The 144179-nt window shown below is 41.3% G+C and overlaps 2 protein-coding genes across 4 annotated transcripts; one reads left to right on the top strand and one right to left on the bottom strand.

Annotated features, from left to right (window-relative positions):
* The first annotated feature begins 10814 nt into the window (after positions 1–10814).
* Positions 10815–48650, top strand: psmc5 (proteasome 26S subunit, ATPase 5). 3 transcript variants are annotated; one of them, XM_063037562.1, is made up of 13 exons: positions 10815–10889; positions 17823–17905; positions 18915–18986; positions 19642–19711; positions 20717–20814; positions 22422–22478; positions 33342–33572; positions 37796–37922; positions 41893–42083; positions 42761–42859; positions 44886–44996; positions 47160–47246; positions 48503–48650. In XM_063037562.1, the coding sequence occupies exons 2-13, from the start codon at positions 17900–17902 to the stop codon at positions 48554–48556; spliced, it is 1203 nt and encodes a 400-aa protein (XP_062893632.1). In that variant the 5' UTR covers positions 10815–10889; positions 17823–17899; the 3' UTR covers positions 48557–48650. The 3 variants fall into 3 exon arrangements, with proteins under 3 accessions (XP_062893632.1, XP_062893633.1, XP_062893634.1); XM_063037563.1 differs by lacking the exon at positions 10815–10889 and adding an exon at positions 10890–10946; XM_063037564.1 differs by lacking the exon at positions 10815–10889 and adding an exon at positions 11061–11115.
* Positions 48651–48793: 143 nt separating this feature from the next.
* On the bottom strand, positions 48794–101616 carry smarcd2 (SWI/SNF related, matrix associated, actin dependent regulator of chromatin, subfamily d, member 2). Its single transcript, XM_063037561.1, has 13 exons — positions 101087–101616; positions 96052–96236; positions 91704–91746; positions 90300–90422; positions 89290–89409; positions 84941–85036; positions 81764–81865; positions 80631–80792; positions 79669–79766; positions 78410–78545; positions 72079–72201; positions 62819–62920; positions 48794–53800 (listed from the first exon to the last, which is right to left on the bottom strand). The coding sequence occupies exons 1-13, from the start codon at positions 101255–101257 to the stop codon at positions 53747–53749; spliced, it is 1515 nt and encodes a 504-aa protein (XP_062893631.1). The 5' UTR covers positions 101258–101616; the 3' UTR covers positions 48794–53746.
* Between the last annotated feature and the right edge of the window lie 42563 nt (positions 101617–144179).

The following is a 144179-nucleotide window of genomic DNA, read 5'->3' on the forward strand; positions in this document are numbered from 1 at the left end:
GGCTGCATCACTGTCTGTTATGGGGGGTGGGGCTACTGCACAGGACCAAAAGAAGCTGCAGAAGGTTGTACATCTAGTCAGCTCCATCTTGGGCACTAGCTTACAAAGTACCCAGGACATCTTCAATGAGCGGTGTCTCAGAAAAGCAGCGTCCATTATTGAGGACCTCCAGCACCCAGGGCATGCCCTTTTCTCACTGTTAGGAGGTACAGAAGCCTGAAGGCACACACTCAGCAATTCAGGAACAGCTTCTTCCCCTCTGCCATCCGATTCCTAAATGGGCATTGAACCCATGGACAGTACCTTACTTTCTTAATATATATTGTTTTTTGCATGATTTTTAATCTATTCAATATATGTATACTGTAATTGGTTTACTTATTTTATTATTTTGATTTTTCTATATTGTGTATTGCATTGAACTGCTGCTGCTAAATTAACAAATTCCATGTCACATGCCGGTGATAACAAATCTGATTCTGATTCCTTTAACTAAAAGGGTTGCTGCAGTGAGAAACAAATTCACATGAAAATATATTGGTAAACGAAGGTACTGCTCATACTATTCCTAAGTTGCAAGTGGTGGTTGTTGAACTGGAGTGATAAAATGATCAAATTGACATGCACCCAGCCACCAGTTACCTTGAGTATATCAACATAAACAATTTGTGCATTTTTTGCTTAGATTTTGAAGTGTGAAATGTTTTGTTGGTTTTACTCACTGATCTCATTTTACTAATCATAAGAAATATTCCAGTAAGCATTGGTTTTGCTTTAGCTTATGTTTTTTGAAGTAGTTTTTATTTTCCACTAAAATATGTAAAGGTTAGCCACTCTTGTTAGCCAAAAGTCTAACCTGGTATTTGAATTTTGAAATTGAGTTACTATAATACTCCTGCTGGTAGAACCTCAATTTAGCCATGGTGTCTGCACACTTGACTTCTTCCTCCCTGCCCACGAAAACTAAACATTTTTAAGTCCTGAAACAAAAGCTTGCTTTCAGGCTTCAAGGGTCAAAGGTATACATGCAGAAGTTTTCCAGCCAAAATTACACTTTTTTAGGAGACAGCAATACTAATAATATGCCAGTGAAGGCTTGCTTTACTATCCTCCCCCAAATAAAATAGCATGAAGATTCTCAGATTGCAGTAAAATAACTGCAGATGCTTCAATTTTTAAATAACAGATGCTGAAGAAACTCGGATGGCAAAGTAGCATTAGCAGTTTCTCTTTATGAAAATGTTTTGAGTTGAAAACTTCTTCATTCCTGACCTGCAATATTAACTATTTTGCTTTCCACTTTGCTTTCCAAGGGTCCACCTGGCCTCTGAGTTTGTGCAACATTCTGGTTTTTTTTGCTCCCAGTTATCATTCAATGAATATTCAATTCCTGGCCCTGTGAAACTATTTTGCTAATGAGGATGTTCAGAATCAGGTTTAATATTACTTGCATATGTCAGCATTCAAGATGAGGTAGTATAAATCAGATTAGACATGATTTTGTGGGAGAAACCAGAGAGTGGCAATAGATGGTTGCCTCTCTGACTAGAGGCCTTTGACTATTGGTGCTGAGTCTGTTGTTTGTCATCTATATCAATGATCTGGATGATAATGTGGTCAACTGGATCAGCAAATTTGCAGATGACACTAAGATTGGGGATGTAGTGTTGGCCAATGTTTCTTTATAGACAATATTCTGATGTTGCGAGGCAACATTCTGATGTAGCTGTTTTGCACTTTCTCCAAAGCCTTCACATAGTTCCTGTATTGTGAGCAGAACTGCACACAATACTCCAAATATGGTCTAATCAGTTTTAGACAGTTGTAGCATAACTTCCTGAGCTTTATACCGAGTAACTGGACTGACAAAAGCAATTATGCTGTACATCTTTACCATTCTATTCACTTATTGACATAGCCCAAGTCTATGCTGTATATCAATGCTCAAAGGTCTTCCTTTCTTACACTTGACTTTGTGATAGTATTGCACTTTGCACTTGCCTGGAATAAACTCCATTAGCCATTTCCCTGCTCATATTTCCATCTGATTTGTAGCATTCTGTACTTTTTAACAGCCTTCTCACTACTCAAAACTCTGACAACTTTTGTGCTGTCTACAAACTTTCTAATCACCCAACCGACATTCCAACCCCCCCCCCCCGATGATTTACTGATAGTCAACAGGGCATAGGTAAGTGAGAGAGGAATAACCCAAACAAATTAGTGATCAAATGCCCAACTAAACTAATCCCTTGCAATACACAAAAGTTGCTGGTGAACGCAGCAGGCCAGGCAGCATCTCTAGGAAGAGGTACAATCGACATTTCGGGCTGAGACCCTTTGTCAGGACTAACTGAAGGAAGAGCTAGTAAGAGATTTGAAAGTGGGAGGGGGAGGGGGAGATCCAAAATGATAGGAGAAGACAGGAGGGGGAGGGATGGAGCCAAGAGCTGGACAGGTGATTGGCAAAGGGGATATGAGAGGATCATGAGACAGGAGGCCTAGGGAGAAAGAAAAGGGGGAGAGGGGAAGCCCAGAGGATGGGCAAAGGGTATAGTGAGAGGGACAGAGGGAGAAAAAGGAGAGAGAGAAAAAGAATGTGTGTATATAAATAAATAACGGATGGGGTACGAGGGAGAGGTGGGGCATTAGTAGCAGTCAATGTTCATGCCATCAGGTTGGAGGCAACCCAGAGGGAATATAAGGTGTTGTTCCTCCAACCTGAGTGTGGCTTCATCTTTACAGTACAGGAGGGTGTGTATAGACATATCAGAATGGGAATGGGATGTGGAATTAAAATGTGTGGCCACTGGGAGATCCTGCTTTCTCTGGCGGACAGAGTGTAGGTGTTCAGCGAAATGGTTTCCCAGTCTGCGTCGGGCCTCGCCAATATATAGAAGGCCGCATCGGGAGCACCGGACGCAGTATAACACCCCAGCCGACTCACAGGTGAAGTGTCGCCTCACCTGGAAGGACTGTCTAGGGCCCCAAATGGTGGTGAGGAAGGAAGTGTAAGGGCATGTGTAGCACTTGTTCCGCTTACAAAGTTGAGTGCCAGGAGGGAGATCAGTGGGGAGGGATGGGGGTGTAATGAATGGATAAGGGAGTCATGTAGGGAGCGATCCCTGCGGAAAGTGGGGGGGGGGGGAGGGAAAGATGTGCTTAGTGGTGGGATCCCGTTGGAGGTGGCGGAAGTTACGGAGAATTATATGTTGGACCCAGAGGCTGGTGGGGTGGTAGGTGAAGACAAGGGAACCCTATTCCTACTGGGGTGGCGGGAGGATGGAGTGAGAGCAGATGTGCGTGAAATGGGGGAGATGCGATTGAGAGCAGAGTTGATGGTGGAGGAAGGGAAGCCCCTTTCTTTAAATAGGAGGACATCTCCTTCATCCTGGAATGAAAAGCCCATCTCCCTCAAATCCCACCATCAGCTCCTGGGCCCTCAGAGGCTCCTTCTTCCTCTCACCCCAACCCTCCCCTCTCCACTGACACCACCAGCCTCCCTCCCCTTCCACCCTCTGATCCCACTTCTCATACGTGCCAGGTCTTCATCATCCCCTCCGACCTTCAACTCTCTGAGGCAGAGCGCTCTATCCTCAGAAAGGGCCTCACCTTTGTCCCCCTTCGCCCACACCTCAGCAAGTTCCGTGTTCGCCATGACGCGGAACTCTCCTTCCACTGGCTCTGTCTTCGAGTCTACTTCTTCGGCAAGGACTCTCCCACCCCCACCGATGACCCCTTCTCCTGTCCTCTTCGTGGACACCCTGCTCTGGTCTTCTGCCTGCTCTGGATCTCTTTATTGCTAACTGCCAATGGGACATCATCCATCTCGACTTCACCACACCTTGTTCCCATTCCAACCTCACTCAAGAAAGGGGCTTCCCTTCCTCCACCATCAACTCTGCTCTCAAACGCATCTCCCTTATTTCACGCACATCTGCTCTCACTCCATCCTCCTGCCAGCCCACTACCCTCTGGGTCCAACATAGGTTCCCCTTGTCCTCACCTACCACCCCACCTGCCTCCGGGTCCAACATATTATTCTCTGTAACTTTCCCACCTCCAACAGGATCCCACCATTAAGCACGTCTTTCCATCTCCCCCCTCTCTGCATTCTGCAGGGATTGCTCCCTACGAAACTCCCTTGTCCAATCGTCCCCCCCATCCCTCCCCACTGATCTCCCTCCTGGCACTTATCCTTGTAAGCGGAACAAGTGCTACACATGCCCTTACACTTCCTCCCTCACTACCATTCAGGGCCCCAGACAGTCCTTCCAGGTGAGGCGACACTTCACTTGTGAGTCGGCTGGGGTGATATACTGCGTCCGGTTCTCCGGATGTGACCTTCTATATATTGGCGAGACCTGACGCAGACCGGGAGATCGTTTCGCTGAACACCTACGCTCTGTCCACCAGAGAAAGCGGGATCTCCCAGTGGCCACATATTTTAATTCCACGCCCCATTCCCATTCTGATATGTCTATCCACGGCCTTCTCTACTGTAAAGATGAAGCCACACTCAGGTTGGAGGAACAACACCTTGTATTCCATCTGGGTAGCCTCCAACCTGATGGCATGAACATTGACTTCTCTAACTTCCGCTAATGCCCCACCTCCCCCTCGTACCCCATCCGTTATTTATTTATATACACACTTTCTTTCTCTCTTCTCCCTCCGTCCCTCTGACTATACCCCTTGCCCATCCCCTGGGCTCCCCCCCCTTCTCCCTGGGCCTCCTGTCCCATGATCCTCTCGTATCCCTTTTGCCAATCACCTGTCCAGCTCTTGGCTCCATCCCTCCCCCTCCTGTCTTCTCCTATCATTTCGGATCTCCCCCTCCCACTTTCAAATCTCTTACTAGCTCTTCCTTCAGTTAGTTCTGACGAAGGGTCTCGGCCCAAAACGTCAACTGTACCTCTTCCTAGAGATGCTGCCTGGCCTGCTGCGTTCACCAGCAATTTTGATGTGTGTTGCTTGAAATTCCAGCATCTGCAGATTTCCTCGTGTTTGCATTTTTAAACTAATCCCTTCTATTTTCTGCACAGTCATGTACCTATCCAACAGCCACTTGAAAGTGGTAGGTGAATCCAGAAGGGGTGAGTTTGGAAGTTGATTGGTAAAAGAGATGCAGGGCTGGAGAAGGGGATGAGAGAGAACAGGAGGCAGTGGAAGAAAGAAAAGTAGGGACGAGCACCAGAGGGAGATAAGAGAGGGGAATGGGGATATGTGAAGTGGGGGGGTGGGGGGAAGAGGGAGAGTGGCCAGTATTGGAAGTTGAATAAATTGATCTTCAGGTTGGAGGCTACCCAGGTGGAATACAAGATGTTGCTCCTCTAACCAGAGTGTGACCTCATTGCGGTAGTAGAGGAGGCTATGGACTGGCGTGTCGGAATGGGCAGTTGAATTAAAATGGTAGCCACCCATTAAAATAAGGGTCTCGGCTCGAAACATTGATTGTTCACTTTTTCCATAGATGCTGCATGGCCTGCTGAGTTCCTCCAGCATTTTGTGTGCATTGTTTGGATTTCCAGCATCTGCAGATTCTCTCTCATCTATCTTTTCTTCCAGGTCATTTATACTGTATGTAGATATTGCAAACAGGTAAGGTCCCAGTATGGATCTTTGTGGAACCTCCCAGCCAGAATACCATTACCCTCTGTCTTAAGTGGGTAAACCAATTATAAATCTAAACAGCTGATTCACTGTGGATCCCATGCATGATGCTCCTTTGGATGAGCCTCCCATGAGAGACCTTGTCCAAAGCCTTACTAAAATCCAGGTAGCTGGCATTCAGAGCTTTACCTTCATCAATTACCATTGTCACTTCTGTGAAAAACTCAGGTTAATAAGATGCGACTTGCCTTGTATAAAGCTAGACTGACTATTCCTAACTAGACCATGGTTTTCCATTTGTTCATAAATCCTCTCCCCAAGAATCTTTTCCAGTGACTTCCATACCACTGATGTAAAATTCACTGATCTATTATTTCCAGGATTATCCCTGTTTCCCTTGAATAATGGATCTACATTACTTCGTTAGGATTGAGGAGATTTGGTATGTTACCAAAGACTCTAACAAATTTCTACAGGTGTACTGTGGAGACTATTCTGACTGGTTGCATCACAGCCTGGTATGGAAGCTCCAACGCACGGGATCGCATGAGGCTGCAGAAGGTTGTAAACTCAGCCAGATCCATCACAGGCACAAGCCTCCCACCATCCAGGACATCTTCAAAAGGCAGTGAATAAAATGGTGGCATCCATCATTAAAGACCCTCACCATCTGGGACATGCCCTCTATTTCTATGGTCAGGGAGGAGGTACAGGAGCCTCCACTCAATGTTTTAAGAACAGTTTCTTCAAAGTTCAAATTAAAGTTTATTATCAGAGTACATACATGTCACCACATACAACAATGAAATTCTTTTTCTGCGGGCATACCTATAAACAGGATCAATGGACAACAAACTGCAAATGCAGATATAAATAATGAGAATGAAATAACAAGACAAGAGTCCTTAAGTGAGTGCAGCTATCCCCTTTTGTATAAGATGATTGAGGGGTAGTAACTATTCTTAAACCTGGTGGTGCTAGTCCTGAGGTACTTGTACCTTCTACCTGATGGCAGCAGTGAGAAAAGAGCATGGCCTGGGTGGTGAGGATCTTTGATGGATGCTCCTTTTCTATGGCGACTTTTCATGTAGATGTTCTCAATGGTTGAGGGGGGGTTTTACCCATGATGTACTGGGCCAAATTCACTACCTTTTGTAGGATTTTCCACTCAAAGTTTGGTGTTCCCATATCAAGCCTTAATGCATCAGTCAGCATACTTTCCACCACACATCTGTAGAGGTTTGCCAAGGATTTTGATGACATGTTGAACCTCAGCAGTCTCCTGAGGAATTAGAGGCACTGGCATGCTTTCTTCACAACTATATTTACATAATGATTTCAGGACAGGTCTTCTGAGATTGGGACAACCAGGAATTTAAAGTTACTGACCCTCTGATTGCTGACTCATGGACCTCTGGTTTCCTTCTCCTGAAATCTACAATCAGTTCCTTGCTCTTATTGACATTGAGTGAGAGGTTGTTATTATTACACCACTCAGCCAAGTTTTCAATCTCCCTCCTGTATGCAGATACAGCCCACAATAGTGGTGTCATCAGCAAACTTGGCCACACATTCATAGGTGTGGAGCGAGTAGAGCAGGGGGCTAAGGACACATCTCTGCAGTGCTCCTGTGCTGATGGAGATTGTGGAGGAGATGTTTTTACCAATCTGAACTGACTGGAGTCTGCAAGTGAAGAAATCCAGGATCCAATTGCACAAGGGGGTGTTGAGGCCCACGTCTTGGAGTTTACGGATGAGCTTTGAGGGATGATGGGGTTTAAATACTAAGCTGTCATCGGTAAAAAGCATCCTAATGTTTACACCTTTACTGTCCAGATGTTCCAGGGTTGTGAGAAGAGCCAACAAGATAACATCTGCTGTAGTCGTGTTGCTTTGGTTGGTAAATTGGAGCGGATCCAAGTCATCACTCAGACAGGAGCTGATATGCTTCAACACCAGCCTCTCAAAACACTTCATGACTGGGCGATAGTCATTGAGGCAGTCTACCATGCTCTTCTTGGGCACTGGTATGATTGAAACCTGCTTGAAGCATTTGGGTAACGCACATTGCTGGAGTGGGAGGTTGAAGATATCTGTGAATACACCAGCTAGTTGGTCAGCACAGGTCTTTAATACTCAGCCAGGTACTCTGTCTGGACTGGATGCTTTCCTTTAACCCTGCCATCAGATTTCTGAATGGTCCATAGGGACTATCTCATTATTTCTCTTTTGCACTATTTATTGTAGTTTTTATTTTAACTTAATAGTAATTTTTGTCTTGCACTATACAGTCACCACAAAAGCAACAAATTTCACAAAATGTATCAGTGATAATAAAACTGATTCTGATTCAGATTCAGATTCTACTTACCAGTCCTCCTGGCCCTCACCCGTGGCTAGCGAGGACACAAAGATATTGGTCAAGGCCCCAGCAATCTCCTCTCTTGCTTCTCAAAGTAACCTGGGGACTTATTCATCTTAATATTCTTTACATGACCCCACACAATCTCCTTTATCTTGAAATGCCCAAGCAAATTGGGATGCTCCACACTGATCTCCCTATCCTCTACGTCCTCCTAGGTAAATGCTGGTTCAAAGAACTCATTTAGGATTTTGCCCACATCCTCTGTCTCCAAGCACATATTCCCTCCTTTGTTGTTGTGTGGTCCTATCTACTCCCTAGTTATCCTCTTGGTCTTAATGTAGAATAAGCTGCCAGAGTAAGTGTTTGAGGCACTTGTATAGTTACATAAATTGTAAAGTTTTAGGTTATGAGACAAATGTTGGCAAATGGGACATCTTGGTCAACAGGGTCCAGCTTGTGAGAACTGTTTGCAACCTAAACTCCTTGTACATTAGAAAGGAACAAAAAATGTCTGGGAGTTGATCGTAGAAACCACTGTTGATAGGAGGACAAGCAGATGTAGGAAGAAATGGCTGACAGCCAGCCTCACTGTCTCAATGAATGAGTGATTTGAATGAACATAGAACAGTACAGCACAGTACAGTTCCTTCACTGCACAATTTTGTGCCGACCTTTCAACCTATTCCAAGATCAATCTAGTGCTTCCCTCCCACATCTCCTCTATTTTTTATTTCATCCACGTGTCTATCGAAGAGTCCTTTAAATGTCCCTAATGTTTACCACTGCCCCTGGCAGCGTATTCCACGCACCCACCACTCTGTGGTGAAAACACTACCTCTGACATCCTCCCTATCCTTTTCTCTAATATCCTCTCATCAAGTCAAATCTCATCCTCCTCCACTTCAAAGAGAAAAGCCCTAGCTCACTCAACCATTCCTCATAAGGCATGCTGTCTAATCCAGGCTGCATCCTGGTAAAACTCCTGTGCACCCTTGCACCCTCTCTAATGTTTTCACATATCTTCTATAAGTAGATGACCAGAGCAGAACACAATACTCCACATGTGGTCTAACCAGAGTTTTATAGAACTGCAACATTACCTTGTGGCTCTTGAACTCAGTCCCCTCACTAATGAAGGCCAGCACACCATATGTGGCCTTAACCTCTATCAAAAGTTGAAAGACTTTATAAGGCATTGGTCAGACCACACTTGGAATATTGTGAACAGTTTTGGGCCCCTTATCTTAAAGTTATGTGTTCTGCATTATAGAAGATCCAGAGGAGGATCATGAGAATGATGCTGGGAACGAAAGAGTTAACATATGAAGATCGTTTGGTGGCTCTAAGCCTGTATTTGCTGGAGTTTAGAAGGAGGGATGATCTCATTGAAACCTATCGAATATTTAAAGGCCTTAATAGTGTGGATTTGGAGAGGATGTTTCCTATAGAGGGGGAGTCTAGGACCAGAGGGAACAGCCTAAGAATAGAAGGACATCCCCTTAGAACAGAGATGAGGAAGAATTACTTTAATCAGAGGGTGGTGAATCTGTGAAATTCAATGCCTGTTAAGGGCAAGTCATGGGTATATTTAAAGTGGAGGTTGATAGGTTCTTGATTAGTCAGGGTGTCAAAGGATATGGGGAGAAGGCAGGAGAATGGGGTTGAGGGGGATGATAAATCAGTCAGGATGGAATGGTAGAGTACACTTGATGGGCTAAATGACCTAATTCTGCTCTTATGTCTTATGATCTTATCAATTTTTGTGGTAACCTTGAGGGATCTATGGACGTGTACCCCAAGATCCCTCTGTTTCTCCACACTACTAAGAGTCCTGCTATCTCTGCCTTCAAGTTTGACTTTCTAAAATGTATCACTGCACACTTTTTCAGACTAAACTCAATCTCTGCCACTTCTCTGTCCAGGTCTGCATCTTATCATTGTCCCTTTGTACCCTATAACAACCTTCCACACAACACCACCAATCTTTGTGTCATCTGCAAATTTACTCATCCACCCTTCCACTTCCCCACCCAAATTATTTATAAAAATTATAAACAGCAGGAGTCCCAGAACAGGTCCCTGCTGAACACTACTGGTGAAGAACAAACAAAGCACATGGAAATGTTACATTCTATTCCCACCTGGAAGAAGCTGCCTGGAGCTCCACAACAACTCACAAATACTCATCTGTGTTTATGAAGTGTACACAAGAGTGGAATTTATCAGCTGGAGAGGACCTGTGTCATAAACAAGTCTCACTTTGAGATGTACAACTAGGCTAGTTATCATATTCTGCCTGTGTGATGTACAATTGAACAGCATTAACATTGCATTTTCTAATTTGAGGTAAACTGCTTTATGTCTTTTTCCCTTTTCTCTCTTCTGATCTACCCAGGTTCACACACACCCTTCCTCCCATCCCGCATCCCCTATGCCTCATCCCACTGATCCTGTATGCCAAATCACCTACCTTATATGGTTCCACTCTTCACCTTCCTTTCTTATCAGATTCCATCACCGGCAGCTCTTTGGTGTCTCCACTAATCACCATCCAGCCGCTGCTGTGACTTTCACCCTTCCATCTTCTACTTTACTCCATCTACCAATCAGCTCATCATCACCTGAATCGACCTATTGCTTCACCACTCCCCTCACTCTTTATACTATCTCCCCCTATTCTTTTGGTCTATGGAGGGCCTTGACCTGAAACATCAACTTTCCATTTCTTTCCACAGACGTTATCTGAGCCGCTGAGTTCCCCACTAATTCGTCTTATTGATTCGCTTTAAGACGTGAGGGTCGGGCAGGTCTCGCTTTAAGACGCACCACTTGGGCCGGCCTCGCTTTAAGACGCACCCCCACTTGGGCCGGCCTCGCTTTAAGACGCACGCTGGGCTGTGCTGCCGGTTTGGTGAGTTGATGGTGCTGTTTATGAATCCGGGAATGGATCGGGAGGAAAATATCGGAGGTTGGGAACGGAGGGTGGGGAGAGCGGAGGTGTGGGGGATGGAAGTAAGGGAAGGGGAAGAGGGAAAACGGAACGGAGGAAGTCGGGCGTGTATTTGCCGACAGGGTTTCGCTGGCCATGACTTGCACTTGGAGCCCGAGGCCCGGATGACTAGGCCTTACATCGAGTGGTGGGTTGTGACGGGCTCTTGTAGACCCTGGCCGATGTAATCGGCTGTAGGCGAAGGCCTACGATGTGGATACCGGGTTGCAGCAGAACCAAATAAATGGGTTGGTCCCCGGGCTCAACTGCCGACCAGGGCCGCTCTAATCTCTCTTTACGCTGTCACAAATGTTAATTCCTTGAAGTTTATAATTTCTCCTACCTGATCTGTTTAGTTTTGTAATTTATGCTACAAGGAACGCCAGTACAATTAACTCTTCCTCGTCGCTAAACTCCAGGACCCTTGAAAATCTTTTTTTGTATTCGTTCTCTTATCACCGCTTTCTTGTGATATAACTAATGCACAGTTTACTGTTCAGTGTTGAAATGAAATAGTCTGTATGAATAGCAAAGTTTTCCACGGCATCGCGATACATGTCACAATAATGTACCAATTTCTCGTTTAATATCTTTTTGCTTTTCATGATGGGCCACCTGCTTTGGGTGCATAATGTTGTGTCTGTGGATGTCCACAAGTGTGCCTGAGGATTTGGGATTGGCAAACTGAGCTAGAGCTAGTTAAACTTGTATATAATCCAATACTGAGGTGACACTGATATACAATGAGAAAATGATTGGGTTGCTGTAGTCTCGAGTAGAATTTTCAATGGTACTGCCTCCAGTGTCCCCACTGTGGGAACATATTCATTGGTGGAATTTGGATCCATTATATTCAGCCATGAAATCAAGTTTCCTATGAATACACTGCTACCTTGCAGAGTGCTGACCATTATATCACCACTTTTTCTTCAGTCTGAACTTCAAAGTAAATACATTGTCAATGTGTATAATCTGTCACCATATAGGATCCTGAGATTAATTTTATTGCGGCCATTAGTCAAGTCTGCGCTGCCATTCCATCATGGCTGATTCATTATCTTTCTCAACTCCAATCTCCTGCCTTCTCCCCATAACCTTTGACACCCTTACTAATCAAGAACCTATCAACCTCTGCTTTAAATATACGCAATGACTTGACCTCCCCAGCCATCTGTGGCAATGAATTCCACCCTCTGACGAAAGAAATTCCTTCTCATCTCTGTTCTAAATGGGCATCCCTCTGTTCTGAGACTCTGCCTTCTGGTTCTAAATTCACCCACTATGGGAAGCATTGTCTCCATATCCAATCTAGCTGTACTGTATTGTTTGGGCACTATACCATGTATACAGTAAATAAAGATCAAGTGTTAAAATTGTACCAACATAACAGCAAAACATTGAATATGGTGCAAAGCCTTTTGGATTAAGAACAGAGCAGAGCCTAGAGGAAAATTAAGATAACCAGATGACTTTGGCAAAAGGAAACAAATAGAAAGGGAAAAAATTGAATATACTCAGTGGAAATATTAGTCCAATGGTAGACTTGTCAAGAGAATTTGGTTGTTACTTTGCTAAAGAAACTGGATTTCGTCTGTCACTTTAGCATGCAATAAAGGACAGCTCGAGAGTTTTGTATTCATGACAATTGTTACTTCATAAACACAAGAGATTCTGCAGATGCTCGAAATCCAGAGCAACACACACAAAATGCTGGAAGAGCTCAGCAGGTAAGGAAGCATCTATAGAAATGAATAAACTGTTGACATTTTGGGCCAAAACCCTTTAACAGGACTGGAACGCAAGGGGGGAAATGCCAGAATAAGAAGGTGGGGGCAGAGGAAGAATGACAAACTAAAAGGTGATAGGTGAAGCCAGGTGGGTGGGGGAGGGGGAATGAAGTCAGAAGCTGGGAGGTGATGGGTTGAAAAGACAAAAGGCTGGAGAAGAAAGTATCTGATCGGAGTGGACCTAGGAGAAAGGGAAAGAAGTGCACCCGGCGGGGGGGGGGGGTGGATTTGATAGGCAGGTGAGGAGAAAAGGTAAGAAGCCAGAGTGAGGAATAGAATAGAAGAATAGGAGAGGAGAAAAATTATCAGAAGGCGAAATCAATATTCATGCTATCAGGTTGGAGATGACTCGGATGGAATGTGAGATGTTGCTCCTCCACCCTGAGAGTGGCCTCATCCTGGCAGAAGAGGAGGCTGTGGACTGACATGTTGGAATGGGGATAGCAATTAAAATGGTTGTCTGTGGGATATTCGGCTTTCGGTGGATAGAGTGGAGATGCTCGACAAAGCGGTCCCTCAATCTATGTCAGGTCTCACCAATGTAGAGAACACTGCATCAGAAGCACCAGATACAGTTGACGACCTGCTACCTCACTAGAAGGACTATTTGAGGCCTTAAATGGAGGTGAATGGGCAGATGTAGCATTTCTTTTGCTTGTAGGGATATGTACTAGGAGGGAGATTAGTGCTGAGTGATGAATGGGCAACCAAATCATGGAGGGAGCAATCGCTGCGGAAAGCAGGAAGTCGGGGAAGATAAAGATGTGTTTGGTGGTAGGATCCCGTTGCAGAGAATGATGTGTTGGAGAATGAGTTTGGAGAAAGTGGGAGGAGCCAAAGGAGAAATTAACAGTGAGGGCCAGTTCTGTCAGAAGCAGGAGGGTGGTGGTGGAGGGGAACTGGAATTGTTACTTCCCTTGTTCCCTTGTCACTGGATGCATTTAAGGTGGAGGTTGATAGTTCTTGATTAGTCAGGGTGTGAAAGGTTATGGGGAGAAGGCAGGAGAATGGGGTTGAAAGAGAAATGGATCAGCCATGATGCAATGATGGAGTAGACTCAATGACTTGAATGGCCTAATTTTGCTCTTATGTCTTATGCTCTTATGGAATAATAGTTCAATGACCAGTGCCAAGGGCAGATGGGGAACTGCATCAGAGATACCTTAACAAAAAAAATGAGAAGTCAACTTAGTGAAACTGCGATGTTGGAATACATTCATAGTAAGCAGTGTTGATAAACCAAAACAAAATGTTGTGTTCTTGCTTTCATTAAGTTGTGGGATGTGGACATCATAGATTATCCCAGCACTTATTGCCCATTCCCTAGTGCCCCTGGAGATGAGTGTCAAATTTGGTGGCTGGAGTTTCAGTTGTCAAATGAGAAAAGGGTGGCAGATTTCAATGGAGGACATTAGTGAACCAAATGGATTTTTAGTTTAATTCAGTACTTTCATGATTACCACTACAAAGCCTGTCCCTTTCTAGGTTTATGTATTTAATTATTTGAATTTAAATTTCCCAGGATTTGATCTTGTGACTCTAGGTTAAGAGTTCAAACTTTACACTGCTTGAATGACAACTTAATGTCTGTTCCACCATACACTGCCATATAGTCTGGTTGTGAATAGCAGTGAACAATTAATCTACAAACTGAAGGAGGAACTTTCTAAGAAAATCTCCATTCTCTATAGAAACATGGCCCAGAATATGAGTGTTGACAATGTGACATTTGTAACCGTATTTTGCCAGACGTGGTAAAATATGGTTATAAGTAAGGTGGCCAGGCCCTGTGAAAGACTTGAGCAATAAGAAAAAAATCACCATAATCATGCCAGTCAATGACCACCTTTCACACACACCATTCAGCAATATTACTGTTGTTGGGAATCCCACTATCAATAGCCTAGGGGATCACCAATGACTAGAAACATCACTTGGTTAGCCTATGCCAAGTGACTTGCCAAAGCATTTTCTTCATCTTTCCGGAAGGTTAGGATGCATGGGATCCATGGTGAATGGCTGTTTGGATTCAGGACTAGCTTACCCGTAGAAGGACAGTTGTGGTCAAAGGGACTTACTCTCGCTGGAGGTCTGTGATCAGTGGGGATCTGCAGGGATCTGTACTGGGATTTCTGCTGTTTGGGTTGTTTTCTCTAGTGTGGCAGAGGCTAAGTGGAGATCTGAAAGAAGTTTATAAGATTATGAGAGGCATAGATGGATTGGACAGTCAATATCTTTTTCCCAGGGTTGAAATGTATAATACCAGAGGACATGCATTTAAGGTGTGGGAGGGGGGGTAATTTCAAAGGAGATGTGAGGGGCAATATTTTTGCTTGGTAGTGGTGGATGCCTGGAGTAGTGGTAGATGCAGATACATTAGAGACCTCTAGATAGGCACATGAATGTGAGGAAAATGTAAAGATATGGACATTGTGAAGACAGAGGGGATTAAGTTAAATTGGCTATTTAATTACTAATCTAATTGGATCGGCACAACATTGTGGGCTGAAGGGCCTGATCCTCTACTGTTTTACATTCTATGTGTGGCACAAGTAAAGACTAAGATGGAAAGTTTGCTGTTTGCCTAACTGAGTGCAACTCCCAGCAAGTTTCGAGGTTGTCCAAGGATCTGTTTGATTGCTATTCCATTGACCATAATGAACAATGCGTACCATCAACAAATTGCATTGCAGTTGCACGCCTAACTACTCCTCTCAAACTATCAAGTACAAGGCAAGTGGGCAACAGCCTCAGCGGGCACCTCTAGTTTCCCACTCTCTTAGTATGGAAAACTATCACTGTTCCTTTATTCAGTCCTGATGAAGGGTCTCGGCCTGAAACGTCGACTGTACCTCTTCCTATAGATGCTGCTTGGCCTGCTGCGTTCACCAGCAACTTTGATGTGTGTCACTGTTCCTTTATTGGTGATCTAATTCTTGGAGTTCCAATGTCAGCAGCATTGTGGGAATATCTTCAGGTGGATTACAGCAGCTCATAGCGGCTTACCACTTCCTTCTTGAGGATAACTGGAGATGGGCAACAAATGCTAACCATGCCACTGATGGTTAGATCCCCAAAAACGAATTAATTAAAGAATGGTATATGGCTTTCCTTAAATTACATTGATAATCTGTGAATCATTTTGTTAATAAATCCCTTCAAGGTAATTATACCAAGAAAGATACTGGTGAAATAACATCCATTCCCTGATTATGTTCTTTCTGAGTTAACTTCCTCGTAATATTGTCCAGACGTTATTACTTTTTGTAGTAGCTCCAGAAGTAGCATGGTTTTACAGTAGCCTTTAGAACTGTAACACAGTCCATTTTGTTTGTGCATCCTCAGTATAGCAAATATTCTAGCAAGAATATCTGAAACAGTTTCTGGGAACTAATAATCTGGTCAGTCACTAATTCAAATGGAAATTTGTCTGAAATTTCCCAAACTAGTGGGCTGATAAACAGATGGAATAGTTTGTTTTGGACCAGTATAGTCATATACATTAATAGTCATATTCATTAACAGCTCATCTGTACAGTGTCAGATTTATTTTTCTTAATTCTTTCTTGAATATGCTTTTGTTAGAGTTTATCATTGCAGTCCTTGTTTCTGTCCAGTATTTAAAAGGTAGCTTGGTCAGTGAACAATGTTAGATTCTTAAACTATGAACTGACTAATTTGCCTTAAGAGCCGTATGACAATCTGCTGAAATAACCTGGCTAAAGCTGAAATTGCCTGTTTCAGTATCGCAGCAATTGAATCTCCTGTCTCTTAGTGTGTAGAACCTTGACCCATTGAAAATTATCCCAAGTGATAGATCTAAAACCCACACCACTAGATTCAGAAATAGTTATTACCTCTCAACCACCAAACTCTTGAACCAGAGGTGATAACTTCTCTCACCCCATCACTGAACTGTTCTCACAAACTATGGACTCACTTTCAAGGACTCTTCATCTCATGTTCTCGATACTTGCTTATTCATTTATTGTTTTGTTTTTCTTTTGTATTTGCAGTTTGTTGTCTTGCACATTGTTTATATTTTCCATCCTGTTGGGTGCAGTTTTTCATTGATTCTGTTGCGTTTTTTTGGATTTACTGTATACCTGTAAGAAAATGAATCTCATGGTTGTGTATGGTGACTTATGTACTTTGATAATTTTACTTTGAACTTTGATATGGAGCTATTGGGAGAACTGTTTTGAAAATTTTCCATGGAGATATAATTAAGCTTTGGTTTGAATAATATTATCTATTTGGATTATTACCTGATTTATTCTGATAACCATTGACTTTCCTCTTAACTATGCACTTATTGACTTAGATGAATGTATTGCACTGGATCTAATATAAAGTAATATACATTTATCAGTGCTTTGAGGAATTATGTGAATTGATAATTCTGCTGCTGGATGGGTTGATCTGTTTTATTACCCATAGTTTTTGAATTCCATGTTCTAAGCTAATGGTCTGCAGGAACTTGCTACAGTTTTTGACAGTTCCACAGAATTCCTAGCACAGTTTCTGAAGGTTATTTCAGAATGTTAGTCGTATTTTGTTGGATACTGACTGCCTGGGGATAAAGAATATCAGCACCTGAATGCAATTAAATACATCTTGAGGCGGGTGTTTAAATTTGATGCAATCCATTAGATGGATGGTGTAGAGGAGGAAAAGTCATTCTCTCATGACTTGTAAAGCCGTTTTGTATTCCACCTGTGTACTGTCTTTTGTGGTTAAGCGGCATTGTGGGATTTAGCTGCAAATTAAAACTAATTATCCATTTTGGCCCATGCACATTTAAGCTCAATGGCAGGGATAACTATTTTATGTATTTAGTTGTAGCTAAAGCTATTTCAGTTCATACAGCACCGTTTAACACAGAAAAATGCCTCTGAAAGCTCCACAGAGCCATTCAGTGCTGTCTGAGCTGGGTCCTTCATTTTCACACATTAGGCTCTGTGCATTTGATTGTGCTGTCATATTTATGTTCCGATTTTCTTTCTTTAGTGATGTGATTGTAATGGTGAAAGTCAGTAACAATTATTTTTTCCTTTCTTATTTCCAGATATTATTTTGCTGACTTGATATATCTGTAATTGTGTAGAAAATTGTTTTCCTGGATATTCATCAGTCTCCAGCACCATGAGGGTAAGATTTCCCTTTATTACCCTTTTGCCCTTAATGGATTATCTTTTCTATGTAGTTCATCAATCCTAGAATATGGCTTTTATTGTTGGATTGGAATGAGCCTGTTCCACACATATTGTGGCAATTAATTATGTACTTTCAATTCCCTGAAGGTGTGCTGTTTTCATTATTAACTTGGAAAACTGAGGATGGTAGTCATTCAATATCAGTGCAATTAGCGGTCCTTCAAATTCAATCTTGAGTTGTAATTGGAAGACGGGAAGCTGATGCTGTAGTGATCTGAATGTTAGATCTTTGGGAATTTTGAACTATATTTATATTGCAATTGATCATACTCTTTGCAATTAATCATACTTCTAAGAGTACGTTATTAGTTAGGGACCTTGTTCAAACTTTCCTCTGCAGTTTTTTAAAATGTGCACACAATAAGTTTTGAACTTTGCACTTTTTGATTTAGAACAGCTCAGAGACTGATTAAGCCCAGATTTGATGTTTGAAAGAAGACGCTAATGATTAGGAAGAAAAGTAGAAACAGATACAGGAACATAGTTGGTCTTTCAGTTTTTCCTTCAAGGAATTGCTACTATTCTGCCTTTGTTGTCTGAAGTTTGAAGGCAGAACTGAAATTCTTTTTTTGTAATATTAGCTCTGTTTAAATATTGGACAGAGCTGCGAGATGAATGTGCACATTTGTAGCTTTTTTGCACTTAGTTTGAATTCCTGTCAATAAAAGTTCTATGCCAAAGTAGTCTGTGCTATTTAGTCTAGAAAGCAAAAGTTTTTGTTTACTCTGTGCAAAATGCTTTTGAATTGTTTTAATAAAGTGCATGTAATTTCAATCAGGCTTGCAAATCCCAGGAATATATTTAATCTATGCTTTAATATAAAGAACTCTGAAATCTTTTTTGGAGCACCCTCACGTCTAACAGTATCTTGTGGAATCTTTCTTGCTGTTGCATATATTTTTATTTCCAAAGCTTTCGCTAATATGTATATACTTTGATTTTAGATGGATGTGGAAGAAGGAAAAGGAGGGACAGGCCTACGCCAATATTACCTATCAAAGATAGAAGAACTTCAGGTGACTTATGATATAACTAGCATGAAGTTAGAAGAGAGAAGTAATTTAAAATATATTATTTGCAAGATCTGGGAGCAACAAAGTAGCTTTTTATTTAAAAATAATTGAGGTGCAAACTATATAATTTTCCTTCAATGGTGTGACATAGAAAAGGAAAAGAAGCAGTAATTATCAAAAGAAAAAGAAATTGAATTTGTAATGGCCTTCAAAAGTGTAGTATCCCTATTGTCAGTGCTGCTGATTTTCAGAGACCTGTATAGCATGTGCAGAAATTTATTTACTGTTTCAGTCAGTAAAAGTACATTGGAATATGCATTGTTGTGAGCATCATTGTGAGCAACAGTAATTAGTAGCCAAATCATGAAATCACCTTATGAATTTATTGTTCTGTTATCTTCTGTCATTATTGTTGCCTGTTCATTTTGTAATAAACTATGGATTAATTAAAGTGGGAAGGTTCCTGGGAAATTACTTAATGATGAAGATGTTATCCTTAGGTACTGTTGGCAGCTATGTATTTGTTCTTTACAAATTATCAATGGTGGAATATTTCTAATAAACAATTTTTGAACTTGTTTACTGGCATCCAGTTTAGCATGTGAATCAGTATCATTTCAAAGTTGTAATACTCCTTCTTTCTACCTTTCACTCAAAGCTCATTGTTAACGATAAGAGCCAGAATCTCCGACGTCTGCAGGCTCAAAGAAATGAACTTAATGCCAAAGGTAATTAAAATCACTATAAGAACAATATTCAGTGTGGTGCTGTTTCAGTGACTTGAGTGTATGTTACGCTCCATCTCATCAGTGCAGATTCTTTTGTATCTGAATTCTGGATCATTTGGCTATCAGTGCTGCAAAGGACTTTCTTAATGTGTTGCAGTTCTGTCCATTGTATAGCATTTGCAGCGGTTCTTGCAACAAATACAGCAAGATACAAATTGTTCTAGAGACACCAACTGTTTGTAAATGGTAAATGCAAGTGAAGTTCATGTGGTATTGCTCACCTATTGGCCTCTTTCCACTGAATTTTGATTCAATTTCAAATCCACCCACACAGTTCCATTTTGTATAGCATGTGGTTGTGATATGTTAAAGGACATGCAGACAATGTTATGGACTTCGATTTGATAAGTTAATTTTAGTAATTATTGTGAGGTTTATTTTAGCCCAGTATTTTGTTATTAAGCTGGAATAGTTATTAAGTTAGAACAGCAAGTAAACAATGTGAACAGTAGATTTGTACTATAATTAATCAGCAGAATTCACATGGAAGGAGTTCAGAATAAAATACTAAACTTAGTTTGTGAAGAGACTGACATTTTTGAGAGGCCTATGTGATGTAAAGTAGCCATGATTTATTTGAACTTAAGAAACAATGTTAATATTTTTATTCTGTGGAAATATTATATTTTGCTATGGTCAGGGAGGTGGTACAGCAGCCTGAAGACACTGAACTGATGATTCGGGAACAGCTGCTTCCTCTCCTTTATCAGATTTCTGAACAGTCCATGAACCCAATAATGCCGCCTCATTAATTCGTTTTTTGTACTATTATTTTGTAATTTATAGTAATTTTGTTTTTGTTCTGTATTTCTGCAAAAAAAATTAATATAAGACCATGACAATAAACTTGATTCTGATTGTATGAATCTACAAAATGAATTTAATCTGAAATTTTGCACAATTACTGAACTTTGAACTTGTGTAATTCTTAAATGTTTTTTGTAGTGCGCATGCTGCGAGAAGAGCTACAGTTGTTACAGGAACAGGGATCGTATGTTGGAGAGGTGGTTAGAGCTATGGACAAGAAGAAAGTGCTTGTCAAGGTAATTTTGCAGTTTCATTTGCAAAAGGGAGTATTAAATTTTATTCATCAGGAATTTGATAAAATCAATGCTGAAAAATTGAATTCTCAGTTGCCTCTGCAGAATATTCTGTTTCAGAAACTGGCATTCATCAAGTGTATGATCCATTGGACTTGCAATTATCAAAAGCTACTGAGCGTGCTAGGCTGCTGCATGACACTTTAATGCCCAAATTAAGGATGGAGTTTAAATTCAAAAATTGATATTTCACATCGTTAAATTCATAGATTGGCATTTTTTTTCCCCTCAGTATCTTCAATAACATTAGTGAATGGAGAGTGCGGAAAAGATGGACATGTTATATACTTGTGCATTTAATTTAAATTGTGCAGTTTGAATATGTGTGGCATTCAAAAGAAGCCCTGCTAGTGGGATATTTTTCTTCTGCTCCAGCTGCTTTCCAGCTAATAATAGAGGAAAAAGTAATGTTGCAACTTTTGTAGTTTTTCTCAGTTGCAAAACATTAAACTGTGAGAGAGCAAATGAAGGGAGAGAGATTAAGGTCAGAATTAATTTTTTAAAAAGCTGAATTTTTAAATTGTTTTTTTTATAATAGAACAGATATTTCCAGTAGATTTCATGGCAGGATGTTCTAAGTTTCAAGACCAATGTGAACTTGCATAATTTGGAAGGATGTTGCTATTTTCTCTAATGCATGCCTTAACTTAATTTCCCATTGAATGTTGTTTGCCCTTGAACCTGAAACATTGAAACCTGCTTAATTCCAGAAATATATGGTGCACAATCCATTTTACAGTATTAGCCAGAATGATGGTTGCCTAACATACCTTGTGTACGCCTGCCTTTTACTGTGGAATATCAAGATACACCCTAGCTCCATTTATTCCTGTGGTAGTATTATGTCTTTGCTATATTATGGTTGACTTCATTGCAGCTGTGTCTGATGGCAGTGAGTTGTCATATAACGGTTGATGTGCCTCAGCTTCCTGTGCTCTAGTTTCTTTCTCAACACTCATTGTGGTCAGCCTGAACATGTTGGGGAGTGGAGTGTAATGCCCTTGATCTGAAGATAAGACTTCAACAAAAAACAAAAAAAAAGTCTGTCTGAAGGATTGGTGACCCATCACGCAGCATCCACACACACAAGATTAACTGTTTGGTAAATTACATTTGGTTGTTTAATCAAATATTTCAACTTTGAAATAACTAGAATGGACAGGAACTGATGGTGGGTATGCAATCATCATGTGAAACCATCTCAAATGTAATATTCATATTCTATTTTAATTTACATGCAGTGTATAGAATATATATTTGATTATTAAAGATTTTATTTTCATCGTATTGTTTAAATCATACATCCATTCCATTGTTGGAACTATAGCTTGCTGCGTTATGAAGTGTACAGATTTTAGTTTGCACTTGCCAGATGTTAATATCTACCAAGAATGAGTTAAAATTGGACAATGTCTTACCTTATTCTACTGTTCATTGTTTTAAATGCTTATCACATCTTTTCATCTTAACAGTACTTATGAAGAAGATAGAAATGTGTATACGTTTTGCTTTATACTGATTTTAACCTTGAATCTTGTTTTTCCCTTCAGGTTCATCCAGAAGGAAAATTTGTTGTGGATGTTGACAAAAACATTGACATTAATGATGTAAGTTTGGTATTTTGACAATAGTTATTTCTGTGTTTTTCTTGGAATTAAATGTCAAATCTAAGCATCTGTTTGGATAAGACCATAAGATATAGGAGCAGTATTGGGCCATTTGGCCCATTGAGTCTGCTCCACCATTTGATCATGGCTGATCCATTTTTCCTCTCAGCCCCAATCTCCTGCCTCCTCTCTTTCTCTTTCTCTTCACCCCCACCCCCCCCAACCCCTCATGCCCTGATGAATCAAGAATCTATCAACCTCTGCGTTAAAGACTCAGCCTCCACAGCTGTCTGTGGCAACAAATTCCACAGGTTCACCACCCTTTGGCTAAAGGAATTTCTCCTCGTCTCCGTTCTAAAAGGACGCCCCTCTATTCTGAGGTTGTCCCCTCTGGTCTAAGATGCCCTCATTATTGGAAACATCTCTGCAACTACTGTAATGAGGCCTTTCAACATTCGGTAAGTTTCAGTGGGTCACCCCTATTCCTTCTGAACTCTAGTGAATACTGGTCCAGAACCACCAAAAGCTCTTCATATGACAAGCCTTTCGATTCTGGAATCATTTTTGTGAACCTTCTGTAACCCTGAGGTTTGGCCAGCATACGTTTGTTTAGGGTAAGACAACCTCTGGCCCAGCCAAACTGAGGAATCTTGTTTGTGTGGATGCTGCGTGATGGGTTACCCAGTTACAATCTGAACTGCAAAATATCAGTACACCATATGCAATTAAATGATTGAATTTTATAAATCTTAATCTGACTGTAGGGTTAGTAAAGAAAATAAAAAGAAAAAGGGCCCATTTTAATGAAACAGTCTAAAGTGCACGTTGGAGCTCATGGAATCGCCTTCTTCCCCCATTGACCTCCTCTGAGCGTCGCTGACCCTTGGACTCTTGCTCTGAGTCCACTCCGTCCGGTGGTCTACCAACTCTTTCACGTTTTCTCTGTTCATCTCTCACCGACAAAAGACCATGAAACCCCTGCTCCCAGACCCACAAGAAAGAACAACATGGACCTCATTGGCTAGCATACATTCCAAGGCCCCTGTTATCTCTAGTTATAACTCAAACATTGCTGCTACAGAGAAACCATTACCTCAGGAGTGGAACATTACAGAGAGGCCATTACATTAGCAGTGAAACCTTACAGATCATTACATCTTTCCCCCACCAAATTTAGTCATGTTCTTATGATATTGAGATAATTCACCAACCCTTCCTGCAAAACACAAAAGTCCAATCTAAGTGTAAAAGGCAGTGATGTGGCTCCCCAATGCGGTAGGGGTCACACTGTTTCCCCAGTGCTACGTAGGTCAGCCTATCCAGTGGTTTCCTAATTTTCTGAGACTTGCATACCCCCTCACTCAACTTTTCAGATTCAGACACTACTGGAGATACTTCCAGTCTACCTAGCGAGGCCTCCCCCGACCTATCACTCGTGCCCACCTTCAACTCGGACCCCTCTGTCCTGTGGCCAAGCTCCTCTGCAACCCAGGCTGCCCACAGATAGGCCCCCCCCCCCCACTTCACCTGACTTAGCGGGAGAAGAGCTGGGAGTCTCTTCCTCAATCAATGGCGAGTTAGCGAAAGACAGCATATACCACACATCCAGGTCCTCATCCTCCGAATCAGTATCCCTCTCGGGTGGGGACCAGCCTAACCTCTCCTGCTGTGGGCCCTGCAGTGGCCCTGTGTTTCCTCGGAGTCCTCTTACTAGGTGTAGTCTCCAAGTTGGGCTCTGGGTCTACCTGCACCACTTGTCCCAGGGGCAGCAAGTAGTTCCAGTGGAGAATCTTGACAGACCCATTCCCATCCTCTGGTTTCATCTTGAAAGCTGGTAGGTTTGGCATTTGACTTTCCACTGCATAGGGCTTAGCCGCCCAGCGGTCAGCCAACTTGTGCTTCCCAGGTAGCTCCAAATTCCGTATGAGGATCTGGACTCCCAGCAGGAGTTGGGAGAACCTCACCTTTTGATCGTACCTCCGCTTACTTCCTTGATTCTGCCTGGCAGCCATGAGCCCAGCTAATTCATAAACCCTTTTCAGCTGTCTTCTCATGTCAAACACATACTTCAGATAAGTCTTTGGTGGTAAGTGACCCTCATCAGTCCCAAAACAAAGCTCAATGGGCAACCTTACCTGACACCCAAACATCAGATAATATGGCGAGTACCCAGTAGCTTCATTTCGAGAACAGTTGTAACTATGAACCAGATGTCCAATATGTTGACTCCACCTGCTCTTCTTGCTGATCTCCAAGGTCCCAAGCATGTCTAGCAAGGTCCGATTAAACCTCTCTGATGAGCTCAACAAAAAAAAGGGGGGGGGGGCGGGGTGCGTGTCTTACGAAACTTTCGGAGTCTCCAAGAAATCGGGTCCTGGGACTGGGCGCCCTTGGCAATCTAGTGCATTCTTAACTGATCCACCTCAGCCACCTGAATGACCCCTCTACGCCGCAAGCAATTTAGTTGCCTCTCTAGCCGAAAAATGTAAGCGTAAAGCTTCTCCCCCTATTCCTGACGCATGTTCTTAAACCCCACCATGAGCTCCAGTGGGCTCCCTGTTGTACCGAAGGCACTCTCGAATGCGTCTAGGTAATCAGCAATGCTAGCTAAGAGTTGGCATGTTTTCACAGCTCTCACTACATCAGCGGCCCGCCCACTCAAACTTTCAACCAATCTCTGTTGCTTTATGTCATCAGGGCACTACCACTCATCTAACAACTGAGAGGTCTGCTCCGCCCACGTCTCAGACTCCTCTTCTCCTTCAGGGGTGAGCGTTATTCCAGAGAATAGGCGGTATCTACTGTAGCAGGGACTTTGAACCTGGGTATTTTTCCATTTATCCGCCAGAGAGATAATGGCGGATACTACCTCGGAATTCCCAGTTTTCACTGGGGGACGGGGAATAATTAAACATTCCAAATCCGACCACTCCTTCCCCTCACTCCTCAGAAACGATAGAACCCTGTCTTTGAAGTCTCTGCCCCCAGCTACGGGAAGCTGGACTTGTGACTTGGATCGCTCCGCTATATTCTCCTCCTCCCTGACAGTATGGATAGGTCATGGCCCTGCCTCACCTGGAGCATCAATAGACGCTGGCAGTTCCACCGCCATTACATCAGCACTAGTCTAAACTAAAACAAGGTCTGAGCTCACCATTTTATCAAACCTCTGAACTTTGCCAACAACTTTAACCGTACTCAAAAATTGAATTAACAATTCATCCGGGGTACGAATATCCACCCCACTCAACACGCATGCATTACTTACTGGTAACCTCATGGAGCCATACCAGTGCTCCACCCCGCCAGCATCCATACTAGCACAGACTTAAACACACAACTCACTGGTTCAATGCTCAGGGCAATCATGCAGCATCCAACGGAATCAATCCCGATCGATACCCCCACAATTGTAACCCTTAGGTTTGGCCAGCATACGTTTGTCTAGGATAAGACAGCCTCTGGCTTAGCCAACTGAGCAATCTCGTTTGTGTGGATGCTGCATGATGTGTTGCCCAGTTGCAAATCTGAACTACAAGATATCAGACAGTACACCGTATGCAATTAAACAAGCGAACTTTATAAATCTTAATCTGACTAAAGGGTTAGTAAAGAAAATAAAAAGAAAAGGGCCCATTTTAATGAAACAGTCTAAAGTGCACGTTGGAGCTTACGGAATCATCCCTTCATCCCTCATTGACCTCCTCTGCGCGTCGCTGGCCCTCGGACCCTCGCTCCGACTCCACTCCGTCCAGTGGTCTACCAATTCTTTCCATTTGTTTCTTTTCTCTTCATTTTTCGCTGACAAAAGACTAATCCCTGTTCCCAGACCCACAAGAACAAACAACATGCCTCTCATTGACTAGTATACATTCCAAAGCCCCCGTTACCTCTAATCATAACTCAAACATTGCTGCTACAGAGAAACCATTACCTTGGCAGTGAAACCTTACAGAGAGGCCATTGGCAGTGAAACCTTACAGAGAGGCCATTGGCAGTGAAACCTTACAGAGAGGCCATTGGCAGTGAAACCTTAGAGTGCGTACACTTCTTTGAACCCTCTCCAGTTTCAGAATGTTCTTTCTAAGATAAGGGGCCTAAAACTGCTCACAATACTCCAATGAGGCCTCACAGTGCTTTATAAAGTCTCAACATTACATCCTTGCTTTTACAGTATATTCTAGACCTCTTGAAATGAATGCTAACATTGCATTTGCTGTCCTCAACACAGACTCAAACCTGCAAACTGACCTTTAGAGAATCCTGCACAAGGACTCCCAAATCCCTTTGCGCCTCAGTTTTTTTTTGTAGTTTCTATCCATTTATAGAAAATAATCTGTCCTTTCTTCTACCAATGTACATGACCATACACTTACTAACATTATTTCATCTGGCACTTTTTTGCCATTCACCTAATCTGTCCAAGTCCTTTTGTAGCCTATTTCCTCAAAGCTACCTGTCCCTCTGCCTATCTTCATATCATCTGCAAACTTTGCAACAAAACCATCAATTCCGTCATCTAAATCATTGACATGTAATGTAAAAAGAATCGTCATGCAAGATCAATTCTTCTTCATGTGCCTTGCGCGTTACACGCTTGGGCGATCATGGCTTTCCACATTGAACGATCCCACGCAGCGTCAATGATATCTCACCCACTTAGATCTGTTAGTTCTTTCACAGTGTCCGTATATTTTCTTCTTTGCCTTCCTCTTCCACGTTTCCCAGGCATTCTATTTCTCCCTTTCTGATGACATGGCCCAGGAATTTAAGTTTCCTCTCATTTAACTTTTCATTAAAGATCTTTTTGTATGGGCACGTTGGAGTACTGTCTCATTTAGTTATCCTATCTCTATATGATATTTTCAGCATTCTTCTAAGAAACTACATTTCTGTTGCTTCTGAGTTTCTTTGGAGTTCTGGTGTTATAGTCCATGTTTCAGAAGCGTACAGCAAGATTGACCAGATGTAACATTTTAGTAGCCTAAGCCTTGTTGTTATAGAAATGTGTCTGTTGGTCAAAATGGGTTTCATTTTTTGGAAATTGGTTTTGGCAATGGCAATTCTTCTTTTTATTTCTACTTTCCTTCTAGCATCTTGTGATATAAAGCTATCTAGGTAATTAAAGCTGGTCTTTTGTTCAATCTCTTGGTTACCAAAGTACAGTTGGCAGTTGGGAGTATCCTGCTGTTTTGATATTACCATACATTTGTGTTTTTTTTTACAGTTGACGGTTAGACCAAAGTCTGCACTTGTTTGTACTACTTTGTCTAGGAGGATTTGTAGGTCTTCTGCAGCACTTGCTATTAGGGTGGTATCGTCTGCATATCTTACATATATTGTTGATGTTAACACCTCCAATTTTTATCCCATCTAGGTCTTCTATTTCTCTGAGAATCATTTCACTATAGATATTAAATAATTCCGGTGAGGCAACGCATCCCTGTCTAACTCCTGTTTGGATTTTAGTCCAACTGCTTATATTATCATCAATTTTTACTGCCGCCGTTTGGTTCCAATATAAATTTTGAAGCAGTTGTTGGTCCTTCCGTCAATGTTTAGTGAGAATTTGAAATAATTTTTCATGTTGCACTTTGTTGAATGCTTTAGTGAAATCAATAAAACGTAAAAAGACATTATTTTGATATTCAGTCGCCCTTTCTGCAAGCATTCGTAGTATGAAAATTGCATTCCTAGTTCCTCTATCCTCAATAAACCCCTATTGCAGTTTAGACGTTTCTGGCCCTGTTTTTAATTTGACTCAGAACAATTCTTTATTATGTGACTCATAAGACTGATTGTTCTGGGTGTATGGGGTGGTTAGGGATGTATGGGGTGGTTGGGTCCTAACTAAGTATCAGGAAATGCCAGTGGCGATCATATAACTTCTACCACCCAAGACAACTCTGCCTTCACGTAGGGCTTGGGTCCGGGTATACCCTGTCTCGCTGAAGGAGCTCTGTCTATGGTGAATGTTTGGCGCCAGAAAAATAACCAGACCAATGGTGGTGGTGTCACCTAAAATCACTGAAGTCTCCAGCAGCAGGCAAGCTTTGGTGGAGGATTGTCTTTGTACAACAACAGCAAAGGTTGGGTGACGTCTAGTGCAGGGGTCTCCAACCTTTTTTGCACCACGGAGCAGTTTAATATTGACAATATTCTTGCGGACCGGCCGACCGGGGGGTGGGGGGGTGTTCAAGTAGGGTTAAACTCACCTCAATATGTCTTTTACAGTTAGGGTTGCCAACTTTCTCACTCCCAAATAAGGGACAAAAGTAGCAGTCAAATCCAGGGACACTTTACCCCATGAAAGACTACAATGACCACGAAGCCTTGCGCGGGCACCTGTGTGCGCACGTGATGTGCGTATGCGATGTGCGCATGCGCGTACATGCTGATTTTTTATTTCTCTCTCAAATCAGTTTTCCCTTCACCTTCCCGACTATACTGTACATACATTATTTCTACTTTATATAGGCTGTGTATTTATCATATCATTCCTGCTTTTACTATATGTCAGTGTTATTTATTTTCAGTTTTATGTGTTATTTGGTATGATTTGTTAGGTTATTTTTTGGGTCTGGGAAAGCTCAAAAATTTTTCCCATATAAATTAATGGTAATTGCTTCTTCGCTTTACGCCATTTTGGCACGAAAGGTTTCATAGGAACGCTCTACCTTAGCGTGGGAAATACAGGACAAACCAATTTAGCCCAATATTCAGGATGTCCCAGCAAATATGGGACAGTTGGCAACCCTATGTTCAAGTTCAACAGTGCGTGACAGGGAATGAGGAAAAGGTGCAGCTGACTCATATCGTTTCCTCGTGGCCCAGTGGCTGGGGACCGCTGGTCTGGTGTATGATTCCCAATTGGGAACACCAGTGGAGGTCAAATACTCTAGTTAGATGAGCACTGCGGCAACAGAAGGCAACAGCAAATCACTATTGAAATTTTTGCCTAGTCAATCATGGAAAGAAACAAAAGAAGGAAACCAGACAACGGCGTGATTGGGGTTGATTCTAATCAACAGAACAACACCTCGCTCAGTAGGGATACTCATGGGCTGCAGGTGAGACCAGACCGTCATCCAGAGACTGTAACAATAGGGAAAGGCTAAGGGTAACAAAATGGAACATCTGTACACTTTAACAGAAAGGAAAGTTGGACAACACATTAAATGAAATGAAAAGGTTGGAAGTTGATATCTTAGGCCTGTCAGAAATTAGATGGACCGACAGTGGCAAATTCACTAAGAATAGTTCTCTGATAATGCATTCTGGAGGTCAACAGCACATGTATGGAGTTGGAATTATTTTAAACAAACAAGTGTCAAAATGTCTTATGGGATACTGGGCGATATCCGATCGGCTGCTTTCAGTTAAATTAAGGGGTAACCCTTTTAACATTAGCATAATCCAAGCCTACGCACCAACAAGTGATGCGGATAGAGAGGATATCAACAAGTTTTATAAAGATCTCGACAGTGCTATGAGCAATGTAAATCTCAGGATATAAAACTAGTCATGGGAGATTTTAATGCCAAAGTTGGACAGGAAAGGGTTGATTTCATCATAGGACCCTTTGGATTCGGGGAGAAAAATGAAAATGGAGAAAGGTTTACTGATTGGTTTGTCAGAAACAACCAAGTGATCAGCAATACTTGGTATAAAAACCATCCACGTAGATTGTGTACTTGGATTAGCCCTGGAGATAGAACAAGGAATCAAATAGATTTCATTACCATCAATGAACGCTTTAGAAATAATCTCACAAATTCTAAAGCCTCCCCAGGAGCAGACTGTGGTTCAGATCACCATCCAGTAATAGCTACCATCAAAACAAAATTAAAGAAACTGAAACATGGAAAAAAGAGAAAGAAGTATATGTTGGGAGAACTTAAAAATGATAGCATACTTAAGCAACAATTCAACACAGCTGTAGAAGAACACCTCAATGAAAACGTGACAACACCTATTTGGGACAGATTTAAATATGCTATACAGCAATCAGCAGAGGAAATAATCCCAGTACAAGAAATCCAACACACCAACAAGGGGTGGATAACCCAATAAATTCTAGACCTGATGGAACAAAGAAGGTTAGTGAAGAATAATGAAGTGCAATACAGAGAGCTAGACAGACAGAACAGACAATTGTGCAATATTGCAAAGGAAGAGTGGCTGAATCAAAAATACAATGAAGTAGAAGGCCATATTAACAACAGCAAAGAAATGCACAAGAAAATTAAGGAATTTACTGGAATTTAGAAAACCTCTACAGGATGCATATGGTCAGCACACAGATCCATACTAACAAATCCAGGTAAAGTATGTGAGAGGTGGATTCAGTATATAGAGTAGCTGTTTGAGGATAATAGAAGGGAAACCCCAAATATTAAACACCCTAATTCTGGCCCACCTATTACCAAAGAAGAAATAACTAAAGCAATGAAAAGCATGAAACATGGTAAAGCCACTGGACCTGATGAAATTTTGCCTGGCGATCTCTTGAAATCAGGATCAATTATTGATTTAAAATATTAATTCTGTTAAGTTCAATGAAGGTAATTGAGATCAGAAGCTACTTCATGAGCTTATGATCTATCTTTTAAAAAAAAAGTTCCACCAGCATTTTGTGTGTGTTGCTTGAATTTCCAGCATCTGCAAATTTTCTCGTGTTTGTATATTTTGTTTAACTCATTAGAAATTTTATTTTAAAATACTTTGGCTGCCTTACCTTTAAAGCAAAATCTTGGGTGAGTTTTAGGGGGTACAAAGAATAGTGGTCTACAAAAATTATTAGTTCATATTCAGAAAAACAACTTGTGTTTCTAAATAACATACATCAAAGTTGCTGGTGAACGCAGCAGGCCAAGCAGCATCTATAGGAAGAGGCGCAGTCGACGTTTCAGGCCGAGACCCTTCGTCAGGACTAATTGAAGGAAGAGTGAGTAAGGGATTTGAAAGCTGGAGGGGGAGGGGGAGATGCAAAATGATAGGAGAAGACAGGAGGGGGAGGGATAGAGCCGAGAGCTGGACAGGTGATAGGCAAAAGGGGATACGAGAGGATAATGGGACAGGAGGTCCGGGAAGAAAGACGGGGGGGGGGGTGACCCAGAGGATGGGCAAGAGGTATATTCAGAGGGACAGAGGGAGAAAAAGGAGAGTGAGAGAAAGAATGTGTGCATAAAAATGAGTAACAGCTGGGGTACGAGAGGGAGGTGGAGCCTAGCGGAAGTTAGAGAAGTCAATGTTCATGCCATCAGGTTGGAGGCTACCCAGACAGATGGCATGAAAACACCTTATATTCCGTCTGGGTAGCGTCCAACCTGATGGCATGAACATTGACTTCTCTAACTTCCGCTAGGCCCCACCTCCCCCTCGTACCCCAGCTGTTACTCATTTTTATGCACCCATTCTTTCTCTCACTCTCCTTTTTCTCCCTCTGTCCCTCTGAATATACCTCTTGCCCATCCTCTGGGTCCCCCCCCCCGTCTTTCTTCCCGGACCTCCTGTCCCATTATCCTCTCGTATCCCCTTTTGCCTATCACCTGTCCAGCTCTCGGCTCTATCCCTCCCCCTCCTGTCTTCTCCTATCATTTTGCATCTCCCCCTCCCCCTCCAGCTTTCAAATCCCTTACTCACTCTTCCTTCAGTTAGTCCTGACGAAGGGTCTCGGCCTGAAACGTCGACTGCGCCTCTTCCTATAGATGCTGCTTGGCCTGCTGCGTTCACCAGCAACTTTGATGTATGTTGCTTGAATTTCCAGCATCTGCAGAATTCCTGTTGTTTGTGTTTCTAAATAATGTGTATACAAATGCCTAATAGATGAACTCAAGAGTATGGTCATGGAGTATGAGCTGTAAGTCATTATGTTTTAAAATGGTCAATTACATGCTTTTCAATATGATAATACCTATACCAAGAATTGGCTTGTAGATGAATTTTTCACACCACTGCTTGTCGTGTGTGCTTCTGTGAATTCTATGCACAGAACATGCTCAGAGATTATCATTGTTTATTTTTATTTACATGAGTATTGATACAAGTTTTGTTGTCTTGTTGATGAGTTTTCATTGCACTGCTTTCAGTAGTTCAGAACTGCTTTTATTGAGCATTATTTTGCATGTAAATGTGATAGGTTTGAATTTATTTCAGCAACACACACACAATGCTGGAAGAACTTGGCCCAATGAAGGTTCTCGACCTGAAACATTGACTGTTCACTCTTTTCCACAGATGCAGCCTGGCCTGCAGAGTTCCTCCAGCATTTTGTGTGTGTGGCTAGGATTTCCAGCATCTGCAGATTTTCTCTTGTTTGTGATTTAATTTATTTTGTGTGGTTTCAGAACCAGGATAAGCGAAAATGTAAGTTTAAAAGGTGGATAGAGTACACATTGGGCTGTGTTTTTAAACTGGTGTTCTCACAAGCTCTTAGTTATGAAAATTGTATATAGGATATTTAAGTTCTGTAATTACAAAACTGATTTGGATTTAATCAGTATTTTGAAAGTCTGACATGTATTGAGATTAGCTAAGCTTGACTTGCTACTTTGCAACTCAACATGAATGATCCAATACTGCTTCTGTGTCATTAAGCTGTTCTAATTAAATGGTTGCATTGGTGACTGTGATGGAGTAGACGTAAAGGAGGTTCAAGTTTGAGACCAGCTGTCTAATATTTTTCTATAGCCATAAGATGTTGGAAGGTTGTTGGCTAACTGATATTTGTTTAATTTTCTTCTTTTGTTTCAGTATCAGATGGTTTATTGTGTCATTTAGCTTGTTTACTATTTCATCATTATTGTTGTCCAGGAATTAACTGGAATTTCTTTTAACTGGCTGTAACTTGTATGTTCAAAGGTAACTCCTAATTGTCGTGTAGCTTTGAGGAATGATAGCTACACACTTCACAAAATACTGCCTAACAAAGTGGACCCCCTGGTGTCACTCATGATGGTTGAGAAAGTTCCAGATTCTACTTATGAAATGATTGGTGGCTTAGACAAACAGATCAAGGAGATCAAAGAGGTTATTGAACTGCCAGTGAAGCATCCTGAACTGTTTGAAGCTCTTGGCATTGCTCAGCCTAAGGCAAGTGCACATTTCCCTTTATCTTATGCCTTTTTTCCCTGTTCCCTTTTTAATACCTGTTTGAAATACAAGTAACCTCTCAATCAGTGCACATGAATTTGTGAATATGTGGTTGAGAACGGATGGAGCTGATATCAAGAAAAGTGTTTGACTTTATTGCCTATGTAAATTCATGGTCAGGGAAGCTTGAACTTTATAGGTCAATGTTTCTTAATTTTTCACCGGACTTCATGTTGGTTGGGGAGTAAAAAATAATAAATGGTTTGAGTTTGCCATCCACTAACTTTAAGTTATAAATTGTCACAACTTGCTTTGATATCTCTATTACAAACATGGCTAATTTGATGTATATTTAAATTGAACCAGTTGTTCGGCTGCTTCTATTCTTGCGTACTTGATCTGTTTAACAATATAATGGTAGGATCTAAGAAAGATGATTAAAAGCCCTGATATTGGTAGGGTAAATCCAGAATAAACCATAAAAGAGGAAGAATGAAAGGTTAAATTTCTGACAAATCGTTTCATAATTCACTTTATGTGGTGGTCAAATTGGATGGGAGAGGAAAAAAGTTTTGTGGTCATATGTTATGAACATTGATGGGAAAAGGGTGAGGGTTTCTCATCCTTATGTAACTCTCAGTTCGGCCGGCGGCTTAACCTAGGAAAAGACAGCTCTCGTCCCGGCCAAACTTAAAAATCTTGTTTGGGCGGATGGTGTGCGATGTGTTCCCTGTTACAAATCAGTACCACAAAATAACAAACAGTATGTGATTTATCATTTGAGCTTTATAATTCTTAATTTGACCATATGGCTAGTAAAGAAACAAAAAAAGAAAAGGGTCCATTCTCATGAAACAGTGAGCACAGCGCTGGAGCTCACTGATATGGCCATTCATCCACCATCGACCTCCGAATGTGGCTGACCTCCGCTCCAATTCCACTCCGTCCGGTGGTTTGCCAACTCTTTCCATTCGCATCTTCTCTCCTCGTCTCTCTCCGGCAAAAGACCACGAAATCCCTGCTCCCAGACCCACAAGGAAGAACAATATCCCTCACATTGGATAGCCCTACATTCCAAAGCCCCGTTATCTCTAGTCATAACCCAAACATTGCTGCTACAGAGAAAACCATTACACTAGTAGTGAAACCTTACAGCATGTTACACTTACGTATAACAGACTGAAAGAAAGAAAAATTGTAACTGTCCATCACCACACGCAAAATAAAAACTAACAAGGTTTCAAGCAAACTCAATGAACTTGTAAAAACAGTGTTATATAACATTTTGGTTAAGCTTTATTTCTATTCTAAATGTGGTTATTGTAAAAAAAAAAGAGTCCTATAATTTTTCATATTATTTCAGCTGCATGCAAACAAAAAGTGCATTGTTTAGTTTGGATGATGGTATTGAGCATTAATGTTTGGTACTCTGCTGCTGAATCTCATACCAGCATTTCTATCACAAAGGCTTCCATTTTGATTTATTGAATACATTTATAATTAAGCTAGTGGTGAAATGCTACAAATTTCCCCTTCTTCCCCTACCAGCATTGCTGTTTTGTTGTTTGAGGTTAAACAGCCTTATGGAGATGATGTTTACTGATAGGTACAGAGGTGCAGTATTCGACTTGTCTTGCTGAGTGAGTACTGTGCACATTCAGTACCTTGGAAGGAAGGGGATTTTAACATTGGAAAAATCTATAAGGGAATTAGAAAAGTTAGAGCCTTAATATGAAGAGTATTTTTTCTCTTTTCATACTTTGAATCTTTCAGAAGTATAATTAATTTCAGAGGTTTTTTTCTTATGAATCATCAACTGGATGTTTTTATTGGGGATATTCAGGCCTCTAATCATTTTTTCTATCACCCTAGTTTATAGAACTTCAGTTTTGAAGTCTGCTACTTGCGTTTACTGATTTGTAATCTGTAATCAGCTAACAAGCAGTTTAGATTTTTATTTCACAAGGGACCCAGCTGGTGTGAAAAATATTGGCTGGCAACATATCTGTATAACATCCAAGTACTTGGTGTACAATTCCACTTTGTTTATGGAAATGCTGGACTCTTGCAATACAGTCATGTCTAGCTTTTCTGCCACTTTTAAACAAGCTTTACCAAAAAAACATTTTCCTTAACAGAAGTCTTTTGAAAATCTTACTATTCCAGTAAGTTTTCCTTTAATTGCCTGGTTACATGGAGGAGGAGTCCCATGAGGGAATTGAAATATAAAATCAGTTAAAATTTAATTTAGACATTTTACAAAGAGCCATGTTTATTAAAGCTGAATAAACTGGTTCAATGGAGACAAAGCTAAAAGAGAAGTAGCACTTCTCTCCTAAATGGGCTACAAACAAGCCGTCAGCAGGTCAGAACTTAAACTTGGTTTTAAGACTGATTTACCAGCTTTTTGATAGGATGCCATTCTGTAGAGAGTCCTGCTATTCTTAAGTTCTGCATAATTTTTTTCAGTATTTATTTTCCTAATCCGACGTGGCGCATGTTCACTTTCTGTCTTCAAATGTACAGAATTATCCCTTTAAAAATACATTGCTTAAAGTGAAGTAAGCTGTTTTTAAAATATATGGACCTCCAAAAAATCTTGAAGGGCAACATTCTTTTGGCAGGGAAATTGGGTCTGAGTCAATTGGTGGTTTGAACTGCAGTCTGAAATTTCCACATGTACCCCTATTTATTTGGCTGGATGTGCAGGTTCCACCATCTTTCCTGAGTTTCTTACTGGCCTGGACTCTGTCTATGCCCCATGAGTTCTGTGAAGAGGCCCAGTCCCCAAAACATCCCTGACCCACTATGACAGCTGGTAGAAGTAGGGATAGTTTTTAAAATTTGTAATTGAAATATGAATGAAGTATCTGTCAAATAAGTATTTAATAAGCTGATACCATAAATAATTATGAACATGGAACTACAGCAACTTAATTTGCCTTCTAAGTCTTTGAAATCAGTAAAGTCTTGGATGCTGTATTGGGTCTGAATTTTGGCACAGAATTTGAGTGGTGATTTCTTTCCCAAGCTGATGCTGTAACTTCCCAGCAAGTGTTCAAATCCGTCTGTGATTCCTGGAATTTCATACTTCACAGCAAATGTGCAGAAATCCAAAGAGAGCCGTCAGCAAAAGCACAATTTAGTGTGTTGTGTTTTCTGTGAATGATCTCCATTGAAAGCTGGGTACACCAAATAAGTTTACTGTGATAGTAATTTAATTATTGTTAACAACAGCTTACCCTAGTTCCTGTGTATGAACGTTACTAGCTCACATTTTAGCAATTTAGTCTTGGGTGTTAAGTGGCTTAACTATACTATCTGTGGTACCAGTGGCCTTAGCAGCAGACTTGTTCTTTGTGCTGTTTGAACAAATAATGTTGGTCCAGAGTTACTTATCCTTTTCTTGGTACTTTGTCAACTTAAAAGTACATTCTACTTTAAGTTTGCTTTTTTTATGTGCAAGAGCTGCTATAACTTGCTAATCAGCTGTGTTCTTATTAAATGGAGGAACAACCTCAAGGACCTGTGTGGCTTATTCCTGTTCCTAATTTGTATTGTTGGATCTGACTGTTCTATTCTTAGATTAGATTGCTTAATTGTTTCTTTGCAGTTTAACCATCAATTATCTGCTTATTTTATATAATTATTAACAAGTAACCGCTTAGTTTGCTTCCCAGTGGTAGGTGTATGTATATATAGGTTTAATATGCCCCTAATGGTTATACAAAGTATAACTCTGGAAAGATCTGGAAGCTTTTTTGTACTGCATTATTTGCATAATGGCTATCTCATTGGTTGGCTCTTATCTACACGTTTGAATGGAATTTTCCTTATCTATGGGTATAAGTGCAACTGACTTAAGGCAGTGGCATTTTAATTAGCATCTTAGTCTCTTACTTCTTGGCTGTCCCTACACTTAGTTGTCCTTTATCACTGTCTGTTTCAATTTTTCTTTGTTCTATCAATGCTTATTGAAACAATTGTAAAGCAACAAGTTTTGTGCCTCTTTTCTGAGAGAACTTTGAATTTAAACATTAGAATCCAACAATATGTTATTCTATAAAATTTTATGGATACGGTTAAATGGTTTATTTTTCATAAGGTAAATTTTGTGAATTAAGCAATGTAGTCTTCACATCTCTGGTTGAAGGCAAATCTTATAAAGATTACTTTCTTTTACTGTGGCATTGGAATTTATCTGTATGTTTGTTATGTTGTAGGGTGTGCTGCTGTATGGACCTCCAGGCACAGGAAAGACGCTGCTGGCAAGAGCAGTGGCCCATCATACTGACTGCACTTTCATCCGTGTTTCTGGCTCTGAACTCGTGCAGAAATTCATTGGCGAGGGTATGTGCTTGATGAGTGTTTAATATTTCCTTTGAAAAATGGCATCTTTCAATGATGTGACTATATTGCTCTTCTTCTAGCACTTTAAGTACCCAAGATATGGAACTACTTCAAATCCACAGCCTGACTCGAGTGACAGCAATTTCATCTTGAGCCAGGCATAAATGAATTGTGCTGCATATATTATGTGTACCTTCTGTTTTTTATTTCCCTTGTTCTCTTCATTTTTCCTACTTTGTGATGTCATTGTAAAGGGTGTTGGCAGACCTTCGAATTGTCAGATATGCTATAGTAAGGATCTCCAGATGGTAAAAACATTACCAGTGTGGGCAATGTTCTATTACTGACTGCTCTTTAAGCTACTTTTTTAGCCCTGAATTTGTACAGAAATGCATTAATTTGCATGTTTTTCGTGTGAGTCTTGACAGCATGTGTAAACTATTTGCCCATGTGTATTTATGTGGACCAAACTTGAGTCATAAACAGATGGTCTTTTTCTGTCATTTAAAGTCCCATGACAATGCAGAAATTCAAGTTACTTTGCACTATTTATCCCAAAGAGAAAGAAGTATTCTAATGGCAAGACGACACAACCATGGATACAAGGGAAGTCTAAGCCAACAAAAAAGCCAAAGAGAGGCCATATAATCAAGCAAAAATTAGTGGGAAGTTAGGGGATTGAGAAACTTAAATACCAACAGAAAGCAACTAAGAAAGTCATTAAGGAGGTAAAGATGGAATACCAAAGTAAGCTGGCCAACAATATTAAAGAATATACAACAAGTTTCTTCAGATACATAAAGTATAAAAGAGAGACAAGAGTGGATATTAGATTGCTGGAAAACTATGCTGGAGAGGTAGTAATGGGAGACAAGAAAATGGTGGATGAACTGAGTAAGTATTTTGTGTCAGTCTTCACTGTGGAAGGCACTAGCAATATGGTGGAAGTTCCAGGTCTCAGGGGCCATGAAGTGTTGTGAAGTTACCATTACTAGGGAGAAGGCTGTTGGGAAACTGAAAGGTCTGAAGGTAGATAAGTCACCTGGACCAGATGGTGTACACCCCAGGATTCTGAAAGAGGCGGTTGAAGAGATTGTGGAGGCATTAGTAATAATCTTTCAAGAATCACTGGATTCTGGAGTGGTTCTGGAGGGCTGGAAAATTGTAAATGTCATTCCACTCTTCAAGAAGGGAGAGAGGCAGAAGAAAAGAAATTGTATAGCAGTTATTCTGACCTTAGTGGTTGGGAAGGTGTTGGAATTGATTGTTAAGGATCGTGGTTTTGAGGTACTCGGAGGCACATGATAAAATATGTCGCAGTTAGCATGGTTTCCTCAAGAGAAAATCTTGCCTGACAAATCTGTTGGAATTCTTTGAAGAAATAACAAGCAGGATAGACAAAGGAGAACTGGTTGATGTTGTGTACTTGGATTTTCAGAAGGCCTTTGACAAGGTGCCACACATGAGGCTGCTTAATAAGCTTATGAGGTCTTGGTGTTACAGGAGAGATTCTAGCATGGATAAAGCAGTGGGTGGTCGGCAGGAGGCAAAGAGTGGGAATAAAGAGAGCCTTGTCTGTTGAGATTGATTCTTTTTACATTGTATGTTAATGACTTGGATGATGGAATTGATAGCTTTGTTGCTACGTTTGCAGATAATACAAAGATGGTGGAGGAGCAGGTAGTTTTGAGGAAATAGGGAGGCTACAGAAGGACAAATTTAGGAGAATGGGCAAAGAAATGACAGGTGGAACACGGTGTCAGGAAGTGTATGGTCATGTACTTTGGTAGAAAAAATGGAAGGGTTGTCTATTTTCTAAATGGAAAGAAAATACAAAAAGCTGAGGCGCAAAGGAATTTGGGAGTCCTTTTGCAGAATTCCCTAAAGGTTAATTTGCAGGTTGAATCGATGGTGAGGAAGGCAAATGCAAGGATGTAATGCAGACATCCCACCTCTCCTGGAAGTTCCAGGAGTCTCCTGCAAATTAATAGTGGCTCCCTGATGCCCGCAAGTTATATACAATGTCCCGGAAATTGATTTTTTTGAGAGCATGAGAGAGCGAGCACGAGAGTGAGAGCAACCACGAGAGAGAGCGCAAGAGCGAGAGAGTTCCAAAAAAAAGTCAGAGTGGCAGAGTGTTCCAAAAGAAGAAAATATAAAATGCACATCACCCCAGGCTACACTAAAGTGTACCCCTGCCTAATAGGGGTCAAAAATAATGACAGTGTTGCTCGCTGCACTGTTTGCAACTGTGACTTTTCTATTGCCCATGGTGGGTTAAAATGTAAAAGACGTATTGAGGTGAGCTTAACAGGTATCATTCGTTCATTAGCATAGCAAACGTTATTTAAACCAGCTGGCTAGCTGCTAAGGAGCTGCTCTATTGCAGACATCCCACCTCTCCTGGAAGTTCTGGGAGTCTCCCACAAATTGATGATGCTACCTCCCTGAAATGTGTTCCTGCAGGGTGGGATGCCTGGTAATGTAATGTTGAGACTTTATAAAGCACTGGTGAGGCCTCACTTGGAGTATTGTGTGCAGTTTTGGGCCCCTTATCTTAGGAAGGATGTGCTGAAACTGGGGAGGGTTCAAAGGAAGTTCACGAAAATGATTCCAGCTTGTCATATAAAGAGTGTTTGATGGCTCTGGGCCTCTATTCACTGGAATGTAGAAGAATGAGGGGTGACCTAATTGAAACTTAATGGTGAAAGGCCTTGACAGCGTGGATGTGGAGAGGATGTTTCCTATGGTAAGAGTGTCACCAGAGGACACGGCCTCAAAATAGAGGGGTTTCCTTCTAGAATGGAGATGAGGAGGAATTTCTTTAGCCAGGCAGTGATGGATCCGTGGAATTCATTGCTACAGGCTACTGTGGAGGCCAAGTCTTCATGTATATTTAAGGCAGAGGTTGTTAGATTCTTAATTGTTCAGAGCATGAAAGGATATTTGGGGGGGTGGGGGGGGGCAGGGAAGAAGGCAGGAGATTGAGAGGAAAACTGTATCAGCCATGATGACATGGTGGAGATATGCTCCTATATCTTATGGTCTTCTATTGTTACTTCCACACAAATGCACACATCGCATTCAGGACAGAGGACCGAAGCTAGTTTTAATTAACTCACTAGCGATTTGAGATATTATGATGAAAATTGATTCTTTACATAAATATTTCACTTTCCACTCTTAAAGTGATGATTCGTACATAAGCATATTTGCATTGACCTCAACCCACTACTTAGTGGTCACTTGTAAGTTTGCTCAACAGTGTTACAAAGAAGCCATGTGATAGACCAGTTGTTTTTTTAAAATCTGATATCCAGTTTTCAGTACGTCTATTAGATTTTTTTGGATTATAATCAATAGTAGGAGTTCTGACCTCTAACATAAGTGATACTGACACCACTGTTGCAGCCCAGCATTGGAGTTTTTCTCAGAAGGGATTTAGTACAAATGACACTAAATATCTGCAACACCTTGACAATATTGACACATTTCCAGTAGACTGTGTCACAGCTATCCAAGGAACCAGTTTGGTTACTGCAGGAAATAACAGTATTCAGCAATAAAGGTTGCCTACTAGTAAATGAATAAAGATTGAAAACAGGAACTCAAGTTAATTGATTCCTGATGTTTGGGACCTTGATTGAAAGTCGAATCCAGCTCATATCTTGAGCTGCTTTTTATCTGAATCATTCTGCACCAAATTATTCCATTATCTTCTGAGATATTGCAAAAAAGTTGTTTTGGAGGAGAATATTACCTTTTTCTCCCAGTTCATCCTGATTAGCAGACACCTGACTTATGAGCTTTTCGAAGAAGATTTCTATTGTTTACATAGTGCCTTGGGAAAGTCTTGGGTTATGAAAGGCACTACATAAATGCTAAATAGCCAGGGATTTGTCATTCCCATCCATCTATAATTAACAAATGATATTAAAATACATTTTCATTTTTTATATTACTCTTCTAGGTGCTCGTATGGTCCGTGAGCTCTTTGTGATGGCTAGGGAGCATGCTCCATCTATCATCTTCATGGATGAAATTGATTCTATTGGTTCATCACGGTTGGAAGGTGGTTCTGGTGGTGACAGTGAAGTGCAGCGCACAATGTTGGAACTTCTCAATCAACTAGATGGGTTTGAAGCCACGAAGAATATTAAGGTACTGTTTAATCTTGACAAATATTAGTGTTGGAAGGCAGTGTGAAAGTCGCAAACGTCAGTTTGCAAGTGTGTTATGCAGGGTACAGAGAGGTGAGTGTCTCTTCCTCCTGTACAACACAATTGAAATTGTATCTCAAACTGTCTCCTGTGCATCGACCCTTAGTTGGTTACTCAGAGAAGTACATTTCTTTGTGCATATATTGGAGTCCTGGTTAAGCAGTGATTCCCAGCATTGTCTTGAAGATGAGAGCAGGACTCGCTGGTTGACTATTGAGCAAGTAGAATAAATATGTGATTGGTGTTGTTGCTTTACAAAGACAAAAACAATCTTTGTGTAGATTCCGAACAAAATTTAAACTGAGAAAGGATCTAGTGCTACATTGGTAAATAAGAACTAGAATTTGATTGTAAGCAAGGTGGAAGAACAGAAACCTGATTGGATGAGGACTAACCAATCAGGAGGGACAGACTACATGGTTATAAATACTGCTGGACTAGATGTGCCCAGGCATCATCCCTGAAGGAGATGGCAGAGTTTGTCATTGAAACATCCATTATAATTGATACTTGAATCCGTCTGGAAGCCCAAGGAGTGTTTATTCATCAAAATTTAAACTATATTATTTCTGATAACCTGTGATTCAAGCTTTTCACCTGTTTCCATGTTTGGCACAGGTAATCATGGCAACCAACAGAATTGATATCCTGGATCCTGCATTACTGCGACCAGGACGAATTGACAGGAAAATAGAATTTCCTCCTCCAAATGAAGAGGTGAGTAGAAAATTAAATCCTGTGGTTGGAAGATCTTTTGTTTAAGATGATCAGTTCAGAAAAAATCCAATAAGTATGGCATTTCTAGACTTACACCTGCAGCATTTAATCATAATACAGTGACATTCTTTGGAAATAGAGAGAGAGAGAGAAAGCAGTTTTTGCAATCTGATAAGGGATGATAGGCTGACGGGGGAGGGGATAGACTCGGTGGTTTGTGTGGATAATGCCAAATTGAACTAAGTGGAGGAGAAGAAAGAAAGAGTTATGGTGAGGTGAAAGGGGGAAAATGGAGGATGTTGAAAAGATGAAAGAACAGAGTTGGATCAGGAGAGAGGAGCAAGGAGTGCAAGTTATCTGAAATTGGAAAATTCAGTGTTCGTGCCATTAGGTTTTAGACCACCCAGGTGAAACATGAGGTACTGTTCTTGTAGTTTATATTTAGACTCACCATGACTGTGTTTCAGGAATCTGATGAGCAAGGGAAGTGAAACCAGATAACAGAGAGATGATAAGCAGATGGAGCTGGGAGGGGGAGGGAGACCCAGTTGGTTGACTGTGTGTGTGATAGGTAGATGGAAGCAGGTTGGGGAGAATATTTTTTGGAAAGATAAAACACCTTTTTCATTAATATTGGTAGTTCAATGTCTATGTTCAGAAATGGATAACACCTCCATTCAGGGCCCCAAACAGTCCTTCCAGGTGAGGCAGCACTTTACCTGTGAATCTGTTGGGGTTGTTGCTTGTATCCAGTGCTCCCGATGGGTCCCACTAATGTAGAGAAAAATACAAAGTAAATTTGGGGACCACTTTGGAGTGGAGCACCTCCACTCCATCCGCAAAAAAGCGGAACTTTCCAATGACCAACCATTTTAGTTCCTATCCCCATTCCTGTTCTGGCATGTCGGTCCATGGCCGCCTTCTCAGAGTGGAGGAGCGACACCTCATGTTCCATCCAGGTAGCCTCCAACCTGACGGTATCAACATTGATTTCTTCTTTCAGTAATGTTTCTCCCCTCCCCTTTTCTCTCTTCTTATTCCCTGCCTTGGCCTTTTACCTCCTACCTGCCTATCACCTCTCCTTGATGTGTCTCTCTTCCTCCCCACCCCACCCCACGGTCCACTCTCCTACCAAATTCTCCAGCCCTTTGCCTTTTGCAGCAATCACTTCCCAGCTTCTCCCCCCCACCCCCCCCAACCAAACCTGGATTTACCTATCACCTTCCAGCTTGTCCTCCTTTCCCTTACCCCCACCACCTTATTCTGGCATCTTCCCTCTTGCTTTCCAGACCTGATGAAGGGTCTCTGCTTAAAATGTCAACTGTTTATTCATTTCCATAGATGCTGCCTGACCTGCTGAGTTCCACCAGCATTTTGTATGTGCTGCAATATATAGTTACATGGTTTTGACATGATTTGCACATTGATTGTAAATTATAGTAGCTCAGAAAAGTCTGGTGCTATTTGTAGAAAGATAAACTGGTTAACATTTCAGCTTGAACACCCCTCATTAGACTGAAGCCTCTTTGAGCTGAAACATCAACTCTATTTCTGCTTCCATGGATACTGCCTGACCTGCTGAGTGCTTTCAGCATTTCTAGTTTTTTTAATTCCATATTTACAGCCGTCTGTCTTTTTATTTTTCATTTATTGTTCAAATTAAATTCTGTGACCACATTTCTGGTTTGATTTTGGGCCGATAACATGGTAGTACACCAAAAGCAAACAAGGAAAAATTATGAATTCCGTAACTGGAAAATGAAGAGATTTGTGTATGGAAGTCTTATGATTATTTTTTAGAATTATTTGATCAAAGGCTAATATTTGTTCTAGTTGCAGTTCATTACAGCATTTCAATTTTATTAAAAATTATTTCCATATTCACTTGAGCAATACAAATTCAATTCAACAGATTTCCTCTTACTAAAGGAATCAGTTAAGCATGAATGTTTTTTAAGAGAACACAGCTTGAGCTACTTTTATTTGGTAAAATTGTTTTGTTTCCTTCTCTTTTCCCTTCATTCAGGCCCGTCTTGACATTTTGAAGATACATTCTCGAAAGATGAATTTAACACGTGGCATTAATTTGCGTAAGATTGCAGAACTAATGCCAGGAGCATCAGGTGCAGAAGTAAAGGTGAATGTTATAGTAAAGTTAATTCTTCCTGTGCCATGCCTTCCTTTAAAATGTACCTTTGTACCTATATAAGTAGTGTAGTGAATTAAATGCAATAATAGTCTCTTCACACCTTGTATGGAAATACCAATGCCCTGGATGGAAAATCCTACAAAAAGTAGTGGGTGCGGCCCAGTCCATCATGGGTAAAGACTTCCCCATATTTGAAGACATCTACGTGGAGCGCTGTTGCAGGAAAGCAGCATCCATCATCCAGTCACAAACAAAAGATAATCTGCAGATGCTGGAAATTCAAGCAACACACACAAAATGCTGGAGGAACTCAGCAGGCCAGGCAGCATCTATGGAAAAAAGTACAGTCAACGTTACGGGCCGAGAAGGGCCATGTAACATTGCAAACAACGGAAGGCTGTGGAAGAAAGAAAAGGGTAACACCAACCTAACGGCATGAATATTGATTTCTTGAACTTCTGGTAATCCCTGCCACCTTTTCCCTCTCTCAACTCATCTCCTTGCCTGCGCATTGACTCCTGGTGCTCTTCCCCCCTTTTTCTTCCATGGCCTTCTATTCTCTCCCATTGGACTCCTCCTTCTCCAGCTCTTTGTCTCTTCAATCAATTTCCCAGCTCTTTATTACACCCCTCCCCCTCCTGATTTCACCTATCACCTTGTGTTTCTCCCTCCCCTCTCCCTCCTCTTAAATCTACTCCTCAGCTTTTTTCTCCAGTCCTGCCAAAGGGTCTCGGTTCAAAACGTCGACTGTACTTTTTTTCCATAGCTGCTGCCTGGACTACGGAGTTCCTCTAGCATTTCATGTGTGTTCCTCCATCATCCAGTCCCCCCACCAGCCAGGACGTACTGTCTTCTCACTGCTGCCATCAGGAAGGAGGTTCAGGAGCCGCAGGACGCACACCACCAGGTTCAGGATCAGTTATTACCCCTCAATCATAAGGCTGTTGAACCAGTGAGAATAACTGCACTCACCCCATCACTGAACTGTTTCCACAGCTTATGGACTCACTTTCAAGGACTCTTCATCTCATGTTCTTGATATTTATTGCTTATTTATTATTTTTTTTCCTTTTGTATTTACACAGTTTGTTGTCTTTTGCACATTGTTTGCCCCTCCTGTTGGGTGCGGTCTTTCACTGATTCTGTTATGTTCCTTGGCTGTACTGTGTATGCCCTCAAGAAAACAAATCTCAGGGTTGTATATGGTGACATCTATGTACTTTGATAATAAATTTACTTTGAACCTTACAACAGTTAAACCTGCTGAGTAAGATATTAGCATTTACATGCTTTGCACATTTCTGTTGTTCCAAACATACCTGCAGGTAATTATGAACTGTAAAACTGATTTTAAGTGAAAATAGTTGTTCTGTTTAACAATCTGATCTTTTGTCAATTTAGAAATGCCAAAAAAATTGTGGTATTGTGCCATTTTGACACATTCTAACCATGCTAGATAAAAAGCTGTTTAAAGCTACTATCCCAGCTCTCAATTGGAAGCCTATAGGCACATCAAGTGTGTTACTTAAGTATTTTAAATGTAATTGGTATTTTTCCCTTCCTAAAATCCTTATCTAACCACTCTGCATTAAATCTTTAACATCAATCAATGTGCTAGAGGAATTTGGGCTAAGCAGCATCTGTGGGAGGAAAAGAATTGTCGCGTTTCTACCCAAAACTTAAGACAATTTCTTTTCTCCCCTGGGTGTTGCTTGATCCACTGAGTTCCTCTGGCAGGTTGTTGCTCCAGATTCCCGCATCTGATGTCTACTAAATTTTTAGCCCTTGGTTGTTGATCTATCTGGTAACAAGAAGAACGTCACTCTTGTCGGTCTCATTATTTTATACACCTCAATTTAATCTTGGCCAGCACAAGCTGATTAAATTTCTCTATGCAAGTAAAATTCTCTAGCGTTGTTTGTTTAAATTCAAACATGTTTCTTTTATTTGACTAGTGAAAGTGGGTGTCCTATTATCTGCCTTATTTGGGATGGGCAAAAATTACTGGCATTGGAAATATGCTGTTTGCCTGTACTCCACTGGCCATGTAGCTAAGTATGACAGATCAACAAGGCCTCAGTTAAAATTTGTGTTTCTTAATCAAACTTTTCTGAAAGAATCCATTTAATATATAGATGTTTGATTTTGCAGGGTGTATGCACAGAAGCTGGTATGTATGCCTTGAGAGAAAGGAGAGTTCACGTTACCCAAGAAGACTTTGAAATGGCAGTGGCCAAGGTAAGATGCTGTAAAGATTGTACCAATCAAATATAATTGAGCATTCTGTAATTTTGGTTGAATGAAACAATGCATTGCACATTTGTTCTCTTTAGAATCACAAAATAATTTGAGTTGCAAATGTGTGGTATGGGATATTGGAATTGTGGCAACATGCTTGGGGAGGGCAGTGAAAGGAAGTCGAAACCTTAATGATTTGTACCGTAGCCTAATTGAACAGGAGCCCCAAACTAATCTTATGGCTGCATATATCTGCTGATGTATCCTATTTTCCCTGAAAACTTGATCTCTATTTGAGGGGAAAAAAAACTTGTTATAAAGCGTATGCTTCAGAAATCCTCCCAATTTAAAATAAATTTTGAGCATCCCCTCTTTGAAATGTTTTCAGTTGATCTCACTGCCATCCCAGCCAGAAATTGTTATTGTTCACAATATCTAACTCTGAATAACTTAAAAGTCACAAATCTTTTCTATCCAGCCATGTTTTTGTGTGCACATTTAGTAGTTCTTTTAGGTAAACCAGTATAAATGGACTCATTTAGTTTTCATATGCTTTTATAGCTATTCTTCTACTTGTAAAATTGAGCTCAATTATAAAGTTAAAAAATGTGCAGGCAAGTACAGGCTATATTTCTGGAATTCAAAATGCCTGTTCATCATTCCTGCAGCATATTTAATTGAATAATCTATTTTCTGCTTTTCTAAATCTATTTGCATATTTTTCTATATGGTGACTTGAGCTTTCCAGCTTTTCAGTACATTGCATTCATTTGTACTGGCTTCATTCCATGCCTGTTGACTTGATATTATACTCCTGTCTTTTACTTGCCACTGCAACTGGTCTGGAGATATTTCTGATACTTCCTTGGAATCTGACTGGCACACATTCTAACATAAAAGGGTGACTTTGATTACTGGCATGTCGCAACTTGGTGTCCACGTTCCTATTCAGCAAAATAGATCCTGGTCTCTGCCTGAAATGCCGACTGTACCTCTTCCTAGAGATGCTGCCTGGCCTGCTGTGTTCACCGGCAACTTTGATGTGTTGCTTGAATTTCCAGCATCTGCAGAATTCCTCGTGTTTGCGGTCCAAAACTTTCATCTACATCTCATTTTTCTGTTGGTATTTCCAATAAAAGAACAATTGTTCTGGTCTGTTTTTGGCACTTGAGGGATCTCTGTTAAACTTTCAGTCACTTAATTATTCACTGCTCTTTGCAATAATCCTGTTTACCAGCATTATCCTTTCATTGCAGGTAATGCAAAAGGACAGCGAGAAGAACATGTCTATCAAAAAACTTTGGAAGTAACTGCATGCAGTGAAGCTGGTTGATATGAGACTTGGCTATTTGAAACTGTCAAGTTATTCAAGATTTGTCTTTAATAAATGCCATAAAACTAGAAGTTTGTTGATGGTTAATTTAGCAGCTATAAAACATGAAAATACTTCTTTCCATGAACTCCCATCAAGTGTTAATCTGGTAAAGGTATTTTTGCATGTTTTAAAAATCTTGGTTTACTTGGTTCAACAAAATTGATTTAATCTGTCAAGACAATGCAGTTGGTAATTCCCAGAGGTCTTGTGCCAACTTTGCTCATGATCCAAAAAAAACTATCTGGCTGGAGTAAAGCTACTTGCATTTATTGACTGATCAAACCAAGAAATGGGTTAGAGTTGTGGGAGATACAACATGGAAAGAGGCTGTTTGGTACATTAAAGATCCTGCTGAGAAGCACCAGTTTTTACACTAATTCTGCTGTATTTTCCCCAACATTCTTATCACCATATGCACATGCTCCTTGTTTGTTAGAGGTAATCTTTTGTTGTTGAGTCTGACTCTTCATGACCTCATGGACCATAGAGTTTTCATGGCAAGATACATAAGTAGACTGCCAGGCCTTTCTTCTGCACAGATGCTGCTGCTGCCCAGGGTGGGACCTGGGACCATCTGCCTTTAAGTCCAGTGCTGATTCCACTACACCACCAGCCAGCCCAGAGGTAATTTACAGTGGGCCAATTAAACTGATCAACCTGCACATTTTTGGGATGTGAAAGGGAACCAGAAGACACCTATGTGGTTACAGGGAGAATGTGCAAACTCCACAGAAAGCATCAGAGGTGAAGACAGTTCCAGTTGCTGGCACTGAGGCAGGATTCCACCAGATGCACCATTTCTTGGTCATGGTGGGAGAATCCTTGCAGAACTGAATTGTGCATTTTACCCAATTCAGCCATCTTGCCCCCTCCCTCCACCACCTAAAACATGAAAAATAAACAAATTAATTTTACTATCATCTTTATTTTTTATTTTCTACGCAAAACTTCGACAGCAAATTGGTACAGATGTAATCCGCATTAGTTCTGGTACAAATTCTCCCAAATGGAATGAATACCAAATTACAATGTAAATATGGTTAATCTTTTTGTATCTGCTGAGCAGTGTTTTTAAAAAAATAGCCTGATATTTGCCATTGGAACACTGAATTCCTACAAGCCAGTAAAACACTGTACTGTAATTTCTTTATACCTGCTGTCCACTAAAGGCTACAAAGCTCCCAAGCATTGAATTGCTGAGTGCAATCCATCAACTAGAGTTCCACTAGTGCTTCCCTAAAACTGCTGCATAAGAAGACAGTTGAAACATCAGAATGTGGCTACTTTGACCATATTTGCTTTGAAGAACTTTGGAAAATGGAACACAGCTGAACCACCTCCAGTTCCAAAGCTGCAATTTTTAAACTGAATCAGTATTTCACCTTGAGCCCAGTACCTAATTAATACAGGCATTCTCAGCATAAATAGTGTGTACCTTGGTCCTATATACCACTGCATTGAATACAAAAGCATAAAAATATTTAAGATCTGTAAATATAGACACTTAAAGCTTCACTTAACAATTGTTGCACTAATCAGCTGCATGTTATGCACAACAGGAAGAATGTCTCATTAATCACCCTTTTCCACATTGAAATGTGGAGAATATATTGATCCCAGTGTCAAATTTTTGTGCTGCACTTCAACATTAAGCCTGAAGACCTCACTATTCCAATTTGATGAAAAATTTCTACTGGTTTTTTGTATTCAGTCACACTAAACAATATGGATACCTTTTATTGAATGATTGACAAGATCTTAATGAAATGTCTAGTTTAGTAGTAAAATAGCATACATAATTTCAATTTTAGTTTGATTAAATATTGAATCTTAGTTATAGAAACAGGCTCTTCAGCCCACATCAACCATCAAGTACCTAGTTACACTGATCCTACACTAATTGCGTTTTATTCTTCCCACATTCTCATTAATGTTCTCAATTCTACCACACCAAGGGCAATTTAGTGGCAAATTAACCTACCACGCCATTTCTTTAGGATGTGGAAGGAAACCAAAATACATGGGGAGACCCACATGGTCACAGAGAGAACATGCAAACTCCAGACAGGTGGCACCGAGCTCAGCATTGAATGGGGGTCGCAGGATCTACTGCTTATATTAGCTTCTGTTTGAAACTCTGAAGTACTGTGATAGATTCAATTAGTATCCTTGGTGGTGGGAAAGTAATTGATATTATCTGAGTTGGCAGGATGGTGGGGTGGGGGAAGAGAGAAGAATGTGGGTGGGTGTGTTCCAAGAAGGAACCAGTACTCCAAAGAGCAGCAGCTGCCATGCCCTGTCTTTTTAAATTGTCAAGTTATTTGGTGAGGGTGAAATGAATAGTGTGAACGTCCCCAGAAAAGGTTTATTACGGAAAATAATTACTTTGCTCATTGGGACGTAGTTCCAAGGAACCAGATCACAGAACTTGCAAATAAGGCATGCTTTTATAGAGTTTTAATGGAAGTTCCTATTGAATATATTGAATTTCACCAAAGATGGAAACAGTCCAAGTAATTTAAGCTCAGCTTTCAGAGATATGGGGAAATGAGACCGACTGGAGTGCTCTACAAGGAGTTTGCATGGAGTCAATGGCCCAAACACCCAGCTGTACTTTGAAGGTTTATTATCTATGAAATTAGCCAATAGTGTTTGTGAGGTTTATGTGGGTCATAGGCTATGTGTGAAGTGTAGATTATGATTAATTATGTTTGTGTAATTCTGGTACACTTAAGAGACAAAGCCTCCTGCTACAGCTAATGCCTTTATCACCTAACCATCTAAGTTACCACAATCTCACAAAAGCAATTTCCTTGTACTTCAAAACCCATGCTAAACTACTCCACACTCACACAGTAAACCTTTAGAGCTAAAGCTTTACAAAAATCTAATTCAGATTAAATGCTTAAATTTGCACTTAGCAATTTTAATTAAATGCAATTTCTAAAATATTCACCTCTGTACCCTTAAGCTTTAGCTTCCTGAAATCATTTTTTAATTACAAAAAGCAACTGTGCAACACTATTGGAAAGCAACATTTTTTCCCTAAATTAAACTAATGAAATTAATACAAATATAAAATTGGATCTTAATTCCATTTTTAATGGAACATTCTTCATTATTCCTATTCAGATCATTTGGACCCACCTCTTTGCAGAGTTGTATTAAGTTGTACCAGGGAATAGAACCTATATTTCATTGCAGGTTCTCTGTAATAAAGTAGGTGCTCCATTATTTGAGCTTCTGTGCTTTGGTTAGTGCATTTTCACTATTATTTTCCATATGGCTCTGATATGACCAACTTTATTTTGATTATTCTTTGCATAAAACAGGACATGAATTTGAAATTGAGTTGCAGAATCTAAAATAGAGTTAAATGTTCATTACAATTCAGTTACTATAGTGTTTGCACTTCCACCGACACTGGCAGCGTGCTCGAGCATTTCTTGGGTTTAAAATCTATTCTCGTAACTTGCCATTTCAAAGAACCAATTGCACTGGTTTGACTTTTTCAAGAAAATTGAGTTTGAACACCAACAAAACAGTGGTTTTAAATAATTAAACACTTAAACAACCTAAGAATATCTCATGGCATTATGCAACTGTTTTGAACTTAATTATCATTTTGATATCAACTACATGCACACAAACATTGATTTCAGAAGAACTTTTTTGCTAGCTTGAACGAATGGCATTCTCTGAGTGACGAATCCCTTCAGAAATTTTTCAAGAGAGTAAGCAAGTCTTGAAGTACAGTCAAATGATAAAACATGTTTAAATGATAATTATGCAAGGTTCAAACTATCCAAAATCCAAGTATCCCAGACAATTCTAATAAATACAGTTTACCTTGACTTCAAAATATTCACACCAGTATTTAATTTAATATTACTAACTCAAATTTATCCTCCTGCATTATTCCCCTTCTGCAACCAGTGTTTTGGGTTGTATTCAAACTATTTTCACAAACTATTCTTACTTTTTTAATTGTAACACTATTTTGAAGCATACTGACAGAAATGTCCTTGCAAGAAACCAGTTAACCAAATAAGGCACAACAGCATACAGCTCTAGAAACTGAAGTACAAGGAAAAGCAATGCAGTTTGGATTGTCACTGCAGGGAGACAAACTGGGTAAATGTTCATCTTTATCACTAATCTGATAAGACCAGTGGTCCATGTAATAGGATACATATACTCTTTGGCCAGAGATTGAAATAATCCCTCAAACATGACTGTTGTCACCTTGGCTTGAAGCTATAATATTCAGATCCAATTCCAGTTTGCTAATCTATCCTTCAAAAGGCCAAATTGATTAAAGTCAAGAGGATTTGAACTCTACAGAGACTGACAGTGCTTGGTCCAATCGTATGTTCCCATAATACTCAGAAAACATCAAAGTATTCTGCCAACTCCAACTTCAAACTTTGAAATGTTTTAAATGGGGAAACACCGTAACCCAGAAATTACGACGAATTTAAGTGCAAATTGCATTGATACACCTAGAATGCAAACAAGATTTCTATGCATAACTAATTAAAACTATGATTGATTGCAAGTGCCAATGAGCCTTACAACAAAATGTGGTTTTTATCCTTATGATGCTGTAGCCAGAACTCATGTTCTTTTAGGTTTGAAACACCCTTTAATATCCAAGGGGATCCTGTTCTTTTAGTTTACTATGTATTCACTTTGGAAGGGGGTTACATTACAAGTCACTTAGATTGTGCATTTTTTTTTAAAGTGGTAAGAGATGTATAAACCTCAAGGCAGATTTGCACTATGGACTTTCAGACAAATTAACTGTTTATAAGTAATCAAAGATTGGGTGAACCATCCTTGAATTCGTAAACAATAGTTGTACATAAAAATTTATCTCTGCCAGTGGTAGCAGCTCTCTGAATCACCACTGCAGGAAAAGGGAGTGGATTTTGCACTAAAATATTGTTTATCTTTTCTTTTTGTAAGTGGTAAAATTTTATAAAAATAGTTCCAGAATGTCCCTGGTAAAGAGCGTTTCTTTGCTAGTTACTCAACCAGGCTGTTCTCAGATGTCAAAAAAGCAGTGCAAGTTATCACTATGAGTGTTAAGCTCCAGTTCTTTGGAAGGGAGGCACTATGGCATCTAAGTAAAACGTATTCCCAGTACTTGTTCCAGTTCTTGTCTGCGCTGCTGAACCTGTACAGAAACAAAAAGATTACATTTTTAATGCTGTGTGTCTGATTTGATACTGCATTGGTTGATTTTTTTTTCTTGTTGCTGCTTCAACTATCTGTCCCCTGCCATACCAGCTAAAATCTTTGAAGTTGTGACAATGAGAAACCAGTCTGGGCACATTTCCTGCACTGTCTGATTCCCTAGAAGAACACCTTTTTCCAAATAATAGAGGGGGAAGTTGGGGATGTTATTACACAAACATTTTGCACTTGTAGCCTAGTGTCTTTAAGGATTTTCCCATTTTATAAGTTGGGTAATATGGTTCTGGGCAACTTGTCCACTCCCAGTTCTTTGCCACCAAGTTTCATACAGCTAAATCTTGATGAATGACTACCAACAGGATGAATGGAGAAAAATTGAAAGGTGATTGTGCTTGTGATGCGTTAGTGAATTAACTTGGGTCTTTATAATAGTACAGCATATATCCTGTTAACTGAACAGGTCATCTGCAAAGTACCATGGTTGTCCATTTCATAAGAAATGCACAGTTAGTAGACATCCCATTCTTTCCATCCCTAGGAGCCTATATTAAGGTCATTAACAGGTTCCCAGTAATGGAATCAATAGCACAGCTGGCTGCTTTGTTCTTATAAAAGAGTTGAATTCATGGACTTGAACGGAAAAACTCCTGGTATAAATTAGTGTGAGCTCTGAAGTGCATCCAGTCCCCAGATACTCCTAATTGGGGGTTTTGTGGCTCAAATTTATGAAGGTTATCTATAAAGGTCTCAATACTTACTGTTCACACACAAAAATCACAAAAAATAATTTGGAGTGACACTGCCTTTATTAGCAGGTTCCACTTCACTGCATACTGGATAAACTACCACACCTAGCCGCACCTTAACTACATCTAAACCAACAAAGTTAGAAACACAGAAAGCCTACAGCACAATACAGGCCCTTCGGACCACAAAGCTGTGCCGAATATGTCCTTACCTTGGAAATTACCTAGGGTTATCCATAGCCCTTTATTTTTCTAAGCTCCACCTACCTATCCAGGAGTCTCTTAAACAACCTTATCGTATCTGCCTTCACCACCATTGCCAGCAGCCCATCCCACACACTCACCACTCTATGTGTAAGAAAAAACTTACCCCTGACATCTCCTCTGTACCTACTTCCAAGCACCTTAAAACTGTGCCCTCTCATGTTAGCCATTTCAGCCCTGGGAAAAAGCCTCTGACTATCCACACGATCAATGCCTCTCATCATCTTATACACCTCTATCAGATCATCTCTCATCCTCCATTGCTCCAAGGAGAAAAGGCCGAGTTCACTCAAACTATTCTCATAAGGCATGCTCCCCAATCCAGGCAGCATCCTTGTAAATCTCCCCTGCACCCTTTCTATGGTTTCCACATCCTTCCTGTAGTGAGGCGACCAGAACTGAGCACAGTACTCCAAGTGGGGTCTGACCAGGGTGGCTAATGTAACCCCACTTTTTAAAAAAGGAGGGAGAGAGAAACCGGGGAATTATAGACTGGTTAGCCTAACGTCAGTGGTGGGGAAACTGCTGGAGTCAGTTATCAAAGATGTGATAACAGCACATTTGGAAAGCGGTGAAATATCGGACAAAGTCAGCATGGATTTGTGAAAGGAAAATCATGTCTGACGAATCTCATAGAATTTTTTGAGGATGTAACTAGTAGAGTGGATAGGGGAGAACCAGTAGATGTGGTATATTTGGATTTTCAAAAGGCTTTTGACAAGGTCCCACACAGGAGATTAGTGTGCAAACTTAAAGCACACGGTATTGGGGGTAAGGTATTGGTGTGGGTGGAGAATTGGTTAGCAGACAGGAAGCAAAGAGTGGGAATAAACGGGACCTTTTCAGAATGGCAGGCGGTGACTAGTGGGGTACCGCAAGGCTCAGTGCTGGGACCCCAGTTGTTTACAATATATATTAATGACTTGGATGAGGGAATTAAATGCAGCATCTCCAAGTTTGCGGATGACACGAAGCTGGGTGGCAGTGTTAGCAGTGAGGAGGATGCTAAGAGGATGCAGGGTGACTTGGATAGGTTGGGTGAGTGGGCAAATTCATGGCAGATGCAATTTAATGTGGATAAATGTGAAGTTATCCACTTTGGTGGCAAAAATAGGAAAACAGATTATTATCTGAATGGTGGCTGATTAGGAAAAGGGGAGGTGCAACGAGACCTGGGTGTCATTATACACCAGTCATTGAAAGTGGGCATGCAGGTACAGCAGGCGGTGAAAAAGGCGAATGGTATGCTGGCATTTATAGCGAGAGGATTCGAGTACAGGAGCAGGGAGGTACTACTGCAGTTGTACAAGGCCTTGGTGAGACCACACCTGGAGTATTGTGTGCAGTTTTGGTCCCCTAATCTGAGGAAAGACATCTTTGCCATAGAGGGAGTACAAAGAAGGTTCACCAGATTGATTCCTGGGATGGCAGGACTTTCATATGAAGAAAGACTGGATGAACTGGGCTTGTACTCATTGGAATTTAGAAGATTGAGGGGGGATCTGATTGAAACGTATAAAATCCTAAAGGGATTGGACAGGCTAGATGCAGGAAGATTGATCCCGATGTTGGGGAAGTCCAGAACGAGGGGCCACAGTTTGAGGATAGAGGGGAAGCCTTTTAGGACCGAGATTAGGAAAACTTCTTCACACAAAGGGTGGTGAATCTGTGGAATTCTCTGCCACAGGAAACAGTTGAGGCCAGTTCATTGGCTATATTTAAGAGGGAGTTAGATATGGCCCTTGTGGCTACGGGGGTCAGGGGGTATGGAGGGAAGGCTGGGGCAGGGTTCTGAGTTGGATGATCAGCCATGATCATAATAAATGGCGATGCAGGCTCGAAGGGCCGAATGGCCTACTCCTGCACCTATTTTCTATGTTTCTATATATAGCTGCAACATTACCTCTCGGCTCCTAAACTCAATCCCAAGACTGATGAAGGCCAATACACCGTACGCCTTCTTAACCACAGAGTCAACCTGCGCAGCAGCTTTGAATGTCCTATGGACTCTGACCCCAAGATCCCTCTGATCCTCCACACTGCCAAGAGTATTGCCATTAATACTATATTCTGCCATCATATTTGACCTACCAAAATGAACCACCTCACACTTGACTGGGTTGAACTCCATCTGCCACTTCTCAGCCCAGTTTTGCATCCTATCGATGTCCTGCTGTAACCTCTGACAGCCCTCTACACTATCCATAACAACCCCAACCTTTGTGTCATCAGCAAATTTACTAACCCATCCCTCCACTTCCTCATCCAGGTCATTTATAAAAATCACAAAGAGAAGGGGTCCCAGAACAGATCCCTGAGGCACACCACTGGTCATCAACCTCCATGCAGAATATGACCCATCTACAACCACTCTTTGCCTTCAGTGGGCAAGCCAGTTCTGGATCCAGAAAGCAATATTCCCTTGGATCCCATGCCTACTTCATGGGGTACCTTATCAAATGCCTTGCTGAAATCCATATACACTACATCTACTGCTCTACCATCAATGTGTTTAGTCACATCCTCAAAAAATTCACCCAGGCTCGTAAGGCACGACCTGCCTTTGACAAAGCCATGCTGGCTAATCATATTATGTCTCTCCAAATATTCATAAATCCTTCCTCTGAAGATCTTCTCCATCAACTTACCAATCACTGAAGTAAGACTCACTGGTCTATCATTTCCTGGGCTATCTCTACTCCCTTTCTTGAATAAGGGAACAACATCCGCAACCTTCCAATCCTCCGGAACCTCTCCTATCCCCATTGATGATGCAAAGATCATCACCAGAGGCTCAGCAATCTCCTCCCTCGCCTCCTGCAGTAGTCTGGGGTACATCTCGTCTGGTCTCGGTGACTTATCCAACTTGATGCTTTTCAAAAGCTCCAGCACATACTCTTTCTTAATATCTATATGCTCAAGCTTTTCAATGCGCTACAAGTCATCACTACAATCGCCAAAATCTTTCTCCATAGTGAAAACTGAGGCAAATTCCTCCGTCTCCGCCGCATCTGCTCTCAGGATGAGGCTTTTCATTCCAGGACGAAGGAGATGTCCTCCTTTTTTAAAGAAAGGGGCTTCCCTTCCTCCACCATCAACTCTGCTCTCAAACGCATCTCCCCCATTTCACACACATCTGCTCTCACTCCATCCTCCCGCCACCCCACTAGGAATAGGGTTCCCCTGGTCCTCACCTACCACCCCAACAGCCTCTGGGTCCAACATATTATTCTCCGTAACTTCCACCACCTCCAACGGGATCCCACCACTAAGCACATCTTTCCCTCCCCCTCCCCCCGCTTCCCACAGGGATCGCTCCCTACGCGACTCCCTTGTCCATTCGTCCCCCCCATCCCTCCCCACTGATCACCCTCCTGGCACTTATCCTTATAAGCGGAATAAGTGCTACACATGCCCTTACACTTCCTCCCTCACTACCATTCAGGGCCCCAGACAGTCCTTCCAGGTGAGGCGACACTTCACCTGTGAGTCGGCTGGGGTGATATATTGCGTCCGGTGCTCCTGATGTGGCCTTCTATATATTGGCGAGAGCCCGACGCAGACTGGGAGACTGCTTTGCTGAACACCTACGCTCTGTCCGCCAGAGAAAGCAGGATATCCCAGTGACCACACATTTTAATTCCACATCCCATTCCCATTCTGACATGTCTATCCACGGCCTCCTCTACTGTAAAGATGAAGCCACACTCAGGTTGGAGGAACAACACCTTATATTCCAACCTAATGGCATGAACATTAACTTCCGCTAATGCCCCACCTCCCCCTCATACCCCATCCGTTATTTATACACACACATTCTTTTTCCCTCTCTCCTTTTTCTCCCTCTGTCCCCCTCACTATACCCCTTGCCCATCCTCTGGGTTCCCCCCCACCCCCCTTGTCTTTCTCCCTGGGCCTCCTGTCCCATGATCCTCTCATATCCCCTTTGCCAATCAACTGTCCAGCTCTTGGCTCCATCCCTCCCCCTCCTGTCTTCTCCTATCATTTTGGATCTCCCCCTCCCACTTTCAAATCTCTTACTAACTCTTCCTTCAGTTAGTCCTGACGAAGGGTCTTGGCCTGAAACGTCGACTGTACCTCTTCCTAGAGATGCTGCCTGGCCTGCTGCGTTCACCAGCAACTTTGATGTGTGTTGCTTGAATTTCCAGCATCTGCAGAATTCCTGTTGTTTGCCTTTTATTCATTAAGTACCTCTGTTATCTCCTCTGGTTCCATACACACTTTTCCACTGTCACACTTGATTGGTCCTATTCTCTCACGTCTTATCCCCTTGATCTTCACATACTTGTAGAATGCCTTGGGGTTTTCCTTAATCCTGTCCGCCAAGGCCTTCTCATGGCCCCTTCTGGCTCTCCTAATTTCTTTCTTAAGCTCCTTCCTGCTAGCCTTATAATCTTCTAGATCTCCATCATCACCTAGTTTTTGAACCTTGGTAGGCTTTTCTTTTCGTCTTGACTAGATTTACAACAGCCTTTGTACACCATGGTTCCTGTACCCTACCATCCTTTCCCTGTCTCATTGGAACATACCTATGCAGAACTCCACACAAATATCCCCTGAACGTTTGCCACATTTCTGCTGTACGTTTCCTTGAGAACATCTGTTCCCAATTTATGCTTCCAAGTTCCAGCCTGATAGCTTCATATTTCCCCTTACTCCAATTAAACGCTTTCCTAACTTGTCTGTTCCTATCCCTCTCCAATGCTCTGGTAAAGGAGATAGAATTGTGATCACCGTCTCCAAAGTTATCCAAGTTTGCATTTCTGGACAACCTCAGAAAGAAAGTGAAGCATTAACGTTTGAAATAAGGAAAGGGACAAAAGCATTATGCAGAGTAGTATTTAAAGCTGGCTTTCTCATCTTTGCAAGCTGGATCTGTACATGGGAGCGCTTGGAAGTGAGACATAGACTTAATGATATTTGGATCTCATTTTATGCTATAATCATTGTAACTACTCAGATCGGGGCAGGTATACAAGTGCTATGAATGGGGTAAGCAGGGCGTTTCTAGCTTGAGCAACCAATCAGGTAAATTAGAAGCAAATGATAAATCAAAGTCATTGAGTTGTACAGCAAAGAAGCCGGCCCTTATCATACTTGCCCATTAACACCATTGTTTGCCCGCATTAGTTTTGTATTCTGTTATGCCTTGTCTAGATATCTTTAAATATATTTATTATATCCAATTCCACCACCTCCCTCTGGTGGCACCTTCCACATATCAATTATATTTGTATGACAAGGAAACTGACTTGGATTATTGAAGAGGGTGGGACCACTCAAGGATAAAGAGGGAACATTTGCTTGGATGCAAAGGGCCTTGACTAATATCTGTCTCCTCTCTAGCTATAGGCGAGGTCCCGGAAGAGTGATGAGTAGTTAATGTTGTTCCATTGTTCAAGAAGGGTACCAGGGATAATCCTGGAAACTACAGACTGGCGAGTCTCACATCTGGTAGGGAAGTTTCTGGACAGAAGTTTTAGGGATAGGATTTATGAACATTTTAAGAACTATGGCCTAATTAGGGACAGCCAGCATGGCTTTGTGCAGGTAAGTCGTGTCTTACTAACTTGAGTGAGTTTTTTGACAATTAATGAAGGTAAAGATGTGGCTGTCATTACATGAATTTTAGTAAGGTGTTTGACAAGGTTCCTCATGGGAGGTTCATGCAAATTAAAATGCATGGGATCAATGCTGAATTGGCCATTTGGATTCAGAAATGGCATGTACATAGAAAACAGAGGCTGGTGGTCAAAGGGACTAATTCTAGCTGGAGGACTGTGATTAGTGGTAACCTCTGTTGTTTGTGATGTATTTCAATAATCTGGATTAAATGTAGATGGGGGCAGTTAGTAAATTTGCAGATGAAAACAGATTATTATCTGAATGGTGGCCGATTAGGAAAAGGGGAGGTGCAACGAGACCTGGGTGTCATTATACACCAGTCATTGAAAGTGGGCATGCAGGTACAGCAGGCGGTGAAAAAGGCGAATGGTATGCTGGCATTTATAGCGAGAGGATTCGAGTACAGGAGCAGGGAGGTACTACTGCAGTTGTACAAGGCCTTGGTGAGACCACACCTGGAGTATTGTGTGCAGTTTTGGTCCCCTAATCTGAGGAAAGACATCCTTGCCATAGAGGGAGTACAAAGAAGGTTCACCAGATTGATTCCTGGGATGGCAGGTCTTTCATATGAAGAAAGACTGGATGAACTGGGCTTGTACTTGTTGGAATTTAGAAGATTGAGGGGGGATCTGATTGAAACGTATAAAATCCTAAAGGGATTGGACAGGCTAGATGCAGGAAGATTGTTCCCGATGTTGGGGAAGTCCAGAACGAGGGGTCACAGTTTGAGGATAGAGGGGAAGCCTTTTAGGACCGAGATTAGGAAAAACTTCTTCACACAGTGAGTGGTGAATCTGTGGAATTCTCTGCCACAGGAAACAGTTGAGGCCAGTTCATTGGCTATATTTAAGAGGGAGTTAGATATGGCCCTTGTGGCTACGGGGGTCAGGGGGTATGGAGGGAAGGCTGGGGCGGGGTTCTGAGTTGGAGGATCAGCCATAATCATAATAAATGGCGGTGCAGGCTCAAAGGGCTGAATGGCCTACTCCTGCACCTGTTTTCTATGTTTCTATGATATCAAGATTGGTGGATTGCGGACAACATAGATCAGTTGCAGATATGGGCAGAGAAGTGGCAGATGGAGTTTAAACTCGTCCAAATGTGAAGTATTGCACCTAAGTAGGTCAAATGTAAACAGACAGTTCACTGTCAAGGGCAAGACCCTAACAGTGTTGATGAGGAGAGGGATCTTGGGATCCAATTTCATAGCTTGCTGAAAGTGACTACACAAGTTGATAGGGTGATTAAGGCATATGGCATATATTAGTCTTTATTAGTTGAGACATTGAGTTCAAAAGTCAGGAAGTTATGTTGCAGTTTCATAAAACTAATTAGGCTGCATCTGGAGTATTGCATACAATTCTGGTCACCCCATTGTAGGAAGGATGTCAAGGCTTTGAAGAAGGTGCAGAAGAGGTTTACCAGGATGTGCTATAATGATATGTTGGACAAACCTGGGTTGTTTGCTCTGGAGCAGTGGAGACTGAGGGGAGATCTGATTGAGGTTTATAAGATTATGAGAGGCATAGATAGAGTAGACAGGGAGTATCTTTCCCCCAGGGTTGAAATGTCTAATACCAGAGGGCATGCATTGAAGGCGAGGGGAGTAATTTCAAATGAGATGTGAGAGGCAAGTTTGTTGATTTAAAAAAGTGATGAGTGCCTGGAATGCACTGCTTGGGGTGGTGGTAGAGGCAGATACTGTACATTAGGAATTTTAAAGAGACATTTAGATATTTTCCTCACATTCATGTGCTTAGAGAGATATGGACATTGTGTAGAGAGAGGGGATTAGTTTAGTTGGCCATTTGATTAGTAATTTATTTGGTTCAGCACAACATTGTGGGGCGAAAAGCCTGTTCCCATGCTACATGGTCTCATTTTTTCTTTATAATATTGCTGTTCCCTAACTTTCAAGACTACCTGAACCATGACCGGAGATTTAGCATTCTGGTCCTCACAGGAGCCAAGTGAGCTTGGTTCCTATCCATGATGACCTCTCACGAAGAAAGATATTTGCCCCATCATGTTAATACATTTTCTCATCCTTCAGTAACTGCCTAACTGCAAAATGTCCCAATTTCTTTCACTGTCATCTCAGATTTGCAACAGGAATATTCACCTTTTCTCCTCTCCATTGTCTATTTTTGCCATCTTTTTTTTGGCGATCCTGAGTGCTTGTAAAATCTTACTCATGGAACTGTAGACTTACTATTAAACCAGAACCCATGAGTTAAGGTACCATGTACGGAAAGCGAATGTAACTGTAAAAGTATTAAACCTCACTGTGTGCCACCAAGAAAAAAAGGCAATGACAGTTGTACAAAAATTATTGGCTGTACCTTTGAGAAGATGAATCTTCCAACTCCTTCCTGTGTCCAAGGTTGATAGTAAAACTCAGCCCTTCTCTCCTCCTCTGGGTTCCCAATGACATCAGTCATAATCTGCATTTGGTACAGAGGAACATTAAAGAATACTAATAGATCAAGTGTAAACTTTAAACTATTACTGTGTGATTGAGCTGGAATTGTGTTTATGAGGGCAAATACAATACTTAAAATATTGTTTTTGCCCTCTCAGATTTGAAAAAGGTTCTGGACTGAAGTGCCCTTCCCCCTGGTGGGCCCAAACCCAAGTCCCAAATCCAGTTTACATACACCATATTTGAAATTTATGGTGTACAGGTTTTTCAATGTCTTCCAGTTAGTACCATAATCTGCTCAGAGCAGGAATTATGAGAAGCGACTGGTTGTTTTGTTTTTTTTTCCAACTTTGAGGTATGTTTACTGAGAACATGGGAGTTCCTTCCCAAAATTCCAACCTAGATAATGTTGAAAATAAATTGAATTAAAAGGACAACTAAATCCTGTGGAGAAAGAAAAGCCCAAGAAGTTTTTGATAACAGCTTCAAAATTCCTCACTGAAATGCAAGGTTCCTATTGGGAAGGAAACCTTGAATTAGTTAATACTCCATCCATAATATTAGCTCCATGATGTAACGCTGATGTTCAAAACACACAGGGTTAATTCCTCTGCTAAAATAGTGCTGCATACATATGCCCCATTGTTGCCAACACAACCAGGATGCCTGTTTGAGAAGTGCCACAAACACTCACTCACTCTATATCAGTAAACCTGGAGAGTTCATTGCTGACTTCAGGAAGGGAGAGGGAGGGTGAACATGTGGCAGTTTACACTGAGGGATTGGCAGTGGATAAAACCATCAGCTATAAAGTCCAGGACATTTACATACCAGATGACCTGTCCTGGTCCCAGCACATAGATGCAATCCCAAGGAAGGTACAAAACTACTTCCTCAGAAGGTTAAAGGGTTCAACATGTCACCGAACACTTCTAGAGATGTACTCTTGAAAGTATCCTGGCTGATTGCATCACTCTCTGGTATGGCAATTTGAATGCTAGAAGCTACAGAATACTGGACTCAACCCAATACATCATGGGTAGCACGCTTCCCACCCCTCTCCTGCGGGATCCACAGGTGCTGCTGCCTCATGAAAGTAACATCTATCATCAAACCCCATCATCCAAGCCACACTATCTTCTCACAGCCACCATTAGGCAGGAGGTACAGAAGCCTGAAGTCCCACACCACCAAGTTCAAGAACAGCTACTTCCCTTTAATCATTCAGTTCATGGCCCAACCTGAACAACTCTAATCACATCATATTGCAACACTATGACCACTCTGCACTACAAATTCAGATTTTCTGTTATTTTTGTAATAAGTATATAATTTGCTTAGTTTTTTTTCTTGAGAATACAGCATGCCTGTGATGCTGCAAAAAGTTTTTCATTGCACTTGGTCATATGACAATAAACTCAACTTTGAACTATACCTTCTGAACCGCTTCCCCTGTCTCCCTCGTTCCTTTTTTCAAAGAAAGTCTTAAAATCTGCCTCAGTGCTTGTGTCATCAGCCCTCAATATCTTCTGCAGCTTGCTGTTTTGTTTGATAGTGCTTGTGAAATGCCTGGGGATGTTTTATTATGTTCAAAGATACAAAATGAAGTGAGTAGTTTTTGCACGTAAAAGTGATTTAAAGTTCTGGGAAAATATAGCAATGAAACACTACAGGTATGTACTAAAGGAGGAAGTTTCAATAGACCATTTAGATAAAAAAGCTGCACAAGTTGAAATATTTGGATCAAGTTTAAAATCATTCCAAGGTTATTTGAAATGTTTGTATTTCAAAATTATCTAAATTAATTCAGTGTCAAAGACGTTTGAGGGGAAACCATTGTTGAAGACAGCACTAGAGTGGTTATTTGAGGTTTTAGCTTTGAGGCTTCAGCGAGGAGAAGCTTAAGTGAGAGAAAGCAAAAAAGCTGTAGGTAGACTTTTTCTCCCCAGTTTAATTATTGTTTCCTTCTTTATATATGGACAATTAGAACAGTAGGGATGCCCGGCAGGATAGTTGAATGGTCCTCTTGTAGGATGTGGGGAGGCATCCTCCAGTGTTCCAGAGAACTTCACCTGCAAGAAGTGCATCCATCTGCAGCTTCTAACACTCCACATTAAGAAGTTGGAGCTGGAACCGAATGAACTCCGGATCATTTGAGAGCCTGAGGCAGTGACAGACAGGACATATAGCATGCAACTGACATCCAAGATGCAGGACACAGGAAACAGGATGACAGTCAGAAAGGGGTTAAAGAGCCTGTGGTCACCCCCTCAACAACTTTGGATACTGTTTGGGGGGAGGGGCGGTGGTGGGAGGAGAATGACCTAGCAGAGAAAGTCACAGCGGTCAGGTCTCTGGCACTGAGTCTGGCTCTGTGACTCAGAAGTAAATGGGGGGGAAGAGGAGGAGGGGGGGAAAGAGGAGGAGGGGGGGAAAGAGGAGGAGGGGGGGAAAGAGGAGGAGGGGGAAAGAGGAGGAGGGGGGAAAGAGGAGGAGGGGGGGAAAGAGGAGGAGGGGGGGGAAAGAGGAGGAGGGGGGGAAAGAGGAGGAGGGGGGGGGAAAGAGGAGGAGGGGGGGGAAAGAGGAGGAGGGGGGGGAAAGAGGAGGAGGGGGGGGAAAGAGGAGGAGGGGGGGGAAAGAGGAGGAGGGGGGGAAAGAGGAGGAGGGGGGGAAGAGGAGGGGGGGGGGAGGGGGGGAGAGGAGGGGGGGGGAGAGGAGGGGGGGGAGAGAGGAGGGGGGGGAAGAGGAGGAGGGGGGAAGAGGAGGAGGGGGGAAGAGGAGGAGGGGGGGAAGAGGAGGAGGGGGGGGAAGAGGAGGAGGGGGGGAAGAGGAGGAGGGGGGGAAGAGGAGGAGGGGGAAGAGGAGGAGGGGGGAGGAGGAGGGGGAAGAGGAGGAGGGGGAAGAGGAGGAGGGGGGAAGAGGAGGAGGGGGGAAGAGGAGGAGGGGGGAAGAGGAGGAGGGGGGAAGAGGAGGAGGGGGGAAGAGGAGGAGGGGGGAAGAGGAGGAGGGGGGAAGAGGAGGGGAGGGGGGAAGAGGAGGAGGGGGAAGAGGAGGAGGGGGGGAAGAGGAGGAGGGGGAAGAGGAGGAGGGGGGAAGAGGAGGAGGGGGAAGAGGAGGAGGGGGGAAGAGGAGGAGGGGGGAAGAGGAGGAGGGGGAAGAGGAGGAGGGGGGAAGAGGAGGAGGGGGGAAGAGGAGGAGGGGGAAGAGGAGGAGGGGGGAAGAGGAGGAGGGGGAAGAGGAGGAGGGGGGAAGAGGAGGAGGGGGAAGAGGAGGGGGGGGAAGAGGAGGAGGGGGAAGAGGAGGAGGGGGGAAGAGGAGGAGGGGGAAGAGGAGGAGGGGGAAGAGGAGGAGGGGGAAGAGGAGGAGGGGGAAGAGGAGGAGGGGGGAAGAGGAGGAGGGGGGAAGAGGAGGAGGGGGAAGAGGAGGAGGGGGAAGAGGAGGAGGGGGAAGAGGAGGAGGGGGGAAGAGGAGGAGGGGGGAAGAGGAGGAGGGGGGAAGAGGAGGAGGGGGAAGAGGAGGAGGGGGAAGAGGAGGAGGGGGGAAGAGGAGGGGGGGAAGAGGAGGAGGGGGGAAGAGGAGGAGGGGGGAAGAGGAGGAGGGGGAAGAGGAGGAGGGGGAAGAGGAGGAGGGGGGAGAGGAGGAGGGGGGGAAGAGGAGGAGGGGGAAGAGGAGGAGGGAGGGGAAGAGGAGGAGGGGGGAAGAGGAGGAGGGGGGGAAGAGGAGGAGGGGGGAAGAGGAGGAGGGGGAAGAGGAGGAGGGGGAAGAGGAGGGGGGGAGGAGGGGGGGAAGAGGAGGAGGGGGGGGAAGAGGAGGAGGGGGGAAGAGGAGGAGGGGAAGAGGAGGAGGGGGAGAGGAGGAGGGGGAAGAGGAGGAGGGGGAGGGAGGAGGAGAGGAGGGGGGGAAGAGGAGGAGGGGGAAGAGGAGGAGGGGGGAAGAGGAGGAGAGGGGGAAGAGGAGGAGGGGGGAGAGAGAGAGGAGGGGGGAAGAGGAGGAGGGGGGAAGAGGAGGAGGGGGAAGAGGAGGAGGGGGGAAGAGGAGGAGGGGGGGAAGAGGAGGAGGGGGAAGAGGAGGAGGGGGAAGAGGAGGAGGGGGAAGAGGAGGAGGGGGGGAAGAGGAGGAGGGGGGAAGAGGAGGAGGGGGAAGAGGAGGAGGGGGGAAGAGGAGGAGGGGGAAGAGGAGGAGGGGGAAGAGGAGGAGGGGGGAAGAGGAGGAGGGGGGGAAGAGGAGGAGGGGGGGAAGAGGAGGAGGGGGGGAAGAGGAGGAGGGGGGGAAGAGGAGGAGGGGGGGAAGAGGAGGAGGGGGGGAAGAGGAGGAGGGGGGGAAGAGGAGGAGGGGGGAAGAGGAGGAGGGGGGAAGAGGAGGAGGGGGAAGAGGAGGAGGGGGGAAGAGGAGGAGGGGGGAAGAGGAGGAGGGGGGGAAGAGGAGGAGGGGGGAAGAGGAGGAGGGGGAGAGGAGGAGGAGGGGGGAGGAGGAGGAGGGGGGAAGAGGAGGAGGGGGGAAGAGGAGGAGGGGGGAGAGAGGAGGAGGAGGGGGAAGAGGAGGAGGGGGAAGAGGAGGAGGGGGGAAGAGGAGGAGGGGAAGAGGAGGAGGGGGGAAGAGGAGGAGGGGAGAGAGGAGGAGGGGGGGAAGAGGAGGAGGGGGGAAGAGGAGGAGGGGGAAGAGGAGGAGGGGGGAAGAGGAGGAGGGGGGAAGAGGAGGAGGGGGAAGAGGAGGAGGGGGAAGAGGAGGAGGGGGAAGAGGAGGAGGGGGAAGAGGAGGAGGGGGGAAGAGGAGGAGGGGGAAGAGGAGGAGGGGGAAGAGGAGGAGGGGGGAAGAGGAGGAGGGGGGAAGGAGGGGGGGGGAAGAGGAGGGGGGGGAAGAGGAGGGGGGGAAGAGGGGGGGGAAGAGGAGGGGGGGAAGAGGAGGGGGGGAAGAGGAGGGGGGGAAGAGGAGGGGGGGAAGAGGAGGGGGGGAAGAGGAGGGGGGGAAGAGGAGGGGGAAGAGGAGGGGGGAAGAGGAGGGGGGGGAAGAGGAGGGGGGGAAGAGGAGGGGGGGGAAGAGGAGGGGGGGGAAGAGGAGGGGGGGGAAGAGGAGGGGGGGAAGAGGAGGGGGGGAAGAGGAGGGGGGGAAGAGGAGGGGGGGGGGAAGAGGAGGGGGGAGGGGGAGGAGGAGGAGGAAAAAAAAAGCTGTGGTGTTAGGGAATTTGTTAGAGGAACATAAAAGAGGTCCTGTGGACGAGAATGAGATTTCCATGTGGCATGTTGCCTCCTGGGTGCCAGGGTCTAGGACATCTTGAATCGAGTACTCAGCATTCTTAAGTGGGAGGATGAACATCAAGGGCAGGACTTCCAGGGTTGTGATCTCAGGATTGCTTCCCATGCCTTGTGCTGGTGAGGCCAGAATTAAGAAGATTATATAGTTTAGCACATGGCTAAGGAGTTGGTGTAGGAGGGAGGGCTTCACATTTTTGGTTCATTGGGCTCTCTTCCAGGGAAAGTGGGACCTGTACTAAAGGGACGGTTTGCATCTTAACTGGAGGGGGGACAAGTATCCTAGCGGGAAGGTTTGTTAATGCTGCACAGTGGGGTTTAAACTAAGAGTTACAAGGGGATGGGAACCAGAGTGCCAGAGCAGATGGTGGAGAGGTTGTGGAGAAAGATGTTCTTAAGACCTTAGACAAAGTTAGGACTCAAATGGGTGAGCATATTGCAACTAGTGTTCTGAGCTGCATGTATTTCAATGCAAGTATTGCATGAAAGGCGGATGAGCTCAGGGCATGAATCAAGACATTAATAATGATATTGTAGTCATTAATGAGTTTTGGTTCCGTGCTGTAATTGTTATATGGTTATATGTTATATATGGACAAGACTGGCAGCTCAATATTCTGAGATTCCGTTGTCGTAGACAGATTAAAGGGGAAGGGGTGGTGTTACTCGTCAGGGCAGTGCTCAGCCAGGACAGATGGGAGAACTCATCTACTGTGTCTTTATGGGTGGAACTAAGGAATAAGAAAGGTACGATTACGTTAATGGAGCTATATTACAGAACAACCAGCAGTTTAAGTGATTTAGATGAACAGATTTGTAAAGAGATTGCAGACTGTTGCAAGAAACACAAGGTTCTATAGTAGGTGATTTTAACTTTCCACATATTGACTGGGACTCCTATACTGACTAGAAGGGATAGTGTTTGTCAAATGTGTTCAGTAAAGTTTCCTTAATCAGTACACAGAAGTCCCAATGTGACAGTGTGCAATACTGGATCTCCTATTAGGGAATGAGACAGGGCAGGTGACAGACATGTGCAGGGGAACACTTTGCATCTTGTGGTCATAATGCCATTAGTTTCAAAGTAAATATGCAAAAAGATAGGTTTGATCTGCAGGTTAAGATTCTAAATTGGAGAAAGGCCAATTTTGATGGTATCAGAAAAGATCTGGCAAGTATGGACTGGGACAGACTGTTTTTTGACAAAGGTGTACTTAGTAAGTGGGAGGCCTTCAAAAGTGAAATTTTGAGAGTACAAAGCTTGTATGTGCCTGTCAGAATAAATGGTAAAGATAACAGGTTTAGGGAACACAGGTTTTCAAGCAATACTGAGACCCTCGTTAAGAAAAAAAAACCCAAGGTGCATAGCAAATGAGGTGCTTATGGAGTACAAGAAATGCAAGAGAACACCTAAAGAAATTAGGAGGGCTAAAAGACAGCATGAGATTGCCCTACCAGACTAGGTGAAGGAGAATCCTAAGGGATTCTACAGATATGTTAAGAGCAAAAGGACTGTAAGGGACAAAATTGGTCCTCTAGAAGATCAGAATAGTAATCCATGTGTGAAGCCAAAACAGATGGGGAAAAACCGTGAACAGATGATTTTTTTGCGACTATATGTACTCAGGAGACAGACAGAGTCTATAGAAATGAGGCAAAGCAGCAGGAAGGTCATGGGCCCGATACACATTACAGAAGAGGACGTGTTTGCTGTCTTGAAGCAAATTAGGTTGATTAGGCCTGACGAGGTGTTCCCTTGGACCCTGTGGGAGGCAATTACAGAAATTGCAGAGGCCGTAGCAGAGATATTTAAATCATTCTTAGTGACAGGAGAGGTACCAGTTGATGTTGTTCCACTGTTTAAGAAAGGCTCTATAAATAAACTAGGAAATTATAGACTGGTGAGCCTGACATCAGTAGTAGGAAGGTTATTGGAAGGTATTCTAAGGGATCAGATATATGAATATTTGGACAGACAGCGACTGATTAGGAATAGTCAGCATGGCTTTGTGTGTGGTTAGACATGCCCTACCAATCTTAAGAGTTTTTTGAGGAAGTTACCAGGAAAGTTTTAAGGCAGTGGATGTTGTCTACATAGACTTTAGCAAGGCAATAGACAAAGTCTAGCATGGGAGGTTGATCAAGGTGGTTCAGTCGCTTGGCATTCAAGATGAGATAGACTGGATTAGACATTGGCTTTGTGGGAAAAGCCAGAGCATTGTAGTAAATGGTTGCCTCTCTGACTGGAGGCCTGTCACTAATGGTGTGCCGCAGAGTTTGGCACTGGGTCCATTGTTGTTTGCCATCTATATCAATGATCTAAATGATAATATGGTTAACTGGATCAGGAAATTTGTGGATGATACCAAGATTAGGGCTGTAGTGGACTGCAAGGAAGACTGTCATGGCTTGCAGAGGGATCTGGACCAGCTGGAAAAATGGCATATTGAGTTTAATGCAGGCAAGTGCAAGGTGTTGTACTTTGGTAGGACCAACAAGGGTAGGTCTTGCACGGTGAATGGTAGGGCACTGAGGAGTGCAGTAGAACAAAGTTATTCTGGGAATTCAGGTTCATAATTCATTAAAAGAGACAGCACAGGTAGATAGGGTCATAAAGAAAGTTTTTGGCATATTGGCCTTCATAAATTGTGTACAGAAAATGGGATGTTATATTGATGTTGTACAAGATGTTGGTGAAGCCTAATTTGGAGTATTGTGTGCAGTTTTGGTCACCTACCTACAGAAAAGATTTAAATAAGGTTGAAAGAGTACAAAGAAAATTTACAAGGATGTTGCTTGGACTGGAGGACCCAAGTTATAAGATTCAATAAGTTAGGACTTTATTCCTTTGAATAGGTTAGGACTTTATTCCTTGGAATGTAGAAGGCTGAGGGGAGATTTGACAGAGGCGTACAGAATTATGAGGGTATAGATAGGGTAAATGCAAGCAGGCTTTTTCCACTGAGGTTGTGTGGGACTGCAACTAGCTGTCATGGGTTAAAGGTGAAAGGTGAAAAGTTTAAGGGGAACATGAGGGGAAACTTCTTCACTCAGAGGGTTGTGAGAGTGTGGAATGAGTTGCCAGTGCAAGTGGTGCATGCGAGCTCAAGTTCAACATTTGAGAAGTTCGGATGGGAGGGCTATGGTCCCGGTGCAGGACAATGGGAGTAGGCAGCTTAAATGGTTCGGCATGGACTAAATGGGCCAGAGAGCCCTTTTCAGTGCTGTACTTCTCTATGATGCTTATAAACTTTGATTCTTTAGATGATCTAATCCCAAAAATCTATCCTTCAGGTACAGTAATGCTTGGAAGAATTATTATGAAAAACAAAGAGTAGTTGAACTCAGTGTCAGGAAACATCTGTGGAGTCAACATTTCTGGTCAAGACCCTGCACTGCCTTGATGCAGCATCTCAATCCAAAGCATCAATCATCTGTCTCCACAGATGCTGCTTAACCTGCTGTTTTACTCCAGCAGTTTTGTCTTTTTGTTTGCGATTCCTGTATCTGTAGTAGTAGTTGTTGCAGTAGTAGTAGTAGTAGTAGTCATAGTCATACTTTATTGATCCAGGGGGAAATTGGTTTTTGTTACAGTTGCACCATAAATAATAAATAGTAATAGAACCATAAATAGTTAAATAGTAATATGTAAATTATGCCAGTAGTTTCTTACAGAGAAGAATTATAAATGTAATTTAAATCTTAGTATAGTATAGATTATTTTGTTTCCCATTTTTTGGTCACTTTTCCTGTGTCTTCAAATTGCGCATAATTTGCAATCTGGGTTCATAAAAATGGCCAGAAATGAAACAGCAAACTCTGGTAATTGTTTTAGCTACTGGCCTTATCTGTTGTCATCTCTTCACAGACTCTTAACAAGTCACAGCCCAATGTATAAAATGAAAGTAATTCTTGCCTTTGGCATTATTACCTTGTAATCACGACACTGTGACTTTAACCAGTCTTGAATAAACTCCTGAGGGTGGTTACTGAAGCTTAGCATGAAGTCACGTTGGATCTTCAACTGATTGATAGATTCAATTGTGTCATGAATCTAGAAAGTAACACATTGGCTAATTATCATTTCAAATAATGTCCAGAATCTTCAGAATCCATTAAAACATTTGATCACACATTAGTGAAATATTTTAGAATGTGTGCGTGCTGGTCAGTAATTTTTAATTTTGCTTTTCTCATGCTACAGCACAAGATCATTAAAATAGCAATAACCAAATATTTCTCAGAGCATAGGTATCTCTACATAAAGTTCCGATTAATCTCCTTCTGTACTTGTAGAGACTGGTTGGTTGGTTGGTTGAGAGCACTAATTTTTATTCTTTCAAATGTGTTGGAGCACATTTATATTATCATGGAGCAGTGATCACGGCAAAGGAGTGAAGCTGTACTTTATTTCCCAGGTCTTTGTATCACAGGCAGGACAAGACCTTCATTTAGAACACCATTGACAAGAGATCATTCATCCATGACATGGTTGCCAAAGTTAAGTGCAAGTATAAACACTGAATTGTAAAACCTTTATCATTATTCTGTAAGGTACAAATGTGTGGGCACGTGGCCAAGTGGTTAAAGCATTGGACTAGCGACCTGAAGGTTGTGAGTTTGAGCCTCAGCCGAGGCAGTGTGTTGTGTCCTTGAGCAAGGCACTTAATCACACATTGCTCTGTGACGACACTGGTGACAAGCTGTATGGGTCCTAATGCCCTTCCCTTGGACAACACTGGTCTCGTGGAGAGGGGAGACTTGCAGCATGGGCAACTGCTGGTCTTCCATACAACCTTGCCCAGGCCTGCGCCCTGGAGAGTGAAGACTTTCCAGGCGCAGATCCATGGTCTCGCAAGACTAATGGATGCCTTTACTTTACAAAATACCAATATCACTATCGCATTTACTTCTCAAATTGTTTTTCTGTACTGCAAGAGGTATAATTGGGAGTAGAGGAGGTTGCAAAGTATAATTATGGCATATCATACTTTTACAACCTTCAATATGAAAGCTTTCTGTAAAAGACTTGGCAAGTATGTTCATGACATTTCTTTTGTATCACCTTGTAATTAACAAACATACCCAGGTGATTGGCTTTAGAATGTAATTCTTAGAAGCACGATAATACATGTGCAATGTGTTAATTTAAGATGGGTGACTCTACTTGTGCTTAGAATTTTCATTTGAGTCATTGTTTCTTGATCTATCTCATTACCATCTTCCTCTGGCTAAGCTCTGAACTGGGAATAACATTTAAGTACAAAAGATGAAACTTGTTTTCAGCCTTCAATTCTTCATGGTGATATGACTAGATTCCCTAATCCATTTCAACATGTTATTTCAAAGTTCAGCCCTCCTGCTCCTGACAGGCACTCTTTGATATATAGGGTGAGACATGCAAAGGCAATAGCAATAGTGATTCTGCTTTCAGCAGGTGTTGCAAACTGCCATCACTTCAAGTTTAACAGCTAAACACATTCAGATCAGGAAAACCAGAACTATTGGAGAATATTCTGAGGTTATGAGTCATTATTTTCCTATCTGGAAACCTAGCAATAATATAAAAACACAATAGTTTTCTTGAAAAAGCCTTTTATATTTAACCATTAAGTGATACGTGCGTGCCCATTTAATGAGAGTCTAATGTGCTTATTTGTAAAGAGCAGTTCCAAGTAGATATGAATTCTTTATTTATATAGAAAGAAAAATGATAATGAAGGCAGCGATTAGAGTAACAGTTTACAGACCCCAGCAACCGGTGTTCAATTCCTGCTGCTGTAAGTTTGCATTTTCTCCCACTGACTGCGCGAGTTTACTCTGGGTGCTACTGATTTCCTCCCACATTTCAAAGATGTACAGGTTAGTAGGTTAATTGGACACGAGTGTAACTGAGCAACGAGGGCTCGTTTGCTTGGAAGGGCCTGTTACTGTACTGTATCTCTGAATAAAATAAATATAGCCTTGAGGGAGTTTTGCAGTCTGCACTGGAAATGTCGGCTTATCTTTTCATTAGTCGATGCTGATGCCTATTTCTGTTTAATTCCATCATTTGCTGCTTTTATCACAGAGATTACTCAGCCTCTCACAGCAGGCTCAGCACAGTCTGGGATAATCACAGCCACTACCTCGCAGTGAACTCGTGGTTGTCATAATCCCCTGACATGAAAATAATGCAAATCTCAAGAAAAATAAACCACACTGAGCTCTTTTCTCCATCATACAACTGCCCCTACATACCAAACTTCAGGGTAATTTTCCAATAAATAACAATGACAATTTGTTGGTAGCAGAAAAAGACCTACTGAAATAGCTGTTGATAAATCAATTAAAATATGTTAATGTGAGATGGTTCTAGTCTCTATAAACATTCTCCTCAAATCTACTGAATCAAATTTGGCACTAATTCCTTAAGACAATCATTGCACATCAAGAGGTAAATATTGAAGAACATGTAAACACTAATATGCCACAACAGACTCCCCCTGCTGACACCAGTAAATTAGAAATTAATGAACAACCATTTAATAAGGAATAATTGATTGATTGAGAAACAGCACTTCAAGCCTGGTATGGTGGTAGAGGCAGATACATTAGGGACTTTTAAGACACATTTAGATAAGCACATCAATGTGAGGAAAATGGAAGGACATGGACATTGTGTAGGTGGAAGGAATTGGTTTAGTTGGTCATTTGATTACTAATTTATTTGGTTTGGCACAACATTGTAGACTGAAGGGCCTGTTCCTGTGCTGTAAAAAAAGAAAAAAAAAATCCCTCATTTTCTTTTACATACATTGTCAACTGAAAGGAGGCTTTTCCCATTGGCAGAGGTGTCAAAAACCAGGAAGGATATATTTAAAGTAACTGTTTGAAGAATCAGAAGGTAGATGGGGATAGTTTAGTCACCCAGAGGCCAGAAGCCTAGAACACACTGACTGAGAGCGGGAAAACTCAACACATTTTAAACATTATATGGATGTCTACTTTGAAGAGCCATGACCTACTGGGGTACAGATCAAGAGTTGGAAGCTGGGATTCTAAAAGCTTTTTCAAGTATATAAAGAGTAAAAGACAGGTGAGAGTAGATATTGGACCAATAGAAAATGATGCTGGAGAAATTGTAATGGGAGATAAGGAGATGGCGGAGGAACTGAACGAGTATTTTACATCAGTCTTCACTGAGGAAGACATCAGCAGTACACTGGACACTCAAGGGTGGCAGGAAAGAGAAGTGTGCGCAGTCACAATTACGACAGAGAAAGTACTCAGGAAGCTGAATAGTCTAAAGGTAGATAAATCTCCCAGACCAGATGGAATGCACCCTCGTGTTCTGAAAGTAGTAGCTGTGGAGATTGCGGAGGCATTAGCGATGATCTTTCAAAAGTCAATAGATTCTGGCATGGTTCTGGGGGAGTGGAAGATGCAAATGTCACTCCGCTATTTAAGAAGGGGGCAAGGAAGCAAAAAGGAAATTATAGACCTGTTAGCTTGACATCGGTGGTTGGGAAGTTGTTGGAGCCGATTGTCAAGAATGAGGTTACGGAGTACCTGGAGGCATATGACAAGATAGGCAGAACTCAGCATGGATTCCTTAAAGGAAAATCCTGCCTGACAAACCTATTACAATTTTTTTGAGGAAATTACCAGTAGGTTAGATAAGGGAGATGCAGTGGATGTTGTATATTTGGATTTTCAGAAGGCCTTTGACAAGGTGCCACACATGAGGCTGCTTAACAAGATAAGAGCCCATGGAATTACGGGAAAGTTACATACGTGGATAGAGCTTTGGCTGATTGGCAGGAAACAGTGAGTGGGAATAAAGGGATCCTATTCTGGTTGGCTGCTGGTTACCAGTGGTGTTCCACAGGGGTCCGTGTTGGGGCCACTTCTTTTTACATTGTACATCAACGATTTGGATTATGAAATAGATGGCTTTGTGGCTAAGTTTGCTGACGAGACGAAGATAAGTGGAGGGGCCGGTAGTGCTGAGGAAACGGAGGGTCTGCAGAGAGAGTCTCTAGGAAGAGGTACTGTCCACGTTTCAGGCCGAGACTCTTCATCAGTCCTGATGAAGGGTCTCGGCCTGAAACGTGGACTGTATCTCTTCCTAGAGATGCTGCTTGGCCTGCTGCGTTCACCAGCAACTTTGATGTGTGTTGCTTGAATTTCCAGCATCTGCAGAATTCCTCGGGTTTGCGTCTGCAAAGAGACTTGGATAGATTGGAAGAATGGGCAAAGAAGTGGCAAATGAAATACAATGTTGGAAAGTGTATGGTTATGCACTTTGGCAGAAGAAATAAACGGGCAGACTATTATTTAAATGGAGAGAGAACTCAAAGTTCTGAGAAAGCTCTGTTCGCCAGAGAAAGCAGGATCTCCCAGTGGCCACACATTTTAATTCCATGTCCCATTCCCATTCTGATATGTCTGGCCACGGCCTCCTCTACTGTAAAGATGAAGCCACACTCAGGTTGGCGGAACAACACCTTAAATTCCGTCTGGGTAGACTCCAACCTGATGGCATGAACATTGACTTCTCTTTTCCGCTAATGTCCCACCTCCCCCTCGTACCCCATCCGTTATTTATTTATATACACACATTCTTTCTCTCTCTCCTTTTTCTCCCTCTGTCCCTCTCACTATACCCCTTGCCCATCCTCTGGGTTTTCCCCCCCTCCCCCTTTTCCTTCTCCCCGGACCTCCTGTCCCATGATCCTCTCATATCCCTTTTGCCAATCACCTGTCCAGCTCTTGGCTCCATCCCTCCCCCTCCTGTCTTCTCCTATCATTTTGGATCTCCCCCTCCCACTTTCAAATCTCTTACTAGCTCATCCTTCAGTTAGTCCTGCCGAAGGGTCTCGGCCCAAAACGTCGACTGCGCCTCTTCCTAGAGATGCTGCCTGGCCTGCTGCGTTCACCAGCAACTTTGATGTGTGTTGCCTGAATTTCCAGCATCTGCAGATTTCCTCATGAAGTTTAGTTTGTCGTTTAACATATCATGTCCATAATCACAGCGAGACTAATTTCTTCAGCAGTACATGTGACAGCACTTTTAATAGCTTCACACCTTGGATATAGTATACATTATTACATATTTCTCAAAATCATTACTAATTTCTGTAAGCAAGATGACCCACGTTGCTGTGAAATGTTAGCTACAAGCCCCAACAATTATCTTCTCTACTTCATAGACCAGTTACCCCGATTATTTCCTTATGTAGCCTAGTATCAAATTACGTAACGTTTGATAATGTCCCTGTGCAGTGCATCAGGGCAGGTAGCCACATTAAAGCTGCAATACAAATCCCTGTTGTCACTATGCCAAAAAACATTTTGAAACTTGCTATATAGTTTCTGAAATTCCATTGAGCTCTCTCCATGTGCTAACCTATTTTAGTAATACTAATAATCTTGCTAAGAAAATATTACATTTCTGAAGCACTATCTGGTACTTCCAAATCCTGATACTTTGGACAAATTAGACTTGGATTGTTAAATTCACTCAAACATTTTTGCCCTACTGAAGTTAGATATACAAACTGTTCAATAGTTTTTCCTCAATCTTGAATCTTTGCCAGTCTTGTCACTACTTTTCACCTTTAGTCAGTTAAAAATCTATTCTAGTACAGATTTTTCCTTTTAATTTCTCCCCACTTACTACATACTGAATGCAACTTTTCTGATTCTGTTGGAAGGTTATTAATCATACATTCTTGTTCTTTTCTCACAGCTAATGCACTTCCAGCTTTTTAAAAAAATTATTTTGTATATCAGAGAATGTTTTCAATAGGTACTCCTACTGGTGTCTTTGAACATAATTGAAAGGCTTGGCTGTTCCTTGGATCATCCATCTTCAGGCAAAGTGACTAATTGGTAGCACCAGCTAGTGGCAACTTAGAATGGGTGAAGCTGGCTTGTAATCTTCCTATGTGCTGTGACAGAATCAATAGCCATGGTCAGCTAAAATCTAAGATGGAAATATCACTGCAAATATCCCTGCATTGTTTCACTAGATTCACTGACTTAAAATGCTGGTGGTCTTGCAGCCTCTTTAATTATACAACTTAATTGTCAATTTACCCAGTGATTTCTAATGTGTTTTTGTCCCAGAATGGTTCTTGTACCAAATGCGAGCACAATCACCAATGATGCTCAAGACTCCATCTTGCAGATTTATTAGCATTTGATGTATTTGGAGGAAACTGCAGCTATACCTCAGTCAATCAAGTGACTGACATTTTTTGGCCCCAGTGGCTTACCTTAACATCCAAGACTGCAATCTCCTGCTGATTGGTTGTTGACAGAAGAAAGTTGCTCATTTGACTCTTCAGAGGGTCATCAACCTCAACATCAATGTCATAACAAGCAGTTTTCTTCTGATCACTTGGATCCACACTGTAGTTTATGTAAGATAGAATTGTATTACTTCACCTTGTCACTAATACAGTTCCTGCACTATTTTAACCAGTTACTCTCAGAGAACAGCCCATCATGTTATCCCTGTTCACTTCCTACACTGTCACTACCTTGTACCAAACAGAGATTTCACTGTAGTACTCAGTCAATGAGTGTGCCTTAACCAACCCAGTCACCAACTGTAGATTATGCTACACATGCAAGTTTGACATGTGTCCCCCAAGTGAATTTCCATCGGAAATAGTTGCCACTCTTTCAGTACCAGCAGTATGCAATCACATCAGTAGCAGAATGCACTAATCCAATTCAGTGAGAAAGCTGAATCATATTCATGAAGAATTGTTTGAAGCAAAATCAAGCACATCCATTGTGAAGGAGCTAGAACTAGAAAACTTGCAGTGATCCACCGATCCATTCACACACTTATTCCTCAACCCCACCATAATTGGCCAATCAGTACATTCCCCATCCTGTGGCAAGGTTCAGTCACTGATCCTTTATAGGTCTCTTATCCTTGCAAGTGAGACGGTTCCATTCCCCTCTCCCCTTCGTGTCATTAGGTTGTTGGTATAAGACCCCTTCCAGACATTTGAGCTGCACATTCTGGCTGGCATAACCAGTGCAGTACTGAGAACTGTACACTGCCAAAGCTGTCTTTTTGAATAAGGCATTAAACCCCATCTGTCCACTCTCAGGAGGAGCATCACAGTCATCCACAGTGTCCAGGCTAAAGTTATCAACCTTATTCCTGCTGTCTGGCTGTTATCACACCCCCATGTGAATTCTTCTAACCAATGTTAACTTTCACATTCCCAGTAGTTACAGTCACACACTCACTGGCTGTGAAGAGTTTTAATATGACCAGGACAGGAACAGCAGTGTATTACTCTAGCTGTCTCTTTGCTGTGTTAGGAACTAGTTCTTACCAAATTGGCAAATATATCTCAGAACTCAATGAAACAAAGTTAACAACTGATGAATGACGTCTGTCCATTAAAGCACACTCCATTGCCGACGTAAATATTCAAATCACCACTTCACTGATGAATCAAGTATTCCACAAGACCCCAGCTTTGAAAGTCAGAACGGCAACAGTTCTTACCTAATCATGTGGTTGATAATGATGGGGTCTGGATGCTGTAGGAGACTAGCCAGTTTTATTGGAATTTCAGTGAATTTCATCCTCATGCAGTTAAATATCTACGAGAAAATTCACTGTTAACAGAGGAGATAATGATAAAGAGACATCAACTACATGATGATCACCTAGCTAATCTCAGGGTTTTTAAAATACTGAGCTACTGAGGCACTGTGATAATACTGTATCAGCCTTATGTGATCAGGAATTTCATTGCACCCGGGTGCTATGACAACAAACTAATCTGAATTACTCATATTATTACTGAGCTGGGATTCCAGTTGGAACAGAAACAGACTCCTATATTAATTTCTATTTAACAACTACATTTCAGAATTATTTTATATTAACTAACTGTCTAATTTAACCTAATACAACACTACATCACCATGCAGCGGCATGGTGGCGTAGCAGTTAGGGGTAACAGCATTACAGCGCCAGTGCCCCACATCCAATTCCACCACAGTCTGCGAGGAGTTTTTACATTCTCCCTGTGACCACCTGGATTTCCTCCAGGTGCTCTGGTTTTAATAATGTATCAGGACTTAGGAAAAAAAAACTCCAACTAGAGCCAGAGTCGGGTGCGTGAACAATGTTTATGGCTAGAACCGGTGTGGTCAGAGATCTTGGATGTTTCACAACTTAACAAGCTGAAACTTGACTTCAAGTTCTGCTTCCTGTGCTCCCTTTACATTCACAGACAATATCTGCCATTCCCTTCAAACACTGTCTTTACTGGAAAAGTTATACCACTGTAACATGTTACAAAACAAGTGAAAATAAATTATGTTGGGTAAACATGAGGAACACCCAATGCAAAGCTGCTAGTCCAGCCCAACTGAAGTCTCAAGTGTGTCTTTATTGGAGTTTTATTGAACGTTATAGAAACAGGAACTCCAACTTTGTGGGACAGAAGTGCCTTTTACCTGCTTGAAGTAGCGGTTGCAGTTGATGTATTCCTTTTCGTGGTTATCCTGAAGCCTGTTCTTCTTGATGTAGAGCCACAGTGCCTGCATGATGTTGGCCCGGGTCTGAGTGTGGACCCCCAACAAACGAGCCAATCTGACATCCAGCTTATACTGTGGGGGCTGAAGTGGGAAATACGGTCACAGGTTACTGATTAAGTTCAGTTTCACACATGCAATTATGTAATTGGTACTTTTGCCTGTTGTAGCAGACAACTTCTGCCTCTCATCTCAGGTACAGGATAGTCCATAAGACAAAACGGATGCCACACACTACAGCAGCTGGGCCTTATGAACTACAAACTGTAACACAATCCAAAGCTGTTTTGACAGTTGGAATGTTGCTCTCAGGTTTCTTCAATTTCTCTGTATCCAGGTAACACAATGTTGTTTTTTTTTAAATTTAAATTCCTTATCCTTCATATTAAAGTGACTGAATTCTTTGTCTCTAATTCCCAAGTGTGATTCAATTCTAGTGCGATATCTACTTTTGTTCAGATAGGGAGCGAACAGTTTACCTAATGTGATTAAAAACTAATTCTTTACATATTTGGGAATTATATTAGTGCTTTCAGTGAATATCAGGTGCAAAGAACTTTTACTTTTATAGTCGCCACTAGCACTTTGATTAATTTGGATACGGCACTGTACTGATTTCATGAGAGCAAATGACTACTAAACCCAACATAATGAGAATATGATTTCAGATTTAGATATTGGTAAAACAAGAAAATAACCGATACAATGGCACAATGTTGGACTGACCCCCTGGGAAATATACTGGCCTTACCTGGTCCAGCCTCCATTGGACTTCAGACCACAGCAGCATGGTTGCTTAACTAGCTCCTTGAAATGACATGAAGCTACTCAATTTTGCTATTGACAACTGCAACCATGCACAGAAGCAGTTCAAGACTCACCACCATTTTCCTCAGAGAAAATACTAAGAGGTAACAAGTGTGGCCTTGTGAGCAATGCCCACCCCAGAAAGAATATTACAGATGATCTGCTAAAGAAACCAGTGGCATTATCACAAGCTGCTACAAGTCTCTTTATTCCCAATTCATTATTGAACAGTTCAGTTCCAGTCCTACCTGGTGATCCAGCATCAATAGCAGGGTGCACTTCACATTCACATCTCCTGGTCTCTTCACCTGAAAGCCATCCGTCTCCTGGGTGGTGGGCATTCTGTGCCACTATAATCCACAAAGTTGATGTTACAAGATGTTCGTGCTAAAGATTGTTTTATAAAATGACCTTCTCCCCTCTATTTCCTACCGTTTCAGATCTGTTATTAGCTACACAAGTGTGGTCAAGATACCAGCTCTTCAATCACACCAGTTTACCTATAGCTAATCTGATCAATGTGATCAAAGGCTGGTACGGAGCTACAGTTGCAATAAGTTTGTGAACAGTTTGAACTTACAAGGTTTTCTGCATCAATTACTCAAAATGTGATCTGATCTTCATCTAAGTTATAATAATAGACGTATGCAATCTGCCTAAACTAATAACACCCAAACTGTTGTACTTTTCATTTCTTTATTGAACACATTGTTTATTTACAGTCCAGGCTGGAAAAAGTATGTGAACCCTTGTATTTAATAACTGGTAGAACCTCTTTTTAGCAGCAATAACCTCCACCAAACATTTCCTTTAGCTGCTGATTAGACTTGCACAACAGCAAGGAGGAATTTTAGACCATTCCTCCATACGAAACTGTTTCAGTTCATCAATATTTCTGGGATACCTTGCATGAACAGCCCTCTTCAGGTCATGCCACAGCATCTCAATTGGGGTAAGGTCTGGGCTCTGACTTGGCCATTCCAAAATACAAATTTTCTTCTTTTTAAACCATTCTATTGTTGATTTACTTGTGTTTCAGGTCATTGTCTTGTTGCATCATCCAATTTCTATTAAGCTTCAGGTGATGGACCACTACCCTGACATTCTCCTGTAAAATGTCTTGATACAATTTTGAATTCATTGCTCCCTCAACAAATGCAAACTGTCCAGACCCTGAGGCAGCAAAGCAGCCCCAAACCATGATGCCCCTTCCACCATGCTTCACAGTTAGGATGAGGTTTTGGTGTTGGTGTGCAGTGCCCTTTTTTCTCCAAACATAGCTATATGCATTTCTGCCAAAAAGTTCAACTTCAGCAAGTTCTAGAGATTTCTGCAGGTTATTTGCTGTTATCCTTGGGTTCTTTTTCACCTCCTTCAGCATTGCACATTGTGCTCTTGGTGTGATCTTTGTATACTCCCAGGGAAGAGTACCAACAGTACTGAATTTCCTCCATTTGCAGATAATTTCTCTTACTGTGGACTGATGAACTCTCAGGTTTTTAGAAATGCTTTCGTAGCCTTTTCCAGCTTCATGCATCTCCACAACTCTTTTTCTAAGGCTTAACCCAGAGGTTCACATACTTTTTTTTTTGAACCTGGACTGTGATTGTTTAAATGGTGTACTCATTATTGACAAGTAGTACAATTGTTTGTGTGTTATTAGTTTAGGCAGATTGCGTTTGTCTATTATTGTGACTTAGATGAAGATCAGACCCCATTTTATGAGTAATGCAGAAAACCATGTAATTGCAAACAGTTCACAAACTTTTTCTTGCAACTGTTACTCAATGTAACAAACTAACTTTAACTATCCTGTAACATGCATAACAGGCACTGTTTTATCGTCCCATTAAGACAAAAAGTGCCCAGATAACAGGGAATTATAATCAGCTATGAGCCAAGAAAGCCATGATTGCAAAGAACAAACATGTCAGTAAATTGGAATTTGAAGAGGGGTTTGCAAAAAGCTAAGAAACAGAAGTTGTCACATAGCTCCTGGAGCTCATTCCATTTGTTGAGAAAAAAAAAATGGCTGATCTCGACTGACGAAAGGTCCTAGACTGGGAACATTTAAACGTTCCAATTTCCACAGATACTGCCTGACCTAATGAGTATTCCCAGCATTTCTATTTTGCATCTGCAGTTGTTCTGATTTTCATTTACTCTCAAGTCTGTTCACTTTCATGTACGATTCACATATCTCCTCTGCTCTCCTGAATTCCATATTAAGGCAGATAGACAAGTGACTCAGAATCACAAAGGAGAAGATTTAATTAGCTGAAATCACAGCTGTGACCTATAGGATTAATAATTTCACAGGGTGTGAGGACCTTGGAAGAGGTCTGGTGGATTCCTACACCGAAATAGGTTACAGTAAAAGAGACCAGCAAGACCACAGGTGGGTTTATGCACAACTACAAGATCACTGAACTGGAGGCACAGTAGGACCAATCTGCACTGCACAGCTTATTGCAGTGGAACAAATGAATGGTGTACATAATGATGTTACAGCACTGGAATAGTGTTATGCATCATCTAATGATTATTTCTGTATGTAGATAAGGCAGAATTTACCCCTGAAAAGACATTGCAAAAGAAAAATCACCTCAGGAGTCTGTTAATGGTTTCAGAGCTGGTGGCATTTGATAGTCTTTTTCCTACACTATAATTTATACTGTGGATTTTGCCTACACAGGATATCCAACAGTCCAAAATCCAAAACATCCTGCTAATGAACTGGTGTTAGTCATACAGGAAACTGCAGGGTAGCTATTATAATCCCTGCTACAGTTGGAACATAAAGCAGATCCACATCCTCTGTGTTAAGATAGGTTTTACAGAGCCTGGGGCTGCCAGTATTTCTATGCAACAATAATTTAAGAATATTTGATCTTTTGATGGGGGCAAAAGAAAGCAGGACGGTAGCAGCAGCCTACAGCAGTTCCCAAAACCCACAGCAGTTCAGAGCCACCATCTTAAGGCAGAAGCCTTCAAAACACTTTTGCAGGCTGTGCACAGCAATCAGATTAGCATCACCAGAGCAAAACTATATGGTGCAAGTCACCAAACAGGACTTTCAAAAATATGTCAAGTTAAGCGGGCATATAAAAAAATACATGCAGCAGATGTCGGAACAATAGACAGGCAGTTGCTGCTGAATTAAAAATAATTCCTGGTGTACAAATGGTTTATCTGGCAATGTGGTGCATCAGGTTTCCTATTTTGATGTTGATTGCTATGACGAATGCCTCAGCTTATTACTTGCTCAAGGGGCAAGTTTAAGTTTGAAGTTAGTTGGTCATAAATAGCTCACTGTTGTTTGACAGCACACAATTTCCAATTGATAGGATTGGAACCTATTGTGTGACTGAAAAGGATAAAAGTGACCTCTTAATTTAACCCAATAATCACTGAGCACATCTTACCTCCACCAAGTGATTGTCTGGACCGTAAAGGTCTTTATCCAATTCGATGACTAAACTCTTGAAAAAGGATGAAAACTTCCTCTTCACTTTTCCAGGCTGGAAAGAAAGGTAATTGCAGAATCAGTGAAAGGCACTCCCCCTCATAAATGGGCCCACTACTCAGGAGGTGATGAAACCTGCTACTAAGCTTCAACAGACCGTTCTCGATGAACCAGCACTGATTGGATTCGGGTACTTTGCTTGTTTTTGCAACAGTTTATCAAGGCGGAGAATGGAATGACGACCTTCATTGCTAGATGGATTGAGCTTAGGAGCAGGGAAGATATAGTGGCTTTGAAGGCAGTACAGAGGAGGTCCATCACGGTGAAATTCAGAAAAATGACAGGGAATCTTATAGAAAAACAAAATCATGAAAAAGGTAGATTAAGCTAGAGGCAGGAAAGTTGTTTCCATTGGTAAGTGAGACGAGAACTAGGGGACATAACCTCATGATTTGGGGGAATAGACTTAGAATGGAGATGAGGAAAAACTGCTTTTCCTAGAGCATAGTGAATCTATGGAATTCTCTGCTGCCCAGGGAAGCTGTAAACATATTTTCCAACACAGTTTAATAGAATTTTGCATAGCAGGGGAATTAAAGGTTATGGGGACAAGGCAGGTAGATGGAACCGAGTCCATGGCCAGATCAGGCATTTTCTTATTGAATGATTGAGCAAGATCAACAGGCCAGGTAGAACTCTCGCTCTAGTTTCTTATTATGTTCTTAGGACATTTGATTGCAAATTGTGGTTTCTGCTGCCATATCACTCAAGTACAAATGAACATTTTCCACTTCCAGGTCATTTTGCATCACTCTATAAATTGAAGAGACATTCTTCGGCATCATACACATATGCATCAGGGACCTCCCGGATGATGTCATTTCCTGGGTTGCACTCCTTTTGGAGAACTGTTGGGGAACTTGGATCAAGTTGTCTTGAGGACACCTGTGTTTGGACAGACCTGGAACAGAATAGCTGTAGCAGGGCAGTCCCAGATAAGGATGCCTGCCAGATAAGCAGATGCCTTCATCCTCAGCTAACTGTGCCCCCAACCCTGCCCAGATTCCCACATGTCCTGTCATTTGTCTCCTCCACTGAAAAAAAAAATCCCAGTCATACACCTGCCAATCTATTTGGCCATATGCCTCACTTCCAACAATGCCCAGCCACCAACCCAAGCTAAAATTTCTATGCATTTCTTTAAAATGCTCAAAGGTCAAAGTACATTTATTATCAAAGTATGTATATTATATATGACCTGAGATTCATCTCCCAACAGGTGCCAAAAAACAAAAAAAAAATCCAATAGAACTCATTAAAAAAAGACCATAAGTTATAGGAGCTGAAGTAGGCTAATTGGCCCATCAAGTCTGCTCCACCATTCAATCATGGGCTGATCCAATTCTTCCAGTCATCCCCACTCCCCTGCCTTCACCCCATATCCTTTGATACCCTGGCTAATCAAGGACCTATCTATCTCTGCCTTAAATACACCCAATGACTTGGCCTCCACAGCCACTTGTGGCAACAAATTCCACAGATTTATCACCCTCTGACTAAAGCAGTTTCTCTGCATCTCAGTTCTAAATGGATGTCCTTCAATCCTGAAGTCATGCCCTCTTGTCTGAGAATCCCCTACCATGGGAAATAACTTTGCCATATCTAATCTGTTCAGGCCTTTTAACATTCAGCAAGTTTCTATGAGATCCCCCCTCATTCTCCTGAACTCCAGGGAATACAGCCCAAGAGCTGCTAGATGTTCTTCATATGGTAACCCTTTCATTCCTGGAATCATTCTCGTGAATCTTCTCTGAACACTCTCTAATGTCAGTATATCCTTTCTAAAATAAGGAGCCCAAAACCGTACACAATACTCCAAGCGTGGTCTCACGAGTGCCTTATAGAGCCTCAACATTACATCCCTGCTCTTATATTCTATACCTCTAGAAATGAATGCCAACATCGCATTCACCTTCTTCACAACAGACTCAACCTGGAGGTTAACCTTTAGGATATCTTGCACAAGGACTCCCAAGTCCCTTTGCATCTCTGCACTTTGAATTCTCTCCCCATCTAAATAATAGTCTGCCCGTTTATTTCTTCCACCAAAGTGCATGACCATACACTTTCCAACATTGTATTTCATTTGCCACTTCTTTGCCCATTCCCCTAAACTATCTAAGTCTCTCTGCAGGCTCTCTGTTTCCTCAACTCTACCTGTTCCTCCACCTATCTTTGTATCATTGGCAAATTTAGCCACAAATCCATTAATTCCATAGTCCAAATCATTGACGTACATCGTAAAAAGCAGCGGTCCCAACACGAACCCCTGTGGGACTCCACTGGTAACTGGCAGCCAGCCAGCCAGAATAGGATCCCTTTATTCCCACTCTCTGTTTTCTGCCGACCAGCCAATGCTCCACCCATGCTCGTAACTTCCCTGTAATTCCATGGGCTCTTATCTTGCTAATCAGCCTCATGTGCGGCACCTTGTCAAAGGCCTTCTGAAAATCCAAATACACCACATTTACTGTATCTCCTTTGTCTACCCTGCTTGTAATTTCCTCAAAAAATTGCAGTAGGTTGGTCAGGCAGGATTTTCCTTTCAGGAAACCATGCCTATCTTGTCATGTGCCTCCAGGTACTCTGTAATCTCATCCCTAACAATTGATTCCAACAACTTCCCAACCATTGATGTCAGGCTAGCAGGTCTATAGGTTCCTTTCTGCTGCCTCCCACCCTTCTTAAATAGTGGTGTAACATTTGCAATTTTCCAGTCATCCGGTACAATGCCAGAATCTATCGATTCTTGAAAATCATCGTTAATGCCTCCACAATCTCTCCAGCTACTTCCTTCAGAACCCGGGGGTGCATTCCATCAGGTCCAGGAGATTTATCTACACTCAGACCATTAAGCTTCCTGAGCACTTTCCTTACCTTCCTAATGACCTTCCTGGTTTCCTTCTGCAAGTTTTTAAAAGCTTCCCAATCCTCTATCTTCCCACTAGCTTTGGCTTCCTTGTATGCCCTCTTTTGCTTTTACTTTGGCTCTGACTTGATTTGTTAGCCATGGTAGTGTCCTCCTTCCATTCGAAAATTACTTCTTATTTGGGATATATCTGTCTTGCACTTCCCTCATTTTTCGCAAGTAAACTGCATATTTAATTGTATGATTTTTGAAGATTTGCTAACGGCCATAAATTGTAAGGTCAAAACTGAGAATTATAGCTGTGAGAGAAAGTCAGATAAATGTAGAATAGTACGGCACAGAAACAGGGCTGTTGGCTCACAATGTCATGCCAAACTACTTAAGCTAATACTGCCTCACCCCTTCTGCCTGCACATAGTCAATATCCCTCCATTCTCATGTGCCTATCTAAGCTATAGCTGTTTTTTGTCAAAGAGTCTTTACTGACAACTTACAAAATTATGAGGGGCCCAGTTTGTGGAAAGAGAACTAATTTTCCTAAGTTGTGGAATCAAAAACAAGACAGAGTTAATGTAAATGGTTGAAGGGCTAGTGGAATAACTTTTTCACCAAGAGGGTGGATGGGGTCTGGAGCTTATGGCTTGCAAAGACAAGAGAGGCAAAAGCCCTCACACTTAATTATTACTTGGCTGTGTATTTGAGAACAGCGACCCAGAGCAGGAAGGTGGAAGAAGGGTGTGTACTGTTATTTTGATCAGCACAGACAATAATGGCCAGAACAACTTCTGTTTGTAAATTCTGCATGATCCTTTACATTCTCTCAGCAGATCTATCTTCCCTCTGATAAGACTGTTGATACCATCTCTGTGACACATTAACTTGTGTCACTTGGATCATATATTATGGTTTATTATTATTCAGAGTTACAGCATAGTAACAGGTCCTTCTGGCCCAATGAGACACAATTATACCCATGTGACCAATTAACCTACTAACCTGTACATTTCTGGACTGGAGCACCCGGATAAAGTCCACGTCATTACGGGGAGAATGTACAAACTCCTTACAGACAGCAATGGGAACTGAACGCAGGTGAGCAGCACTGTAAAGTGTTGCATTAACCACTGTAAAGTGTTACACTACCATGCCACATTATGTTTTTAATTTATGTACGTCAAATAACATTATAAATATTAATTAACCTTGAATGCCTAGATACAAAAGAGTACTATAGTACAACTCTCTCCACTAACTCCCTTCTCAAGTAATCATTCCTCATATTTTTTTGGAAGCAAGTTTATTTGTTTTGTCACTGCCTTGTGTTTGCCTTTGCCAAAGATAAAATAAAAGGGACACAAGGTATGCCAAATCCAACTTACATCATCAAGTAGTTTTCCTTCCACACGAAGCTCCCACGATGCAACTGTTTCTCCCTCTTCACCTTCAGACTTGGCCGGGGTAAAAGTGTTCGAGATGTAGATCCTTAGTTTGCGCTTTTGCTGAAATGAAGAAAATATCAAGTAGTTCATAGGCTTTCCATACAGGGACGCCTGTGTATCAGCATCCATTCATCAGTTAATCCCAGTGTGCAGCCTTCAAATATTTTCTTTCAATCTCCTCCATTTGCAGGTTACTGCTTAACCCTTCAAGTCAGAGACCAAAAGAATGCACTATACAGCTGAAAGGTCATCCAGAACTGCCAGACGACCTGAGGTACTCAAGTCAGGAGATAACATGCCCCTCTAAAACAGGAGCTTGTTCCTTCAACAAACTTGACAACAGAATAAGGTCAGATCTTATGATAAATCATACCTTCATTTTTGATTACTAAATTCAAAACAGGATCAGGTTCTTTGTCATCTGAATATTAATTTGTATGAGATATTTAATTCGTAAATGTTAGGCATGATTGATTATTAATTGCAAAACACCAGGATGCTTTTGGCTAAATACTTCCAAGCAAGATGTTGCAACCTCTTGATGGCCTTCTATCCACCATCCGAGGAGCAGCTCTGCAGACCTAACCTCTTACACCATGGAGAAAAGAGGCAAACATCAAACCTCAACCTTAATGGTTATCCAAGTTCAAATCCCAATGGAAAGGAGACTGGTCTTAAAGACTGTATTTTGTAGAAAGATTTCCACCCAGCATCATTTAAATGCGTTAAAATGACCAACAGAAAGATTGTGGCTTTGATTTGTAGCCTGTTTCACTGAATGGTATTGAATGACTGAGGGACACTGATGAAGGAAAGTGAGGTTTTAGAAAAGAGAAAAGAGAACGACATTTTGCAGACTATGAAATAACAAGAAAATAGCTTAAATGCAAACCCTACCCCCAACCCACCAGTCCCTGGTATACATTAATTGTGCTTTCTGAAAGTTGTACCATTAAGGGCTTTTTCATGGACTCCTGAATCTCCAGGCGTTTCCTCATAATAGTTTGATCCAATTTGCGCTCAAAAGCTAAGAGATCCATATAAGCTTGGGATTCAGGAACAAGCTCTCTGATCTGAAAATTAAAAAGGTAACAAAACATCAAGTCAGCTCTGGACTTAATAAGGAGGAACTCTACTACAGTAACCTCTGTTGTGTTGTCCATGAAGCATTTAGCTTGCTGTAGTCGCACAACACTACACTGTCACGTCTGATTTCAGCAAGATGTAAAAGCGAATGCATGAAAACTTTCTACAATATTCACTTGATATCCTTAAAACATTTCTTGATGATCTTACTGCATTTCTTCCAACCTTCAGGTAGGGATCATAACCATAATTCTTTCAAATAGCAATAGCATTTTAGATTTCTGAATAAAGACACAAAGGTAATGATAGAACAAAACTATTAGATCACATCACATCAGCATGCTCCATATTGAAAAGATGCTAAAGTCAATGTAAAATGCAGATTCAGAGACTGGGGATGAGATACTGAAGACTATTTCAACTCAAACACATTAGGTGAAGAGTAGATTTAGTAAAGACAATTAAAATTTGTAAAGGGCTTTGATGCGGTGAATACAGAAAGAGCACTTCCTTTGGTTGATGAAGGAGAGGTGAAAATACAGAAGAAAACCCAGGCTTGTTTTCTTTAGGAAAGGTATCTGTTTATAAAAGGCAAATGGCCGTATAAATCGCTTCCATAGGTAGTTAAGTTTCACAATCACTATGGGACATTTGTTAACTTTAGTGAAAAAAAAACAGGCAGAACTATAAAGCACTTCATACTTAGATTTAATTTCTCAAAATTTAAAGTAGAAAATCCTAGGTAGGTAAATGACACCAGGCATATTAACGGAATATTAATTGCAAGAATATGTCAAGTGCGCATCCGGCCGATTGATTGCGCGGTGAGTCAACTGGGCCTCCAACGTGCAGAAGGCCCTCTCTTTTTGCGCAGGCTTTTGAGTGCTCATTTTTTGTGTCTTGGCAGCCCGGATCATTGCTCCCTCACTGTAAATTGGCCAGCGTATACCGTGGTTAACACGATTCAGTAAAACTGTTTAATGATACTACTCCATTGCCATTTTTGCTCTGCGCATACATAACATTAACCAATGTGGTACAAGCCCATGGCCATTATGATACAGGATGCGGAACGACCCAGTTGGATTACTGGCAAGCAGTTGGCACTGAAATAATTGGAAAGCTGGAACATGCTTTGCAGTGAGATCAGTTAGTCTATTTGTAAGCTGGGGATTGTGGGGTGCACAGAACATTCTTCTGGTTAAACATTTTGCACCCTTATCAATAATGAAGCAAATCTAAAAAAGCCAACAAAAATCAACACTTGCCCTTTGTGGTAGAATTTTGTCAGCCATCTTTCGTCTCTTCACACTGCAGGTAATAAAGGACGTTGTTAGATGTCAACACTAATTGAAGATTAACCGCATGCTCTTTAAACATCAACTTAACATGAACTCATGTTGGTTATAAGTAATGCTGGGCCCTTATTTGCGTAAACTTTTGTGTGTTCATAAATAATTAATTTAGATTAGGGACCTGCTATTCTTGCTTATTTTTATGATCAGTTGCAAAACTCACTATTCTTTGAACTATCAAGCAACTCCTCTGCTCTGCCCATGGAAACTATGTCCTGTTTAAAAAGTGGGTGGAGATTTTGTTGAAACATTCTCTACCCATTTCCTATTGCTGAAACAATAGTTAATCATAAATGGAAAATCCAAACCTACATGTTAACGTGATGCTTGACATGGTGGACATCATGATACCTTGTTTTCTTTTATGCTTTCTGTCAAGAGTCAATCGACTGCAATCAAGAACCTTACCAGTTACGTGTCCCATCCATGCTAGTCTAGTCCAGTACAGAACAGTCAGCCCACTAACCTACTGGAGCTCTTTGAGCATTTTATTCACTAATCTCTTCATCTGCCTCACCCCGCCACAGCCCCATCTTTAAATTTCTCTTTAAAATTAGTCCTCCAACTGCATTCAGCACTGGCCCAAGCTCCAACCAGTGGCTTCTGAAGCCCTTCGCTTCCATCCAGAGAACTATTTTCCTTTTCCATTCAGGCCACTTGGAAATGGCCCTTTTAACTTGAAGCACATCAAAAGCAATGGATTTGGTTTTCTATAAGTAATCGGTCACTTTATATCCTGCACAGTAAGACTTTTGGCTCCACTGACCTGGATCTCTGTTCAACTACCATAAAAACCAATGGACAAGTTTATGTTCAACTCATACTCAGTTGGGGACTTCAATTTAGCAAAATACATTTAGCTTCTTTCCAGCAAGTTCTGAATTGATCGTTTAAAAAAAAAATCAAGCTTTAAAATCATTCCAAGATTAATGCCCTGTGTCACGTTTTATAATTTTGTTTTAGTAATTTGAACATACATGAAATATTAATGTTAATAGGGTTGATAGGGTCGTAAAGAGAGCTTTTGGTACATTGGCTTTTATTAATCAAAGTTTTGAGTATAAGAGCTGGAATGTTATGATGAGGTTGTATAAGGCATTGGTGAGGCCGAATCTGGAGTATTGTGTTCAGTTTTGGTCACCAAATTACAGGAAGGATATAAATAAGGTTGAAAGAGTGCAGAGAAGGTTTACAAGGATGTTGCCGGGACTTGAGAAACTCAGTTACAGAGAAAGGTTGAATAGGTTAGGACTTTATTCCCTGGAGCGTAGAAGAATGAGGGGAGATTTGATAGAGGTATATAAAATTATGATGGGTACAGATAGAGTGAATGCAAGCAGGCGTTTTCCACTGAGGCAAGGGGAGAAAAAAAACCAGAGGACATGGGTTAAGGGTGAGGGGGGAAAAGTTTAAAGGGAACATTGGGGGGGGCTTCTTCACACAGAGAGTGGTGGGAGTATGGAATGAGCTGCCAGACGAGGTGGTAAATGCAGGTTCTTTATTAACATTTAAGAATAAATTGGACAGATACATGGATGGGAGGTGTATGGAGGGATATGGTCTGTGTGCAGGTCAGTGGGACTAGGCAGAAAATGGTTCGGCACAGCCAAGAAGGGCCAAAAGGCCTGTTTCTGTGCTGTAGTTTCTATGGTTTCTATGGTTAACAAGGAGAGGCTTGATAGAATTTATGGTATTAGTCACACCCATGTTATGTGGTTCCTTATCCTCTATTTTCAGTCCTTAAAATTATACTGAAAATCCACTTATACACTAGTTTAATGGTGATTCCAATTTCTACGTAGAGTCATAGAAAGATCTACTGACTAATTTTGAGCACGAGAAAGGGCTGTGAGTAGTGACTGTGTGGGTTTCCTCTGAGTGCTCTGCTTTCCTCCCACAGTCCAAAGATGTACTGGTTGATAGGTAAATAGTCATTGTGAATAGTCCTATGGTTAGGCGAGGGTTAAATTGGGGGTTGCTGAGCGGCGTGGCTCAAAAGACCAGAGGGGTCTGCTCACACTGTTTCTCAATAAATAAAATAGTTCCAAACCTGCAATGTCAGGGTATGGTATAGCACATTCTAATGGGATCAATCTCATAGCAAAATGAACAGAGGCACAATAAGAAAGCTGTGAGTTAACTGGTTGTTTGAAAATATGAAACCACACAAATAAAAGAAATACTTCAGTTGATCATAGTATATAAAAAAATGCTGGTAACTTATTCCATTGCAGATAGGTTTTATCTGCCAAGGATGGTTCCAAGCCTGGCTGTGAAAAGAGGAGGGTTGGGCATGGGTCTAGCAACCCCATCCCATAAACACCCAGCGCTACAGAAACACCAACAGAAGCTCCAATGACCTCATCCGTGGGTGAGGAAGGATTCTTCGCCAAAAAGACGTATGAAGTCGTGTGGTGAAAGCTGCAAGTCCATGGAAGCCACAGGGCTGATCATCCTTCTATCATCCAGGACCACAACCAGTGGAACATGGAATGTAGGGACCATATACGAAAGTGAACACATGGCAATGCGACCTTGAAGCTGACACCAAGAAGAATGGCTATACGTGGGGATGACTTGAAAGACTGGCTCAGCACAGAGGACTCTGGCTAGCTTCCAACAGCAGCTTATGCCCCATTAGGACCGATGGGCTTAAGTAATGAATTAATAGCATTCAATTTCGATGACTCTATTATATCAAAGATGTGGAGGCTTTGGGAAGAGTGCAGAACAGGTTCACCAGTACGTTACCTGGATAAGAGGGCATATGCTAAGCAGAGACGCTGGGTTGTTTTTGTTGTTGCAGAAGCCATGAGGACACCGGACAAGTCTATAAGATTAGGAAAAGCATGGATAGAGTAGATGGCTGCTATCTTTCTCACCGGGGTCATAATATACTAAAGAGGACAAGTTCAAAGTACATGTGTGGGCAAGTTTTCTTTTTAAAAGCAGAATTTGGGGACCCGAAATGCCAAGCTGGGGATGATAGAAGAGATGAATATGATAATCATTTAAGAGTCTAAGAGGCTCTCAAACAGGCACATACATGTGTGGAGAATGGAGGGCTATGGACATTGTATAGTAGAAGGGATTAGTTTATCTAGGCATTTACTTTCTAGCTTAATTAATTTAGCACAACATTGTGGGCTATTGGTCATATTAACCAACCTGCAAGATCGACGTTTATTTCTTACGTCACTACATTTGCTGAAAAATGGCATCATAAATTGATCTCACAGTAGATAGCTTCTCCAAAGATGAAGCATTGGTTCACCAAGTAGCAAGTTACAAGTTGCATCAATGGCAGATCTTCTACTGCTTGACGAAGACAGCACTCACAGAATGGCAGAATCCCAAAATTTGTGGGGGGGGGGGGGTGGAGTTGGTGGAAGAAACAATGGTTCCAACAGAGTTGCATTAGGACAATTCTTACAAGGTGATTAGGGTACCACTCCTATATATAATAGCGAGCAAAATGCCAGTGTATATATATGGTAGATTTGCTATTTATGGTTCTGGAAACACCTCCTTCATTTTTCCTGTGGCCACAATTTTTTTTAAATCAAGCAAATATCATCACCAGTGATGGTCCACCTTTCACTCAGCATCAGCACAGCCCCCTTAGCAGGGCAAGGCATGCAGCAAAAGAACATGGTCAGCTTTGTGCAGCGGGCAGAGAAAAAGTTTGGCAAACACCCCCTCCCCCAAGGAAATCACGGTAACTTGCTCCTTTGCTTCTAGATTTGGTGGGGCGCTTATTCAGTGCTTAGGCTTTCTTTGTCTTGACAATTTTAAAAAAAATTAATTTTGTCCTTTCCCTCTGCAGGCACTGACCCTTCCCATGAGCAGAGTTTCGAGTATCTGGGTTGCTCCCTCAGTTAACTGTGTGCTAGTATATATAGTTTAAATGAATACAAGTCTTAACACTATGTATCAGCAGGATACGTAGATCCAGAGGGCTTCATGCCACATGTGTATATCCTGCAAGGACTGCTGGACACAAGTCAGGAATGTACATCATTGCCAGTTTTCTCTTCCCTCACTCATAAATGCTGAGGCCAATTGTGGCAGCCAATTCTGAGATCAGAGACCTTAGCAGAGACATGGCAATGAAGTTAAAACCTTCTTGGTAGGTGTGATTCATCCAGGCACTAGGTAAATTCAAAAGGCAACTGGAAAATCTGGCAGCCTTCTCTGCAAGGACTGAATAAAGGTTTAGTGTTCCATATGTGGGGACCATGCCCCTGTGCCAGCATCTTACCCTCTCCCTCGGTTCTGCATCATCTGTGGAGGCTGCTGTGCGAGCATACGCTTACGAAACGGGTCCATCATCGGCTGCGGAATTCCTGGTCGCACGGCCGTGCTCCCCATGAAGGATGGGCCAGAGGGCATGCCCATCTGCATTCCTGGCATTCCCATGCGAGATCCTAGTGGCATCCCTGGGCGCTGGGGGTGCAGGAGAAAGGAATAGTGAAACTACACATGAGCTGTCAAAAATTAATTAATACCCACTCCAATAGAATGCTTCTTTACCAATGTGTTTAATAAAAGTGAAAGCAAAGCTTTCTCTCTCCACACTCTTCCTATTCTGACAATTAATCACCTAGTGGCTTTACAAACCACTGTCAGAACTATTATCAACAAGCTCTGGAAATTTGGAGTATCAAACCTGATCCATGTGGGTAGGTTTACATTAAGTTTTTATTAAGGGTCAACAATGTACCTTTGATACTTTTTCCTGGTTTTAGTTCCTGGCAGCCACCCAGCAGTTCCACATTACTTACAATTGTGAACTATGCTTAATTAATAGTCCCGAGGCTTAAAAGCAAGAAGCTTGAAGACATCCAAATGCTTACATCTGCAGTGGACAGATCCATTTAATTTGAATCTCACTGAGTCTGTGCAGTTCTCCAAAGCAGCAGCCAGCCATAACCTCCAGTTCTGATACCCCAGCCAAAGTTTTGAGAGCTACTGGCTGGGCCTCACACACTGCAAGGCTGAGGGTAAAATCCTGCTTTCCATATCCACTTCTATGATAATGCTTGCATAAAATGGAGGGAGGAGGCCATTAAGCCCATCGACTTCAAGGCAATTCCATCTTCCCATTTTACTTCCCTATCAGCTTCATCCTGTTTCTCCACCCACCCATCTATACACCACTAGCAGCCAAGTAACCTAGCAACCAGAAGGTCTATGCAAGAGGAAGCCAGAGCACCTGGGGCAAGCTCAATGGTCACAGACAGAATATGCAAACTCCACAGAGGCAACATCAACAGCCAGTCAAACCCAGAACACCAGAACTGGGAGGAAGCTCAACCACGTACACCACTGTGCTGCCCAATAAGTCATCAATAATAGATGAAACACCACCCAATGGCATATCCTTAATCTCCCCAAAGCTCGAACAATTCTGATTGGGTATCAAACCAATGCCCTTTTTAATTCGGCTCTTGTAGCTACAATTTAAACTTGTATATAACTAGTGCCATAATTCTCATTTGGCAGTTGCTCAATGACACAATAAATTTGCTGTAATATGTTCAATGTTCCTATCAAAGAGATTTCTTTTAAAAAAAAAATGTCCTTTATATCCCTCTATAGAAATTCAAATTTCATATCTGACTCATGACCTCTGAGCTCCTGACTCTTCAAAAATAAAGACACGAAGGAAGTCGGGAAATTAAGGAACACTAAGTCAGCAATAGGAGACAGAAAGGCAAAACTCTGGAAAAACACATACTGTGAGAATGGTCCATGTGAATTTTAAAAGGAAGGCCAGGTTGATAAGTATTCATTCAAAAAGGTGAAGTATGCGATTTTCAAAGGACAAATATGAACCTAATGCCAAAAAACAGGAGACATTTTAGAGAACTAAAGCACACATACACAGAGAGAACTCTTTGTGCCCTATAATCAGTTCTATAAATCCATCTCTATTCTAAAGCCCCTACCCTTTTAATTCTTCTCTCCTGTAGACACCCCACTCCCATCCCTGTAATTGATCTCCTGTTGCCTCCTCTCCCTCCCTATAATTCACTTCTTCTGAAACTCCACTCTCTTTCTAATTCAGCTCTCCTATAAACTATTGCTTGAACCTAACTCCTTTATAGTTCCCATATCCCTATAACTTAACTCTCTAATAACTCCGTTATCCCAATAATGCACTTCCCTTGTAGGTGTATTTTACTTTCCCTATTTTCCTAAACTTCCCTAATTCAGCTCCTAGCTGTTGCTGATCTATTCTTTAGGATAGGGATGATGTTCCTTCACCGTTTCAATGGTTCCCCCAGATGCCCTCCAGAATTCAACTCAGCATCTGTAGCACAATCCACATCATGCTGCCTTATTTTTGCTCGTTTTCAATGCTCCATCTTATTGTTAGTCCCGTGATGGAAACAATTCCCAAAGAAAGCACATAACCAGTCTGGAATGTTTTACATAGCAGTCATTGATATTTTTTCAGTGCATTAAAATGCTGGCCTCAGAAGTACTGTAAATAGGAGGGCAGGAATCACTGCTACCAGATAAACAATGAGTTTTGTTCCAGATCTGAGGTCTTGATCTATAAACATTTTCCTCAAAAGGCCCAAAGGTTGCATTGATACGCAAAGTTAGCAGGCAACTCCGACAAAGGCACTTTGGCCTATAATGTAAAGGAGTTCAGAGGTTTTGTTAAACAAAAACAGAAAATGCTGGAAATACTCAGCAGGTCAGGGTGCATCTGTGGGAAGAGAAACAGAGTTAAAGTTTCAGATCTGTTTCTCTTCTCATTGATGCAGCCTAACCTGTTCAGTATTTCCAGCATCTTACTTTTTTTATTTTAGAATTCCAGCATCACTTTTTTTTGCTTTTCACTAAGGTGCTGTTGTAGTTGCAGAGTGCTGGAGAGGCCATACTTGGAACACTTTACACAGATTTTGTCACTTACAAAAAAAATAGCAGCATTGAAAGCAGTCCACAAATGACTCACCAGGCTAATTCCTGGGATGGGACAGCTGTCTTACCAAGACAGACTAAACAGCTTAGGCTTGTTCTCCTTGGAGTTTAAAAGAAGTAGAATTTATACAAAAAACATAAGGTCTTAAGGAGGCTTGATGGGTGGACTTGGAAATATTTAACTAGTTTGACAGTCACAAACACAGTGACACAATTACAATGTAACGGCCAACGAAGACACCTTCAAAAGATGGAGCCTCAGGAAGGCAGCATCAATCATTAAGGACCCTGACCACCTGGGTCACACCTTTTCTCATTACTATAATCAGGGAGGAGGTACAGGAGCTTGAAGACCCACACTCAATGTTTTAGAAACAGTTTTTCCCCCTCCGCCATCAGATTTCTGAACAGTCTGTGAACACTATCTCTCTATTCCTCATTTGCACTATTTGATTGTAACATAATAATTTTTCATATCTCGCACTGTACTGTTGCCACAAAACAATTTCATGACATGTGTCAGTGATAATAAACCCGATGATTCTCATTTATCTGTAAAATTAAAGTCTTTGATGGACAAGAAGGGTTCCTACAGAGCACTATTCAGTCAGTGGTACATTGAAGAGAGCTGCGGACAAGGAACACCCTGACACTCCTGTCGACTTCAAAGCTGTGATCAACTTCACACACAAAGATATAACAGAAACTTTTCATTATGTTGTTTACTGTGACAGGAATTTTATATTCCTGTAGAATGTGCCACAGGCAGGCCCAATCAATACTGTCAAAAGCCCTCTCAAACTCTACATTTTCCATTATTATTATTAGAATATTGTTTTATGTTTCGGAGAGTAAAAATCTAGTCTGTGCATCTGCACTCTTTCCTGAGAATGTTGTTAATGAGTTTCCAATATACACTGTACCATAATTTTACACAACATTGTGCTTAGAACAAATAGCCTAACACCACCACAATTGCAATCTTTACTGGCCATTTCAGCTGTTATCTTTCCTTTTCCAAAAGGTACAGGAATAAATCCAGCTAACTCAGGAACAAGTGTGAACAGCTCTGGTAGTTGTCCTCACCAAATGCTTTCCCATTGTTTGTGGATTGGGCAATATTTTCATTTGCTGGGACTTGTATGTGAAATCAAGATAAGTTTCTGCCTCCTAGATGTTAATTTCCTCATTACATGGCCCCCTGTTCAGGGATCCTTTAAAGTCATCTATCCATCTTCAACTGTAGTCACCTGGTGGGCTTATTTGTGGATGCCCGTCTATAAATTCCCCCATCCCTAAAATTTAACTCCTCACTGAAAACCTGCTTCAACTCCACTCCCCTATAACCCAGTGTGGTATAATTCAGCTGTTATAACTTGCCCCTTTCGTATAATTAATCTCTTCTCCAAAACCTCTATCCGTGTAATTCTGGCCCCTAAAGCATCTACTTTAAGTCAATTATTATCTCACCCTCTGACCTCATAATTCTTCTCCAAATTCTGACCCTATGAGTCAGCCTCTTAACCCCCTCACACCCTCTGACCATGTCCCCTATATCCACTTCCGTCTTATCCTACCTCACTATAAACCACCCCCACTGGAATCACTCCCACCCTGTAATATGAAGCATGTGATGGCGCTCATGTGCTCCTCTCCCGGATACAGTAACGCAGGACACGTGGGGAGCCAAGGTTTTCGGCTTTAACGACCCCCGCGGGCGGTGGGTGCAGAGGTCGGGCGCTGGGAATGGAGTCTGAGTGTCTCTGCTCTCTCGCCAGAGCGTGCGGGCCAGCGGTCGGGAGCTCCACACTGGCCCGGGCTCGCAGTGTCAACCAGCCTCACACGCGACGCTCAAACGCGGAAGTAAGGAGAAAGGCGGAAAAGAAAGACACACACTGTAACCAGGACTGGAGGGCGGCTTTTAGGCCGAGTTTCGGTTAATTCCAGCGATAAACACAGAGAGACCTCCCCTGGGCTCGGCTCCTGTGTCAATCCCAGGGAGAGAGGGCGAGACTACACACACTTCCAAAATAAAACAACTTTAGGATACGTCCCATTTTTCTTGCACGTGCGCAAAGCAAATAGACCCCCTCCCAAAACGAAAATAAAGCTGTTAGATGCAAATTCAAACACGATGCAAATGATACTGTATTAATTTTAAACAACTTATAACATTAAATCAGCCGTCATTCGGATACAAATTAATTAAATATCTTAACATCGTCAATTCTAATACTTTTGTCGTCAGGGTATTGGGGTCGGGACGATTTTCCAGTCGATCAATGCATAAAAAATTACAGGAACACAGAGAAGTTGGAAAGTTACAGAAGTTGAAGTAGGAGGGGGTGGGGGATACTCACGGGATAAGCGCCGCCGGGACCCATCGTGCGGAAGGCTGGAGATGGCTGCTGAAGATTAAGTGGCATCCTACTACCTTGGCCCGCCACGGAATTCATTGGGTTCACCCCGAGGGCTGGATTCATGGGGCTGTCTGGGTTCATGGGGTATCCTCCGCCTACTCTTGTCGCCATTTTTTTCAAAGTATATGTAGATAAAACAAAAGACTTAATCTCACTTAGATCTGTTAACTGCCTCTGGTCCAGCTGTCATTTCACTCCACCAATGTCCACAAGCCTCCGGGTCTCAGAATTTATTTCGCTCCACAAGTATCCTGTTGGCTATATTACCCTTTGGAGAAGGGGGGTAAAAAAAATCAACATTCAGCAACAGGCACAAAGGTGGCAATGTTTGGTGTCATCATTACCCATGAATCTGCTGGAGAGCAATAAGTCCCGTTCTACTGGCACTGACACATTTTCTCAACCCAACAGCGTCTCAAGATAAAGATCAGAATGTTTTTGCCAGACTTGTTTACGAAGTGCTCCGCCTCCCCGCCCACTCTTGTGGTTTTGGCAGATGGGTGGGGATTGCACAAACAGGTTAACAGGCAACTCTCAGCCTGTACGCCCTCTGTCTCTAGCGAGCAGGAGCGCTCAGCCAGCAGATGTCAACGCTGTGCTGATCCGCCGACAGACATCCCCCCTCCCGTTGCGTCAGGTAAAAGCGCTTTGCAGCTGTCAGACCGAACGCTCTGCCTTGGAAGCCACCAAGCCTAACAATACATTTACAATTTTATGCAATGTCTTTTGCATTTAAGAAGATACAGAGAGACCTTTCCATGCCCTGAACCCCAGTTATTTTATAATGCAACAAGTCCACCCGATTGACACAACCTTTTCGCTTGTTTGTACCATTTTTATCTTGATCTTGTCCGTGGCTTTAAGATGTGAGGGGCTCTTTCAAGTAATTGATTAATTTATTGATTGATCAAGATACAGCGTAGAATCGTCCCTTCTGGCCCTTCGAACTGCACTGCCCAGCAATACCCCGATTTAATTCTAGCCTAATCATGGGGCAATTTACAATCTTATACTGGTGTCCTTAACTTTTTTCACGCATGAAAGTTGTGTATACATTGTGTGAATTTAAGTTTTTGTTCTTTTTGTTCGCAGGTAATTTTTATTCCTACGGTAGGGGAGTTTAAAACTAGAGGAAATAGGTTTAATGTGAGAGCAGAGAAATTTAAAGGAGATCTGAAGTGTATATTTTTCACACAGAGTGGATTAGAATCAGGTTTATTATCACCAGCATATGTCGTGAAATTTGTTAACTTAGCAGCAGCAGCACAATGCAATACATGATAATATAGAAATAAATAAATAAATCAATCAATTTCAGTTAGAGTATATTTATATTTTTTAAAATAGATTAAAAATAGTGCAAACAAATAATATACAAAAAAGAAGTGTTAATGTTTATTGGCTCAATATCCATTTAGAAATCGGATGGCAGAGGGGAAGAAGCTGTTCCTGAATCGCTGAGTGTGTGCCTTCAGAATTCTGTATCTCCTACCTGATGGTAACAGTGAGAAAAGGGCATGCCCTGGGTGCTGGAGGTCCTTAATAATGGACGCTGCCTTTCTGAGACACTGCTCCTTGAAGATATCTTGGATACTGTGGAGGCTAGTACCCAAGATGGAGCTGACTAATTTTCAACTTTCTGTACCTGCTTTCAGTTCTGTATAGTAGCCCCCCCACCATACCAGACAGTGATGCAGCCTATCGGGATGCTCTCCACACTACATCTATGGTGGTTTAGGTGACAAACCAAATCTTGGTGAGCATCCGGAACAAGCTAATAGTGAAGGTACCTTTCTATCAGTTTGCAGTTTCCTTGCAAGCTGCCATTTAATTTTAGGTATTACTCTCATGTAGTCAGATGATTTTGAACATAATGTGTTGCAGCAAGTCAGTTCCCATGTGAATGTCGATACTGTCTACAACTTCCTTGCAAAAGATTTGCACAAACCTGTTATTTTATGATACAAAAAGTCCATTCGACAAACTTGGCTAACGAAACATTTCTGTTTGTACTTCTTAATTTTGACTGTTCCTTTTAAGTTTGAGTAAAATAAATGCTCCTCAGACTTGCGTCAGGGAATTAGACTATTGTCTTTGTAAGAAAAAACACAAACATTCCATTATCACACAAAGGTGTTTTGATGGGGAAAAATTGAAGTTTCTTTGCGTTTTGGAAGTGTGATGCTCCAGTATTAGAATTTGGGTATAAACATTTGCAAAGGTTTTGAGCACGAATCAGACATCCCACCCTTCTGTGAGAGGTGGGATGTCTGCAATAGAGTAGCTCCTTAGCAGCTAGCCAGCTAGTTTAAATAACGTTCGTTATGCTAATGAATGAATGACACCTGTTAAACTCACCTCAACATGTCTTTACAGTCTTAACCCACCATGGGCAATAGAAAAGTCACTGTTGCAAACAGGGCAGCGAGCAACACTGTCATTATTTTTGACCCCTATCAGGCAGGGGTACACTTTAGTGTAGTCTGGGGTGACGTACGTTTTATATTTTCTTTTTTTGGAACACTCTGCCATGGCGCGCTCTCTCTCGCTCGCTCTCTCGCTCTTGCTCTCTCTCGTGCGTGCTCGCACTCTCTCTCTCGCGCTTTCTCTCTCTCGTGGTCGCTCTCTTGCACTCTCTCTTGCTCTCTCTCTCTCTCTCTCGCTCTCTCTCTCTCTCTCTCTTGCTCACTCTCAAAAAAATCAATTTCCGGGATATTGTATATAATTTGCGGGCATCAGGGAGCCACTTTTAATATGCGGGAGACTCCCGGAACTTCTGGGAGAGGTGGGATGTCTGATGAATACAGATGGTTGTTTCTTCTCTCTGGATTTGTAGCTCCTGTGGATAGTCAGTCAGACTACAGGGGTTCAGAGAATGAAACGGTTCAATTCCTTCATCTCACTGCTTCTTTTTTAAAAAGATAATTAAAAGGAAACCATGTTGCATCTGACAGCACGGTGAGATATGAAGCTTGTTCAATGTTTATGTGTTAAGCCAGAAATTGCCTTTTAACATATGGCTACCCAATCTTGTCCTCAATATGTTTTTTCCCTGCATTCTTGGCTACGGGAGAGAATGGCTGGAAGATTTGGAGATGGATTGGGAAAAATGGATTTCCTGTGAATGACCAGATTTAAAGAAGATTCTGAAACAATAGAGAAATATGTCCCACCTAGAAAATGATGCTTCATACACCAAGATGTTGTTCATCAACTTAAGCTCAGAGTTTAACACGATCATCCCTCTGAGGCTGGTGGGTAAACTGTCCTCGTTGGGACTCATAACCCCTCTATGTAATTGGATAGAAAGACCCCAGTCAGTCTGAGTTGGCAGCAACATCTCAAGCTCCATCACCCTGAGCACTAGTACCTCCCAGGGCTGAGTGCTCAGCCTGCTGCTGACTCATGACTGCATTGCCAGATCTAGCTCAAACCACATCATGAAGTTCGCTGATGATACTATAGTGGTTGGCCTCATCGGCAACAATGATGAGTCAGCATACAGAGAGGAGGTAGAGAGGTTTCTCTAATGTCCTCTCTGTCTCTTTGACCTACGACTGTCAGAAAGAAGGTATGGAGGCTTCTTCCCTCAGGATATGTGTTTAATGAATACCCAGCCACCAACAAGTTCTCATCACTAGCACAACGAGCTGTCTATTGTTTACTGTACTTTTTTTAAAATCTATAGTGCACACGACATGCACTTTAAATTATATTTTATTAAATTATTTATGGTAATATGGTAAAACATACTGGTTTATGTTCTGGGTATAATATATGTTTTGTGGGTGCACTGTGGTCCAGAGGAACGTTTTTTTTTGATTGTATATATGTACAGTCAGATGATAATAATCTTGAACTTGAACTTGATATGAGGCAGAAAGTATGGTGGATGGGTTTTCTCCTGACTGGAAATGTCAGTCTGAGGCCTTTGTTATTTGTAATGTATATATAAATAACTAGAATGAGAATGAGGTGGTCATATTAGTAAGGTTGCTTACAAATTAGTGAGATAATGAACAAGGTTGTCTAATGATACAGCAGAATATAGATCAGCTGGAAGGTTGAGTGGAGCAGTAGCAGAAGGAAATGAATCCAAGGCAAGTGTGAAATAATGCACTTTGGGAAGTCAAATTCTGTTAGGACATGTAGAGTAAGTGGGAGACCCTCAGGATGTTGATGTACAGGTAGACTGTACAGGTTAGAGGGATAGCTCCCTGAAACTGAAACAGTTCGATAGGGAATGAAGAAGCATTTGATATGTTTGGCTTTATAGGTTAAGGCATTGAGTATTAAGAGTTTGGGTGTCATGTTGCAGCTGTGTAAAACATTGGTTAGGTTGCACTAGACTATTGTGTACTGTGCTGGTTTCTGTGTGACAGAAAGGATGTGGTAGTGTTAGAAAGAGCATAGAAGGGATTCACCAGGTTGTTGCCTGGAATAGGAGGCTGTAGTTATAAGGAGATTCTGTGTTTATTCTGACTGGAACTTCAAATGATTAGATTAGATTAGATTATGAGGACACGCAGTCCTCTTTTATTGTCATTTAGTAATGCATGCATTAAGAAATGATACAATGCTTTTCCAGAATGATATCACGAAAACACATGACAAACCGACTTAAAAACTGACAAAAACCATATAATTATAACATATAGTTACAACAGTGCAAAACAATACTGTAATTTGATAAGAACAGACCATGGCACGGTAAAGTCTCAAAGTCGCTCGAAAGTCCCATCATCTCACGCAGACAGTAAACCTCCAGCGCTGCCAATTTGCCGATGCAGCATTTCGGAAGCATCCGACCACAGTCCGACTCCGAGTCCGTCTGAAAACTCCGAGCCTCCGACCAGCCCTCCGACACCGAGCACCGAGCACCATCTCTGCCGAGCGCTTCGACCCCGACCCCAGCAACAGGCAATAGGCAAAGCCGAGGACTCAGGGCCTTCCCTCCGGAGATTCTCGATCGCACAGTAGCAGCGGCAGCGAAGCAGGCATTTCAGAAGTTACTCCAGGTGTTCCCCTGTACTCTCACGGCTGTCTCCATCAAATCCGGATTGTGCACGGCCCCCCTAGTTACACATACAATATTCATTCGGAACGGCCGCGCGCGCTGAGAGTTTTATTAAATTGTGATGGGCACAGATGGAATAGCTGGAGCTGTTTTCCAGGGCAGGGGAATCCAGCACTAAAGGCCACAGGTTTAATTTGAGAAGGAAGAAATTTAAAGATCCAAGAGGTCCACTGTGAGGGTGGTGAGTTTCTGGAACAAGCTGCCAGAGGCAAATACATTTCCAATCATTAAAAGGAATTTGGACAGATAATTGGCTAGGAAAGGCATTGAGAGATGTGGGCATGATCAGCATGAGCAAAGTGAATCAAAAGGGCCTGTTTCTGTGCTGTATGTATCAATGAATATATGATATGTTTTAGGATTAATAAGTATATGACTATTAAATAGCTCTAAGCTTGTTAACAATTCAGAGCAAATGCCAAAATAATCTATCAAACCTAGATCTTTTGCACTGAACAAACTAGGAGGACATGGGACTTTGGTGAACGTATTTGACTCAACAGTATTTTTTGGTACCTAAAGCAGACAAAGCTGTCAATTTCTGCAGAGGTAATAAAGTTACACTTAACAGAATAATGGCAGGCAAACAGTTCCCTCTTCCAGGATCTCAATATTTATGAATTGATTTGACAAGATCAAAGGCCTCATAAAATTAGACCTGTCTCATGTCTATTCCCAGCTTCATATAAACAAAGAAAGCCAACACTGCTTGACAATTAACACCCACAAGGGGTTGTACTCATATACAAAGCTATTCTAAGAGGTAAAATCATCAGCAAAAAATATCAAAGAAATGATACCAGGGATCAAGCTTTGTTTGTTCAAGGTGGAGTAGGAAAACCTTTCCATCTCTGTAAAAGATTTCATGAGCATAACGTCACTTAAATAATGTTCGTACGCTTTTGTGCAAAATAGCAATTTACAAAGTTTGTATTTAGTTCTAAGGGTAACTTAAAATAAACAACTAAAGAGAAAGTTGGGGACATTTTCAGAGCCACAAAACCTAGAAACATTAATGAAATCTACTTATTCCTAGGTATGATCTGACAACAAAGTTTTCAACACAACTTTGTCCCATTGTTAATTCCACTCCACTAACTAATTCACAATGGCAAATATTAATGATCAGTAAAGATTAGCAAAAGCATATTATCTAAAAGCCCAGCAGTCAGTGTTTTTTTTTGTGTGTTGCAACCACTAGTGGGGTCCAAAGCTAACTTGCTATTTTTTTAAATTATGGAGTTGGGCACTGATTGGTTCCAAAGTGTATCACTTCATACTTTCTTGTACTGAACTCCGTCTACTACTTCTCTGCCTGACTCTGCATCTTGTCTATATCCCATTTGCATCTTGTCTATATCCCATCTGCATCTTACAACAGCCTTCTACACCATTCATAATGCCACCAACCTTCATGTCATCTGTACCTCTCTATTTCCTCATCCAAAACATTTATAAAAATCACAAAGAGGAGAGGTCCCAAAAAGTTCCCTGTGGAGCACCACTAGTCACCAACCTTCAGGTTTACAAAATTCCACCTACATCTACCCTCTGTCTTCAGTGGGCAAGCCAATTCTGAATCTATTCTGCCAAGTTTCCCTGGATCTCATGTCTCATGACTTTCTGGATGAGTGTACCACAGGGAGACGTGTTGAAGGCTTTATTAAAATCCATAATCCATGGATAAATATGGATAATAATCCACAATTGTTAACATGTGAATGAACATTTAAGACAGAGATAAGTTCCTAATAAAGCAGGTGGATGTCAGGTGGCCAGGGTAGGTGAGGCAACAGTCAGATTCTCTCTGATCCTATTCAATGGCAGAGCCAAGTTGATTGGGCTTTCTCCTGCCCTTAATTTGTATGTCATGTGATTAACTGCTCTCTCAGTGGTCTGTGAGGAAACTAAGAATAAACTATGCACATTTTGATTTCCATGTGTGTCACTCTGTACAATTTGCAATGGACTTTGTTAGGAAGTAGAGGTATACTGAGTATACTTCCTTACAGAGATGAATGTTGCCAAAGAGTCAACACTGACACAATGCTTTACTGAACTCTTAGACTGAGAATGTAAATCATTGGCAGTGAACTGCTTTGTGAGATGCCAAGGCAACGGAATATGCTGAATAAGTACAATTTATTTTTCTTTAATGCTGGGGGATGCTTTAAGCAGTTACAGATGAAGCTCAGAAGGTCAAAGAAAAGGCAGAAGAAACAATCCACCATGGCTCATGGTGAATTTCAGTGGAGTGTACAGAAAACAAGGCAGCAAAGAAATCAAAAACACAAATATATAGAAAACACTATTTCCAGAGCTACTACAAAAGCAGAATTGAATCTTACCAAAGTTACTAAAAGGCTATTGCAAAAATGCTTGGATTTGCAAATCAGGAAGTCTTGGAGGATCAAAGAGGAAGGGGAGAGGAATGAAACTAATTGAATTGCTCTTTCAAAGAGCAGACAATGGCTTAATGGGCCAAATATCCTCTCCCAGTGCTGTAATATTCGATGATTTTAAAGTAAAGATGGTAAACTGGTTCAAAGGATTTAAAACAAATTATAATGAAGAAGTTTATAGATAGCAAGCTTGCCTGTTGCAGACAGAGGTTGTGGTGAAAGAACTGCTGCTTACCGTGCAGAATTTACAGAATGGTAACAAGATTCGTTTTCCTGGTTCCTGTAGTGTAGGGGTTGCCAACCCGTCGATCGCGATCGACCGGTCAATCTTTGAGACTTTCCCAGTAGATCCCGAAGAAAAATCAAAAATAAATACACAAATATTATATTCCGTCTGGGTAGCCTCCAACCTGATGGAATGAACATCGACTTCTCTAACTTCCGCTAAGGCCCCACCTCCCCCTCGTACCCCATCTGTTATTTATTTTTATACACACATTCTTTCTCTCTCTCCTTTTCCTCCCTCTGTCCCTCTGAATATACCCCTTGCCCATCCTCTGGGTACCCCCCCCCTTGTCTTTCTTCCTGGGCCTCCTGTCCCATGATCCTCTCATATCCCTTTTGCCAATCACCTGTCCAGCTCTTGGCTCTATCCCTCCCCCTCCTGTCTTCTCCTATCATTTTGGATCTCCCCCTCCCCCTCCCACTTTCAAATCTCTTACTATCTCTTCTTTCAGTTAGTCCTGACGAAGGGCCTCGGCCTGAAACATCGACTGTACCTCCTCCTAGAGATGCTGCCTGACCTGCTGCGTTCACCAGCAACTTTGATGTGTGTTGGTTGAATAAATACACAAATACTGTTGTAATGTGAGCATTATAAAAGTAAGTAATACTAGTTAGGATAATGGTAATATAGCAATATTTTTACTAAAAAGCTGTTTATAAAGAGAGATTGTTTCCGGGTTGTGGGGGTTTAGTTCCGTTCTTTCTGCCCAGTGCGCATGCGTATAGCTCCCCTGCCATGCACCGCTTTTTCAGCGTAGCCTGTGTTGCATCAAAGTGACCAATCAGATTAGGGATAAGAGTACAGACTGTCACAGACATCAATATACGGCAGTGGTCCCCAACCTCCGGGCCGTGAAGCAGATAGTGGTGCAGCGGTAGTCGGGATGCACACAGCACATCTTTAAGAAAAAAGGCCGAAATAAACAAGCTAATTAATTAGATGAATGTCGGCCCAGATCAGAGGCGACGCTATCGGCACTCGCTTGTGATATCCTGATAGCATAGCGGAGGCGCCACGAAAGAAGGTGAAAACATACAAATTCCATCCAGAATGGGAAGAGGAATTTCTATTTACCTTGGTGAAAGACAAGTGTGTATGTATGTTGTGCCACCAAACACAAAATTTACTTGTGTTAATTCTCTATTTTCCAAAAGAAAACAAAAAAAAAGACATTTAGACTAGGGGTGCTTACGTTAGCAATATTACTGTGTTGATGAGAAGAGCAGTATAAATCATTAGGAGAGTCATCTAAAGTCTGCTCGCATTGGGGTTATACATTCAATCCATTTATTCCAGATTTGATAAAATTTTTCTTTTTGAATTCTCAGGGAGTAAGTCAACTTTTCCATTTTAAATATTTCCAAGATAATTTCATGCCAGTCTTCTAATGTAGGTGGTATTGGATTTAGCCACTTTCTAGTGATTGATTTCTTACTTGCCGCTAAGAGGGCCTGCAGCAACTTTATATCTTCCTTCTGTTCAAGAAACAATACATGCCCCAAATAGAGCGTCTCAAAGTTCAGAGGTATCTGGGACCTAAGTACCTTAACTAATGTTCTATGAATACCTTCCCAATATAGATTTAATTTAGGGCAATCCCAGAAAATATGAAAATGATTTGCCTCCTTGGAGCCGCACCTTCTCCAACATGTCACGTTTGTATCTTTATATTTTTCCTGATATGGGGTCTTGAAGTATCTTATAATGTTTTTCCAACAATGTTCTCTCCAAGTCAAAGAATTAGTCGAGAACCATTGAAAGCTGCAGATTTTCCCCCAAGCCTCCTCTGAAAGTACCAACCCCGCTTCTTTCTCCCACTTCTCTTTAATATACAGTGTATTTACATTTTTAGCATGGGAGAGTGTATTATATAATCGAGAAACTGATTTACTAGGTATTGAACTGCAAGCCGAATTCAGAATCTTGAAAAATTCTAATTCTACTGTTGATAGGTCTGTATCTCTCCAACTCTGGTTAACATAGTTTCGTACTTGAAGGTACCTAAAAAAGTCATTGTGTTCTAGGCCATGTTTGTCCTGCAGGATTTGGAAACTTTGTAATACTCTTTTATCTATAAATGAGAGGTAGGTTGTAAGACCTTTCTTTATCCATAGCTCAAATCTTTTATCTCCTCTGTTGGGAAGGAATTCGGTATCATATGCACACCATCTAAAGAGTTTTAACATGTTATTAATTCCACATGAATTAACCACCTTCTGCCATACTTTTAATGTAAGATTTATCCAACTGTTTTTAAATTTTTCCAACTGGGCCATCAATCCTTTGTCAGCTATTGAGGCCTGTAGAGGAAAACTGTCAACTAATCCAAATTCTATTTCCTTCCATCTAGCCTTATATTCCCTATTACACCAATATAACAGAGGGGTTATCTGTGAGGCATAAAAATAATTTCTCAGGCAAGGAAGAACCATACCTCCTCCTTCCTTCCCTAACTGTAAGGTGTTATATCGAATTCTAGGTTTCTTTCCTTGCCAAATGAAGCGGGAAATCCATTTGTCCCATTCCCTGAATTGATTATCATTTATTTTTCGTGTTGAAATAAAATTAAATAATGAAACTTAGAATTAAAGGTGTGAAGTATTGTAATATTCTTAAAGAAAGACAGCTATGGCCTGTTTGATATGCTAGTTACAGTGTTTTCTTGTTTGAACTAATTTGAAAGTTTGACAGAAGTATTTTGCGTAATTCAGATACAATTCACCCAAATAAAAGGCCTCAAATTGTAAGTACAATCTGAGCTGTTTTTTCTCAAAACGGTTTAGTAGGTAGATCTTGCCTTTCACTGAGGTTGAGGTAGGGGATCTTGGGCTTAAAAAGGTTGGTGACCACTACTGTCGTGCTCTAAACCTATGAAGTTTGCCAGCAGAGGACATTCCAAGTAATTGCTGGTGATTTTACAGTGAGAATCTTTTATTGAGCATTGTTACATTCCCCAAACATTGAATAATAAAACATTCCAACTGCAGTTTTATCCTGAGTGACGTATAGTCTGCATCAGGCTTAGTTATCTCCTTCTCATCACTGAGAGGTGTTGCGTATTAACCTTTCTTCATTTATTTAGTGTTTTGGCGATCTGGGCATCACTGGCCATCCTAATAGTCCCAGACAAAGTAGTAAGGAGCTGCATCTTGAACTGCTGGGGTCCTTCTTGTGAAGGTACTCTCCCAATACAGTTGGGGCAAAAGTTGCAGGCTTTACTCCTAACAATGAAATGTGATATGTGATAACAGTGATAACAGTGATATCTTTCTAAGTAGGAAAGAAAATTGAAGGGCAATCTTCAGGTGGAGATGTTACCATATACCTGAAATCCCTGACCTTCTGGGTAGAAGGGGGCCAGTGGTTTGGAAGATGCTGTCAAGACAGTCTGGGCAAATAATTGAAGTGCATACGGCAGCCACTGTTTCCCGGTGGTAGAGGGAATGAATATTTAGGATGTGCATTGTTTTATCCTTCATAATAATGAACTTCCTGAGTGGTTTGCATTCATCCAGGCAAATGGGGTGTATTCCATTACACTTCCTGTAGTGTCACTTGCTACAGAATGGAGAGATTCTCCCAAGAGAGAGTATCCCACCAGGTCTCCTCTAGAATAAATGCTCTTGCTGAATAGGAACCTTCTGCACAAAGAAAGTATACATAGCATTGGACTGCTATTTATAGTCAGAGTGTTTGCATGGCTCAACTGTTGAGTTTTTGGTCACTGGTGAAACCCTTGGGTTAATGATATAACTTTCCACCGAAGCCTCTCCTACTTCAACCTTCCCAGAACTGGTAAGCACCTAAAATTTAAACAAGCAAACCAGATCCAAGTACAAACTGCAATGCAAAAGGAAACGTAAAAGTGGTTTTCTCTGGCACAGGAGGATTTAGCAATGCAACCATAGAATGAGAGATTCACTTTGTTTTGTACCGGGAGAATAGAAAACCTTTCTATCCATCTGCTCTTTTTTAGATTTCAGACACTTGTCTCATTACAATTTTTACTCTGTAGCCTACCCCATCTTCTTCAAAAATGAACAAGCAATTAGAAAGACTCACTAATATTCTACTGGAACATTGCATAACTCCACTCGTCTACAAATACGTGTAAGGGGTTTCTTCTTTTATGTTACTGTGTAGGCTAATCAAAATGGCTTCTTTGTTATGTTAACTGCTGAGATTTTCTCTCACTAGCAGCTTGTTTGGGTTATAGAGGGAGTTGTATTCAGTTGCTAACCAATTGGGATAGATGTTATCCTTTCTTGTGTGTCTGTAAGCTATTGTGTTGTGCGAGTTTTGGGGCAGAAGGCGCGATGGGAAGAGAGAGTGGACGCGATGCTATGAGCTGGCTGATGGGGCAGACCCCGAGGTCCAGGGGCTTCGGCGAGGAAAGGAGACGAAGACAGACTCGTGTGGAGCGTTTGGTTCACCACCGTGGTTGGTCCCAGGCGGCGGGTCGAGGTGGTCAGAGGGGATTGAATGGTGAAAAGAGGGCCATTACTAGAGCTCCAACTGTTTGTGCATGAAGAGGTTGAACTTTGATAAGTTTGGGGCCTTTTATTTTCCTTTTATACTTTATCTCTATTAATTATGTAGTTCCAGTAATATCTATAAACTGTAAATCATTTAATTGTATATGGTGCATTGTCTGTTATTTGGGCGGGGTGGGGTACATGACACAGCATCCACACAAACTTAATTACCCAGTTTGGTGGGGCCGAAGGCTGCTCCCCCTAGATGAAAGCAAACTGAGAAAGCCTGAGGCTTACCAGGGGGGCTACATACATTATATGCTTACTTTCTTTATAGATGCTGTGAAATACATTATAATGCATCAAGTTAGTAAGCATATACCACAAAATATATTGTATATTTTTCATCTTCATTGTTAAATCTTGGCACATCCTGGCAGATTGGTCTGGATTGTGGGAAATTGCTGGCAGTTCTGTTTTTTAAACTGTTCTGGCTTACTTTAATGCTTTTAATTCTTTGGAGGTATTTGTGTGTGCGTTTGAGTCACAGTTTTATTTTGTAAAAGAGTTAATGATTTTTATTTTTAAAAATTTCATTTGTAATAGTTCTAAATTTCACCGGAGATAAAGCTATGACCTTCAGCTTTACCAGCTGTCAGAAGGTGTAAGGGATGTTCAGACTGTGTTTGGAGTATTGTGAGCAGTCCCATATCTAAGGAAGGATGAGTTGGCCTGGGAGAGGATCCAGACGAGGTTCACTATGATGATACTGGAATGAAAGAGTTAACATATGAGGAGCATGTGATGTTTCTGGGCCTGCACTCAATGGCATTCACAGCAGACATCCCACCTCTCCCGGAAGTTCCGGGAGTCTCCCGCATATTAATAGCAGCTCCCTGACGCCCGCAAATTATATACAATATCCTGGAAATGAGAGGGAGAGCAGGAGCAGGAGGGAGATCGAGAGTGGGAGCGGGAGCAAGAGCGAGCATCCTGATTGGTCTCTCTTTGTGCTAAGTAGACCTATCAGTTTTCTCTGTGGGCGGGTTTACAGTCGACCTCTGTCTCTCCATCAGTTCAGTTTCGTGTCCTGCACCGCCATGGCAAAGTATTTCAAAAAAAGAAAATATAAAACACACTTCACCCCAGACTACACTAAAGTGTACCCCTGCCTAATAGGAGTCAAAAATAACGACAGTGTTGCTCGCTGCACTGTTTGCAACAGTGACTTTTCTATTGCCCATGGTGGACAGGACTGTAAAAGACATGTTGAGGTGAGTTTAACAGGTGTCATCGTTCATTAGCATAGCTAACGTTATTTAAACTAGCTGGCCAGCTGCTAAGCAGCTACTCTATTGATGTCCTACGTGATGAGGCCAAACTCCCTGTAGACGTGCTTAAACTCCATGATAATATATAAGTACATACTGTATTTTAATGTCACATTTTCTGTATATACCCAGTTTACAGATTACAGATTAGACAAAATCACTAAACAGAGTATTACATAAGACAATATAATAAGGATACACCTTATGCTTTTATTTCTTTTAGGGACCACAACGTATTAGGGAGGCTAATCGCAGGGAAGGCTGCTCAAGTATTTCACAGTTCTTTTCAGCAGAGCCACGTCACAGTACAAGGAAAGTTTGCAAAAGAATTAGAAAAGCTATTTGCATTAGCATTGAGATTGCCAACAAAATACTCAACAAGGAATATATAACCGCAAACATGAGGAAATCTGCAGATGCTGGAAATTCAAGCAACACACATCAAAGTTGCTGGTGAACGCAGCAGGCCAGACAGCATCTCTAGGAAGAGGTACAGTCGATGTTTCGGGCCGAGACCCTTCGTCACGACTATCTGAAAGAAGAGCTAGTAAGAGATTTGAAAGTGGGAGGGGGAGGGGGAGATCCAAAATGACTTCCCTTCCTCCACCATCAACTCTGCTCTCAAACGCATCTCCCCCATTTCACGCACATCTGCTCTCACTCCACCCTCCCGCCACCCCACTAGGAATAGGGTTCCCCTTGTCCTCACCTACCACCCCACCAGCCTCCGGGTCTAACATACGATTCTCTGTAACTTCCGCCACCTCCAACGGGATCCCACCACTAAGCACATCTTTCCCTCCCCCCTCTGCTTTCCGCAGGGATCGCTCCCTACGCGACTTCCTTGTCCATTCGTACCCCCCATCCCTCCCCACTGATCTCCCTGCTGGCACTTATCCGTGTAAGTGGAACAAGTGCTACACATGCCCTTACACTTCCTCCCTTACCACCATTCAGGGCCCCAGACAGTCCTTCCAGGTGAGGCGACACTTCACCTGTGAGTCGGCTGGGGTGATATATTGCGTCCGGTGCTCCCGATGTGGCCTTCTATATATTGGCGAGACCAAACGCAGACTGGGAGGTCGTTTTGCTGAACACCTACGCTCTGTCCGCCAGAGAAAGCAGGATCTCCCGGTGGCCACACATTTTAATTCCACGTCCCATTCACATTCTGATATGTCTATCCACGGCCTCCTCTACTGTAAAGATGAAGCCACACTCAGGTTGGAGGAACGACACCTTATATTCCGTCTGGGTAGCCTCCAATCTGATGGCATGAACATTGACTTCTCTAACTAACTGCTAATGCCCCACCTCCCCCTTGTACCCCATCCGTTATTTATTTATATACACACATTCTTTTTCTCTCTCTCCTTTTTCTCCCTCTGTCCCCCTCACTATACCCCTTGCCCATCCTCTGGGTTCCCCCCTCCCCCTTGTCTTTCTCCCCGGACCTCCTGTCCCATGATCCTCTCATATCCCCTTTGCCAATCACCTGTCCAGCTCTTGGCTCCATCCCTCCCCCTCCTGTCTTCTCCTATCATTTTGGATCTCCCCCTCCCCCTCCAAGTTTCAAATCTCTTACTAGCTCTTCTTTCAGTTAGTCCTGACGAAGGGTCTTGGCCCAAAATGTCGACTGTACCTCTTCCTATAGATGCTGCTGGCCTGCTGCGTTCACCAGCAACTTTGATGTGTGTTGAAGGAATATATATGTGTGTGTGTGTGTGTGTGTGTGTGCGTGCGTGCGTGCGTGTGTATAAATAGTTTCAATATGTGTCAAATAAATTGTTGAGTTCTTTCATAATCAAATATCCCGTATACATGTGCCCTTGGAGGTCAACGGGGGTCAGGGGGGTGCTACCTTCCTGAAATGGTGGTGCCATCTCCCTGAAATGAGTTTTTGCATGGTGGGATGTCTGTCACAGGATGAAGAGTGTTCCCATTGAAACCTACTGAATTCTGAAAGGCCAGATAGAGTGGACATGGAGAGGATGTTTCCATTAGTAGGAGAGTCTAGAATGTGAGTAGAAGAATCTAGGATCTGAGGATACAGCCTCGGAATGAAGGAATGACCCTTTAGAACTGAGATGAGGAGGAATTTATTCTCAGAGGGTGGTGAATCTCTGGAATTTATTGCTTGGCAGTGGAGGCCAAGCCATTGTGTGTATTTAAGGCAGATATTTATAGCTCCTTAATTGGTTGGGGGGGTGGGGTTAAGGGTTTTGGGGAGAATGTGCAAGTATGGGGTTGAGAGAAAAATTCAAAGTTCAAAGTAAATTTATTATCCAAGTATGTAGATGTCACCATATTTAACCCTTTGATTCATTTTCTTCCGGCATGCGCAGTAAATCCAAGAGATACAATAGAATCAATGAAAGACCACACTCAACAGGACAAGAAAAAACAACCAATGTGCAAAAGACAGCAAACTGTGCAAATACAAAAAGAAAACATAATAAATAATAAATATTAAGAGCATGAGTTGAAGAGTCCTTGAAAGTGGGTCAATAGGTTGTGGGAACAGTTCAGTGATGGGGCAAGTGAAGTTAAATAAAGTTATCCCCTCTGGTTCAAGAACTTGATGGTGATGATCTGCACCATATCCATGACTTTTTGTGAGATTTTCAGTTCAAGGGCATTGGTGTTTCAATACCAGTCCATAATGCAACCAGTCAATATGCTCTCCACCACACATCTATAGAAGTCTGTCAAAGTTTTAGATGTCATGCCAAATCTTCACAAACTTCTAAGGAAGAAGGGGCAGTGCCGTGCTGTTTTTGTAATGGCACTTACGTGCTGGACAGTTCCTCTGAAATTATAACACCGAGGAATTTAAATTTGCTGACCCTCTCCACCTCTGCTCTCCCAATAAAACTTATGGTTCCCTCCTCCTGAAGTCAATAACCAGCTCCTTGGTCTTGCTAACATTGAGTGAGAAGTTGGTGTTGTGGCACCACTCAGCCATATTTTCAACCTCCTTCCTATGTGCTGATTCATCATCACCTTTGATTTGGCCAAAGACAGTGGTGTCATCAGCAAACTTAAATCTGGCATTGGAGCTGTACTTAGCCTCACAGTCATAAGTATAAAGTGAGTAGAGCAGGGTGTGAAGAACAGAGCCTTGTGGTGCATCAGTGCTGATGGAGATTATGGAGGAAATGTTTTTGCCAATCTAAGCACAAGTGAAGAAATTAAGGATCCAATTGCACAAGGGGGTATTGAAGCTTATTGATTAGTTTTGAGGGAATGATACTGTTGAATGCCAAGCTGTATTCGACGAAGAGCATCCTGAGGTATGCGTTTTCGCTGTCCAGATGTTCCATGTTTGAATCATCCATGATTGAATGGTGGAGCAGACTCAATGGACCAAGTGGCCTCAATATGTTCCTGCAATGTTTGGTCTTATGGTCTTCACTCAAACTGTAATGCCACACTGACTGGCTGCTAAGAAGGATGTCTGATCGATGATATCCTGGGAGTATTTGGGCAAGTACAATGAGGAGGCATGTAAAGATCTGTTTTAATAATGGTCTTTCACTGCTAAATCCTCAGGTTTTACTATTGTACAAGTAATCATCCACAGTTTCATTACTATACAGACCTCCTGCACTGTACCCATGCCTGTACTAACTGTATATGCATGAGTCTACTTAAAGTTGAGGTTGATAGGCACTTGATTAGTAAAGGCATTAAAGGTTACAGGAGAAGAAAAATAAATCAGCCATGATTGAATGGTGGATCAGACTCAATGGGCCAAATGGCCTATTTTTGCTGTTATGTCTTAGTCTTTGGTTCCAGTGATCATAACACCATTAGTTTCAATTTGATCATGGACTGGCTGGTGTAAGTTAGAGTAGGCTTTTAAAAAATTTATTCATTTACGGGATGTGGGTGTTGCATTTATTTCCCATCTCTAGTTGCCCTTGAGAAGATGGTGATGAGCTGCCTTCCTGAATTGCTGCAGTCCCTGAGGCGTAGGTACACCCACAGTGCTGTTAGGGAGGGAATTCAATGATTTTGACCCAGCAACAATGAAGTAACAGCAATAAGTTTCCAAGTCAGGATGGTGAGTAATTTGGAGGGGGATTTCCAAGTGGTGGTGTTCCCAGGTATCTGCTGTTCTCGTCTTTTTAGATTGTAGTGGTCATGGGTCTGGAAGGTGCTGCCTTAGGAACTTTGGTGTGTTGTTGCAGTGCATCTTGTAGATAGTACACACTGCTGCCACTGTTCATCGATGGTGGAGGGAGTGGATGCTTGTGGATGGGGTACCAATCAAATGGGCTGCCTTGTACTGGATGGTGTCAAATATCTTGAGTGTTGATGGAGCTGCCCTCATCCAGGCGAGTGGCGAACATTCCATTACACTCCTGACCTGAGCCTTGTAGATGGTGGACAGGCTTTGAGGAGTCAGGAGGTGAGTTACACGCCACAGGGTTCCTAGCCTTTGACCTGCTCTGGTAGCCACGGTGTTTATGTGCCGTAGAGTAGGTCAGTGGGAAAGGGATATATATATATATAAAAGAGAGATGAAGATAGATTTGAGAGAACTATTTGCCAAGCTATAGGGAAAAAAGAACAATGGGAATGAGGTTTCTGTATTGTGGGTCAGCATGGGCATAATGTCATCCTCCTGTTTTATAATAAGGTGTGGAGAAACTGAGAGGCCTTGAGATGCATGTCCACTGATCCTTAAAGATGGTAGGGTAGGTCAATAAGATGGTTAAATAAGCATGTGGTCTGCTATGCTTTATTAGCTGAGGAAGAAAAGGAGATTATACTATACAGTATGCAGCACCAGTTAGATCACAGCTTGACTACTGTGTACAGTTCTGGACACATGTTAGAAGAAAGACATAATTGCACTAGAGTGAGTACAAGAGAGTTTGTTGAGGGTGTTACCAGGAATGGAAATTTGGGCTGTGAGAAAAGATCTGGACGGCTGTTTTTTTTTGTTGGAATAGTGGAGACTGAAAGGGAATTTATGTGGGGCCTTGTTAAAGAAAATAAAGGAGCTGTTCACTGTAGGAGAGTAGTCAAAGCTCGGGCTTTTGTGTGATAGAGCAGATGAGGAAAAGTTTTTTATCATCTACGGTGGGAGAGATTTGGAACTTACTGCCTGAAGAGGCAGAAACCCTTATGACAGATAAAAAATATCTTGCTTTGCGCTTCACAGGGCTGTGAATGGCACTGGAAGGTGGGATTAAGCTGGGAACGTAGGGACAGATATGATGGGTTAGATATCTTCCTTCATTTTCTCTGGTGCATTGAGAAATTCTCATTTTTCCCTTCTCTAGCTGCATAAGCTGAAAGATCCTGTGATAGCTCCACCCCCACCAACCCTTTCTTCATCAAATGTAATTTGACTCCACAAAATTTAACTCAGAAATGAGAGTACCTTCAAATGAGCCTGGTTTACAGGAAATAGGGCTGTAATGTTCCAGATGGTGGGACTATGCTACGGAAAATTTGCCTCAGTTTTATATGAATATAGATGGACATGACTTCTTCTCCCACTTTTTTTCTCCTCTTTTCCGGAATGTATTGAGTTTTTACTAGGTTGCCAAACTTAAGAGCCTTGGTTTCTATTGTCCCTGCATGAATTTTGTGCAGTTGCTCTTAGACTGAAACAGCGTCGTAGCTTGACATAACACTCACTGAACAACAACAGGAAGGTGCTGATCTAGTCATCTGCAGTGGAAACATTGGCCAATACTGTCTAATTATAGTCTGCTGCTACTGGCTGAAGTCAGCTATTACATTGGATTGATCACGAGACTTCCTTGAGCAACAGCACTTAGATGTCATTGTAATTTTTTAAATTACTGCTGATTAATTGTCACTTCTCCTTAGTGTGAAAATGGTAAGATTGTTATTCAGCTTGACTTTTAAGCATAGAATTTATTCAGCAAGGATAAAAAGCTTGTTCAGCTGCCCGGGTGCTTGCACCTTCATGAAACTGCTCATGACATTAAAACAAACTCTTAGCAGGAATTGCTCCTTTATTATATTTTACCACCATATTAAAAATCACTTTTACTAAACCGGTCAAAGACAATTACTAGGTTAGCATTTAAACATTATCATTCAATTGTAGGGGCAGCACTAACACCATTTCCTTGCCAGCCAAGGGTGTGATCTCATGACCAGTTATCTTAGTTATTTTGACCATTCATGTTATGTTTTGTAACTCCAATGCATAAGACTATTTGAAAGAAAAACACGCAGCAGGCATGTGCTGACGCAATGACGTTTGCCATTCACGTACTTCTTACATATAACCCATAATGAATTATGTAAATCACAAAGAATGCTTAATCAAACAATATATTTGCAATATTACTCAAATATTAATAAAGTGTTAACTACACAACAGTTCTGTTCATTTATCAAGGGTATCATGGGCACATTATATAATGTGCTGCTTTTCTAAGAAGTCGTGCAATTGTATCCTGCAAAATATACATTAGCTTCTGTTCTGCTTATAGCATTCCACATTAATTTTGAGTACAATGGGTATTTTTCAGCTCTATATTTATGTAGCAAATGTACATGAAGTTAAAAGTGTTAGTGATAGTAATGGTGACCATGAAACCATTGGATTATCAAGGAAAAGATTCTGGTTCATTCAGCAGTTAGTTAAATGGTTAGTTACTTGCTGACCAAGCCACTCAAGTCCAAGGTAATCAGAACACAAAGGAGGCCCTCCCTCCCTTTGATGTTGCACATCCCAGAAATGAACTTCCACAAATCCACTAATCCTTTACTAACAGGATATTCTAGATCCTACAATTACTTTGTAAGGTAACTTCATTTGCTAAGTTTATATGTTCCAAAAGATGTTCATTGCACATACTTTTTGAACCAATAGGTTATGTTCTGGCTGGTCACAGTTAATTAAGTTGAATTCTGAACAATCTTTAGTACTTTAGCTTGCTGCCTTCTTCTATAGAAATTGTATATGTCAATAATTAAAATCTTCAAAGTTTACTGGGATCCAAAATTCTGTAATTCTTGCAGGAAGGCGGAGGCGGTGTCATGGTGGTGCTAAATTCGTGTTCATCTATGAAAACAGCTTAATTTCTACTTTTAATATCTCTTTCTTTCTTTTCCAATCTTCTTATTAATTTTCAAAATTATAAACATAGCAACAATATTAATGAGCAGAGACTGGGATTACATTATTAATAATTGACATTGCAAATATAGCATTGGTAATAATACAGATGTACAAAGTTTCCCAAACTCTAAATATAATTAAACATGGTAGAGGGATAAATGAGAAAAAATCTAAAAAAAAACCCAAATTAGAAAAGAAAAAAAAACATATTAATTAAACTAAACGATATTAACCTAAACTAAATAAAACTAAAAACAAAACTATAGAAAAAAAAGACAGGCTAACATATTACATTGGATAGAATAATTAATGTCGTTAACTCCACTCCTCTATCCGTGTATTTTAAGTTAAAAAAAAGGATTTGAGAAGGTCAAATTACATCATATGGAAATGTTGAGTAAATGGTCTCCAATTTAATCGAAGGGTCGGAGATGCCACTTCTAATTTTCTCTAAATTTAAACAAGATATAGTTTGAGAAAACCATTGAAATGTAGTAGGGGGATTGACCTCTTTCCAGTTCAATAAGATAAATTTTCTAGCCATTAATGTTAAAAAAGAAATCATCTGACAGGCTGAAGGGGATAAGTAACTATCCTTCATCATTGGTAACCCAAAAATTGCAGTAACTGGGTGTGGTTGTAAATTAATACACAAAACAGTAGAAATAATATCAAAGATATCTTTCCAATATTTATGTAAGAAAGGGCAAGACCAAAACATATGAGTCAAGGAAGCAACTTCAGAATGGCATCTATCACAAATTCGGCTTATATGTGAATAGAAACGAGCTAACTTATCTTTAGACATATGTGCCCTATGCACCACCTTAAATTGTATCAATGTATGTTTAGCACATAAAGAGGACATGTTAACTAATTGAAAAAATTTTCCCCATTTTTCTATAGGTAAATGAAATTCTCTTTCCTGTTCAATCTTAATTTTATCAGATATACCTGAATTTATTTTCATAATCAAATCATAATGAATGCTATTAAACCCTTCTGAAAAGGATTTAAACTTAGAAGTTTTTCCATAATATCATTTGGATGCCAAGTTGGAAATGTGGGTGAATTAATATTTAAAAAGTTTCTAATTTGTAAATATCTGAAAAAGTGAGATCTAGGCAAATGATATTTATTAGGTAACTGTTCAAAAGACATGAAACAGTTATCCAAAAATAAATCGCGAAAGCTTAATATACCTTTCATTTTCCATACTGGAAAAGCTTGATAGAAGGTTGAAAGAAAAAATTAGACGTAATAGGGCTTGATAAAATAAATTGGGTCAAGCCAAAAAATTTACGAAATTGAAACCATATTCATATTGTACGTTTAATTATTGGACTAACCATTTGGTTATTTAATTTAGAAATAACAAATGGTAAAGAATTCCCTAAAATGGAAGTTGAAGAAAACTCCTGTATCGATTTACATTCCAGGTTTACCCACTGTGGGCGTAAAGTTATATCTAAATCTTGTGTCCAAAATATTAAATATCGGATATTAATTGCCCAATAGTAAACTCTAAAATTTGGTAAAGCCAAACCACCATCCTTTTTCGACTTCTGTAAGTATTTTTTTTACTTAATCCAGGATTTTTGTTCTGCCATATATATGAAGAGATTTTAGAATCAAAAAAGGATTTAGAAATAAAAATGGGTAATGCTTGAAACAAGAATAAAAATTTTGGTAGGAGAATCATCTTAATAGTGTTAATTCGACCAAGCATTGATAGGAACAATACAGACCATTTAATAAAAAATTGATTAATGTGATCAATTAAAGGTAAAAAATTATGCTTAAGTAAATCCTTATGTTTCTTAGTAATTTTAACACCCAGATAAGTAAAATAATCATTAACCAGTCTGAATGGTGAACATCTATAAATTGGAACCTGCATATTTAAAGGGAAGAGTTTACTCTTGTTAAGGTTCAATTTATAGCCCGAAAAGTTACTAAATTTATCAAGCAAAGATAGTAGTGCCAGAATAGATTTTTCGGGGTTAGAAATATATAATAATAAATCATCAGCATATAGTGATAACTTATGTGTTTCATTCCCACGAGTGATACCAAATATATTAGTTGATTCACGAATAGCAATGGCCAAAGGTTCTAAAGAAATATCAAATAGCAATGGACTAAGAGGACAACCTTGCCTGGTGCCGCGAAACAACTGGAAAAAGGGAGATCTTTGATTATTGGTAAATACCGACGCCGAAGGGGTAAGGTATATTAATTTAATCCAAGATATAAATGTTGGACTAAAATTAGATTTTTCAAGCACATTAAATATGTCCATCCAACCCTGTCAAGGGTTTTCTCAGCATCTAGTGAAATGACACATTCTGGAGTTCTAGATGAAGGAGTATAAACAATATTCATTAATCTCCTAATATTAAAAAAGAATAATGATTTTTAATAAATCCCATCTGATCAACAGAAATAATTTGAGGCAATGCTTTTTCCAATCTGGTCCCAAATGTTTTAGAAAAAATCTTGGAATCTACATTCAACAAAGATATAGGCCTATATGATGCACATTCAGTGGGATCTTTATCTTAAGAATTAAGGCAATGGAAGCATCATAAAAGGACTGTGGTAATTTATCTATAGATAATGCATCCTTAAGAATTCTATATAGCCAAGGTGAAAGAATATTAGAAGAGGATTTGAAAAATTCTACTGTGAAACCGTCCAGACCAGGTGCTTTACCTGAATTCATCGAAAAAATAGCATTTTTAATTTCATCTTCAGTAATGGGAGTTTCTAATATTAAACGTTCACTAGATGATAATTTCGGAAAATTCAATTTCCTTAAAAATTCGTGCATTATAGTAAGATCATCGGGAGATTCTGATTGGTATAGTGAAGTATAGAATTGTTGAAAGGATTTATTTATCTCATCATGATCAACGGTCGGGATACCATCACTTTTACGAATCTTAAGGATCTAGCATTTAACTGAAGCAGATTTAAGTTGATTAGCCAATAATTTACCAGATTTATCACCGTGTATATAGAACTGACTCCTAGTTTTACTTAATTGATTTTCGATTGAGGATGTTAGTAATAAGCTATGCTCCATTTGAAGCTCAACTCTCTTTTTATAAAGCTCCTTACTAGGAGAAATAGAATATTCCTTGTCAATTTCTTTGATCTTATCAACCAGCATTTGTATTTCACTATTAATTCATTTTTTCAGTCCAGCAGAATATGAGATAATTTGTCTATGTATATAGGCTTTAAAAGTGTCCCATAATATTCCACTAGAAATTTCTTCCATAGCATTTGTTGAAAAGAAAAAATCGATCTGACCCTTAATGAAATTAAGAAATTTCGAATCTTGAAGAAGAGTAGAATTAAACTGCCATTGCCTAATGTTAGAAAATGTATCCATTAATTTGATAGATAGTTTCAAAGGCGCATGGTCGGAAATTGCGATGGAGTCATAGTTACAGTCAATAACAAATGGAATTAAACGAGAGTCAATAAAGAAATAGTCAATTCTAGAGTACTTATGATATACATGGGAAAAGAATGAAAACTCTTTATCCTTAGAGTATAAAAATCTCCAAATTTCTAAAATTCCTGTACCAACCATAAAAGAATTGATAAGAGTAGCGGATTTATTTGGAAGTATCTGATTAGAAACAGATCTATCTATCAAAGGATTTAAACAACAGTTAAAATTTCCATGCATTATCAGCATATAGTCATTTAAATTAGGAAGAGCTGTAAACAAATACTTAAAAAATTCAGGATGGTCAATATCTGGAGCATAAACATTCACCACAACAACCTTTTTATTAAAAAGTAAACCGGTAATAAACAAAAATCTACCATTTGGGTCTGAAACAGTTTCATAATGAATAAATGATACTGAATAATCTATGAAAATGGAAACTCCTTTCACTTTGGTGTTCGAGTTCGAATGATATTGCTAATCCCGCCAAGACCTAAAAAAGCTGATTATCCTCTCTCCTCATGAGTTTTTTGTGCAAAAATAATGTGAGCGTTCATTCTGTGGAATACATTAAACATTTTTTTCCGTTTAATCGGGTGGTTTAAACTGTTTGTATTCCACGAAACAAAGTTAATAATCTTGTGCATATTACGAAAGTTAATCACTTGGTATGTAAAGGGTTAACCAGAGTACAAACTCATGACTCCGGAAGAGGAAAAAAAAGGTTTGAAGAGGAACTGGAAGTTACGATACTTCGAACATATTTGTAGTTGCAAGTTAGCCCCTTTGAAAAAACGACTAAAAATAGAAAGACCCCTTCCCCCCCACACATAAAGACCCAGAAAAAAGGCAAAGAGAAGCCAAAAAGTAATCTAACACTAAATCTAAGCCCACCTTTCTAAAAGGCAGCCCAAAAGATATATATTTATATAAGAAAAACCACATGAAAAGAATTAATCTAAGTAAATGAAAGCTACAGTTATTGAAAGCATAGGAGAAAATATCATCTTATTAGTATTTTTAGAAAAAAACAAACGTTAATTAATATTGTTAGTACTTTTCAAATCGAAACAATAAGAAAATGATGCAACAAGATAGAAAAAACAATGTTTAGGGGAAGGAAGGCATAAATGCCATCTTGAAATGTAAAGAAACGAAAAGAACCAAATATTTCCCCAATCCTTTCAAAAACAAAATTAAGCCCCAAGTCTTCTACTTAATTACCTTCAAAAGCGGAGAAAATAAGAATAAAAATAGAAGTTAAAGAAAAACTTCCTAATCGAAAAGTATATTAAAAAATACCTACACTACAGACCAAGAACCTAAGCCCTCGGATTATCAAAAATCCAAATCTGTAAATCTATTACTAACAAAAAAAAACAATAGGAACGAAAATGAAAAAAGAAACAGTAGAATAATTACTAGGAGGCAAATTCAGATCATCGAGAAATTTTTGAGATTCGATCGGGGATTTAAAGAGACAGTGGGAATTATTGGGAAGGAAAACTCTCAGACAAGCTGGGTAAAGGAGAGCTGGTTTGAAACCCTTTTGAAAAAAATTCTGAAGACATTGGTTTAAAAGCCATCCATTCCCTTAAAACTTCGGGACTGAAGTCCTCAACCAAACAAAATCTGAAACTTTGAAATTCAATCTTCTTCGAGCAGCTCGTATCAGACGATCCTTGATGTGAATGTAATGAAACCGAATAATAGCAACTCTTGGGTTAGAACCTACGGTTGGTTTGGCGAAAGGAATACGGTGGGTCCGGTCAATTAATGGAGGGGTATCCAAAACTTCTGGTCCAAACACGTCCATTAAGAATTGAGAAAAGAATTTAACTGGATCCCCCTTCTCAACATCTTCGGTAAGTCCGATTATCTGCAAATTCTGTCTCCGGGAGCAATTTTCAAGGTCGATAATCTTGGATTTATAACGTTCCAACATTTGAGATGTCGAAGATAAATTTTGCTCCAAGGTTTCAATCTTTTGATCTCTTCGCTGAGCAGCTTCATCAAGTTCTGAGATTCTTGTTTGTTGTTGTTCAAATTCACATCTAAACGACCTAAGACTATCTTCAATGGTTTCTAAAACTCCTTCAATCGTTGATAATCTGTGGTTAAATTTTTCATCTAGAACGTTCAAAATTGTATCAAAAGTTAATGGGATATCCGTAGATGATTTAGGGTCTCTATTTTTTCTTTCCTTGCCGTCAGAATCTTTGCCGTTTTTAATGTCTCTTCATCTGAGAGTTGCCATTTCCAACAACTTAAAACCAAAGTTCAAAAAAATAACTGTATATAAACCCTTTAGTGTAGGTTTAAACAAAATGGATAAGGGTGGTTACGGGTTAAAAAAAAAAAGTAAAGGAAATGGAGCAAAGCCAAAGTGTACCTTACTCCATGAGCGCCTCCTAGAAAGTCCTAATATCTCTCCTTTTCCTTTGCAGGGTGGATGGGGATCTGTTGAAGACCCTGGCCTGGAGTTACACTCAGACTTTGGTTCTTTGCAGTGCTGGGACTTGCTCTCAGGGGCTCATGACCAGCCGCTTTTTAATATTCCAAGGATGTGGCCTAGAAGATGAATGCGCCTTAAAGGTTCTGGGGTTTTGCGGCTCTGTGGATGAGCTGACTCTGAGCCGGTGGCGCTGACTGAAGCATCGTGGGAGAGAATGGAATGTCAGGAACAGATCAACTGTTAGAGGCTCTGCACTTGGCAAGTTGTGCTCGCTCTGTCTTTCTCGTTGGTGGGTGAAAGATTGTTGCCGACTCTTGGGTCACAGAACTCAGGAAAAAAAAGTGGCATGATAGACTTTTAACACCGTAAATTGGTGAGTTGTTTTGTTATGTCTTCCCTCTCAATGTGAAAGGGAAACCTCTTTTTCTCTTTATTAGGGAGATAGAGAGAGCCTGTGTTAGGTCAAATTGTTGGGCAAACGATTAGTTTTTATTGGACTGCAGATCATGGTCTTTCTATTGTTTACTTGGCGGGTGGAGGGTGCTGAGGCATTTTTGTGGAAGTCGGTGGGGGTGAGGGGGTCGTTGCTTTGCTGCTGCTTGTGCGTGGGAGGGAGAGTATCCGGCTTTAAGATTCTAATGTTTTTAACTGTCACTCATTCTTTAGGGCACTCTTCTGTTTTCGTGGATGTCTGTGAAGGGAAAGAATTTCAGGATGTATATTGTATACATTTCTCAGATAGTAAATGGAACTATTGAAACTGTATAGTCTCTGCAGGGTAACCCATGATATCCCTCTGACAAAATGCTACATGAGGCAAAAAGGTAGGCACTGATTGAAATGACCTCAAAAGAGTGTGAAAAGGAACTTCCTACTTTAACATATTATAAGTGCATAGAATAAAATTGTGATAGTTGCTTCCCAAGCTTTAAGTTCATACTGAAGGGCACAGGGGGCCATATTATGATTTAAGTGGTAACTAAAAGTAACTAGTAACTAGCAGCAGGGAATAAAAAGAGGCCCAAGTCAAAAGACCTGTAGTACATGCCAAACTAATTGCAAAATTCAATATCAATCAGCAATAACTGGAAGGTCAAGTAGAATTTTCCTTTTATACTTTGTAAAGAAAAATAATTTATTAATAATTGTGGACATTTTTCAGTTACATGTTGCTGTTTGATTTTCAGCTTCAGTATATAAGGGCACAGCTGGTCCTTTATCCAACTGTGAAATAAATTAGGGCACAAAAGTACAGTGCATATACATGTTAAATTCTGGCTCTGGTGTGCCTGGAGAAATCCAGACAACTCTATTTGTGGTGCCACATTTCTTCATCTCCTTCAGTCTCAGGACTTAACACTTGCCACTAATGTGATAGAAGTGATGTCTGTAGTATTGACTTGTAACCACTGATGCCCAGTTCTAATTCTGGGAACACACATCAAAGTTGCTAGTGAACGCAGCAGGCCAAGCAGCATCTGTAGGAAGAGGTGCAGTCGACGTTTCAGGCCGAGACCCTTCGTCAGGACTAACTGAAGGAAGAATGAGTAAGGGATTTGAAAGTTGGAGGGGGAGGGGGAGATCCAAAATGATAGGAGAAGACAGGAGGGGGAGGGATGGAGCCAAGAGCTGGACAGGTGATTGGCAAGAGGGATATGAGAGGATCATGGGACAGGAGGTCCGGGGAGAAGGAAAAGGGGGAGGGGGGGAAAAACCCAGAGGATGGGCAAGGGGTATAGTGAGAGGGACAGAGGGAGAAAAAGGAGAGAGAGAAAAAGAATGTGTGTATATAAATAAGTAACAGATGGGGTACGAGGGGGAGGTGGGGCCTTAGCGGAAGTTTGAGAAGTTAATGTTCATGCCATCAGGTTGGAGGCTACCCAGACGGAATATAAGGTGCTGTTCCTCCAACCTGAGTGTGGCTTCATCTTTACAGTAGAGGAGGCCGTGGATAGACATGTCAGAATGGGAATGGGATGTGGAATTAAAATGTGTGGCCACTGGGAGATCCTGCTTTCTCTGGCGGACAGAGCGTAGGTGATCAGCAAAACGATCTCCCAGTCTGCGTCGGGTCTTGCCAATATATAGAAGGCCACATCGGGAGCACCAGACGCAGTATATCACCCCAGCCGACTCACAGGTGAAGTGTTGCCTCACCTGGAAGGACTGTTTGGGGCCCTGAATGGTGGTAAGGGAGGAAGTGTAAGGGCATGTGTAGCACTTTTTCCGTTTACAAGGATAAGTGCCAGGAGAGAGATCAGTGGGGAGGGATGTGGGGGACGAATGGACAAGGGAGTTGTGTAGGGAGCGATCATCTAATTTCAGTTTAGATCATCTAATTCTGGGAGACTGCTGGCTTCAATGATGACATCAATAAACTGCCTGGGCAGCCAATTAGGCTGAAGCACTCTTTAGTAGTGGAGATTGTGCTGAGCAGAAACTTGTACATCATTAAACCCTGAAGTATATTTTGTCTGTTAAATATCTGATTAAAGATGATGACTTTCAATCTGCCCTGGTGTTGAAGGTGGATGCACTGTGGTTTTGTAAGGATACAATGTGGAGATAGCAGATTTGGGGTTGAGATCTGGAAAAGCAGTACCAAGGCTTTGCTGCTGCACCAGAGCTTTTGAAATGAGGGACCTTTGTGCAAGGTCTTTCATGTACTTCATATCCTTTCTCTAGTAATTTCTAATCATTGTGGCTGCTGACTATTCACATAATGTTGGACATACCTACAGGTCTATCACCTTCAGTCTGACTGGATCAAAGCACGAAAAAGCAGAGGCACTTCTGTTTAACAGTTGTAAGTATTAGAAATTTTATGGAATATTTTAAGACTTTGTCTGAAGAAGCATTTTATTATTCTGCCTTTTGATACTATATATGCGATATTCAAATACAAACGTAATTTACCAGCTACTTGCACTTAACTTTTATGTCTGATTATGAAGACATTACTCTCCCTTTAATCAATAACACTCACAGGTATGTTCACTGTTCATTTGTGTCTAAATTAAATAGTTGAGAGCTTTCAACGATGACATAGAAACACAGAAACATAGAAAATAGGTGCAGGAGTAGGCCATTCGGCCCTTCGAGCCTGCACCGCCATTCAGTATGATCATGGCTGATCATCCAACTCAGAACCCCGCCCCAGCCTTCCCTCCATACCCCCCGATCCCTTTAGCCACATAGAAATATGTTTTGGACAGATGTCTATTTTGAGCATTGAAACTTTAAACAATGAACTTTCTGAGCCTGTTGAATTTGGATCTTAATAGATAGGATTTAATAGGCATTCTTAACAGTGGTGAGAATTCGATGGGATTTAAATTTAATTTTTTTGTTCCTTTTCCTCTAATCTGGCACCTTTAACTTTGAGCTTGTTTTGACTTCTGTCTAAGATAAGTTGGATGAACAGTTTTTTTCACTGGTGGTAGATCTGCTTCGGGAAATAAATTTATGTTGACATATGATGGTTATCATTCATTCATGGTTAGCGAGAACAATTAGTGTTTCTAGTGCTCGTTCTTCTTTTACGTGATTGTTGGAAATGACAGTTCCGCCATGATGAAGCAAGCAGTCTTGATAGTGTACTGACCACCTCTACTGTATCAAGTTTTCATGACTGCTAGGATCTTTTAGAATATAGCTTACACTGTAGACCATGAAATCATTACTTTACAACCCAATGATGACTTAAGAGCTGCTATCAATTCTGTTGCAGTTCTCCCTAGGCATCCCCCAGTGTTTTCAGTACTTTTGTATTTGATTTCTATGAAGGAGTCTTCACTATCTACGGGTATTTCTGGAGAAGATGTGTGTGTGTGGATTCTGTGAAGGTTGGCGCGGCTACATTTTCAGAGTTTGGTTTGAAGCCGTTACATTTGGGAAGTCAGTTGCCGGTTCTGCAGGGTAGCCATTTCAGATAAATTCTCCACAGAAGGTTTTGACAGGAGTTTAGCTGGTGCTGAGGAAAATGGCCTCACAGTGGTATTTGGGAATGTAACAATAGGTTTGAAAATAACATTCTGCGCCTCAAATAATGATGTATCAGTTATAGTTCCTTTGGATGCAACATGTCGATTGGATGTTTCAGGGAGTATATCTTGCATACCAGCCGATGACTGTTCATCTGTCACATCTTCCCCAGGTAGTTCAGAAGTGACCCGATATAACTTTGTAGCTGATGTAGCTAATATGGTAGTTTTATCAAAAGCTGTTTCAGCCAAAGGGGATGACACAAGTACAGCAGGAGCTGAAGAAGGCCTTAGAGTTTTGTTTTCTTTAGTTACTGTGCACTGTGCTGGACTTTGGTCAATTAAATTCTTTCCCAAGGCTGAGAGTTGGACCTGGTTGACTTGAGTCCATCTACTCTTGGTACTTGCAGGTCGATTAACACTGCCCGTATGAGAAACCGGAACATAATGCTCCAGCATTTCATAGTTAAACCATTCATCACCCAAGGTTGCCTCAGAGTGCGATGTGTCCTAACAGCAAAAAGATAAGTAAAGGCACAAAATGTGAAGTAAATAATCAGCCTGCCAAATTGATTTAACATGTAACATAACAGAAGAGCTATTTGAGGGAATAATAGTTTAAACCGAAGGAAATTATTCTCATAACTGTAGGATATAATGTGCATTGATTGGTTAACCATGGCACAAAGTAGTCATTTTGAGACAGAAAACCACTAAACCAATGTCAATGGTTAGCTCTGCAAAAAAAGCTTAAGCGTAGAATAAAATGTTAATGTTCTTTGGGGATCTTAACCGAGGGGTACAATAGAGTTTGAGTCAGTGGGCTGTGAAGCATCACATATCAGAAATGCCCATGCAGCTGGGCTCATTCAGTAAAGAACAATTTCATAACAACCAATTGAATATAGTAATACTGTAGTAAGATATTCCAACAAACGCATAAAGATGAGCATTTTAAACAAAATTTGACACCAAGCCACTTATGGGACAGGACAGGTGAAAAGCTTTAAGTTTTCAGGACAATTTTAAAGAGGGAGGGAGGTGACAGGTCAAGGGGAGAGGAAGAGAATTCAACATTAGGGCATGGGTGACTGAAAGCATGGCCATTGATGGAGGACTATTTAAAATCAGGGAATATGGAAATGGAAAGCAAACATTTTCAAGAGTTTTAGAGTTCTAGGAAGTTACTGAAATTTGAAGGAGTAAATTCATGCAGGGGCTTGTAAACAAGGAGAATAATTCTAAAATTAAGCCTTTATTTTACCAAGAGCCAATATCATGGGTGATGTATCACAGGACCTGGTGTGATAAAGTCACCAACTGCAGAGTTTTGCATGGTCTTACAGAATGTACCAGGTTGGGGGGCTGGCTAGGAGAATACCGGTGCCAAGTGATAATAAGATAAAATTAAGGATTTCAGTGTCGGATGAGTTGAGGAAGGGGACAGATCAGTAGAAGTAGGATTAAGTGGAGAATTTATGTGGAAAAATGCTATCATTATCATAAGGCTGCCTGAAGTATTAAGGTTATCAATATTTTACGAGGCACTTATATTTTTTGTGCATTAGAAGTTATTGTGATTGGAAAAAAAAACACTGGGCTACACATTGGATTAAACCAGAATAACTTACACTCCTTGTAACACTCCACTTAGGGTAGAAAGCATTTTTGTCTGTAGGCATTCTGTTGGGATCTGAAATTTTAAAAAGATCTGTTATTTTGTTTCCCATCACGCCTGAAAGGAAATAAGGAAAGTATTAGAAAGAGTACTACTTTAAATGTTTCAAAAGTCATTCCCAGTTTCCCCAAGATGAGAAGAAGATAAATCTTGTGCACTGAATGGTTAGTCCCAACTCTTGGGTACAGTGCTAATTTTTCTTGCTGGGTGGAACAGAAGCAGTTTTCCAGAGCCCGTAGTCAAGTAATCAAGGCAATATCATCACAATAACAGATTGACACAATATATGTTGGACATATATTGTCTGGAAAGCATCAGAGATTCTGAACTGTCTTTCTACAGCGTCTCAGCACCAGGCTATGAATATCTAAATATGTGTGTGTGTGTATATTTAAAATTTCTATTGCTATGCTGAGAGGTATTTTATTTTAGCAGTTTTCTGTAAAAGCAGTGTGTCCTGCTGGTCGAGTGTTTTGGTTTCAGCTAAAGATAAGGAGGCATGTTGTTCAACCTAGGAATGTTGCAACAGCTAATGAGGATGGTGAGATGGAGAGAAGGTTCTAGAGAGAGTAGGGCGGAGGGAGATTTTTGATGGATGGTAGTCTAGTTTGTAGTCTTTTGGAGGGAGATGCAGAGAGGGGAGGATCAGGGAAGATGCCTGGAGGATCCTATCCAAACAGGAGACCCTAATACCAGGAGAGCTTTGTGACAAAGGAGTCCAAAAAGGGAAGCTGTAACTGTGATTGGTGATGAGAATTCAGTGCCGTGAGAAAAGTGGTAAACTAACCCACTACCAAAACAAACTCCGATGTTTATGTACACATTTAGACTGGTTAACTGTAATGGGCCCTTTTATCTTTTATTTTCTTTCTCCGTTAATAGTTTGATAAAGTTGAAAATTGGTAAAATGCTTTCTTTATAATTTTATGCAATGTATGATCTGCTATTTCTTGCCGACCGACAATTGTGTATTCTCAGTATTTACACAGCATTTGCTCAAATCAAGGTTCCTTTAATTGGAATTCCCAATGTTCCTGTTTGGTTGAACCCCAAATCATTCTGACCCTGTATGCAATGTATATTGTTTATGAAAACTGGCCTTCTCACCGCTGGCTCACGTGGCTGTTAGCAGAGTTAGCTAATGAGCCAATTTTGTATACGAGCCCCAGGTGAGAGGGTTACATATATACCATATAAATTCAGTTTGCAAACAGCTTCAATCAGAAAGTCAGACAGAACAGGCAAAGAAAGCACATAGGAGAACACTTGAAGATACAGGATAAATAGCAATTGTTTCTATTTCTTTCTTTGATGGCATTACTATACTATTGATTTCACTGAAGAGTTCTACTTCTGTTCCAGCACTATTATTAACCCTGCTTTCTATTCTCAAGTGATGATGACCTTCATAGAATGTGAAAATTTAATTAAGATTATTTCAAAAGATAGTACGTTCAGCAAGAAACATCACATTATAAAAATAGTCTAAAGAAGACCATAATTAATAAACAACACCATAATTTATAATTTATAAGTGTATAATTTATGTTTTTTTATGAATGCTACCTATTTGATTCTATGTGCCTGCGATGCTGCTACAGGTAAATTTTTCATCAAACTTGTGCATACTTGACTTTGACTTTGACAATGTTTAAGCAGCAGAAAGTCCGTGAAATTGAAGAAATGAATGAACTGCTCATTATGACAAAAGCATGTGATATATCACAGCATGTTGAAATGGAATTTAACCGTTTGTGCTCATGCAAATTAGAACTTGTAGCCTTGGATATGCAAATTATAAGGAAATTGATTTTGAACAATCCCAGCTAGGTACTCCAGGATGACTGACTTAGATGAGTTGTTTAATTGATATTGTTGAGGTAATGCACTGGACAGGGAATAGCATCATATTAGGTCTGCACAGCACATGCTACAAGACAGACTGTCTTCATATCCAAGGAAGGACAGAATGTAAATTTCTACACATTATCCTGACTGACCTTATTGAACATTTCAATTTCATTTTCAGTGGAGGGAAGGAAAAGGCTGCATGATATTTAAACTGATAAATATGAATTTAATCTCATTATATGCTTTAATATCATAACTATCATTCTATCATTCATCTCTAAGAATTCTCAAAACATCAGCTTTGCTTCCAAATTAGATGAACATTTTAATGACAATACCATTTCCCTGTCCCAGAGGGAAGAAAACTTTGCCGCTGGTACAAAGGAATTAATGATATGGCCAAGGATTAATGGAATAAATGAGATTATTCAACCCCTATTTTTGGTATTTCAGGCAAGACTACCAACAGATTAATTTTGCTTGACCTATTCTGCAATTTATTAAACATTTGTTTCCAAAGAAAATGTTAATGCCAAACAATAGCTTCCCATTTTGTGTTCTGTCTTATCTTCAGTAATGCCACTAAAACATTTGTAAATGCTGTTTGTGAAAGGATTTTAATTAATTTATGACTTTCAGTGATGGATATAGCAACAACACAGTTCCCTTTGAAGCATTTCATCACATTTTGAGTACAATCCTCCTTATTTCAGGCGAGGATTTATCATTAGAAAATAATTATAAACTTTTCTTAGATATTTGTGCTTTGTGAAAAAATTACATGTTCTAAATCATACAAACAAGAAATTCTGCAGATGCTGGAAATCCAAAGCAACATACACAAAATCCTTGAGGAACTCAGCAGGTTATGTAGCATCCATGGAAATTAATAACAGTTGACATTTTGGGCCGCAGCCCTTCGGACTGGAAAGGAAGGGGGAAGACATCAGAATAAAAAGGTGGTGGGAGGGGAAGAAGGATAGCTAGAAGGTGATAGGTGAAGCCAGGTGGGTGGAAAAGGTAAAAGGCTAGAGATGAAGTAATCTGATTGGAGAGAAGAAAGTGGGCCATAGGCTAAAGTGAAAGTGGAGGGAACTAGGGGAAGATGTCATGCAGGTGAGGAGAAGAGGTAAAAGGCCAGAGTGGGGAATAGAACAAGAGGGGAGGGAGAGGGATATTTTTTATGGGAAGGAGAAATCAGTATTTATGCTATCTGGAGGCCACCCAGACGGAATATAAGGTGTTGCTCCTCCACCCTGAGGGTGGCCCCATCGTGGCACAAGAGAAGCCCATGGACCGACATGTTGGAACAAGAATGGAAATCAGAAATAAATTGGTGGGCTGCTGGAAAGTTCCGATTTTGGTGGATGGAGCAGAGGTGCTCAATGAAACGGTCCCCCAATTTACGACGGGTCTCACCAATATTAAGGAGGCCTCATCGGGAGCACCGGATACAATAGATGACTCCAGGAGATTCGCAGGTGAAGTGTTGCCTCACCTGGAAGGACTGTATAGGGCCCTGAATGGAGGTGAGGGAGGAGGGGAACAGGCAGCTGAATGGTCTAAATCAATAGATAAATGGAACTAGCACTGTGAATGAATATTGTTTTCCTGATGGATTCCTAGGAGTTCTTCATAAAGGATTTAATTATGTTTGTTCAAAAGTATTGGAAAGAAAATTAAACCTTTAAAAAGGGGTAGGAATTGGGGCTTGTTTTACTTATAATTTCAATATATTATTTCACATACTAGGTTACACTGAGGTGGGGTTTCCACTTCGGCCAGAAGCAGCCGTACAGATATAAACGGTAGCCAAAATTACATCGGCTTTGGAAAATGCATACATCCAGCATTTAAAATTAAAATTATTAAAAAAATAATGTTCTAAGAAATAGCCTTTGATATAAGCTGGAAAGTTGGCATGGCTTGATTAGTCTATCTTGAAACAGATTGGTCATAGAAAATATTTTTTAACCAGAATGTCCCAAACCTTTGCTGTGAGTTATCTGATTGTAACTGCATTGGAAATGACTCTCAAAAGGATTTTGAAGGAACATTTTCCTGTATTATTGGGTTATGGGTAAATATTTGAACAGTGCCAAATAAATCAGTTTAATTAATGGAACCTCCCACAAGGCCCATAAGCTAATGCAATTAGTGGAAATTCCCAATAAATTTAACAAGTACTAAAGATTGCAGAGATTTAGTTTGCACCAAATAGAACTTTGAGCTTAAAATTCTAGGGTCTTTTGTGGGGTTAAGAAAGTATTGGAGGAATAACATCAACACAACAGTACCATTCTGTATAGCTCTATCCCATTTTCTATTATCAAGATTTGATTTTGAACAAAAGAGTTGCATGTATATAACAGATTTCATGACCTGAGTGACTTTCCACCAAGTGGAGTACATTTGAAGAACAGTTGCTGATATAGCGTAGGAAATAGGTCAACCAACTCCAGCACAGCAGTCTCCTACAGACAACTGCTTAATAAGTAATCATGTAATCCATGTTAGCAATGTTGTTTCAAGAATAAATGTAGGCCAGGCCAGAGACTTGGGATAGAAGGGGTAGTTCTTCTCCTCCGCAAGGGTCATCATTAATCTGACAACGTGCTACTATATGCTGGGTGCATTGAGGTGTCTCAGGTTGACTTAACCTTATGATTTTCCCAGATCTGTGGTGTTGGTTTTTTTTTGTTTAAAAAAACATTAAGGGAATGAATGAACTTTGAGGAGATCTGGGTTCACATATGGCATCCAAAATGCTACTTGACTAGACTCTGTGAACTCCTGAACCTTTTGGAAAAAAACAACCCTGGCAGATCTATGCTCTTGTGATGTTGTTGCTATCCATCCAAGGAGAAGGAGATTTCCCTTTATCCAAGTAGTGAGCATCTATGCTTTTCTGCATGTGCTGTTGAACTGCAGATTGGGAAGCAAGGCATCTGTCAGGCAACAGAAACTGGAAGGTGATAAAGATCTTATTCTCTACAGGCACTGGATGATCACCACTACTTTAATCCTAATGTCTGGATGCTCTGTTTCTGAGACATTTGAAGACAGGAGCCTGGTTTCAGGAAGTCTCTTGGAGGCCCACACGTAGCATACAGGCCCATCGGTGTGTGGACACGCCCTGGTGCTTGTGAACCATATCCCCAGCTATGGGTAAATTGCCCCACTGCTTTGTGGGCAGCTTCAGGAGAGTCAAAGACTATGGGAGTAAACCTGGACAGCAAATCAGTGAACATGCACCATGATCTTAGCACTCATTCACATTCATTGCAACATTTTCATCAACACTATTCAGTCCTGATGATCCAGTGAATGAAGCTTTTTCCAACAAACCAACAGTAAGCTATAGTACATTGAAATAACACTGGTGCAGGCTTTGTCTTTATTGTTAAGGCATACATGGTTGGTACAGGGGTTTACTTTCACGAGAGAGGTGCTAATGAGGCATCACACATGCTTCCTGCTTCATTCTGAGGTATGTTTTATACATAGAAGTGTAAGGATGGAAGTTTCATTATATAATATGGCTGCCACAGTAGCATAGAGATTAGTGCGATTTATTATGGTTTAGGGAGTTGGAGTTCAGAAATCCTGGAATCCTCTGTAAGGGGTCTCTGTATGTCCTCCCCATGGAAAGCATGGGTTTTCTCCAGGTCCTCTGGTTTCTTCCCACAGTACTGGGTAGGGTAACTGGTCATTGTAAATTGTCCCGTGATTAGGTTAAGGTTAAATCAGGGGCTGTTGGGGGTTGCTGGGTGGTGCAGCTCAATGGGCCCAAAGGGCCTACTCCACTTTTATTGCTGACTAAAATAAACATATTCCATGCTACAAAACTACAGCCAGGTTACATATTGATTTTACACCTCGATTCAATCACGCAATAAAATTGATTTCTGATTAAATTTCTAGACCATGTTGTTTATGTGATATGTTACCTTGTCCCTTTTGATGTGGGACAACTGCAATGTTGTCTCATCTTTCAAAAGAGGCAGAGTAACAAGAAGGTCGATGAGTAATGACTAAAGCCACTTTGTCAGATACAGTATAATCAGAGAGTAAATGAATACATAGAATCCAGTGATACACTGAATCATCACAATCACATTAACTCCAGCCTAGTAGGGCCAACATTCCCATAGGACTCAGTATTTATGTTAATTTTAAATGATGAAACTTGGGATGAAATGGTTAGGCTTGACTCTGAGTTGACTTCCTGGATCCAATGTCAAGTTGTGCATTTCATTTCACAGAATTCTGATTTCCTGCTGAATCTAAACAGTACTGTTCCATGTTTATCCAGTCTCAGGTCTTTTCATATCAAAACTGCCACTCATCCTTTTTCAATGACAGAATAATAGAAAATACAGGATAGGATGTTAATGAGAAGATCACCCAAGTTTGCAGGAACTATTCATTTCTTGTTAATGGACAATTTGCACTTAGATCAGAATCCCTGTAATCTGTAGGTTAATTACCCTGTCTAGTTTTTGTTGACAACTCTCTGTTGTTCATCATTTTGAGGGAAAAAAGCAGTGCCAGTTTTAACACAGGGTATTCTAAAAGTTTGGACAAAGAACAATCCATCACAGGAACAGGTCATTGGTCCCATACTGTCAGTGCCAAGTATAATTCCAAATGAAAGTACAGTGCCTATAAAAAGTATTCACCCCCCCCCCCGGAAGTTATCATGTTTTATTGTTTTACAACGTTGAATCACAGTGGATTTAATTTTTTTGACACTGATCAACAGAAAAAGACTCTTTCGTATCAAAGTGAAACAGATCTCTAGAAAGTATCCAAATTAATTGCCAATATAAAAGACAAAATAATTGATTGCATAAGTATTTATCCCCCTTAATATGACATACAAAATCATCACTGATGCAGCCGATTGGTTTCAGAAGTCACATAATTAGTTAAATGGAGATCGCCGTGTGCAGTCAAGGTGTTTCAATTGATTGTAGTAAAACTGCACCTGTATTTGGAAGGTCCAACTGCTGGTAAGTCAGTATCCTGGCAAAAACTACATCATGAAGACAAAGCAACACTCCAAGCAACTTCGCGAAAAAGTTACTGGAAAGCATAAGTCAGGAGATGGATACAAGAACATTTCCAAGCCACTGATTATCTCTTGGAGTACAGTTAAGTCAATCATCAAGAAATGGAAAGAACATGGCACAGCTGTAAATTTGCCTCAAGCAGGCAGTCCTCAAAAACTGAGTGACCCTGCAAGAAGGGGACTAGTGAGGGAGGTCACCAAGAGACCCATGACAACTCTGGAAGAGTTACAAGCTTCAGTGGATGAGATGGGAGAGACTGCACAGACAACAACTGTTGTCCGGGTGATTCACCAGTCACAGCTTTATGGGAGAGTGGCAAAGAGAAAGTCACTGTTGAAAAAAAACTCACATGAAATCTCAGCTAGAGTTTGCCAGAAGGCATGTAGGAGACTCTGAAGTAAGCTGGAAAAAGGTTTCATGGTCTGATGAAGTCAAACTTGAGCTTTTTGGCTATCAGACAAAACACTGCACATCATCAAAAACACACCATCCCTACCATGTAGCACACTGGTGACTGCATCATGCTGTGTGGATGCTTCACTGCAGTGGACCCTGGAAGGCTTGTGAAGGCAGAAGGTAAAATGAATGCGCAAAATACAGGGAAATCCTGGAGGAAAACAATGTATTCTGCAAGAAAACTGCAACTTGGGAGAAGATTTGACTTCCAGCAAGACAATGAGTGGCCAAGTCAGAGTCCAGACCTCAATCCAATTGTGAACTTATACAAACGTTTGCAGTTGGACTTGAAAAGAGCCATTCACTCATGATCCCCATGCAATCTGACAGAGCTTGAACAGTTCTGTAAAGTAGAATGAGGAAAAATTGCTGTCCAGATGTGCAAAACTGATGGAGATCTATCCACACAGAATCAAGGCTGCAATTGCTGCCAAAAGTGCATCTACTAAATACTGACTTGAAGGGGGTGAATACTTATGCAATCAATTATTTTATGTTTCATATTGGTAATTAATTTAGATACTTTGTAGAGATCTGTTTCACTTTGACACGAAAGAGTCTTTTCCTGTTGATCAGTGTTAAAAAAAACAAATTAAATCCACTGTGATTCAATGTTTTAAAACAATAAAACTTGAAAACTTCCAAGAGGTGAGGGTGAATATTTTTTATAGCCACTGTATATCTCTTCTGCACATGCATAATCCATATCCCTCCATTCCTTGCAGATTCATGTGTCAAACAGCATCTCTGCTTCCACCACCTACTACTCTCTATGTAAAAAACCTGCCCCACACATCTCCTTTAAAATTTCTCCAAGTAACACAGAAAACATATAGCACAATACAGGCCCTTCAGCCCACAATGCTGTGCCGAACATGTACTTACTTTAGAAATTCCCTAGGGTTAGCCCTCTATTTTTCGAAGCTCCATGTACCTATCCAGGAGTCTCTTAAAAGACCCTATTGTATCCACCTCCACCACCATCGCCGGCAGCCCATTCCACACACTCACCACTCTCTGTGTAAAAAACTTACTCCTCATATCTCCTCTGTACCTGCTTCCAAGCACCTTAAAAATGTGACCTCTCGAGTTAGCCATTTCAGCCCTGGGGAAAAGCTTTTGACTATCCACACGATCAATGCCTCTCATCATCTTATACACCTCTATCCTCTCCATGGATTGTCACCTTGTCGTGGTGGAGAAGCTTGTGTGGTCCTGAGATCCCGAGAGCGATGCCGTCTGGAGCTATGCTCCTGGTAGGGTCACCCATGGCGGTAAGGTCGAGGGTGAGGTCCCTGACAAAGAACAATCCAACCAAGACCTCAACGGTGGAACAGGCGGATGAAGTTACTTTAAACTCAACGGCTGTGAAGGCGGATGAAGTCTGCAATAAATCTATCAGCTCCAATCGTCGTGGTTTCCATGCCATTGGAATCAGTTGGTTGATTTGTGAAGTATCGTGTGCTTCTTGGAGTGCAACATCAAGTACATGTACTTCAAGTACACGTTAAACAAATACACACACAGGCGTCTTTGCTCTGCGGGCCACTTGATCAACAGAACGAAGACCATCATCCTCGACCTTGAGGGATAGCCACGACGACGACACCTCTATCAAGTCACCTCTCATCCTCCATCGTTCCAAGGAGAAAAGGCCAAGTTCACTCAACCTACTCTTGTAAGGCATGCTCCCCAATCCAGGCAACATCCTTGTAAATCTCCTCTTCACCCTCCCTATGGATTCTATATCCTTCCTGTAGTGAGGTGACCAGAACTGAGCATAGTACTCCAGGTAGGGTCTGTCCAGGGTCCTATATAGCTGTAACGTTACCTCTCAGCTCTTAAACTCAATCCCACGGTTGATGAAGGCCAATGCACCGTACGCCTTCTTAACCACAGAGCCAACCTGCGCAGCTGCTTTGAGCGTCCTATGGACTCAGACTCCAAGATCCCTCTGATCCTCCACACTGCCAAGAGTCTTACCATTAATACTATATTCTGCCATCATATTTGACCTACCAAAATGAACCACTTCACACTTATCTGGGTTGAGCTCCATCTGCCACTTCTCAGCCCAGTTTTCCATCCTATCAATGTCCTGTTGTAAACTCTGACAGCCCTCCACACTATCCACAACACCCCCAACCTTCGTGTCATCAGCAAATATACTAACCCATCCCTCCACTTCCTCATCCAGGTCATTTATAAAAATCATGAAGAGAAGGGGTCCCAGGACAGATCCCTGAGACACACCACTGGTCACTGACCTCCATGCAGAATATGACCCATCTACAACCACTCTTTGTCTTCAGTGGGCAAGCCAGTTCTGGACCCACAAAGCAATGTCCCCTTGGATCCCATGCCTTCTTACTTTCTCAATAAACCTTGCATGGGGTACCTTATCAAATGCCTTGTTGAAATCCAAATACACTACATCTACTGCTTTATCTTCATCAATGTGCTAAGTCACATCCTCAAAAAATTCAATTAGGCTGGTAAGGCATGACCTGCCTTTGATAAAGCCATGCTGACTATTCCTAATCATATTATACCTCTCCAAATGTTCATAAATCCAGCCTCTCAGGATCTTCTCCATCAGCTTACCAACCACTGAAGTAAGACTCACTGATCTATAATTTCCTGAGCTATCTCTACTCCCTTTCTTGAATAAGGGAACAACATCCGCAACCTTCCAATCCTCCGGAACCGCTCCTGTCTGTATTGATAATGCAAAGATCATCGCTGGAGGCTCAGAAATCTCCTCCCTCACCTCCCACAGTAGCCTGGGGTACATCTCGTCCGGTCCCGGTGACTTATCCAACTTGATGCTTTCCAAAAGCTCCAGCATATCCTCTTTCTTAATGTCTATATGCTCAAGCTTTTCAGTCCGCTGTAAGTCATCCCGACAATCACCAAGATCCTCTTCCGCAGTGAATACTGAAGCAAAGTATTTATTAAGTACCTCCGCTGTCTCCTCCGGTTCCACACGCACTTTTCCACTGTCACACTTGATTGGTCCTATTCTCTCACATCTTATCCTCTTGCTCTTCACATACTTGTAGAATACCTTGGGGTTTTCCTTAATCCTGCTCTCCAAGGCCTTCTCTAGGCCCCTTCTGGCTCTCCGAATTTCATTCTTAAGCTCCTTCCTGCTAGCCTTATAATTTTCTAGATCTCTAGTTTTACCTAGTTTTTTGATCTTTTCGTGAGCTTTTATTTTCTTCTTGACTAGTTTTTCAACAGCCTTTGTACACCATGGTTCCTGTACCATCCTTTCCCTCTCTCATTGGAACGTACCTATGTAGAATACTATGCAAATATCCCCTGAACATTTGCCACATTTCTGCTGTACATTTCCCTGAGGACATCTGTTCCCAATTT

This window comes from Mobula hypostoma, chromosome X1 (genome assembly GCF_963921235.1).
Source record: "Mobula hypostoma chromosome X1, sMobHyp1.1, whole genome shotgun sequence".
NCBI classification, from domain to species: Eukaryota; Metazoa; Chordata; class Chondrichthyes; order Myliobatiformes; family Myliobatidae; genus Mobula; species Mobula hypostoma.

Coding starts and splice junctions, on each gene's coding strand:
- psmc5 (XM_063037562.1), top strand. Junction 42,084..42,760: donor AAGCCACGAAGAATATTAAG/GTACTGTTTAAT, acceptor TGTTTGGCACAG/GTAATCATGGCAACCAACAG. Junction 47,247..48,502: donor TTGAAATGGCAGTGGCCAAG/GTAAGATGCTGT, acceptor CTTTCATTGCAG/GTAATGCAAAAGGACAGCGA.
- smarcd2 (XM_063037561.1), bottom strand. CDS start 101,257: ATGGCGACAAGAGTAGGCGGAGGATACCCCATGAACCCAGACAGCCCC. Junction 89,410..90,299: donor CCATGAAAAAGCCCTTAATG/GTACAACTTTCA, acceptor TCTTCATTTCAG/CAAAAGCGCAAACTAAGGAT. Junction 85,037..89,289: donor AAGGAAAACTACTTGATGAT/GTAAGTTGGATT, acceptor CTTTCTTTCCAG/CCTGGAAAAGTGAAGAGGAA.